Here is a 123038-nt window from a genome sequence, read left to right on the forward strand (position 1 = left end):
ACCATAGGCTTCAAGCCAGAAACCTTGGGCTTCAAGCCAGTGATCATGAGGTCATGTCTATGATTCCATGCTCAAGCCAGTGACCCTGTGCTCAAGCTGGTGAGCCTGTACTCAAGCCGGCGATCTTGGGCTTTCGAACCTGGTTCCTCAGCATCCCAGGTTGATGCTCTATCCACTGTGCTACTGCCTGCCCAGGCAAGTCAGATCTTGAACAGCTGTTAAGAATACAGCCTGTTAGGCCAATCTTGATTTCTTATCAGTTCAGTGAAAAGTAATTGTATTGTTTCTCAGAATTTATTTCAATGATAAAAATGCCAATATTAATTATGAGAGTAAGATGTGAGTATTATGAAGTCACCCCACAAGTATATTTAATTTATTTGATATATTTAATAAACTTATTAATCATGATCTTATTAATAGACTTAGTAATTATGATCTTTAGAAATTACTATCTGTATAAGTGTGTTCCATATCTTAACCTTTTACAATCATGTGTTTATTATGGACAATCAAGTACAGCGTCAAATTTACATCCTAAGTATGCCTTGTGGGAGATGTTCTTGCAGAGACTGGACTAACTGAAGCTTTGTTCCCTAAACTCAAGCAGTCACTTTAAATGTTGAAATGTGTCATTTTGATAATGATTTCTGTCAACACTCTTCCAGTTTTGGAAAGGAAGAGTTACAAATAACAAGGCATGAGATTCTCCTCAGAGGTATGTTTTCAGAAAAATGACACCTTGTAAATTTTCCTCTCCTTGTACTCAACAGCTAGTCAACAGCATAAGAGGTTGGTCTAAGCTGACACGTATTCATTGGACATCTGCCATGATCTGTGCTGAACCCTGGGCCCTGGGCAACCATAGATGATGTGCAGATAAAGAAGAGGGTCCCTTCCTCTAAGAAGCACGTAAGACCCTCAGCTGCAGAGGGGATGTAAATTTGTAGTTACTGAAAGAAACTAGCCAAGATCAAGTGTGCCTGACAAGTCTTACTTAGTGGCTACTCCACCCTGAGCACCATACTGTCAACAGAAAGCTACTTGGCCCAGGCTGGCTGTGGACAGGGCTCGATCTGTCCATTGGGAGTTGCTGTCTACAGCCTGACACACAGAATGCCTTGCTTCCTAGTCTCTACCATAGACATGGTTTTTGTAAAAGCACCATTTCTTGGGTCAACATGAAGACTACCCTGTGGAAGATCCTGGAAATATTAACTATTATTATTAACAAAAACTGTTGAGGGCTTGCTATATGTGTGGCACCCTGACAGATTCCAGGAACACTATTCCTGTTTTCAAGCTGTTGTAAATTGGAGATATAAGTGTAAGCAAATGACAATATATAGTGTGAATAGAAATCAGACATGGGAAATGATGATCAAAATATTTTAACCTTACTCTCAGCTGGGATGAGATGGCTTAGTGACTTCAGTTAAGCCCCATAACTTCTCTAAATTTTGGGTTATTTATTTATTGTATTTTTCTGAAGTGAGAAGTGGCGAGGCAGAGATAGACTCCCGCATGCACCCGACTGGGATCCACCCAGCATGCCCACTAGGGGGCGATGCTCTGCCCATCTGGGCCGTTGTTTTGTTGCAACCAGAACCATTCTAGCGCCTGAAGTGGAGGCCGTGGAGCCATACTCAGTACCTGGGCCAACTTTGCTCCAATGGAGCCTTAGCTGCAGGAGGGGAAGAGAGAGATAGAGAGAGGAGAGTGGGAAGGGTGGAGAAGCAGATGGGCACTTCTCCTGTGTGCTCTGACCGGTAATTGAACCTGGGACTTGAACACCTCGGGCCAATGCTCTACCACTGAGACAACTGGCCAGGGCCTGGTTTCTTTATTCTTAAAATGAGTTTGTGGCTGTGGGGAGAAAAATTGTCTGCCTTTCTTTTTTAAACAACCTGCTTCTCTGAACCTCCTAAAAATCATCTGTGCTCCATTGGCAAGATTCTCTTTGAGCCATGCATTAGTTATCTAAAACTGCTGTGACAAAGTACCACAAACGGAGTGACCTGAACAACAGAAATGTCCTGTCTCACAGTTCTGGAGGCTGGACGTCTGAAACCGAGGTGCTGTCAGGTTGCTTCCTCCTCTGGGCTGTGATAGTCCGCCTATCCCACGCCTGCTTCCTGGCTTCTGGTGGTTTTCTGCAGTCTCTGGCACTCTTTGGCTTATGTAGTGCTGGCTTTATCTTCATGTGGTGTTTTCCTGGGTGCATGGTTCACCACATTTCTCTTTTTTTCTTTTCTCAATAAGGACACTGGCTTTATAGGATTAGGTTGTATACTTTAGTATAACCTCATTTTAACTATATGATCTCATCTTAATTGATTGCATTTGTAATAACCCTATTTCCAAATAAAGCCACATTTGGAGGAGTAGGACTTCACTATGTGAATTGGGGGACACACACACCATTCAACCCATCTTAGTCATTTCTACTGTGGAATCCTTGGTCCATCCTTCTGGTATACCTTTTCATTTCCATTGCCAGCACCGATCAGTTGCAATGATTACCTGGAGTGTTGCATAGAGAAAGGTTGTAAATTGACCTCCGGGATCAATGGGAAAGGTTACTAGAAATGATTTGGGTTATTTTTCATGAGTACAGGATCTAAAAAGTAGGGGTTCATCATGTATCTTCTCAACCAAGGAACAGAGCTTAAAAACCCTGCTGTGCATCTCTAAGGCAGGGACCTCCCCCCAAAGTGGGGGGAAATGCAAAAGAACTAATTTTTTTTTCTAGATGTCTCCAACTGAGAAGATTCTGAAAGAATGACTGCCAACTTACAATCCTGCTACATTCAATAATCTTTGCAGGGCCTATTAGTACAACCCATGGGAATGATCAAATCTCTCACAGGACTCAGCTATTGCATGATGGGAGTGAAGAGAGTTAAACTTTACAGACATCATCAGTCTGAGCTGTCTGGACATTTTCCCTGTTGAGGTTGAGAACTTGCTTTGGCTGAAGAGGTGCAGCGGGAACCATATAGGAAGTGAGTTTTTCGAAGCACCAAAACTAAATCCGCACTCCCACTCTTGACACCTACAGCTTCAAAACCACCAGAAGATGACAGCTGCTGTGGAAGTCTAAGCACATGGAGGGGGGCCCAGTGGGCCCAGTCTGAGCTAGTTATGTTTGGTACAAGAGCCAGGAGGTGTCACATGACCAGGCAGTGGCACAGTAGATAAAGCATGAACCTGGGACGCAGAGGACCCAGGTTGGAAACCCCGAGGTCGCCAGCTTGAGTGTGGGCTCACCAGCTCAGGGTCGCTGGCTTGAGTGCGGTATCATAGACATGACCCCATGGTTGCTGGCTTGAGCGCAAGGTTGCTGGCTTGAGCAAGAAGCCACTGGCTCAGCCAGATACCACGCCCACCCCGGGTCAAGGCACATATGAGAAGCAATCAATGAACAACGAAGGTGCTGCAACAAAGAATTAATGCTTCTCATATATCTCCCTGTCTGTCTATCCCTTATTCCTCTCTCTCTAGCTGAAAAAAAAAAAAAGTGGAAATGGGATGGAGTGGGGTGTGGAGGAGAAACCCATGGACAGTGACAAAAGATACTCGACCTTCCTCCAGAAGAAAAATAAAAGGTTTGGAGGTGTGGGAGACTGCAACTCAGCCAGGAAAATGGGCACGGAAATGTTTCCAGCTCGTACCGACTTGGCATTGGATGGGCAGTGAAGTAAAGAAAATCCAACCTGTTGGGTTACTTGCATTTAGTAAGTACGAATGTGGTTAATCTGTTAACAGCCTTGGCAGGTTGGCGGGAACTGGAGAGAGCTAGGCAGAGCTCCCGGTGGGCATGTCACGAACCCTGTCTAGTAGCCCCGCTGTGGGGCTCAGCCTGGATTTAGATGCACAATAACTGTGGGCGACCGAAGATTTAAAACTCCTTGTAGTACCCTGTTCCTGAAAGTCTGCTGGTTATGTGAGCCATCTAGAACTCAAAGGCTGAGTTCGAAAGAAGTACTTCATCGGATTTGGGTTTGTGTCATCTGCAAGGTCTGTTCTGAAATCTCTGCCATTCTCTACTGCTGTAAATTTGGGTGAATGCCTTCACCCTCAGGGTCTTCATTTGAAAAATAGCAATAATAATAATAAGACCTACTTCTGAGGGTTTTTGTGAAAATAGAATGAGCGTGTAAAAGTGCTCAATGGGAAGTCTGGCACAGAGTAAGTACTCAATAAATGATAGCCATAATTATTAGCAATAAAGCTCTGGAGCCTTTCGGAGTACCCTCTCCCCTTCCTCCTCTTCTTTCCACTCAGAAGCAGAATCAGGCTCTAACTGCCGGTGGCTGGCTCTGGGCACCCCAATGGACCTCGGCCTCCCCTCTTTTCCCCAGCCCTGCCTCACTCTGCCCTTTGAACACACCATGTGGCAGTGCTCGGGTTTCCAAAATGATATACTCTTTTCTCAGCAGCTCAGCTCCCTTTTCCAAGCCCCATTTGGCAAGCGTCACTGCAGACAGAGCTCAGTGTATGTGAGGCCCAGGCCGTTGTGCCACGGCATAATGAGAGGGACAGGCAGGAGAGGAGGAACCAGAGCTGGTCGAGCCAAAGCCAACAGCATCCTAGAAGCCAAACTGCTCTAGCCAAGAGCTGTTTACACTTGGCCGTGACAATGCCTTCTCTGGGCGGGGGGGAAGACCTCAACCTTCAACACCCAAAGCCACATGGCCCAAGCAGAGCCACACCTGCCAGACTGTCCCACTGGGCTGCAATGGTCCGGCCACCTGGCCTGGACAGGGTGGTGGGGACAAGTTTTAGAGAGAAGGATCACTGGATAGGGAGGTAGGAAAGATGCCCTCTGGTTTGTTTTCTGGGTTTCAATTTCTTTTACTCTTCGAGAAAGCAAGACTAGAAACCAGAGCACCCGCCCCATGTGTGGGAGTGAGGAAAGCACAGAATGTGGTGGAATAGCTCAGCTTCAGCACTGGTCTTTGCTGCCGTCCACCTGCATATTCTTGGACAAGTCCCATAATCGCTCCTTGCATCTCCCGTTTCCATATCTGTAGAGAGGTGAGTCATCCCCAGAAAGAGCCCAGTTTCCATCCCTTGGAGTAAAACCATGATGCAGACAGTTTAAATAATGCCTGCTATGTAACTGCCTATTGGGCCAAGGGGTCTGACCCTGCCCTCCCTCAAGTGCATTAGAATCACCAGCCCCACGGTGAAGATGATCTCCCGGTTACTTCACTTGATGTTGGTTTCCATGGCTTCCTTCCATCCACCCTTTTTAATGCCAGCTGAGACCTTGTCTAATGAGGGTAACTCAGACCCACTCAGCCCATGCCCTGTGTAGTTTTGTGTACAGAAAAGCATTGGTCCCCTCTTCTCTCAAGGTCTATCTTTCCTGGTGGTAATGGAACACACCAGTTCCATAACAACCAGTTCTCTGCCCTAATGACCATTTTAAATATAAAAAAAAGATATACTGAAAGGTAGTTTATTATTTTATGCATTTAATACTTAAATAAGAACAATAAAAGAGGTATAGAAAACTAGATTATGTTATAAGAAAGTGTTAAAATGTTAATGAAAAAAAATTAAATAATAACCTGACAAAAAACAATAAAACTGTTATTTAAAATATTTCCATATTGCTTCTTGATTGGCATCCTCGCTTGCAATTTTTTTCACCTATGGGCAGAATGAACATCACTACGGGCGCTTAGAATATGTTTAAAAAAGGAAAGGAATGTAAATTTGTGATTTCCACATTGGGCGGCTGCCTTAGAGAGAACCCTGATTACAACCGGCTTGCTCAACTCACCCCAAAATTAGATATTGGTTCTGTCGAACTGGTGCAAACTGGTTGAATCCCACCACTGAATGGAACCCACTGGCAGAAAGTCATAGAAGGACCCGTGTTCTTCTCTTGGGACATTGACTTTTCTTGCTCACACAGCTTGAAGATTCATCTTCATTCATAGCAGATAGCCCTCAGTCTTTGAGAGAAATAAAATCCGATTCAAATGTTCCTGTGTCTAAAGGTAGTAGGGGGTGGCGCGGTGGAGGTTAATGTTTCTGCAAGATGCACGTTGACATTCTCCTAAAAGCATGGCGTTGTCATTGTCTGGGACCAGCTCTCTCTTCAAACCCTCTCCAGGGAGTGGAGTATGAAACCACTGGACTAGATTTCAAATATGTACACTCAGAAAGGGAGAGAATGTTTTTCCAGTCTGTCACTGGAAATAGAGCCCAGGAAAGAGCCTTAAAATTGGAAAGTATATTTTATCGCGGGGTTTTTTTCCCCCCTAAAAATAGAAAGGTAGCTTTGCTGTGCAAGAGACAGGACCAGGGGCCCTGGCCCGGGAAGGAGAGGCCGGCTGTCTGGCTGGCGGGCCAGCAGGCACTTAGCCTGTAAGAGCTCACTGCCCTGCTTTGGGAGGAGCTCCGTCTGCTGAGATCAGACTTCAAGACCCTGAGCATGACGGTCCTGCCTCCCAGCCTTGTTGTATTCCACATGAAAGGTGTGACCCTTCCACTTTCACTGTCCTGCCCAGACCAGCATGCTAAGTTGCCAGAGTTTGTTCAGTTGGCACAGGTCCAGGGTCATTAATACTATGTGCACTTGCTCCAAGAACAACCAGTGTTTGGGAAGAGCCTGTAGATATTGAAGGTGTCTGCGGTGTGTTTGCTGAATAAACAAAGATACGGATTTGTGTATTCCTATGTGCCTTTAAAGTGTGTTTCCTGAGAGTGTGCCAGGCAGGGTGGCAGAAGTGAGATGCGGTTGACAGTGATAAGTCGTGTTTCTCTGGTCTCACCTGTTATTACACACTTCAGCCCTTCTCAAAGTCTCACTCAAGTATTTGAGAGCTTTCTTGGGGGTATTTTGAATGCACGCAAAATCATTTCCCTTGTCATTTCCATTTGGTGCCTGCCATTGTCTGCTTGTCCACCTCTGGCCTCTCTTGGGGGAGTCCCATGTCTACGATTCTTTGGTCAACAGTCACGGGAGAACCCTCACGCCCATGACTTGGTCCCTGCATCCCAGGCCACCACTGGGCCCCATGGCACCTGCAAATCTTTGCTGCTCAGGTTTCTCTCCCCAGAACTCTGGCATTGAGCCCAAACAGGGCTGGGCTCCGTGAGATAGCCAGGTGACATCACCACACTGGAGCTGGAATCATCCTGCCCTTCCCACAGTAAAGGCTTTGTTACCAGGCCAAGCTTCTCGGCTGACTTTCTCTCTCTTCTTAAGGTCCCAGTCCCAGCTCTGCTGCTGACTTGCTGAGTGACCTTGGGCAAAGCCTGCAACCTCTCTGGGTTTCAATTTATGTGTTTTTAAAATATAGAGATGTGTGAGCTGATTTCTGTAGTCCCTTCTGTTCCTGGATCTGATGACCCTTGGGAGGCACAGTGCCTGGTCAATAACACACAAGAAATGATTAGTGACTTCCACACGCTAAGCACTGGCCAGGTGCTCTGTATATAAGGACACTGTGTTTTCTTTTCTCTCTCTGATAAGAAACAGGCCTCTCAGACCACCATTGTGCTTAAACGCTCCAGCGGCTTCCCTCTGTACTTACAAAAACTCCAGCCTCAGAGCCATCTGACTAAAAGGCATCCTGGCTCAGTGACATCACGTCATACTTCTTTCACTCTCCTTTAATACACTCCAGATGCGCCAGCCTCCGTTAGTCTCGGGAAGGTGCTGCAGCCCTCACTCCAGGGGCCTTTTCAAATGCAAACCGTCCCATCTGAGTCCCCCTCTCCCAGACCCAGCCTGGTCCTTGCTCATTGTTCAGGTCCTGGGGTGCTTTGTTGGACATCCCTCCCATCCCCGCACCCCACCCCAGCTTGTCCATCCCAGGGCCTGGCCAAGTATGCTCGGAGGAGGTCCGATCTGTCCGCATCCTTTTTGCATATTGCCTATGGCTGTCTTTGTGTTACAACGGCGGAGATGAGCACAGGCTACCCCTGCTCTCCAAAAGCAGTGTTCCTGTGAAACCTTTCGTAAGCTGAAACAATGTAAAAACGGGGAAGAAATGACCATTACTTTATATGGAAAAATTTCTTAGTGTTCCCAGGTCCCCAAAATAACCTACCAAATCATACCAAATATGCTTAATTCTGTCCAGTTTTAGGCTAAACACTAACACCTTTACGAGCTCTTTCAGGACACATCTTGCTAACAGATGCACAGCATAAGTGGAGCGAAAAGCCCAGAGGCTCAGACACAGGTTAGAGCTCTGGAAGCTGGATGTTGTGATGCTGAGTGTAGTTCCTGGGCTCAGAAACAGGTTAGAGCTCTGGAAGCTGGATGTTGTGATGCTGAGTGTAGTTCCTGGGCTCAGACACAGGTTAGAGCTTTGGAAGCTAGACGTTGTGATGCTGAGTGTAGTTCCTGGGCAGGAGCCTGGCGGGCTCGGGCGGCTTTGGGGGATCACGCTGCCTCTTGTAACAGCTCTCCGCAAAGCAGAGCCAGAACGTTTTTATGAAGTATTATGGTTACAGCCTGTGTGTCTTCATTTTCAATTCAATTACACACCCAATTAACGAGTGACTAGTGTTTTCTCAGTCTGACACCAGCAATCACTGTTGTTACGAAGGGGGCTTTAAAGTGATGGGCCAGAGGTTCTCTGGATATGGCCCCTGATTCATGATCATCAGCCTCATTTGGGAAACGATTAGAAATGGAAATTCTCAGGCTACACCGCAAACCTCCCGAATCAGAAACTCTGAGGGTGGGTCCCAGACGTTCATGATAGAACAAGTCTCCCAAGTGTTCTGATGCACACTCACGTTTGAGAACCCCTAGTCTATCTAGAGCAGTGGTTCCTAACTCCGGCTGCCCTGGAGAATTGCCCAAGATGCTCTTTCAAAGTAGCAGAGGTTGGGTCTCACCACCAACCAATTGAATCACAGTCTCCGGGGTGGAGACCCAAGCAGTGGGAGTTTTGAAAAGCTCCCCAATGACTTTCTATTAATCCGCCAAGGTTGAGAACCATTGATCTAAACAGTTGCATTCGTTATAATCGTAGCTTAGTCATGGATGTGAGTAGCTCTAGTGCAAAGCAAACTGTGACAGCATTTTGGCACTAAAAAAAAAAAGGTGGGGGTGCTATGGATAAGTAAAGAGGAATCTGCAAATAATGCCAGATGCTGTAACAGATAAATGTCCAAAGCACTGTTTGGAACCATAAAATGTTGTTCTTGCTCCTGTAATATAGCTCAGTGCAGGTCTGCAAGTAAGTCTCTGCTTCATCCGGCTGCTCTTCCCATCTGGTGGCTGCATGCTCCCCGGGTTCCTTGGAGTCTGGCCGTGTGGCCCCACCAGCCTTCAGCGGAAGGTGGGAACCCAGCAAGAAGCAACTGAGAGGGTGTTGCCCAGTAGCCCTAATACATTGTATGTGATTTTTCTCCAAGGGACTATCAACAAACATCTGGAACAAATGGACTTCAAGTCTGTTGAAAATACATGGACTTTGCATTCTCATTAATAATACGGTAGAATGTCCATCCCAGGGTCTGGCAAATTATGGTCTTACCATGCTTTTCAAAAGCAAAGCAAATGAAGTAGTTAGATGGTAGAACCTCTACTTTGGAGAACTTGGATACAGAAAAAGCATAAAGGTTTTTGGGACACAGGGAAAACAACAGGTTTTAAGGAGAGAGTTACAATAAAGGAAAGAGGAGGAGGAGGAAATTGTGAGAGCCTTCGGAAGTCATGGAGAAATGCAATTTTACAAGTCTAAATATAACCACTATGTTTAAGGTAGAAAAACAACCTGAAAATACGTCTGTGAGTGCTTCCGTAGACAGCACACGTTTGTGTCTTTCCACTGAAGCCCTCCATGAGTTGTGGGCTACACCGTTTCTCGCTAGATCATCACTTGGCACCAGAATCCGCCAGAGGGTTTGCGTGAGCTGCCTTCCGGGTCATGTAGTGGCAAGCACAGGGCAGTCAGACAGGCAGGCTGTGGGTGGTTTAGGAAGAGGCAGAGGTTCTATGGGAGGCCAGGAAAGTTATTCACAAAGCTCATGCACCGTGGCTTTGACTATTTTAGGCAAACCAATTTTAAAAGCTGACTATTTCAAAGAGGTGTCATTGGAGGTTACAGAATGGGCCAGAGATGACAGTTCCTGTAGCTAAGGTAGGTAAGCTACGTCTAGAATCAGAACTCCCAGAGTTCTTTTATCATTGATTCAAGACAAGCACATAGAGTATTGGTTTGCCAGAAATAGTCATGCTCCCAAGATGCACTCGTGAAAAGCACAGAAGGGCAGATCCCACCTTCCCTGAACTAGTAGTCTTGTAGGGACGGGGTACAGGTAACGGCTCTTACAATGCAGTGTGATAAGTTCTTTGTGGGATCTTAGAAGGCGTCCAAAGCGGCACTAGCCTTGTCTTTGCAGGAAAGGGTGTATTGGTTAGTGTTATGCTTGTCTACAAATGGCCCGTGTTGCCTCCACCTTAACCTCTCCCCAGGGGGGCAAAGACTATGCTTATTAGTTAATTAGGACACTTTGTGTTTCCAGAAGTAAGCAGTCCAGAATTATACAACAACTCAGAAGCCTTTTCTCAGTCATTCTTAACATGTGGATCTTGTCCTCATGGTTGCAAAATGGCTCCTAAGTCTCCAGACATCAATTCTATGTTCCAGGAAGTAAGAGCAGAAAAAGAAGATGGCAAAAAGCCAGATGAACCTATTGGAGGTTTTCCAGAATCTCACTTCAGTGCCACCTTATCTTATCGCCACAGCTGTGTCCCGTGGCTACTCTAGATGCCAGGATGATGAGAAATGTGGGTCTTGGCTCTAAACTTTGCCAGCTCAGGCTAGACTGGACTTCCGTTAATCAGAAAGAAGGCCAGTGGCTAGAGGGGAGGCGATGGCGGCCGCTGGCCCCAGGGCTCCGGCTGGATGAGGAAGTGAGAGCAGCACTCCTCCACACTGTGTTGTCGCCCCAGCGGTTCCTTCGGTAGCTTGTGACTGAGTCTCACTCTGGTCACAAGGCTGGAGCAGGTAAGAGGGACTCACTGAAGCCTGAAATCATTTCTCCCCAACCCCTGCCGTTTCGGATAGAACCACCTCCAAACGCGCCAGTGGGCTAAATGTTGGAAGACCACAGGGAACCCAACTACGTCCCTGTCCCTGACTTCACGCTGAGCGTAGAAATCGGGTAGCACCACCCTTCCCAGTTAAAGCCATTTAATGTGTATATTTTCCACATCATGTTAATCCCTCTGAGCAAACTGCAAGGGGAGCAAGCAGGTGGTCTCATTATGTGGGCAAGGACAGGGGACCTCAGGAAGGGTTGAAACTAGCCCAAGGCCACATTGCTGGTTAAGGACAAACACCAGACGAGGGTCAGGGCTTCTGCTTCTCAGACCAAGGCTCTTCCTTCTGCAGGGCAGCGCGCTGCTCCGCTGTGGATGCCGAGAGCTGTCTGTGATGAGCAGCGCAGAGCTGAACCCTCCCTCCGTGGAGGGAAGAATGAAGAGGGGGACCGTGTGCCGAGAGCTGTCTGTGATGAGCAGCGCAGAGCTGAACCCTCCCTCTGTGGAGGGAAGAATGAAGAGGGGGACCGTGCGGGGGTCACCGGCATCGGAGCAGCCACACCCACTCTCCCCAGGAGGTCTGACCAGTCTGCTTCTCTGCTCTCGCCCACTCTTGCAAAGGGGAAGAGTGGCGGTTTCCCATAATCAGAGGCTTCAGGAAGGAGGTCCCGTCTCAGCCTGCTGGGAGGCACCTCCCTGGACGGGTTCATGCTCTTCCCCAGGTCGGGCCCTGCTGGCTCCTTCCCCTCTGTGTGGGGCTTGGGAAGCCTGGCCCGGTTTCTGGTCCTTCTTGCTCTCCCTCCCGCTGGCCTCCTTGGCCATTAGCAGCACGTTCGCTCGGTTCAGGGTGGAGTAGATCCGAACCACCTCTGGGAGGGAGAGGCCCTGGGTGTGCCCTGGAACTCTCACTTCTTGTGCCCTCCCTCCCAGATGCAGCATTCACCGTTTCCCTCTCCCGCTCAGTCGGGCAGCCACGGGCTCAACACTAGATGCTACAAGGAGCGTGCGTGCCTCTGCACGGGCCAGCCCTGGGCACTGAGCTCGGGCGCCAGGCTGGGTCTTTTTTTTTCTTTTTTCTTTTTTGTTTTGTTTTGTTTTGTATTTTTCTGAAGCTGGAAACGGGGAGAGACAGTCAGACAGACTCCCGCATGCGCCCGACCGGGATCCACCCGGCACGCCCACCAGGGGCGATGCTCTGCCCACCAGGGGGCGATGCTCTGCCCACCAGGGGGCGATGCTCTGCCCCTCCGGGGCATCGTTCTGCCGTGACCAGAGCCACTCTAGCGCCTGGGGCAGAGGCCAAGGAGCCATCCCCAGCGCCCGGGCCATCTTTTGCTCCAATGGAGCCTTGGCTGCGGGAGGGGAAGAGAGAGACAGAGAGGAAGGAGGGGGGGTGGGTGGAGAAGCAAATGGGCGCTTCTCCTATGTGCTCTGGCTGGGAATCGAACCCGGGTCCCCCGCACGCCAGGCCGACGCTCTACCACTGAGCCAACCGGCCAGGGCCAAGGCTGGGTCTTCATGGACACTCACAGAGGGGTCTGTGTGGGCCAGGGATGCCAGGCTGTGCCTTTCCACCACTATCCCTGCGGCCTGCAATGCTCATCCTGCTCCTGCTACGGCCCGAGTACGATTCAGGATCCAGTTCAAGTTTCTCTCTCCTTGGGCAGGTCTTTCCTGGCCACCCCCACCCACTACCATGTGCTCACCCGCTGCCCTCAGGTCTCAAAGCACTTGACCCCTGGCTCCAGGGTATGTGTCCGTTTAGATGCGGCTCTCCTCCCTGCCCTGAACTGTGAGAACTTTGAGTTCTCCCGGTCTAAAACAGCGCACTTAGTAAGCCTTCAATGCAGATCGGGTGAATGGAGAATGCACTGCGGTGCAGAGCGTCACAGAAGCAGGTGGGGAAACCTTCTACCATACTCTTGAGGTGCCTGAAGCTGAAGCACTTGCTGAGAGGGAGAGAAATAACAATGGCCCATACGTGTGGAGCACTTAATACATGCCCGGCACTCGTAGAGGCTTCTTGCACGTGTTGTCTCACTGAATTCTCACAGTAACCCTAGACATCTGTGCTCTCTGCTTGTTGCTCACTGGAAAACAGAGGCCCGGCCAGGTTAAGTGACTTGCTCAAGGTCTCACAGCCAAGGAAGTGGCGGAGGAATTTCAACTGCAAGGCTCAAGCTATTAACCCTTTACTGTGCAGGCGGCCTCTTCGGGGCCAGCCTCCCACCCTCCCAGCCGCACAGGAGCTAGTCGGTAACAGGGGCAAGATGTCCTCATGGGGATCAAATAGAAAAAAAAGGCCAGGCACTGCCTGCCCCTTCCCTTCATTCAACTCCTGTCCATATGCTAATATGGGAGCCAGAGGCAGAGCAGTGCTGAGGACGGGAGGGGAGGGGTGGCAGCTGGGAGAGGTTTCCGTGGAAAAGGCGGGTCCTGTGAGCCCAGGAGGATGCAGAGGAGCAGGTGGTGCGCTCCTGGCTCGGTTAGCGGGAAGCCGGACTGTTCCCCAGCCATGCTGCCAAGACGGGCGAGGAGCAGCGGCTGGGCCAAGACGCCAGGCCCAGACGGAGAGCAGCCGCCAGCTTCCCCACCACCCTAGAAGAAAGGTGACTTCTCTTTGTCAATCAAGGGTGGACTGAGAATGAGTGTGAGTAAGACTCAGCTCTGGTGCTCGGGCCAGGGCAGGTTGGCCGGGAGAGAGACTCCATCCCAGGGAGGGCGGCTTGCTGCCTCCTGCCAACAGCTCCTCTCCTTCCAGAGGCCTCCACACCCTCTGAACTGCTGCCCTTGGTGAGAGGTTTGGAAACATTATCCTTTCCTCTTTGTTCAAGATAAAAAGAGTTGACATAGCCATAGAACTTGACAGCTTGCCAAAAGCATTCAAATTCCTTGTCTCAGCTGGATCTTCCAGTTCCCTTATGGAGCACACAGGGCCCTATAATGTAGTTGTCTAAGCACCCAGGTGATGAGGCTGTTTGGATACATTTCTGACCATCTGAGAAACCTGGGCGACTCATTTACCCTCCTGTTGCTTTCTTTGCCCATAAGTGGGATGGTGACAGTACCTGTCTCACAGAACCATTATGACTATATAAGCGACCCATATGATCGGGACAATGTCTGGCAAACAACGAGTGGTATGTAAGTAAACATTAGTATTTGCCATTCTACCATTTTACAGGGGAGGAAAGCTGAGGCCAAGAGAGGAGAAGCTACGTGACTTTCCTTCCCCAGGTCACAGAACCAGTTGGTGGCAGAAAAAAGATCCAACCTTGTAACTGGTCTTCCGACTTCAAGCCGGATAAGCCATAATGGGGAAGGACCCTCCTCACTCACTGTCCTCCCCAAACAGCACTGCTCCTTGTCTTCCCGACAGGACAAAGGTGCCTAGTGGTGGTGGTGGTGGGGGGGGGTTAGAGAAGAAAATGAGAAGGGAGAGCACTGCTTGTTCACCTTCTGTTCTGCCACGTTCCAGACAGCAGGGCGCAGCCGACTTCTCTCGGTGTGAGCCGGACAGGGAATACTTCAGCCTTTGCGGGCCGTCTGGGGTCTGTCAGGGCCACTCGCTCGCTGCTGTAGCGGCCGGCCGGCCGCGGGAACGCGTAAGTAATAGGGCCTGACTGCGCGCCAATAAAACTGTATTTGCGGACACTGAAATTTGCATTTCATATCATTTTCATGTTTTGTGAGATGTTACTCGTTCTTTTCCTTTTTGTAGCCGTTTCAAAATGTAAAAAGCCTTCTTGGCATGAGGGCTATGCAACACGGAACAACACGTCAGGTACCCTAGGGTGGTAGTTCGCCGACCCCGGATGGAGAGGGTCAGACTTGATGGATCCTGCCAGCACCCCTGACACTCATGAGGAAGGTGAAGTTCAGAGGGACCCGTCACCGGCCTAGGAGACAGGCTGGTGGAGAGCAGGGCTGGGCTTCCGTTCCTCAGCTCTGCCTGTCTGCTCACGACACCCTTCCACCTGGGTGCCCAGTTCCCTCCGCGTTGGTCCTCATGTGTGAAGATGTCAGACCCACCCCTATGGGACAAGAGAAACTGTCCTAATGGAGGTATCCCTTGGATTTGTGGTGGCATTTCTTGTCCCCAGACCCCCTGGGGATGCAGCAGCAATCAGCCAGTGTTTAGACAGGTTGCTCGCGGAAGCAGCAGGTCTCAGCCAGGGCCCTGGGCAGGTACCATAGTCCCACTTGGTATGTGGCATGGGGCAACGGTTCTGAGCTCCGTGGCAATGGTGACAAGACCCCCCCATTTCAGAGCTGGACTCGGCAAGAAGAATGTTGGGAGGCCCACACGGCAGGCAGCCCCCATGGGGTAACCCGGAAAGGTGGCTTGGTCTCGAGGACATTGGCATCAAAGTGGGCAAGCGGCAACACAAGGTGAGGGAGGTGTGCGTGTCTGAAAGATAAAACTGGGCCAGGCGGCTTCCTGGAAGGTGTGGTCTGGGGTTGGGACCGTTCCCAGAAGAGCCATCTGGCCTTTAAGTGGCTTCCCCCTCCCCACACCTCAGACCTCAGGCTGGCCTCTGCTTCCCACCTCCAGACACAGGCTCGGCTGAGCCAGCTGCAAGGCAGGGGTCTGGCCTCCGGCCATTCCTTCCTGGTTCACACTGGAGACGCAGGAGGGCCCTGAGCCCGAGCTGCTGTTGCCCGGACTGTAGCGAAACCACAGCTGGCGCTGCCCGTCCTCAGGTCTGGGCTTGTTTTGGCTTCACCGGAAAGGAAAACACGGCCCGCCTTGTGCAATGGGTGCAGTCTGTTCTGGGAGCTTTGGGAAGCCAAGCCAAGTCTGACTGAGGGTGACAGGGACCTGGGCACTTGTCTCTTTATGGTGTATCCTTTTAACATGGTTGTTACAAAAATAAACACTCTTGAAGAACATAATGGAGAAAATAGGGAATAAGAGAGAAAGAAACAAATCAAAACCTGTCTTCTGAAAGTAAGCTGTTTTGCTTTTCCTTCCAGATTTCTTCCACATGTGCATGTGGGTAGCAGGTCCCTTCTAGAACGAGGCCATAGGATCAACTCTGCTTGCAAATTCTCTTCGTTTCACACCGTAGGGTTAGCACGTTCCCTCATCCAAATACTGTTTTCTTTGCCATCATTTTTGCCCCTAATCTGTTTATGGTTAGTCCTCTGTGAAAGGTATGTGGTCCCTGGAGTGTGGTCACAGGTTCCACGTGGATCACAGGATCCAGCCCTTTTTAGATATTGCACGGGGGTGGGCTCTGTGACTCTGAGTCACGAGAAAGCCCCAGGTGCCCTGGGTGCAGCCAGGGCTCCTGCCCCAGTCATGCGATGATTCATGGGGCCATCTTAAATTAGTCATGTCACCCCTCTGGGCCTCAGTTTCTTCACCTATAAAACGGGACGGTTGGATTAAGGGCTTTGTCATCTCTAATGTTCCATGACTAAGCACTTGTAGACCCCTGGGATTCCAGAAGCCTCTGGGAAACATTTCCTGCTGAGCGGAAGCTGATTGTCCCTTGAATCTAGGCTAGCCGAGCCGGGGTCTCGGTCTGGCAGGCCTGCAAACCCCTCTGGGGCAGCCAGTACCCCACGCTGTGGTTCTCGGGGCTCCCCAGGGTGCTGGATTCTCTGAACCTTCCCGCTCCCCACCCGTACGGAGAGGGAAGCGGCTGCCCCGTTGCCAGCACTGACCTCACAGCTCCACCACTTCTCAGTCAGGGTATTAATAGCTGGAACCAGCTGCCAACAGCTGCCGGTTCCATTCTGAAATGCAAACCATGTGACTGGGCAGAAAGTGCAGGCTGGTTCAGTGCTGGGGCCACACTGCAGGATCTGGGAGGACCCAGGAGAAACCACTTTGGTGGGCAGCCCTTCTCCTCCCTTCTCCTATCACCTCCCCAAACCCCCTTCTCCTCTCTCTCCACTGCATGGAGCAGCGGCTGGCCTTAGTTGATTTGGTTTGAAGAGATCTGCTGTGAAACTTGGAGGCCAAAGCAGCTGCTGTTCAGAGGCTCCTAAGGGGCAGGAACATTATGAAATAAAAGTAGCAGAATCCCTCTCCTAGGGGCTTGGGCTGTTTGCCTTCCACATTCTCTTGTAGAAAAAAATAACAAGACTAGTAACATCGCTATTGTGTTTGTTATATATAAGTGTTTCCCTTGCTTCATTGTATTCAATGATAGTTAGAAAATTCTGCAGAGTGAAGTCCAGCTATTATTATCCCCATTTGACAGATGCGGACATTGAAGCTCAGAAGTAAAGCAGTTTGCCCAAGGCCCCCTGCTAATGAGCTGCAGGGCTGCTGTTGGACTCCGGACTGTCTGACCGGAGCTTGTTTCCTTAGACACCCCACCCCATCGAATTTCACGCCTTGCTTGGACAGGATCCTCGCACTGTAGTTTCAGCTTTTCCCTATATGCAAAGAGTCCCAGAAACTTCACAATTCTATTGGTTTCAGATGTCTACATGCCAGGTCCTGTCCTCACCAGGCGTGAACCTCAAAGGTGTAGTAAGTCTTGGTCTACTAGAAGTTTAAACTTGCATTGATGAGATGAGGGACCTAGATCTTTGTCTAGGATGCACTTATCTTCCTCACGGCGTCATGAAAAGAGGGCACATTTTTCAGCTGTGCCTCCAGCAATGTGAATCCCACCTCTGCCACTTTAAAGCGTGTGACTTTGGGCAAATCTCTTTCTTTTCTGTGCCCCAGGTTCCTCATCTATGAAACAAGGATAATACTATTCATTTTATAGGTTGACTCTCAAAGATTAAAGAGAATGTATACAAAGTACTGTAACATAGTAGATGCATAATAACTATTCGCTATTATTATAATGACTGAGAGAATAGGGTCTGAGTCAGACAGGCTAGTGGAGAACAGAGCTGGGATTTAGTTTCTCTGCTTCAGTTTCTTTCTCTGCAAAATAGGGATAATAAGATTGTTGTAAGGAGTAAATGAATGCATATATACATATCAGAGCAACAATAAGTATCTTAGTAAATATTGACACATATAAACTGCTTAATATATGCTAATTTTTATTACTACTTATTACTTCATTGTTAGTTTCATTTTAGAATTATTGTCATGGATCTGATTTATGGATTCAGAATCACCTCATTGGCTCTCCTAGATGACTGTATTTCTATTCATGGCACTGCATACATGCACAAATCATCTAATTTTAGAATCATTTTTTTCCCTTATCTCCAATCATCCTGTAAGTTTTGTCTGGAATACGTCTTTTATCAAAATTCCCCTTTCTACCCCCCCCCCCCCCGTGTTATATCTCATGTCATTCATACCCGATGTGAATGAGAGCAGCAGCTCCCTTCCTGGGAGCCATTTTTGATGTGGGAAGAAGAAGTCATGGTGACAGTGGGCACACTTCCCTCTGCTTGGTCATTCCTGATTGAAACATTCAAATAGCTATGCCTTTCACTCAGTTTTGTCTCTTCCCCTGCTGGAAAACAATCAATGGCTCCCTGTGCCTTTTATTTCACATACAGATTCTTGAGGCTGAGATGCAAGGCTTCCCACAGTCTGATGCAAGCCTACTGCAGGAATTACTGTGGTTGGCCTCCTACCTTGCATCTTGCTTAGGCAATTACATGGTACCATTCATGGTAGTTCCGCTGTCATTGAATGGTTCAGGATGGGCAGTCCTAAGCCATTTAGCTTCAGTGGGTTCTGAGTAGAGGTTTGCTCAGGGCTGCCATGAAAGCAAAGCTGTTTTCCTCTCTGCCCTGGGTGCAGCTGGCAGCCATTCTATAGCCATGTGGATGGGTACGGCGAGGCAGTGTGAACACAGAGCGGAGGGCAGCCAGGAGAGGAACAGAGAAACAGACAGGAGCCTTGATCAAACCGCTTCTGTGTTCCCCTGCCTCCGGCCCTCCAGTGCGTGATACACTTTTATTTTTGCCTAAGCCAGTTTGAAAATACTTTCCTTACTTGCAGCTCAAAGAATCCTCCTGATAAGATCACCTTTCCAGGTTTATCTCCAACCATATTCCCCACGGAGTCCTACCTCGGTGCTTTCGCTCATTCTTGTCTTCACCTGGAATGGTCTCCCTAGACCAGGGGTCCCCAAACTTTTTACACAGGGGGCCAGTTCACTGTCCCTCAGACTGTTGGAAGGTCAGACTATAAAAAAAACTATGAACAAATCCCTATGCACACTGCACATATCTTATTTTAAAGTAAAAAAACAAAACGGGAACAAATACAATATTTAAAATAAAGAACAAGTAAATTTAAATAAACAAACTGACCTGTATTTCAATGGGAACTATGGGCCTGCTTTTGGCTAATGAGATGTTCAATATACTCCTCTCACTGACCACTAATGAAAGAGGTGCCCCTTCCAGAAGTGTGGCGGGGGGCCGAATTAAATGGCCTCAGGGGCCGCATGCAGCCCGCGGGCCCTAGTTTGGGGACCCCTGCCCTAGACTCTACTTGTTTGAGTGCTTTGCACATTTCAAATCTCAGATTCAAAAGCACTAACACATCCTCTCATTAAGAAGGACTCTCTTCCTTCCTGAATCTTTAAGATGCACCGGAACACTCAGTTTCCATTCCGTGGAGGCTTTGTTTTTTTCTTTTAGAATCACCTTTGAATCCTTTAGTCTGGAACCGGGTAGTGTGGTAGATATTTGTTGCATTAAAATGTGAAATTCAATACAAATGATAACTAAATCTCAAATGATGGTAACAAAAATAATCATTGTTCTGTAAGAAAGGGATAAGGTCTCTGTAGGCTGAGAAGTGAGGAAAAGAGTGTCTCAGGTCTTGTGGCGTGCACCCAGTCGATGGGTGGAATTTGGATGGTAGAGTTGGGGGGAATTCCTCCATGAAGAGGTCCAAGCAGGTGCAAGGGGTCTCTTTATGGGATCCTCTAGCCACTGTAGTATGTTCGACAGGTTCTCTGTAACTGCTGGGAAACGTGGTCACAGTAATTAAATTCTGATAGGTGAAAAGAAGAGGAAAGCAAGTTTTGATGTCTTTCTTTATTGTATGATTATAAAATGATATAAAATAAAAAAAAGTGGGCCCTGGCAGGTAGCTAAATGGATAGAACATTGGCCTGGCATATGGACATCTTGGGTTTGATTCCTAGTCAGGACACACAGGAGAAGCAACCATTTGCTTCTCCCTACCTTCTCCCCCACCTTCTCTCCCTTTTCCCCTCCCACAGCCAGTGACTTGATTGGTTCAAGTGTGGCCCTGTGTACTGAGGATAGCCCAATTGGAGCGCATCAGCCTCATGTTAAAAATAGCTCAGTACTAGAGCATCAGCCCCAGATGGGTTTGCCAGGTGGATCCTGATAGGGCACATGCAGGAGCCTGTCTTTCTATTGATAGTTCCCCTCCTATCACCTAAAAAGAAGAAAAAAGAAAAAAGTGGCAGTCAGTGTTGGAATAGGAGTATCTTGAGACAGTACTCAAAAGCTCAACCAAGTCTGGGTTGTGAAGGCAGGGTGAAATGTACTTATCATTACTGGTCTTCTAGGTATTGAGACAATCCCTGTTCCGGTGGGTTTGAGGCCCTGGTTTTATATAGAGGGGGCTGTCCGTATAGATACCATCACAGACACATTAGTATGTATTCACCAGCTACCTCATTTTCTCCCTGCACACACAAGAAGACTACATTCTTTGGACCTCTTGCACCCAAGTGCTGCCACCTGACCAGCTTTTGTTTGTAGAATGTGAGTGGCAACGATGTGTAACACTTTCAAGCCTAGCCCTTGTGATGGCCCATGAGACTTTCTCTGATCTCTCTTTTTACTGGCTGTCTGTCTGAATGTAGAGGTACCGGGGAAGAATCTTGGGTGGAGGAGGCTTAGGACATGGAAGAGCTACTATATGGAAGAGACTGGGATCCTTGAGTCACGGTGTGGAGGAGGACTTCCCAAGGATGTTGCTTGACCAAGAACATCTGCACTGAAATATATAAAAAAGAAAGTTCTCCTGTGTTAAGCCACTAAAATGTTGAGGTCATTTTTTAGTTAGCCAGCCCTGCCTAATGTGGGTGGTAAGAAGAGAGCCTAGCAGAGTCTCTAGGCATCAGAGCACAGCAGTTCTACCAAGCAGATCAGCAAGGGACAGGTAAGAAGTCTTTACCGATGACCAGAAGAAGGACAGCTAACAGAGACCCTCAACACTGGAAAGGTTCAGTGTTCACTCAACTGCAAGAGATGCTCCGCTCACTCTCCCGGTGTTGACTGCAAATGGTACCTGCGGGGCAGAGACTGGGCAGTCTGCAGACACGGACTTGTCTCTGTTCTTGGGGCTCCATCTGGCCCTATCACATAATGGTTCTTTTTTAAAGGTCCAATAGCCCTTCTCCCTGATAATGCATGATTAAATCTCCTCCCTTCTCTGGCTTTACTTTAAATCGATATTATCAAACTACCAACCATAAAAACTAAGGTCTTTTAAAGTCCCACTAAATGTTCACGGGGTGGGGAAGAGTGTCGTTTTGACTCCACACTATCCAGCATTGCATATTATCAAACTTAAATTTTTAAAAAACTTTGTTATGGGTAAAGATGCCTAACAAAATTTTTACCATCTTAACCCTTTCTAGGTGTGCAGTCCAGTGGCACTAGCTGCATTCACATGGCTGCGTGCCCAATCTCTAGAACTTTTCTATCTTGTAAAACTTAGAACTCTTTACCCACTAAACACAACTCCCATTTCCCCCTGCCTCCAGCCTCCGGAAACCACCATTCTATTTCTTGTCTCTCTGAATTGGACTGTCCTAGACACCTGACATAAGTGGAATCATAACAGTATCTGTCATTTTGTGACTAGCTTCTGTCACTAAACATAATGCCCTCAAGGTTCATTCATTTGTCAGCTTTTCTTTCTTTTAAGGCTGAAGAATGTTCCCTTGTATGTGTTTGCCACATTTTCCTCATCCATTCACCAACCAGTAGTCATTGGGTTGCTTCCACCTTATAGCTATTGTGAGTAATTCTGCTATGGACACGGCTGTGCAAATATCTCTTCAAGATCCTGCTTTCAATTCTACTGCCTATAAACCCAGAAGTGGAATTAATAGATCATATGGCAATTCTATTCAGAATTTTTTTGAGGAACCACCATACTGCTTTCTATAATGACTGCATTGGTTTACTTCCTCACCAACAGTGTGCAAGGTTGCAAGATCTCTGCACCCTTGAGAACCCGTGTTCTAGCAGCCGTCCTAAAAATACTTCTCGCCTCTCTGATCATCCTTCACCCCGTTTTTGGACAGAGAGTTTGGAGAGAAACCGAACATTCTGCCCCTCGACTCTTCCCTCTGCTTCTGGTGTGCCCACCTGACATCTCACTGTGGTTTTGATTTGTATTTCCTTGATGACTAGTGACATTGAGCATCTTTTCATGTTTGTTGTTTTAATCTGCTTGAATTTTTCATTTACATATATTTCATTCTATTTGGAGGTCAAAGAGGAACTCTTACCCCAACAATGAGATGTTTCCAGGTTGCAGTCCCCCTCAACTTTGCAAACAACTGCTCAAGTCTGGAAGGAGTCACAGGTCGGCGGTGGTGGGGAGGCTCACGTTCTGATATCATGCTCATTAGCTGCCAGGTTTACCCAGCACTTCGTAGTTTCCGTGTTATCTCACTTGGTTACCATAGCAGCCTTGCAAGGTACAGAAGGCGGGTGAGGAAACTCAAGTTCAGAGAGGAAAACACAGAAGCGGAAGGAGAGGTTCTTTAAAATCTCGTAACCACCGAAAAAATGCCTCGTGTTGAGCAACAGACATGGCTAGGCTGCTTACCCAACATCCATTCTCTCTTGTTTCTCTTGTCTGAGCCCCGGTTTTGAGTTTCCACCCTACCTACTTATAACTGCATGAGTAGGTCTAAGACAATAATGATGATTATGTCCTCCTGCTTAGATATTAATATAGGTCAATACAGTGGGAGGGGAATTGCTAGGAAAGATTTTATTTAAAAAACCGGAGACATCATGGCCCCCTACTTTTCCTGAATGAAGTGGCTCCTTGGGCAGGGTGCCTGGAATGGCAACATCTGTTTTCAGACCACAAGTGGGACTGGTCTTAGGATGTAGCTCAGAGGCAGTTGACAGAGCAGAAAGACAAAACGTGGGTTCAATGTCACAGAGTCACTGAGAATACCGCAGTAGGGTTTTTCCTTCTTGTGATGTGAGATAATACATTCTCTTATTGTTTGGGCCGATTCAATTGGGATTTTTTTTTTGTTTGCTTGTTTGGTGGTTTTTTGGCTTTATTTTTGTTTTGCTACAGGCATAATTCTTCGACCTGATGGATGAGACGATAAATTGACAAGAAAGCAATGTGAAGACATGATTCAAGAGATGTTCGTGTCAGAGCCCGTTTTGGGGTGTCAGCTGTAGGCCAGCACTGTCCCAAGAAGAGGGGCTGGCTGGGGTTTATAGAGCAGGCCAGGAGAGAAGGTAGGAGAGAGTGGATCTCACCATGGCTGTGAGACAACACAACGTCCAAACAGTGAGACTGAACCTATTACCTTCACATCCCGCAGGTCAGTGTGGGGTCAAATACTGGGTCCAGAAAGAAACCTTGACCTAAAACTACTTTTTGCTTCTCTAATCATCCTTTACCCTCCTTTTTTGTGGGCAGTGAGTTTGGAACAAAAACTGAACAGTCTCCCACTTGACTCTTGACTCTTCCCTCTCCCTCTGTTTCAGAAATGCCCACTTGCAGCAAGAGTCCACTCTGGACCACCATGTTCTCTGTGCCAAGCGAGGGAGGCCTGAAGACTTTTTTTTTTTTTTTTTTTTGGTATTTTTCTGAAGCTGGAAACGAGGAGAGACAGTCAGACAGACTCCCGCATGTGCCCGATCGGGATCCACTCGGCACGCCCACCAGGGGCGATGCTCTGCCCACCAGGGGGCGATGCTCTGCCCCTCCGGGGCGTCGCTCTGCCGCGACCAGAGCCACTCCAGCACCTGGGGCAGAGGCCAAGGAGCCATCCCCCACACCAGGGCCATCTTTGCTCCAATGGAGCCTTGGCTGCGGGAGGGGAAGAGAGAGACAGAGAGGAAGGAGGGGGGGCGTGGCGAAGCAAATGGGCGCTTCTCCTATGTGCCCTGGCCGGGAATCGAACCCAGGTTCCCCGCACACCAGGCCGATGCTCTACCGCTGAGCCAACCGGCCAGGGCCCTGAAGGCTTTTTGAGGGGTGTAAACTTCAACTTCATTTCAGGGGGCAATATTAGAAAGTTCCCTGTGGCTACAAACTTAAGCCATATTCTCTTCAACCTTTGCTACTAAATGAAGCTGGTGTCTAAACCTCCATCTCTCTGATTTCTGAATATGTGTCTTCTTTGGTTTTGAACTCCGGAAGTAAGGTGAAAAGCATTACTCATTGGACCTCTAAACCTTAACCCAAACCACAGAAACAAAATCAGTAAGTATTTAATACAAAACAGCACGTAACATTTTCTGTTCTGCAGCTCCCGTAAGGCCCGCTACTCCTATGTAATTACATTTCCTGCAGGATGAGGGAAGAGGTGTTTTAAATATGCCTGATGTGATCTGGAGTGTGGTTTCCAAAGTTAAGAGGACGGGGTCCCACAAAGGCCTTTAAAGAACCTTAAATCAGATCAGGGAAGAAGTGAGATTTGACTGACATCAAGCTCAGGAAGAATGCTGGATGTGTGAAGGGAGCCAGTGACGCGGGTGAGAGTAATGAATAGAATGAGAAGTTCTAAACCAGCGGTTCTCAACCTGTGGGTCGCGACCCCGGCGGGGGGTCGAACGACCAAAACACAGGGGTCGCCTAAAGCCATTGAAAAATACATATTTATTATACAATACATTTTTAAATAAAATATGTATTTCCGATGGCTTTAGGCGACCCCTGTGTTTTGGTCGTTCGACCCCCCGCCGGGGTCGCGACCCACAGGTTGAGAACCGCTGTTCTAAACTAATGGGACATGTTGGCTGATTGTAAACCACCCTGTGTTTGCTTCTAGAAAATATCTGGATTTCAGCCACATAGGGTTGAGTTAGCTTAGTCTGAAGGAACAAGGAAAAATCGTGTTAGTGGTAGTCATAGCCATAGCAGCGATAGAGTTAGGACTAGTAATAGCTAAGATATATGGCATATCAATTATTTCATTTTATTCCATTATTTCATTCACTTCTCACTACAACATCCATGGATTGAATATTACATATTAACCTTGTTTTACATTTGAGAAAATTGAGTGGTAGAGAGATTAAGTAGTTTGTCCCTGTTCTCACAGCCAGCCAATGCCAAACCTGCGTTTTTAGCCTGGTCCCTGGGATTCCACTCAATATGGACTGCATAGTGCAATCAGACTGTTCGTAACCATTCCCATTCCTGATGAGTTGTCAGTGGAAATAATTCCATCCATGCAAAAAGTTACATTCATAAACTTCCCATTAGAGTGTTTTATATCATTGTGACCAGAGAAGGCAAGTTAAATGTATACAATCCGCTACATCCAATCAATGGACTACTAGACATAATTTAAAAATAGTAATATTTTTGGAGCTTCCATTGAAAAATGAGCACTATTGACTAAGGAAGCAAAGCAGAAGAGAGAATGGTGTGTACACCATAATAACAACTGTGTAAAAAGGAAAAGCATGCTCACGTGTGATAAAAAAAAACAAACTGAAAGCAAATACGCGAAAGCAAAAATAACTTTTAATAACAAGTGAGGTCCAGGCAATTTCTTTTAAAAGACAAGCGTGTTTTCAGCATTGTAGAGGCACTGCCTTGTCAATCAAAGCAGAGGAAGTCTGCATGGCTGTAGGCAAGACCATGTGTTCATGCACCAGCTAGTTCATTGGTGGGGAGAGAGATCTCAGGGCATAACCGGGGGAGCTGTTTGTAGCTGAGCCTGCATCTGGCCAGCACCTTCCTGCCTGACCTTGGAAAGGCTGCAGTCCTCCTTTCCTGATCCCAGGTCTCATGCAACCTGAGGCAGACATTGGAGTCCTGAGTGCAGGTTCAATAAGCATCCCACGGGGGAGGGAAACTTTGGCTCCTGACGGGGAAGTTTTTTCAAAACTCGCCCAAGGCTCTGGTGACCTCAGTGAGATGTGGGTGGAGAAGTGCATGGGGCAGGTGAAGATGTTTACACCATAAACTTTTCTAGAGGAAATGACATGCAAATGAGTAAAGGGAAGGCAAGAGAGAAACGGAGACTGAGATGTTGGTGGTAAGAGACGTTCTTGGATGGTTAAGACAGAAAAAAAAGCATCCTAATTAGCCAGTGTTCTCTGCCACAGAGGTCCCCATGGCAGTGCAATGAATAAGGGCTTCTGCATGAGACCAGCTTCCATCTCTGGCTCTCCTGGTTCCTGCCCGTGTGACTGTGGGTAAGCCACTTGCCCTCTTTGATCCTCAGATGCTTTATCTTAAAGTGGCCATATAACACAAAATTCAGTGGACGTCCCGAGGAAGCCTAGCTCCCAGTGCCTCCCGATGATGTAGGTGGTTCTTTTCTTGTCCTCCTTCTCTCTCTCCGTGGAGAGGGACTCTCTATAACCACTGAGACAGCAAAACATGTCCTGTCCCCTACACGCCCATCCCATGGGATAGCACTCTGTTAGTCTACCTTTCCCATAAAAGACCAGACAGGCTTGTCACTGCTTCCGGGGGAGAGAAAGGTGTGTCACAGAGCTGCCCTGAGGTCGCACCCCACAACCATCCTACTGCTCGAGGCGAGTTTCCAGATTGCGTGCAATGAGAGTGGAAATACATGAGACGCCTGAATCGGGCCCCCAGGGGCTGCTGACACTCCGTGGGTGGGGAACGAGAAAGGGACAAACCCAGGCTGAGGAGGTGGCAGAGAGCAGACCCAGGTGGAGAAAGAGCGAGTGAACTCTTAAAGAGGTCATACATGTGGCTGGTGGGAGTCAAGAGATGAGAAGGAAGGAAACGGGGAGAGGTGGAGCGGTGTGGAGGTGAGAGGGCCGGGAAGAGCGGGAAACAAGTCGGGAGAAAACAGATGTTAAGAGAACATAGAAAGGATGGGGAGTGGGAAAGATGAAAAGTACCTGAGAGATTGTTAGAATTCCCATTATCCTGCATCCTGCCGACCTCACCCACCCATGTCCATAAGATGAGGTGATGGAAATGTTATTGTTGGTTGTCCATGGAGACACAAGACCCACTGTCCCAGGAAGGGGCTCCCCTACCCCACACAGCTAGGTCAGAATAAAGGAAGTTTTCCATCCTTGAGCAAGGGCAAGCCATGACATCACCAGTGCCGATCACCAGAGGCAGAGCCCCATCTGGACTGGGGTGGGGGCGGGGCTTGCTCCCGACAAGGCCAGGTTAGGCGCAATTGGAACAAAAGCCAAATATGTCTTCAGTACGCCCTCGTTCTCTGGAGTTTCCCTCTGGTTTTTCCTGAGTATTCAGAGTTCTCATGCCTTGCCAAACTTGATGGTGAGAAATGCTCTCCTAAATTCACTGATTCAGAGGCTAAAGTGACCAATAAGGCTTTAAAAGTTCAGGTGGTAGTCATCGGGGCATCAGCTGGCTGGCAGAGGGGGCCGACAGGCCCTGCTCTGAAGGACGTTACATGGTGGCCCTGCCTCTTGCTCTGTAGGTTTGTCACCCTCCCTCATAGTATCACATCCCTTTTCAGAGGTCGCCTGACCGGGTCACTCACACACTTACAAGCCTGGGCCCGATCCCCGTGGTCCATGTCCCACAGAACTGGGAGGAGTTCCCGTCCACATCTGCTGCAGGGCCACCCAGCGTATGCTGGAGACTGCCCTCGGGACGGGCTGTTTCCCCAGCAAGAGTGCGTGTGTGCACACACCCGAACACACCAGTTATGCTTACTGTGTCTTGGTCAGCTTTGAAAACAAGATGGTTGTTTGACTCAAAAATAATATATATTTTTCTAATACATGTGCAAACCTCTTGTGGAGGAAACTTAAAGTCACCAATAATGTAATAAGACCATCGTGGTTATGTTATTTTTAGAGTACCCTTATATTTTAGAGGTAACATTGAAATATTTACAGATAAAAAAATGTATTACGTCTAGGATTTGTTTCAAAATAATCCAGTGGTGAGGAAGGAAGTGGGAGGGTCAGAGAGATAAAATGGTCACGAATTACTCATTGTTGAAGCTGAGTGATGGGTACATGAAAATTTATTATACCTTTTTCACTACCCTGTATGTCTATATTTATGATTAAAGTTTTTCATAATTAAAAACTTTTTTATTTTTATCTTCTTTTTGTGCCATGTATCTCCTTCCATTCACTTATTTGGGGGAAGAAAACCACCAGTGATCTTGCCTCATGCTCTGCTAGTACTTTTTGAAATTTTATTTTTCAGTTAGAGTTCACATTTAATATTTTGTTTTAGTTCAGGAGTAGAGAGCATAGTGGTTAGACAGTCAAATATTTATACTTTACAAAGTGTCCCCCCAAATATTTCCACTACCCTCCCATGCATAGTTATTATAGTATCACTGACTAGATCCCCTGTGCTGTGCGTTACATTCCTGTGACGATTTGTAACTACCGATTTGTGCTTCTCAATCCTGGCACCTTTTCAACTCAGTACCCGCAAACCCCCCTTCCCTCTGGCAACCATTTATCTTAAGAGACTCGTTCAGCTTTGTTTATTTTGTTCTTTAGATTCCATATATTAGTGAAATCATGTGGTAGTTGTCTTTATCTGACTTACTTCACTTAGCACAATACCTTCTAGGTCCATCCATACTGTCACAGATGGTAAAATTTCACTCTTTTCTATGGCTGAGTAATATTCCACTGTATATATGTACCACAGCTTTTTTTATTCACCTGTCTATTGATGGGCACTTGGGCAGCTTCCATATCTTGGCTGTAAATAACACTACAAGGAATATAGGGGTGCATATTTTCTTTCAAATTTTTGGTTTTCTTCAGATAGATACCCAGAAGTGGAATTGCTGAGTCATAAGGCAGTTCCTTTTTTAAAGTTTTGAGGAACCTCGGTACCATTTTCCACAGTGGCTGCACCAGTCTGCATTCCCACCAACAGTGCACAGGGGTTTCCATTTCTCCACATCCTCGCCAGCACTTGTTTATTGATTTATTAATGACAGCCCTTCTGACAAGTGTGCAGTGATATCTCATCAAGGTTTTAATTTGCATTTCTTTGTGTGATGCTTAGTATCTTCTCATATATCTATTGGACTTTGTATGTCCTCTTTCTTCCAGGACTTTATTTATTTATTTATTTATTTATTTATTTATTTACTGTATTTTTCTGAAGTTGGAAACAGGGAAGCAGTCAGACAGACTCCCGCATGTGCCCGACTGGGATCCACCTGGCACGCCCATCAGGGGCGATGCTCTGCCCATCTGGGACGTCCTCTGTTGCAACCAGAGCCTTTCTAGCGCCTGAAGCAGAGGCCATGGAGCCATCCTCAGCGCCTGGGCCAACCTTGCTCCAATGGAGCCTCAGCTGCGGGAGGGGAAGAGAGAGACAGAGAAGAAGGAGAGGGGGAGGGGTGAAGAAGCAGCTGGGTGCTTATTCTGTGTGCCCTGGCCTGGAATCGAACCCGGGACTCCTGCACGCCAGGCCGACGTTCTACCACTGAGCCAACTGGCCAGGGTCCCAGGACTTTTTTAAAAATGTAGATAAATATATATAGAGAAATTGTACTCTGTTGGGATTTGGGAAATATGTTGAAAATAAGATCTTACTTATTTAGTTAATATTAAAATTTTGTATAACCTATTTCAGAGATTTTGAAATTATTTTTTGCACTAATTTTTTGAGGAATTTCTAAAAGAAGAGAGAGGGTGGATGTCTGTAGTCAAATAATTTTGGGAAAAAGTACATATGATGGCCCCCTCTCTATAGTGATTGTTAGCATTGGATTATATACTGTTGGAGAGTAGGGACTACAGGGGCATTTTTCAACCTGGTCTTCAGTTCCTTGCACCATACTTGGCACTAGCAAATGCTAAACAAATGGTTGATGGGTAAAAAAATAAAGAAAGACTCTACAGTATATTTATTCCAATTTTTCCCAATTATGTTTCCCAAACATTTTGTCTAAGAAAACCTTTTATTGAGAAGCATCTTTATATTAACATCCCTTGAAATAAGCATTTTTGGGGAAATGGTCTCAAAGCATTTTATAAATAGTACTAAAACTAGTCTCATGAGGTCCCGGTGAGTTGGCAGAGAAAGGCACAGGTCTATAGTCTAGGACTACACGGCCATCTCCTTGCCTGTAACCTGTGCACATGGTCCCAGATGGCTGATCTTGGAATTGAACCCCTGCTGGCACTCCTTTCTCTCTCTCTCTCTTTTTTTTTTTTTTTTTTTTTTTGCCCCAACCTTCTGCAGTTGGATTTACCCAGAGTTCAGGTAAAGGATGAAGAAAGAAAGTGACCAGGAACTCTTGGAAGCTGTACGCATGCTTGAGGGTCAAGTTAGCATATGCTTTGGCATCATTGTGGCATTGTAGATGGCATAAGCCCAGGGGAAAAGTAACAAACTGACATGGACTGAGATATCTACTTGGAAAACTCTACATCAGGAGAAGGAACTGCGGAAAGGACTCACAGAAGAAGCTGGGGACACAGAGAGAAGTGTGGCAAAGACAACAGCTTAAAGTTAAGATTTTTTCTTTGTCCCTGAACTCCCAGCTTTACTCCATATCCCAACCTTCGTGTTGGTACATTGGGTTCTAGACTTGCTCTAAAATTGACTTACGTGCTACATTTTCATTGCTTACTCACATTAGGTTCTTCTCTACCTTTAGGCACATTTAGGTAATGGAGAATTACCCTTCCCCAGCTTTTCTTTACAATGAGATGGGGTCATAAGATTCATTTCTAGCCAATGGCTGTGAGCAGAAATGGCATATATTATTTCTGAGCCAAAGCATTTAATCCCTGATCCAAGGTCTTCTGTTGTTCTCTTCCCTTTATATCAGCAATTGTGTTAAAATGGAGGTTCCCTAAAGTCAAAACACCCCAAATCCCCAAGCTGTGGCATGGGAGACAGCTGCCTTGGAGAACTGTCTGCACTCAGTAGAATTAACCTGGCAGGCAGTCACCTGGGGGATTGTGTGAAGCCATTGAGATTTTTGGTGATGTTATTGCAGCATAACCTACACTATTCTGACTAACACAACTTAACATTGTGTCCTAATCAGAGATGGCTAATATTGATTATTCATGTTATCATTGCCCCACCCCACAGATGTGATACATACTGTTAACCCATCACTTTGCTCCTACCAATTGAACTGTAAGGACTCAGAACCTTTCGCATCACAGTGACCTAAGCAGCCACAACAAAATAATTGTAGTTGATGCCCTGACCGGTTGGCTCAGTGGTAGAGCATCGGCCTGGCGTGCGGAAGTCCCGGGTTCGATTCCCGGCCAGGGCACACAGGAGAAGCGCCCATCTGCTTCTCCACCCCTCCCCCTCTCCTTCCTCTCTGTCTCTCTCTTCCCCTCCCGCAGCCTAGGCTCCATTGGAGCAAAGATGGCCCGGGCGCTGGGGATGGCTCCTTGGCCTCTGCCCCAGGCGCTAGAGTGGCTCTGGTTGCGGCAGAGCAATGCCCCGGAGGGGCAGAGCATCGCCTCCTGGTGGGCAGAGCGTCGCCCCCTGGTGGGCGTGCCGGGTGGATCCCGGTCGGGCGCATGCGGGAGTCTGTCTGACTGTCTCTCCCCATTTCCAGCTTCAGAGAAATACCAAAAATAATAATAATAATAATAATAATAATAATAATTGTAGTTGAAAAATAAAGGGAAACCCGCCAAAATGAGTACAGTCCAGCAGCATAAAATCCAGACTTCTTACCACGGCCCGCCAGCCACACCAGAGCTGCACCATACCCTCCTCTACCATTTCATTTGCTCCACTGACTTTCTCTTTCACTCCACTCCAGCCACATGCCTTTTTCTGGACCTCAAACAAACCAGGAACATCCCCATCTCAAGCCTTTACATTTGCCAATTCCTCGTTTTGGCAGGCTTTTCTCTCATATTTTTGTGAGTGTGGCTCAAATGTCACTTTCCTGTCCATCCTATTAAAGCTGCCCTGCACCCTGCACTCACCTTCTCAATGACAATAAAAAGTATAACTCAGTTCTTTTTCTTCTTTTTTTCTGCTGTATTCCTAGTGCTTAGAGTAGTGCCTAGTGCAGAGAGGTGCTTACTAAATAAATGTTTCTAGAACTAAGGAAGGCAACTGATATGCCAACCCTGATGTGGACCATCATCTTTTGAAGAGAGAGAGCACGTCCAGCTCATCTACGGCTGTTCCGCTGTGCTTAGTTCATGTAGGGCAGAAAACAGGTGTCCATGACATTCTTGACAGATAGTTAGAAGACTTAATTCCCTTCACGTCACAGTGGATTCACGCCTATGCTTGTTATGCTTCTTCACCCTTCATACGCTCTCTCAAGATGTGTCTTCTCTTCCGTCCCTTTTCCTCCCCTCACCACATCCTCTCCTAATTACGTTCACTTCGAGTCTCTCTCTCACCCATGTGGCGCCTTCTAGAGTAGCAGTCTACTGTGTTTGAGGAACAGTGTGCAGCAATCAAATGGGTTCTGCCTAGCCTCACCTCCAAGTTCAACACCCATTCCCCTTTCTGCAGGAGTTGATGCTACACGCCGTCAAAACTTGGCTGGAGCTTCATGCTGTCCATTGGAGCATAGAAGTTTTACTCTTTGGGTGTCTGGAAGAGAAGTAGCTATTAGCATCTGCCAGTTGAAAGGTTTTGCCTTTGAAACAGACTGTAAGGCATGTTCAGACAGCAAGGGGCTTTCTGGAGAAGTCCTGGGAAGACAAGACTCAGAAGACCTGCCATTCATTTGGATTGCCATGCCACTGTGGGCAAATCACCAGAGATGTCTAGATTCTATAATATAACACGGAGGAGAAGTGATTGATGGCATTCTCTGTGTATAATTGGATGGTATGAGGGAGGGGTCTGGAGAGGTCAGATAATATTAAGATCATAGAACTTGAAATCAGAAGACCTGAGATTTAGAGTCAAAAGTCTGAATTCAAGATCCACATGTAGGCACATCCCCCATTCATTTGAGCCACTGTTTACTGTAAAACAAAGTGATGCTTTCCTATATTTATCAAGTCGTTTTGGTTGCAACAGAAACCAGTTTAAGCTACCACAAGGAGGATAAAAAGGGTTTATTGAAGGCCACCAAGGTGTATCACAGAAATCAAGGGCAAGAGTGGAGTCAGGTGTCAAGAATGGACTAGAACAAGGAACCTGAGAAGTGTCAAACTCAAGTCCTTCTGCTTTTCTCTGAGCTACTGCTTTATTCTTTTTTTTTTTTCATCTGTTTCTCCATTCACATGAAGGTATACGGCTACCCCCATGCCTTCCAAATTGTGTCTTACATGTTCAGCCACACTCGAATCCCAGATTTCTAGAGTAAAGACTCTGACTGGCCCAATTTGCATCAGCTGTCCAGTCCGTTGTGGGCATAGGAGGTAGAGGTCACATAGTAAACTTTATGGCTACCAGGGACTGCCTTTAAGCATCTGGATGCAATAGTCAGGGAAGGATGCACAATATGTCGGCTGGGTCAGCAATCCAAAAATTGTTGAGGAATGTAAACTATTCTCTGTTCATAGAACCTAAAAGTTTCTAGGCAGGACATACAGCTATCTCACCATGACACTATAAGGAATGATGGCATGGTTCCATGCAAACCTAAAGTATTCTAGTAAGTAATCAAGGTCTGAATCTATGCACTTATAGTTGCCTTATTTTAGAAGTCTAATTTTTCAGTGACAATAAACATTCTCTATCCTCTACCTTCTCTCCATCTCCTCAACTCTAACAAAAGCTTCCAAAAGGAGATCTTTCTTCTTAAAAGAAACTACTGGAATAAAATTCAGTTAAAACTAGGACTCCACTGAGTTAGCATTTGTGTTAGATTAAGAATCAGAAAGGACACAAAATTTTTTTATTTCTCAATAGTAAGAAAAATTGCTTAAGTAAAATGAAGATGTGATTGTGGATAAGTCACCTAACCTCCCTAAGCCTCAATTTCCTGATCTATAGGGTTGTTGTGACCATTAAATGTCATTAGGTTTGGCCTGTATTGAGCGCTGGTGGTTGGCTGCCGTGTTGACGACAGTGGTGGTTATGGTGGTGTTGGTGGTGGTGGTGATAACAGCAGTGGTATAGTGGTGATGATTAATTCTGAATCAAGAATGTTGAAAGTTTTCTCAACACATAATAATTACATAGCAAATGAATGAAGAGAAAAAGAAATTTTCAGACAACCTCAAGGATATTAGTCACTATATTGAGGGGGTAGACAAAAGTAGGTTTACAGTTGTGTATATACACAAAACACAGTTTATTCTTGTATTTTACTTATTATTTACCTGTAAACCTACTTTTGCCACCCCTACATATATTAACCATGGATGTGACCAATACAAATTATGCTTAAATAGTCATTAGTGCAGATACCTTCCAAAAGATGTCTAACTAACCATTTGTTTAGAGAGGAGAGAAGATGAATAAATAAGAATTTTAGTTACTGCAGGTTCTTAAAAGCAATGCAATCACATTACTTTTAAATAATAGTGCATACAATATATATATTCTTTCATTTGTCTTTCTCCCAATTAGCTTGCTAATAAAGTCACACATCATTAATTCAAATTTCATCTTGAAACATTCACATTTCTGAATTAGTTATCTAATTGTGGGGTTTGGTCTGACTGGCATACTATTTTAATATCCAAAAGTCTGTGTAAAGCCCATTTTGCAACTGACATGGACACACCGGAAATCTAGGGACACCTTGCCCCTTGGAGTCTCCAGGGTGCTGCAGTCACTGACTGCCTTGTTTGTCATTATTTGAAATCCTTAGTAATTCTAAGACTTCCAGCGCCATAATCACAGCTTGACAGTAATTAGTCATTCAACATCACTTATTTATCATAAAGATTGCGTCCCAAATTACCAGTTTATTTAGACTTTACTAATAATTATTTCATGAGAGCTTTTTCACCACTGCTTATTTGCAAGTGCAAAATTCACACTGTTGGATGAACTAAGAATGGATTTTTTTTTAAAGTTAAAGTTTAACTGGAATGGCACTTTCTCTTTATCTTGCCAGATTGCTCCTTCTCTGGGACACAGAATTGACTGCTGTCCCTTTAAAAGAGCCCGGGGGTCTGCTGTGTCTATAACCCTCAAATCCCACGGTTCAGACCCACATCTCCCCCTCTCACTCCACACACTCTTGCTCACATTTGGTTTATATTTCACTTTTCTTTGCTTAAGAAGAATGGGATTTATTACTAGTCAGAAGCCAGCAAGCCCCAGTATTTAGAAAAAGACAAAACACTAGTCTCCCAGAGTGACTCCGCTGGGTCTTCTAAAAGAGGTCACCCACATATGACGCTGCTGCTTGCATTTGTCTAGAAAGTGTCCAGATGTCAACATGCTTCTATCTATTGGCTCACGTGATTACTGAAGTCACCCTCTGAAGTGTGTTAGGAGGGAAAAGAACAAGAGTCACTTATGCATAATGCTACATGAGAATTGTCGGGCACTGAGAGCTGAGTATGTTCTAGTGCCCAAGACACACATACCCTGTCCTCAGGTAGGTGGGTGAGTCACTGAGTCCCACGATGCGGCAGGCGCCCCTATAAAGATCTTGATATCTTCTGCCACTCACTACTTGTAACAAACTGTGAGAAGGGTTTTCTTAATCTTGTTTCATGGATGGGGTAACTGAAACTCCCAGAGGTTAAGCGGCCTGAGTCAAGTCACTGGCTGATAACAGGGAAAGCTGGTGCTCAGATTCGGAGTTTCTCAGTCCAAGGCTGTTGAGTGAGTCCTGGATTCTTTCCCAATGTGTGATCTCCTGTCAACTCAGATCAATTCAAGCTCCTCTCCCCCACCCCCCACCACCCGTTTCTCACATCCCATGGTTTGGCTTAGAAAGGTATCTGGTACAACATGCAGCAGATATTGAACATCTAAAATTAGTGACTCTGAGGACTTAATCTTTATGGAGGCTCAGCAAAGAGCCTGGGAAAGTCTTTGTGAGAGCGGTGGGTGTGGGTGGGGTGTCTGGCTAGGCCGAAGATGAGAGAGGAGTGCAGAGAGGTGATCCAGGAATTCCCGGAGCCTGGGCCTGACTCAGAAAGTCACCAGGTCAGTTTGAAATGAGTCAGTGTGGCATGGGGGCAAACAACCTCAGTCCCTCACTGTACTATCAGGAAGCAGGCAGGCCGAGCCGTCCCCCTGGGAGAATAATCCTAATTACAATCCCTATCATTTGCATGTCCCTCTACAGTTTTCAATGCACGGTCACATCTGGTTCTGCACTGGCGGATTGTTTCTGCACAAATGCAGAAGGGACCAGGGTTTGAGATGACCTCGTGCAGCCATTTTTATTTAATTTTTTAAAGTAAAGTCTTTTGTCAAAATGAAATCTCACCCAGTGGTCTAGCGTCTGAGATTGATGTGAGTGTAACTTCTGTGGTTGGGATGGGGAGAAGGGTGAGGGAGACACAGCCCATGCTTAAACCTTTGCTTTGCTCTCTGTGTCTATTTCTGGGGGGTCTCTAAGGAGCCTCCAAGTTCCATGAAACACAGTAGGACATTGTTCATAGTGAATCCTCACCCCGCTTCACTCTTCTCCTCCAAGAAAAAGGAACACTGAATGCCCTGGAGGTAACATGTCCAAGGACACTCTTTGTGGTTCCTTCTGTGGAACTCACCAGGGCTGGTTTCTCAGGGGAGGCGAAGACTATTGGCAAACCAGCAAGAATGTTCTCACCAGAACCCAACCATGTAGGCACGGTGATCTCAAACCGCTCCACCTCCTGAACTGAGAGAAATCAATCTGTTGTTAAAGTCACCCAGTCTATGGTCTCCTGTTGTTTAATCAGAACTGACGAAGACAGCAGTGATGGCTACACAATTTTGTAGCAGTACTAAATGCTCTGAATGGTTAAAATGGTAACCATTTATGTCATTATGTATATTTCAGCACAAACCTAACAACAACAACAACATTATGATAATCAAATTTACATTGGCTCCGTATTTCCTAGGGATCAAGTTCAAACCTCCCGGTATAGTTTACAACCTGGTTTCTGCCTACATCTCTAGCTGCACATTTTGTTGTGTTTTTCACACTCTTCATCTGATCCAATGTTCAAGTCACTCCAAACTGCTCTCCATTACCTCAGTGAGCCATGAACTTTCACCTTTCCATGTTCAGTAACGATGTTGCTTTTAGCAATAATAGCAAACACTTAGACATAGTGCTTACGTTATGCATGTGTGTGTGTGTGTGTGTGTGTGTGTATATATATATATATATATATATATATGGCTTAATATTTCCAGAACATTTGATTTATTGAATCTTTACCAATTCTATGAGGTAGACACTGTCATTAACCCCATTTTAGACTTGAGGAAATCAAGGCACAGAAAGGTTAAGTGACTTGTTAAAGGTCACATAACTAGTAAGCAACCAAGGCAAGGGGTGAGCCCAGGCATCCTGCCTCCTGAGTCCTTGCTGTTGACCACTCCAGAGTCCTGCCTGTGGATGCTTTGTCCCTGAGCTTCTAAAGAATTCTGTCTCTTCCTTCAACTGCTGGTTTAAATATCACTTCCACAGTAAGGTCTCCCCTGGATGTGCCCAAGAAAAAAGGTACAACTCATTTTTTCTTGAATCGATAACACTCTACACACACACACACACACACACACACACACATACTGTGGTAAGAGCCTGCTCATGAGTATGATTCCCTGCTGAGGTGTGAAACCCCTGAAGACAGGGCAGGTCTTATTTCTCCTGGTACGTTTGAGTCCTCACTACATATTTGATGAATTAAAGATGACTGAGTGCATCCCCCCCCCATTTTTTTAATCTCTTTTAATAAATAACAAAATCACAAGGGAATTATGTTCCCCAAGAAATTCTGGCATGGCTCCTTCAGGGTCTGGCTGCAGTCACGGATAACCACTGTCATTTTTGTGCATCTCATTGGGCAGGAAGTCCAATGAGATTTACTCCCAGCAGTCCACCTTAGCAATATGCACTGCTTTTGATTTCCAAATAGCAAACCACAGTACAGTAGAGGTAGATATGAGATGATGATGCCAATATGATCTTTCAAATGCAAAATGCCTCCCTGAAGACTGACAATCTCCTTGCTTTTTGAGATTTCCTGGAAAAGATAGATGGGGGAGAGTGGATTAATGTTTGCACAGATAGGGATATATATGGGAGCAAGAAAGGATGGATGGCAGTGTGGGTGGATGAGCGGATGGATGGGTGGAACTGTGGATGACAGATGGACAATGGGTGGATACGGTGATGGACAGATATGTAAGTGGATGGATGGAGAAGGATAGATGGATGTGAGTTTATGAAGAAATGTGAAAAAATATATGGAAAGATGAAAGAAGTTGTATGGAAGGGCAGATGGCTAGATGAGAGACTGTGTGGTTTCATAGATAGATAGGGGGACAGACGGGTGGATAGGAGAACAGATAGATGTGTGGGCCCTGGAGGGATGTAGATAGAGGGATGTAGAAAGATGGGTAGATAGATGAGTGGGTGGATGGTAGAGTGTGTGTGGGGTTGGATAGAGTGTGGGCAAATGGATGGATGAATGAATGAATGAATCCTGGTGCCAGCCTGAACGTGGAGGACACACATAGGGTAGTGGACCCAGATGCCTCATAGCTGAGCATCATCTTTCTCTGACCAGTCTTGAGAAGAAGCAGAAATCCACCTGAGCCATGTGGACTTGGCTGCGCTTTCAAGGGAAGGAGAAAGAGCTCTTCCCCTCTCCCCTGGGAAGAATCACAAGCTCTCCACGCTGGTCGGGAAAGCGCCACGGTCCCAGCTCCTCTCCCAGAATATCCAGCTGCCTGTGAAATCCAGAGAGACTCATCCCCAGCCAGATTCAAAGAGAAATTTAGCGGAGAGGAGAGGCCAGAGGCTGAGGAACCCAGTGGGGTGAGACTTAAGGACTCGGTCCTCCTCTTTCCCGAGGCCGCCCTTCCAGCCGGCAGGGTAGCTGGTCCCAGACGAAGGCCGGTGCGTCCCGGGGCTCACACGCACCCGCAGCCCTCCAGCGCCCGCCCAGGAAACCCCAATTTACAATCTCTATCGAGAACGGGGCGGGGGCGCAGGGGCCCGCGCAGGGGAGGGCTGGTAACGTCTGTCTTTAAACTTCTTCCCGCTGCTTAGTCACAGCCCCTCGCTTGGGTGTGTCCTTCGCTCGTTCCCTCCCTCCCTCTTAGGTCACTCTTTTCAGCCCTCGAATAAAAACTGCCGTCAACTTCCGAGGCGCCCTCATTGCCCAGCCGGACCCCAGCCTCTGACAGCGGGGCCGCCCTCCTCTCCCCGTCCGCCACCGGCACCCGCCAGCTCCGCTCGCTTGCTCTCTCGGTCCGCTCCAACACCATGGACAAGTTTTGGTCGCGCGCAGTCTGGGGACTCTGCCTCGTGCAGCTGAGCCTGGCGCAGATCGGTGAGTGCCCTCCTGGGCAGCGGGAGGGAGTGGCAGGGGGGTCAGGGCAGACTCGGGAGCCGGGACCGCTGAGTTGGCCCTGGAGACCGGAACCAAGGGGGCGGCGTGCAACTTGGATTTGCTAAAGGAGGTCTAGGATTTGCGCTAAGCTGTCGGAGAGTTTGTCGGTGGAAGTACCGTTTTGTTGAAAGGAAAAGAGAAAGAAGAAAGTTTGCTGGGCAGGCTGCCGGCTCGCAGTTTTGGGCGAGGTCGCCAAAGCCGGAGCACAAGGCAGAAAGTAACTGTACTTGACGCGCGCAGCCGGCGTCTGAACCAACAGGCTCCTGTCTCCACGGGCGCTGGAAGCCTGTCTGGGCCGTGGAGGGGCAGGGCAGGACTAGACAGGGCAGGGGCGAGGCGGGAGCTGTTAGCGAGGTGAGCACAGCTGCACGGATGAGAGCTGGTGGCAGTGCGTTTTCTAAGAAGGGGTCCTGGTTTCCTGCTGCTGCCGGCTGCGCCTGGGATTCAAAGCCCTTACAGTTGGCTCCAGTCACTGATTCTCTTAGCGCTAGTGGAAACTTGAACCAGGTCTGTGGGGAGGTTCTGGGTCTCCACGAGGTGCCAGCCTGGGGCAGGGAGTGTAAGTCGGAAAGGCAATGACTGGGTCAGCTGCTCAGTCCTTGTAAACTCTTGTTTCTGCCAATCAGTTAGGGGAAATCCAGAGAGTAATGTGGCTAATGTTTCCTGCCTGGCAGACTTAGAGGAAGCCCGGGAGCTGGGCACCGAGGCTGCATCAGGGACCCTAGAGCCAGGGCTGCCAAAATTCCATCCAGACAGGGTCCTTGCCTGGCCCCGGCTGCGGAGGGGGTGGCTGCGTGTGAGGTATCCTGGCCAGGCTGAATTCCAACTGTTCCTTTTCTTTGTCTATATATGTACAGATAATTACATAGCTGATTTGCTTATCACCAGCAAAATTAATTTTTCTTTTAAGGAGTGCCAGCTGGGTCATTAAGACAGCTCAGCCTATGGTTAGTTCTACACAGCAAGTATTTATTAAACCTTGCTCTGTGGGTACCAAGAAAGTAAGAGATACAATTCTACTTGGGTACTTGAGACTGAGGATAAGTGGGGATCTCAGAGAATCCTTAAACAGAAATAATAACAGTAACAGGAATGGCAGCACTAGTAACCGTTTATTGAACCCTTTTGCTAGACCAGGCGCTGTGCTAAATTCTTTACATGTGTTTTGTCTTTTTACCTTCATGTTGGCCCAGTGAGAAGTGTCCTGTTATTAGCCTTGTTTTAAAGTCCTACAAGCTGAGGCTCAGAGAGGTTGAATGACTTGCGCATGGTCACACAGCCAGAGGATTGGTACACACGTGAATCCAGGCCCTTCAACCTGTGCTTTGTCAGAATACGTTAGACTGTAGGTATGGCGTGGACAGAATCGAAAAGGATTTTGGGGAAGGAGAGGTTGTGGTGGACTGAAGGCCTTGGCAGAGGCTGAGGCTGGGGGTCCGAAGAGTCCTTGAAAGGCGGAAATGCTTGGGATGGGAGAGAAGAGGGAAACCTGAATGCAGGGAGAGCCCCAGGCCTGGCCTCAGAGAAGAGGGGCCTCTGGGGACGCTTATTTGTAGGTTATGTTCCAGTAATGTCTTCCGCTTTGTTTCTGGGGATTCTGAGTCCCAACTCTTGCCAACCTGTCTGCCTGATTCTTTTAAAGGACCCTATCCCCAAATATTTGGGGCTGTCCTGACCCTTGAGGTTCTCCCAGGGGCCAGCAGGCTCACTCCCCCCCCCCCCCATTTCCGCAGTCCCTTTGGGCAACGTCATTTGGAAGAAGCACAAAAAAGTACCAGTGGCAGTAACTGCCTGTATCCTGGCTTTCATGTGCTTGGAAAGTTGTGTGGAAGGAACCTGGAAAGGAGAGAGACATGACTTGCCGTGGGCTCGGGCTGGGCAGGCAGAGAGCGGAAGGAGAAAGAGGAGGAGAAAGGAAGGGCACTGCTGTTGCCCCATTCCAGGGCGCGCGCGGAGTGGGGAGGAGCGGGGTGCTCAGAAGACAATGAGGGAACTTTGGAAAGGGGCAAGGCTTTGGGGTGGAAGGAAGGTCCAATCTCTGTACAGTAAAGCAAAAAGTAGAGAAATGGCCAAAGGTAGTTAAACAATATTGGAACCAGAAACCCTGAGCTGGAAAACAGATACCTGGAACTAGGGGCATCGTAGGTGAGAGAAAGAAAGTGACCCCGAGGGAAGGGCAGGTGGGATGCACCCTTCCATAGACATCTGTCTCCTCCTTCCCACCAAGAGCCAGAGGTCATGGCCGGGGAATCACGCCCCTGGTGCTGAGAGAGAGGAGTGCATCTGAGCGCTGTGCGGTTTGGGGCTGACAGGTGCCCTCTGCTCCCTCCGAGCATTGGAAACCCCTCCTGGGCATGGGAGTGTGGCTGTGTTTTCCCGGGCGAAGGAGCAAGGAAGCAAGGCTCCGTCACGGCTGAGGTTGGCATCAATTAGTGCAGCTATTTCCCAGATACACACTGGGCACCCACTTCCTGCAAAGGCAGGGTGCCAGGTAGGCGTGGCTGAGGTTGGCAGCCGGTTGAAAAAGGTTCCATTTTCTTCCAAATTACCCCACACAGGAGGGGATGCCGGGCAGCATGACATTCTTAGTTTATGACAGCTCCCTTCCATTCATTCGAGAAGTATTTCTTGACTCATTGCTGTAGACTCAGAGACGGAATTCCAAGGATCATTCAGAAAAAAAACCCTTTTTCCCCTAAAAAAAACCAGACCCTGAGAGAAAGAGAGGCATGACTTCCCCTCTCTCTGACAGTGTCAGGGAAAGACATTCCCATACTTGGGGTCTCTAAAATGCCACTATCATGAACGACTGTCATAAGCCCCACCTCTACTGGGGTTTCATGCCTTAAATACTATCTTAAACACTCATGTCAGTTTTTTTTTTAATTTTACTCCTCAATATACCAGTTTGAGTTTAATGTAAGAATCATGAATATATATGCCTTACTATACAGGAAAGTTTATGCTCAGTGAAGAATTTCTGTACCGTGCTGTCGCTTTCAGGACCGCCTGGACCATTGCTGGATCCTTTGGAGTTGGGAGCACCCCTGTTTTAAAAGTCTAACGCTCAGCTATTGCACCATATACTCCTGTGCAGAAGTAGGGTCCTAAATCCCAGGAAATACCATTTACTGAGCACCAACTCTATGCTAGGCATTCAGCGAAGGGGTTAGCATAGGCTATCGTATAGAATCCTCACAACAGCTTATATACATTTAGCACTCTCTTAACTCCATTTTCTAGATGAAGAAATTGAGGCTCAGGGAGATGGCATGACATTCCCAAGGACACACAGCTAGTAGGTGGTGGAGTTGGGGTCCCCATTGTCTATCCTCCCCCATGGTAGACTCCAGTGCCTGTGCCCCTTTGATTCATTGCTTTGCTTCTAGTGGATTTTGTAAATGGTGCGTGATTCTCCTACGTACCATCCCTTGGGCCAGCTAGCTGGAAGCCAGCACAGTGTCTTTTTTCTCTCCCCTAGCAGGCTGCGGACTCTTGACTGCCCTGCTCTGCTCTGCCCCGGCCTGTCTCCTCTCAGGTTTAGCCACAGCTGTCGAGATGCTAACCTAGTTATTTATTACTAAAATAAGTCAATAAGTCTATCAGAGTCCAGCAGCCCTTCTAGACCTGCTCTGATTGCAGGCTTGGAACAAAGGGAGAAAGTTGCTCCTGATCTCGGAGACAAGTTAGGGCAGTGCCCTCCGCCTGGAAATTAAGGAAGAGGCCCTGCAGGGGCTCCCACGTGGACCCTGCAAGCACTCAGATGCATTAACCAGAAAGCCCCTCATCGCGTGCTCATTGGAAAGCATCAGCATTTAGCAGGTTGTGTGAGCCTCAGGCAGGGACGGTCTTGAGGAGCCAGGATGACAGAGTTCTCTAAAAGCTGCCAGGATCTGGAACTGAAAGTCTGTGTGGAGCTCCAGGTGACACGTGGCCACTCTAGTGAGATTTCAGAGCAGCCTGTGAGGTCAGATGGTTCCAGGCTGGGGTCCCCTGATGGAGTGGAGATGGTGGGAGGTAAACTGGGCATCCACAGTGGTCTGTCCTGGCTGGGGCCGGGGGCTGGGCCGGGACTGGGCTGGGCTTGGGGCTGAAGTTGCGTTTCCCCAGCACCTCCGGTTTAGCTGATTCCACCCAGAGCCTAAAAGGGAAGTGGCTCTTGTAAAAGAATGAGTGAAGCAGGTAGCAGATGCTGCCAGATAAAGCACAGTCCTCAAAGGGGATCTTTTCTGCCTCTGAGAATTTCTGGGGGTTTGCACAGAAAGAAACTGATGACTCAATTTCCTTTGTGTCGCTGCTTGAATGGGAAGCACATGAATGTTCTTTAGAATTAACCAGGGTAGGCTAGTGCTTCCTACCTTCCATTTAAACCCTACTTTTCACTCACTTAGGAAGCTGACATTTTGCTTAAATGCGTTCTCCCTGTAAGCTGGCCAGCAAGGGTGTGGGAAGCCAGCCCAATTTTCCAGAGTAAAGAGGGGTACTTTCTAAAGTTTGTGGTTGTGGGTCTGACCTGACATGGACAAAGTGTGCATTGCAGACACCCCAGGGGAGTTAGGGTTTCAAATATGCAGATAGCTTACCAATTGATGCATATGATATACTTTAATTCAATGCATATGTATTTTTCTACAAGTAAATGAATGGCTTCGTGTGATTGGAAGTCAAAAACTTTGCAAGACTTTTTGCAGCAATAAATTCACATCTCTACAACTCTTTAATCAGTCTAGTAACTGGTTATGTTGATGTTTTGTCAAAGAATGTGTGCTTTGCAGAGAAATATTTAGTATTCTTCTTTTATTTGTTTCTTGATCATCCTAATATATGAAAAACCAGGAAATGCCACATATTTGATTCTTGCTTGCAAAAGGTGGACAGACATATGTCGTAGGTGCGCCTGTGAGTCTATGTGCATCCGAACGCATATGATGCGGGTATTGCTGGTCAACCGTTAAACATTTATAAGGTGTCTTCTGTGGGTTCCACACTGTGTGAACTACTTTGGCGTTTCAAAGGTATGGGCTGTGGCCTTGCATTCAAGGACTTTATGGTTGTACATGTATAATATAGAGCAGTTGAGTGACAGCCTGGCCAGTGTAGAGGGTAAGGAGAATAGCATTGCCAAGCGGAGGTGCAGCCGGAGGACTGGAGCAAGGAGGGAGCAGTGCAGACAAGGTAGGACTTGAATACACAAAGGAGAGGGGACGAGAAAGGGGCACGCATGTTCCTGTTACCCTGCTATTAATATACCCACTCTCAAATAAATTAATCGTTAACTAGACAGCGTATTCAACACACATTCACGCACTGCCTACTCAGTGCACCAGGTGGCTAGGACTGGAGAGGCCATTGTCAGGAGGAACAGACCTTGTCCCTATGTAGTCTAGTATAGGATTTCCCAGACGATCGCTGACTGTGCCTCTCTGGCTTCCACACACTAGATCTAGTTGTGTGCACCCCCCACCCCAAGTGTGATGCCGAATCGGGTGGGGTGTTAAAATTGGCCCCAGCTGAAGATTCCTGGTGTGACAGGATGGAAGCCGTCCCAGCAACCTCATCTTTGACATGTAGGGTCTGGTCCCCATAGGTGGCCAGTTAGCCAGACTTAAGTCTTCACAGTAAAATCATGCAGGAAGGCCTTTTGTATCTTTGGGGGCCCAGGGATGCTAATACTTTTGCACTCCCCAAAGGGGGACACCCCAAGTCTGATATACCTTACCTGATCTGTCTTCTGCAGTGTTGTGGGAGCCCTTGACGTTAGGGATCGTATCTCATTTATTTTTGTAGTTCTAGGTCTCAGTGCTGGCCCATAGTTGTTACCAGGAACTGTTGAATGAAATGAATGTCTAGACTATAGAAAATAACTCTCTCGGTATATATGGTTATGTACTTGGACAGTCAGCTAAGCTGCAAATACGTGTGTGCTATGTAACAGTAGTGATGGCTGTCTTGCTCAGGGCAGTCCCAAGGGGGGCGCTTGGCTGTCTGGCTGCCCAGCTGCCCAGCACAGGGCTCGTGTTTGGACTGCCCAAAGAGGGAGAGCTATCCGTGGCTTTGGTGGCTGCTTGTTATGGCTGGGATGCTGTCTAAGGACAGGATTACAAGGTTCCTGAGCCCAGAAGGGAGTGGGGGCCAGGCAGGGTGATGACATGATGACACCAACCCCAAAATTTAAGCCTCAAAATAAAACACTCCCCAACAGCCTCCCGGTTGGTTAGAGGTCTGGTTATGCTGGAGATGCTTACGTGAGACGCTTACTCCTCCTTGGAGGAGAGGCCCACAGCTGTCCAACCCCCGCACCTGCTTCTGGAAGCTGAAGGCAGCTGAGAGAGGAGCAGAAGAGTGTCACAGAGGAGTCCTGCTTTCTCTGTGGGTCTCCCGCAGCTACGAAAGGGGCGAGCCTCCAGGGGAGCGTGCCATCTGACGGGAAGCTACGTTGACAATGACAAACCGTGCTTCTTCTTCACAGAGTTTGCCAAATCTGAAGTTGCCCACCCTGGGGGCATGACCTGCCTACCCATGCGCCTCTGTCCATTGAGAGTTGGGCGACAGGGAGTCAAACCCCAGAACAGGAGTGGATGTTGTGGGGGAACAGAACCTCACGACACCATATCTCCTCAAGTTTGGGGTGCACTGCCTGCCTGGGTGTGTCCTCCTAAGGCAAGTGCCCCTCCTCAGTGCAAGTGTGGGCAGACTGGCCCAGGTGGGTGGAGAGGAGCTGAGTCATCAAGGAGGTGATTTGCAAAACTCAAGCCCCAAAAATCTTCCTTGAGTCTTCAGCTTTTGAGAGTAAAGGTTAATTGCAAAACTCCGGTGGGAAGAGAGAGATTATTCACACAGGTGGGTAATTTTGAGCATTTGTCTGGTGGTGCCCAAAGGTTCACCTTCCTTCCCCACACCCTTTCTTCAGAGTCAGCGCCCTTGGACCTTTCGCACTTGCTTCTTTGCAGCTAGTTATATGTTTTTGAGAACCCATCACCAGAATTAGTAATAATAGAAAACATTTAGAAAGTGCTAAGCATGTGCCAGCACTATTCTAATTGTGTCATCCATACACTGACCTTAGGAAGGAGTGCTATTATTATCTCTCCTTTACTTATGAGAAAGATGAGGCATAGAGGAATTACGTAACTTGCTAAGGCCACAGGTCTAGTAAGTAATAGAGCTGGGATTCAAACCCATAGACTCATGCTCTTTGTGACTACATTACTGTGCTTCTCGTAGTATCTCAAGGTGTCAGGCTGCCCCCAGAAACCTGAATGATGGTTCCGGGTAACACTCTGATTGTTTTCATAAACCCCACTTGGGAATCGGGTGTGGATGGTGTCCTAATGTCCAGGGAGCTGGTTTTGCCCTCCTTTTTACATACAACGTCAGGGGAAGGGCTTAGGATTTCAAAAATGGGAAAGAAGTTGTAACAGAAACTTTCCTCTATTCACGCTCTGAGCTGCTCATTCCCTCCATCCCCTGGATAGAGTTCTGTTCGCTTCCATGTGATGGGAAGATGGGGAGGATGTAGGATTGAAAGGGACAACAAGTTGAGTTGTTCACTCATTGTCATATCAGTACTTGTCACCTGGATGAAAGGACGAGGTTGCTGATTGATATTTCTTCATCATCTAAGACTTTGGCTTTTGATTGGACAGAGCTGGGAAATGAGCCAAGTAGCAGAAGAATATTTGCCTTTGGCGTAAGGGTCCTTGGTGGCAAGGCCTTGTTCCTACCAACGAGCATTGATGAGGGAGGGAGGGAAACATAGAGGGGCGACTGCCGGGAATCCGGCTACCCTCGCCTGAGCTGCAGCTGGAAGGGTACTGTAGCTCCATGTCCCGGCCCTAGCCCGCACCAGATATCCTGGCTTCTGTGTGGCCCAGCCTGTGACCATTGCACAGAGAGGTGCATTCAGACTGAATGCAGAGATTCATCATAGATGACCCATCTGTCTCAAGTTCAGTATATCCCTTTTGCGCATGAGCAGGTCTGCAGTGCCTCCCAGAAGAACCCACACATCAGTCCTGGATCTAAACAGCATCTTTTTCTATTTCCTCTCTCAAAGAGAACCCGGCAAGTGATCATTATAAAGCTTCTTCACACACATTCACCGTTGTACACATTGAGACAGCAAGGGAAAACTACAATTTCACGCAGTCAATGCCTCTGAGTCTAGAAGGTCATTCCTGCTCAGGCCCCTGGCTCTATTCTTCATACACGCCAAAAGTATTAAATGAGCATATACTATATGCTGGTCACAACTGTTGCTATTTCTCAATGTGTCCAGTCCAAGCAGCAGCATCCAGCAGAGCTGAGCATCTCTTTACAGCCTGCAGGAGACCAGCTGATGTGCCGGAGCGAGCGAGCCCCAGCCACCACTTCCCTGCCGGGCTGTGCGAGGGTGACCACACAGTGCTATCACGCAGATGCAGACAAAACTGTGGAGGGGGAAGTGATGCTGCTGCCGATGTCTCCGGCCAAGAAGTTTATCTTTGCAGAGGATCCTCATGGTGGGACTAGCAGTCCTCCTAATGTCAGCCTTAGCAGTCAGGCACATCCCTCTAGACTTCCTGGAGTGACTTGTATTTTCCCTGTTGTTTCTAAGTTGTCTCTCCCTGACATTTTAAAAAACCTTCAAAAGAAGTTCAAGGACTGCCTCCAAGCTGTGTTACGGCACTCCGTTCTCCTTCAGCCCTGAACACGTAAGCTCCTTGGGAAAAAGCCTGCGCTCTGTGTACCTTGCCTATCTCTCTAGCCTCCAGCTGCCAGCACAGTTCTCCACTATCCTAGTTACTCAGTAAATATTTGGCTGGCTGGCTGAATGAATGAAATTTCTAGATTTGGTTGGCAAACACATCTTTATCATTTACCTTTTGTGATTTAAAGGTTCTAATTCTTTTTCATCCTTGAAAGAAATGTTCTGATCTATAAAACCTTTTTATTTTAATTTTTCTAGTGCCTCTTATAGTGATCCTCAAACCTCCTTGAGATTGCCCTTCTCTGCGTACTTGCCAATTTGAGAGCATCTTTCTTGAGGTTTGACATGTCAGGCAAGGCAGGGGAAGTTTAGGGCTTATTGGATTTCGTCCAGTAAAAACACACATCTTTATTTCCTATCAGTCTGTCTGCCTCTAGGTCCCAGCACTTACTTCCAAATCTGGCCTCAGGTATAAAGAACCGCAAGTCTCACAATCATGTTCTCAGAGACACTCAGTGAGAAGACGCTGGCTTTTTGGTCACTATGTTAGGAAGAAAAAGAAATGGGAAGCCATTTGTTTCAATGGTTTAATAACTTTCCATACCAAAGACCACTACCAGATGTGGAGTGTGGTGAAATAGGAATGAGGAGGTTTGGCTTTGGAAGAGATTTGTATAGGAGGAAGGACAGTGAAACAAGACAGACATCAGGTGGAGTCCCCTCTCTGCCACTTAAGAGAAGCATGAGGTCAGGCAGCTGCACTGGTTAAGTTCTAGAACAATGTTTAGCACATAGAGATGAGAGTCTAGCACATTGAAGATATCTCAAGAAGAGAAGTGACTCTTATATTTCGATTCCTCTCTGTTACTGATTGACTGTGGGATGCTGAGCAAACCGTTTCAGCCCATTTGCTTCCAATTTTCCATGTGTAAAATGAGAGGGCTGGATTCTCGTCGATCTGTAAAGTCCTTGCCAGGCCTCGTGTGTTGTAAACCACCACTCGGTCGGCCCACGAACACCTAAGGCTCACAAAACTTAATGGAAAAAATAACATGACTATGATGCAGTGCCAAAAAAAAAAAAAAAAAAAAAAAAAAGGTGATGCCTGGTTTGTATTAAATGTCAGAGGTGAATTATTAATCTATGTCAGACACAAGCGGATGAACCCTAAACCCAGTTTCACCCTAAACTCCAATGGGCAAGAATGACAATTAGGGACGAGGTACTTTTTGCTCAAGGGACTGTCCCGGATCCTCTCACCCACTGGGCGTGGGCAGATGAAGAGGTTCAGGCCAGAGATGCTAGCAGCAGTGTCGGTCCCACGGCTAAACATGCAGGAAGCCAGCCCTGGGATGACCTGCGGGGTCGGAAGGGAATACTGTTACGTTACACTTTACTTTACACAACGTGGCTTCCAGTGGCCAGAAAAGCCAATCCCTGGAGAAGAGAAAAGGCTGTAACTTTCACTTCGAAAGCTCCATGAGCATCTTGGATTTCTCAGCTTCCCTCAAGGGACACAAACACTGCAATGTGCTGGTGCAAAATGAACTACCACATTCAGCCCAGATACTACTTAGAAGTGAACACTGGAGTTCTATGGGCGGCCATGAGAATCTAAAAATACACCAACAAAGCAAAAGAACAGACACACACACACACACACACACACACACACACACACAGGGCAATGAGCAAGGCAGGACTTTGAGATGGTGTGTTGTTGCTTTGAGAACCTTCGAGACTCCCCCTAAGATAATTCTTTCTTTTCCTTAAAACCAGAGAATCTCTTGCTCAGGAAAAAATAAATAAAAAGGAACTCACAAAGCCTGCATTACTTAGGAGTTGGCCAAAATGGATCAGAGACGAAATCCTATGTTGGGGTTCTGATCATCCATCGTCACTCAAGGCCTTAGTCAGATTGCAGTCCATCCTGGGTGTACCCATCTCATATCCATCAGAAAGCCCCCGACCGGAAGCTGAAGTAAAACAGCAGATGGGTTCAGTTCTCATGCCATGCTCCACGCTCTCAGTGGTTCCCGGGCATGGTTCAGTTGACTGTATCTCCCGCCAGCCCCATAGACACGGACTTTGAGGAGAAGTGAGAACCCACATGTCGCCAGCAGAGGTTTAACATTTCCCTGTTTCAGTCACAGGATGACTGCGGGCAAGATTCTTCCCTTCCTGATTGCCTCTGTTCCCCCAGTTGTAAGATGATAGTGATAAATTCACAAATTCAATTTATTAAAAAGTACTCTGTGATTAGTGTATGGGAAAAAATGAGGGAAGCAGAGTTTTTAGTTTCAGAGAGGTTACAGTTTGGAGGGAGAAAAATTAAAGATGAAATAACTATACAAGGTTACATATCATTGAGCACTAGAGGATGAGGAGAAGCAGATATCTCTGTAAACAGCAAGTGTTACAAGACAGCTTCGTGGAAGGAGTGGAAGATGAGAATGAGGAAGGCGTGGAAGATGAGGGTGAGGATGAGTTGAGGTGAGAAGGTGGGCAGAGAGAGGAGAAGAGGGAGCAGCCCGTGGATGTGCAAAGCACGCACTGAGAAGCTGAAAGTGAAGGAAATCAGTGTGGCTTGCTTGGGGTCAGGAGAGGGCTCAGCCTGTCTGAATAAGAGTCTGTGTTGAAGAACAGTGAAGGATGAGGTTGGCCAGATTCCAGGTGATCAAGTAACACTGGCTCCTTCTTACAAGATCCAATTCTTCTGTCCCAGAGAAGTTCTCATGACATCCTCTTCAGACAGCGCTAGACAGAGTACAGAAGCAGGCCAGCTCCAATGTTGGTTGAGACAGGACTTGGCCTGCATTGGAGAGTGGCAAGTTAAGAGAATCCCGACCAAACCTTACAGCAGCAATAGCAAAGAGATTTCAGCCCACATCACATTGCCCATTGATTACTAGAGGCTGCCTGGAGGGCTGTGGTAAGAAGCCAAAGTTTGGCTCAGCTACAGAGAGTTCTGTGATCCATTAGTGATGTCTGCCACAGGCACAATATAGAAGACTTGACCACTACAGAAGAGTAGCAAGCTTTTCTAATGTATGTTTCTGATAGCCGTGTATAACTCGGGAAGCTTAGCCACAGAAATCTAGTCAACTGGCCATATTGTAGATTCTGCCTCCTTCCAGAATAGTATAAATGCAGCCTCCTACCCAGAGGGGTGAAGTCGCTGGAGTGTCCTCTTATGATTCATTCCTACTGTGTTTTCCCATCACCCCAATTGAAGTTAGATGCTGGGAGCCAGGAATCTCCTCTGTGTGAACCAGGGCCAGACTTTCTGGCAAAGGGCCCTTTCTCCACATCAGCTTCTCCATCTCCAAACTGAGAAGGAAAAAAAAAAAAAAAAAAGATGCCTCACCCATAGGGGTGATAGGAGGAATTACAGCTAATGTGAGTGAAGCCTTTGAAGATGAAAGGGTTGTGTGTGCATGTTAATTACAACTTTTATCAGCCCTGGAGCCTCTGCATTCTCAGCTGCCACTTGGGGCTCTTCTGTGCCTCCCCAAAGCAGAAGGCAGCAGCATGCCACAGACTGGTCTCGTGGGTTCCCTGGTAGCATCCAAGTCAAGAAGGCTGGATTCTGAACTCAGACTGGCCAACCCCCTGTGGGCCGGTCAAGTTCCCCACTACTCATCCCCAAGGGAAGAAGCAAGCCCACTACCTGGGCAGGTAAGATAAGATAGAACCAAGGTATAAACAAAAGGCTCCATCAAGAGTTGACTAGAAATAGCCCCCGGGTGAGATTAGGACACTCTGCTCTAATTCCCACCCAGTCAAAGCCTAATTGTATGACCTTGGGCTACTGGCTTTATCTGTCTAATGCTTCAATACACTGTGAACCACCTGGGAAATAATCCCTCTGCCTCCCCTAGACCCCTCCACCTTTGCCTGCTGGTGTGAAAGTGTTTTGTGTTGGTCCGCAGAAGCACGTGATGTAGAACTACAAGGTCCTATTATTGCCTAAGGTAACTTTCTCCTTTATCTCTGTCTCCTGTTGCTGGTTGACCCCAATCCTTGAAATTGTATTCTTTGGAATGCTCATCAATCTCCTCCGAGCTGCTACCCCTCCTGGGCAGTGCTTATCTAAGAGGACCTGGTATGTGGTCAGGCTTCTTGGCTCTGCTGTTTCCTGAAGCATGTAGATGCTGTCAGGCAGGTAGGGGAGGGGACCAGGCTGCCCTGCCAAGTTGAGACTCAGTACCCTTGCTGGGATAACACAATAAAAGTGCTAGAGGCAAGGATGGGAGGGTTTCCAGTTGCTTTGCTAGGGCTTAGAAAGGTGCAGGCTGAGCTGGGCCCCCACAGCAGCACCAAAGTATAGATTCAAGGAGGCAGAAGAAGAGAAACAGGAAAGAAAGGGAATCTAAGTGAGAAGTTATCATGAGCTGGTGACCCAAAGCCAAAGATAGTGGCATGTTGGAATGGGAAAGGTGCTAGAAATTACAGAGCCTACTGGTTATATTGAACAGATAAGGGAAGGTCATCTCAAAGGCTTCAAGTGACTTGCCCAAGGTCACACAGCTAGAGTCAAAACCATGGTACTTTGATGCTCAGTTCAGTGGCCTTTTCATTTTACCCTTTGAGACGATAGAAGAAAAGGCACTGAACAAGACAATGGGCTGACCAGTAAAGGTGGAGCCTACATTGTATACATTCCCTGGAGCTTCCATTGTGCTTGGACCTGGTTTCCTATGCAGTATCTTGTACATCCATATTTGGTGTTCATAAGCATTTGGAAACCAGAAGGTTCAGCATAACCTGGCCTGGCTTTTTCTCAGCTTCTCCCAGACTCTCTGTGAGTCAAATCAACAATCGAGAATTTTCGAAGAATTCATTTGCTCACCCAACACGTACTTATTGAATAGTAAGATGTGCCCAGTGTCCTGGCAGGCATGAGGGATACACCTTTGAAACACAGGGAACTCAGTTTCTGCTGTCATGGCACTTACAGTCTGTCCGGGAAGATAGGCAATGAACAACTACTTAGGCTCTTATTTAATTACACTCGAGGTATGTGTAGGGAAGGAGGAGCACAGGGTCTTGTGAGAGCATCTTACAAGGTGACCTCACTCGATTGAGAGCAACAAGGAGGACTTCTTCAGACCTGTAAGATTAATGGCAATAATGATGTTTGTAGGATCCCTGCCATTCTTTGGGGGCCTGCTTGTTGGACCTCTCAACCTTACTAGCTCTCATGACCTGGGGACAGTCTGGTGGGTGGGGTCAAAGCTCCTCACAGCAAATCTAGCCAAGGCAGCCCCTCTTTTGGCTGCCCCACACTTGGTTCATCTTAATCAGAGAGCAAGAGAAGAAAGCTCTACTTCTCAAAATTCTGAAAGCAACTGGTTTATCGTGTCCATCCTGGAATAGACAGTGGTGGGAGGAGAACCCTGGGAACCTCCAGGCTGACTCGGACCTTTAGAAGCACATGTTGGGGTAGCAAAGGAACCTGAACTCTGGGAAACAATGTGTCCTGTGATGTCAGAGTTATTTTAAGACATGGGAGAGGATTCATAATTGACTTAGGTATCTTTAGTGTTAAATCTTGCTTTAAGGTCCTGTCTCTTCCATTTTATTGGAAATTTCTTGGTTTCGTTTTGAGCACTTGGGTGACCGTGTGTGTGTGTGTGTGTGTGTGTGTGTGTGTGTGTGTGTGTAGGGTGGTTTGCAGGATGACAGCACAGTCATACAGGTGTATCTGTTTGGTCCAAGCAGGAGGAATAGGCAAGGACGCTGGGATATGCACGTTCAACCACTTGGCCACAAGGGCCACTCCATTATCTCCTCTCTTTGGTTGGTGGTAATTACTTAGACATTACCAGGATAGACTTTGTCAGGAGAGTGGGACAGATGTGTTGAAAAATCAAAAACTATCACTTAAGATGCTTTCAGATGAAAACATAGGTAATGATAACAATATTTATCATTTGTTAGAGGCACAGCTAATTCAAATGGTCAGTTGTAAACAACTGTGTCTTAGAAATGAGAATAGATTCCAGGTTATTCCCCCAGTGGTGATATAATATTTATTCATTTTTACTCAAATGTGTGCTTTCTTGTGCTGGAGGAATAAGGATGGAGCTATAGCTATCATGATTGAACACAAGCTATAACCCATCTGCATCAAACCGTGATGTGTCCCCCGAGTAATTGTTATCTGCCTCCTGTTTCTTGGTGTATCCATATCAGTGCATGCCAGTTGACTATCTCTTTAAGTAAAAGAGCAATCAAGCCTCATACAATGACATGGTCCCACAACAAGAAGTTTGGAGGCAAGACAGTTCTAGAAGCTCAGTATTATCAGGGGCTCAGTTTTCTGACACTCCCAGTGTCATCCTACAGGTGAGCCCCCTTCATGGTTCCAAACTGACTCCCACAGTTCCAGGGATCCTATGAAAAAACAGTCAATATCCAGCACCAGAAGAAGAAAAACTTATTCACAAACGCCTCTTCTCAAAAAGGGAGGAATAGCTTTTCCAGAAGTCCTTTTCCAGAACTGACTTCCCCATTGTGTCTCATTGGAAGAAGGGAGTCACGTTCCATGGAATGCCCACACTGATCCGATCATTGGCAACGGGTACTCTGACGTGGACCAGTCACCATCCACCCACTGGAGCTGGGACTTGGGGCCTCGCCTCCCCTAAAGCACAAATTTGGGATTTTAAACAAAAGCGGGGTTCAATTAGGAGAACTTTGTTGCAATGGTAACAATGTCTGTTACAATGAGTAAGCTCCAAAGGGTGTCCACCCACAGGTGGAATTGTGGTTTGAGATGCTATACAAGCTTAAAAAAATAAAAAGGCAAAGCTAAGTTCCTGTGTTCCTAAGCCACACCCTCAACCTTCTGAGAAGACACACCTCATGGATAGAGTTCACTGGGGGGACACACTGCAGTTTGAGGCTTAGACGATCTGTGACTTATTCTCAATCATAATTGCTGTAACTTTATCTTTTCCTCCTCCCAACCAAAGCATACCAAGGAATGACTCTAAATTGGTTATAATTTACAAGAAATAGTCAATCTTTTGCACACTGGGGCATTTTATTATTAGAAACTCACTAATGCAACCCATCTCAGCATCGCTGGAGCCACACCATGCAAAAGGACCACTATCTGTAGTGACCTGTTTAAAAAGAATTGTTCTGACCTTGGACAAGCATCTCTTCCCGTAAACTATGCAATGATGACCCCACAGGCAGATAGCCAGTTTCTCTTTTCTATAACTACTCCGAGCATGTTTTAACATGTATGAAGTACTTTCAGCTCCATTATCTAATCCGGTCTTCACATTAACCTCATGGTTGGCATTATTATCCTCCTGTACAGAAGAGAAACTGAATGACTTTCCCAAGGTCATGTAGTTAATTAGTGCAGATTCAGGATTTGAACCTTAGCTTTCCACCCCCAGAGCTGAAGTCTATGTCTCCATACGACGTTGGCTGTCAATGAACCTCACTTGCTTTCAAGGAGTCTAGAATGGAGTATTGGCTTTTATATTAATAACTAGTCTTTATTGAAACTCCTTCCTAATAGTTTCTTTGAGTCTAAAGCCCAAGTGTTCAACAGCCTAATGTCTTAATAAACCCAAAGATGACTAGGAAAGTTTTGGGGGCCAGTCCCCTGCCTCTATGTAGTTAGATAAGGAACCGAACAGCATGGAGGGAAACATCAGTTTTAAATTTGTTTTCTTTTTTTTTTCTCTTTCACTAAAGACCATTAAAAGATTTATGATGACTGCAGGCAGGGAAGAGAAGCCCAGGGGATGTTTAATGTGGACCTCTAGGATGTGATTGTTTCTTACACAGGAAGGGGGCTGCTTCTTTTCAGAATGTAATGATGGAAGAGCTGGAGGAAATGGATTCTATTAAACCAACATGATTTATGCTTTATTTTGAAGGTGCATTTCCTGACCACGAGGCTTGCTGATTATTAGACTGACCTGCTAGTTCCCAAACCATCCCTTTAGTTCTTAGCTGAAATGACATTGCATTAGGGATGCATGTCTTGGGACAGCAAAAGCCTTGGGGAGAAAAGGATTCTCTTTAAACTAAGTGCTCAGCACCTTGTACTTTGTTAAGCATTCATCTGTAGTGTTGTTGACTTGTTGAATGTCCTATTCTCTGGGCTATAATCTCCATTGGTACAGTGATCTCGCCTGCCTTGTTCAATGCCTTGACCTGGGTGCCTAGAGGAGTACTTCACAATGGGTGGGGGAGCCCTGAATGAAATCTTGTTGAAATAGTGAAGTTGGGACTGCTATTATCTTTCTTGAAGGTGTGTGTTCATTTCTATGTTGGGTTGGTTTTGTTAGATTGTGACTTACTATGGTGGATTCAGGCTGTGATCTCCAAATTCTATTCTGTTCTATTCCTATCCTATCCTATCCTATCCTATCCTATCTTATCCTATTCTATTCTATCATATCCTATCTTAGCCTACCCTACCCTACCCTACCCTATCCCACCCCACCCCACCCCACCCCACCCCACTTCATTCCATTCCATTTAGAATAAGAGATAAGTGCTTAAAAAACAAATGAAGGTCAGTAAGCAGGCAGCATCTTTTCTCTCGTCTCCTTGTTCTTTGGGGCTGTGCTCTACCCAACTTCCATTCCTTTTCCTTGGCTGGCATCACCTAGGAAACAGCCTTGTGGTGTCTTGCAAAGGCATCGAGGGAAGCTGAAGATGTGAGATGTCTGACCACTGAGGACGGATGTGAAAGAGGAGGGGACTGTCTGTTAAGGGAGAAGAAAGATTGGACAAGGAGGGGATGCAAGCCTTGGATGCTTGAGAGTCTTCTTGCTGGGAGCAGAGGGAGGGGCTCCCTGTGGCTCACTTCTGGGACATGTTTGGGGTAACTTCTCTTTCAAACTAACATCATCAGATAATCCCCAACCTTCCCTAAGGACTGTTTCTCAGGGTCCAGGAAAAGCACCCTGTTATCTGTGTGAGCATCCTGTTCTTTATATTGTTTGGAGGCTAAAGTCAACAGTCACTTGTATTCTGCATTGTTCGCATTGTTGAAACCTTTGGAAAACTCATTCGGTTTCTTCTCCCGATGAGCTTTCCACACCCCCGGAACACATTCGGAAGCAGGCCTCACTTCACGAGGGCCAGCAGAGAGCATTGCCTCTCAAAGTCAGGTTTCTTACCTTCTGCTAAAGGCTAGATTCGAGAATGTTTTGTCAAGCCCACATAGTTCAGTCTCTGGGCCAAGTGCAGGCTGTCAGAGATGCACAAAAGGGGTTGAGTCCAGTGCCTCTGGTGCTCAGAAGGTAGCGTGTGTCCTGGAGTGAGACCTGGGTTTGAGTCCCGCCACTCACCAATTACTTGGTTTAATCCATTCACATCTCTGAAATCGAGTAACAATGCCTACCCGTAGGGTTGTGTGAAGGCTACTAATATGATCACGTGCATGAAACTCTACACAGAGGAAGTGACATGGAGTAAGCTAAGCATACATCAGCAGTCATCGTGATCACTGTCACCATTAGCCCTGGGACCTCTCCCCTCACCAGTCAGCTCCAACTTCGTCATCATTGCACTCCAGAAATGCTTCCAGCTGCCTTCGGGAGGCTTTTGTTCCATTTCTGGGCAAAACGTTAGCCAATAAAATCTCATGTAATTTGGCAGGGAGGGCACACCGGAGTGCCGACGCTCACGTGTGCTTACTAGAACAACTGTTGCTGAGCAGATAAAGCAGCATGGGTTGTTCCGGAAACCTGGGCTCTTGCAGTCGCTCATGAAAGTGGCTGGGGAAACGAGCCCTGGGTCCTGCCTTTACTTGCCGCAATGTCAGTCAATCTCCTAGGCTGCTTGTATCAACAGGACCAGCCTCTTCCTGCCTTTGGTCCTGGCAGTTGGTGGTGGGGCCAGAGGAGGAGACTGTATTTTCCTCTCTCTTGGGTGAAGTGTTTGTTTACAGTGCTGTTCCCTGGTTTAGAGTATAGAAGGGCCCTTAGGGGCAGATGAATGCAGTAGCTTCCTTCTCATTCTGGAAATTTTGGAGTTTCCCAGACCCCACTTCCTCCCTGGAAGCCCAAGCTTGGAGTTTCCAGCTTGCAGATGGGGGAATCCGCTCCAAGGGCATAAAATGTCCGTCCAGCCATTGGGGTGGTCAGTGCTCTCCTTTCCAAAAATACCTTTAATTGCCTTAAAATGCTTAGTTCTGCTCTCCTCTCAAGAAAGGACGATGTGGGTCACGCCCAGCTACACCTCCGATGTGACTAAGACTTTTACACCTTTGAACAGAAGTGTTTGACTTTGTGTCAGGTTCTCATCTTTTAATTTCATCAGTATGTGGCTGCAGACTGTTCAGGCTAAAACGGAAGATTATCAATGTGCAAAGGATTCTTCACGGTATAAATACCTCGTGAATTAGAACCTAAGGGTCCTCTTGGGAGAGCTGTGGGCAGTCGTCAAGGCTTCATCTTTCCGAGGGAGAAGAGGAAAGATGGACATTTTGAAGCACCTGTTCTGAACCCCCTCAATGCTGGTGCTTTACGCATATTTATTATCCGCCTCTCATAAACTTCTCTGTGAGGTATGCAACCAGTATCCACTGACTAAATGAATGACTGAATTTCCTCGGAGCCATTTTAAAGGCTGGGAAACTAAGGTTCATAAAAGTGGAGTAACTTACCTAAGAAAGGTTCAGCTCTTAGGTGGCGGGGCTGTGATTCAATTCTGAGCTCCCCTTTTCCTGGTAACATTACACCACGAGTTCCCTTTCAGCTGAGTGGGGTTTAGCCTGTTTTTCCATCCCCAGAACTGGAGGCCTCAAAAATCAAGGTATCTTCTTTTCCTAAGAATTTGGATTTTTTTTTCTTTCACTTTGAAAGTGATGATCCTTGAAAAAAAATTGAAATACTGGGAGTTATCTGCAGGAAAGGAAGAGTGGGGACTTCCTTCTATCCTCTGTTTAGGGCCAGGGAGCCCCCAAGGCCGCCAATGATCAGGGAGTTAGCCGGGGGTGGGCCCCGGACTCCCTATTGTGTAGGTGAAGGCTGCTTAGCAACACCTCGCATGAGAATTGTCTCACGACTGAAGAATGGTTTGCGTTGGCCCAGGATGCCAAAATCCTCTGCAGGGAGCGCCGGGGCTGCTTGTAGTAATTTAAGGGAAGCCTCTAAGGAAATCAGCAATTCTGCCGGTTTCCTCTTAATTGAAACCATTCTTTCCCTCCAGCTTCAGCCGGGCAGGTTCCAGTGTCTGCACGCTGGAGGCGTTTATTTGGTGTAATCTGAGAACAGGATGCTGGTTACACACTCTTGTTTTGTCTATTGTTTCTTTCTGCTGGCCAGTGCACCGGGCTTGATACATTCAACACAACACCCCTGCTTGGATTCCTGAGTGAAATGCCACAGCCCTGCAGGCAAGAGGGAGCCACTCCGTTTTCTGGAGTGTTGAGGGCACAAATCAGAGAAATGTAGATTTTCCCTTACTGAGGCTGAGGGCTGGATTGGCTGGGGACCTAGAGACCATCAAATTTAACTTCTTCTTGGTACTGAAGCTCTAAGTACTGACAGTCTATTAATAAAAAGTCCAGAACTAGACCCCAGGTCACTGGACTGAGCCTAGTGCTTTTCCCACTAAACCAAAGAAACATCTGTATCTATATCAGACACTGGGGATATAAAGATGAATAAAGCATGGCCCCAAGGAACCTACTTTGGTTATATGGGTTCATATTACTTTAGACAGGCTTTTCCCTAGAATGATGTTTTCTCGATAGATTAACTATCATCCATCCATCCACCATCCATCTATCACCCATCCATCCACCAATCTCCCATCCATCCATCACCCATCATCCATCCATCCATCCATCCCTCATCCATCAATCTAATAAGAATACATTATGTAGAGTAAGAGCTCATGTATCTGGACAGTTAGGTTCCTGGCTCCTAATTGGAGGTCTTGAGTGGTTGTTACCAATGAGACAACAAGTAGCTGACTAGTCAATAAAAAATTAAGTCAGATTATGAGACACTTCATATTTAAGCTGCCTGAAATGTACTTTAATCTTTGCGGTGATGGCTGATATCTATCAATACCAGGCATTTTTCTAAGTGTCAGGGGCTTTGCTAAGTGTTTCAGGGGAACTTCCTTATTCAATCTCCGAAAGCATATCATGAGATAAGCATTACCTTCACTTTACAAATGAAAAACTTGAAGCTTAAAGGTTAAGAAAACGTGGCATGCTTAACATCCCACAAGCTGGGACTTGGACCCAAGTCTCTCTGATATGAAAGACTACGAGCATGGCCACTCAGCCATGCTACAGCACCATAGGAGTAATGTGCTGTAGTCACCCGTTACTAGTAACTGAAGAATAAAGGATGCCGAAGAGGCCGGGTGGCCAGGAGACCCAGAGGGCTTGTGTGTGGGCACATCAGTAGCACTCTGAGGGCCAGCTCTGCCAGCCTGATGCACCCCACTTCCACTGACTCTGTATCAGGCTTATGACTCAAATGGAACTCTTGTCCTAGAAACCAGATCATTCAGTTGCCATACGCTCTGACTTCCAGGTCTCCCGGTTTACCCTACTAAGTCCAAATTCTGGAGATCTCTCTTTATGGACTCTGGAAAGCAAAAATGAATTCCAAATCTAATTTAATTTGTATATGTGGATATGTATGAGGTGAAGTATTTCCTGTTACCATATATCTAAGCTGATCTGACCGAAAGCCCCATAATGAAAAAGTTCTTGGAAGAGTGAGTGTCAGAGCACACAGACTGCCTGACAAGGCAGCCCCCTGTCATTCTTTACTATAGCATCACCTTTTATCTCCCATGTGGCATTATCACTACTTGAAACTACCTTATTTCTATATTGATCATTTTCCTGTATACTGTCTGTCTCCCCAACTAGAGTGTAAACTCTTTAAGAGCAGGGACCTTGTATGTCTCTTCAGCACCCAGGACCGTGTCTGACAGACAACATCTGTACCTTCTGGGTTGAGTTATGTCTGCGCCATACCTCAGGGGGACAAGGAGCAATTTGGGGGGCACAGATATCACAGAAGAGACTCTGTTGTCCTCATCCTGATGTCTCCACAGTACCTAGAGCTTAGGCCTTCCCCAAGTGTGGTCTCTTGCCATGTCTGATGACCACTTATTTGAAGGAAACTCAAGACCTTATTTTCTTTTAACACCTTCACAGAGGGGCCATTTGTAACTTCCTCCATTTTTAAAAAATACCTTGGATCCTCACGTGGGCCATGCTCCTTACAAGCAGGAAGTGATGTTTGGCCCACTCCAGAAGAACAGTAAATGGTAAAGATATTGGTCCAAATCCTGTGGCTTGAGTAGGATTTAAAAGCTTGTCAGCAGTGAGTTTTCTGGAGCCTGGCATTTGAGGCTGGTATCTGTGGTTGCAGGTGAGATTTCACAAATTGGAAGCTCAGGAAGAGGTGTGAATTACAAGCTATTAGTTCACAGGGCAGTTGGAACTGGAGTGATCCCGGGCAGTTGGAACTGTGGGGATCCCGGGCAGTTGGAACTGGAGTGATCCCGGGCAGTTGGGATTGGAGTGATCCCGGGCAGTGGGAACTGGAGTGACCCCGGGCAGTTGGGACTGGAGTGATCCCGGGCAGTTGGAACTGGAGTGATCCCGGGCAGTGGGAACTGGAGTGACCCCGGGCAGTGGGAACTGGAGTGATCCCAGGCAGTTGGAACTGGAGTGATCCCAGGGAATTGGAACTGGAGTGACCCTGGGCAGTTGGAACTGGAGTGATCCCGGGCAGTTGGAACTGGAGGGATCCTGGGCAGTTGGAACTGGAGTGATCCCGGGGAATTGGAACTGGAGTGACCCCGGGCAGTTGGGACTGGAGTGATCCCGGGCAGTGGGAACTGGAGTGACCCCGGGCAGTGGTAACTGTGGGGATCCCGGGCAGTGGGAACTGGAGTGATCCCGGGCAGTTGGAACTGGAGTGATCCCGGGCAGTTGGGACTGGAGTGATCCCGGGGAATTGGAACTGGAGTGATCCCGGGCAGTTGGAACTGGAGTGATCCCGGGCAGTTGGAACTGGAGTGATCCCGGGCAGTTGGGACTGGAGTGATCCCGGGGAATTGGAACTGGAGTGACCCCGGGCAGTTGGAACTGTGGGGATCCCGGGCAGTTGGAACTGGAGTGATCCCGGGCAGTTGGGACTGGAGTGATCCCGGGCAGTGGGAACTGGAGTGATCCCGGGCAGTGGGGACTGTGGGGATCCCGGGCAGTTGGAACTGGAGTGATCCCGAGCAGTTGGAACTGGAGTGATCCCGGGCAGTTGGGACTGGAGTGATCCCGGGCAGTGGGAACTGGAGTGATCCCGGGCAGTGGGAACTGGAGTGATCCCGGGGAATTGGAACTGGAGTGATCCTGGGCAGTTGGGACTGGAGTGATCCCGGGGAATTGGAACTGGAGTGATCCCGGGCAGTTGGGACTGGAGTGATCCCAGGCAGTGGGAACTGGAGTGATCCCGGGCAGTTGGGACTGGAGTGATCCCGGGGAATTGGAACTGAAGTGATCCCGGGCAGTTGGGACTGGAGTGATCCCGGGGAATTGGAACTGGAGTGATCCCAGGCAGTTGGGACTGGAGTGATCCCGGGCAGTGGGAACTGGAGTGACCCCGGGCAGTGGGAACTGGAGTGATCCCAGACAGTTGGAACTGGAGTGATCCCGGGCAGTTGGAACTGTAGTTATCCTGGAAACATTTTGGCCCAGATTCTTTGAAATGTCTCCATAATCCAGCCTCTCCCTGTGTGGGGTTCCTGCTTTGAGATCTTAGTGGGGCGTGGTTGGACTGGGAAAGAGAGCCTGCCGTTTGCACACACACACAAACACACACGCACACGCATCCCTCTTCACTTTAGCACCTGATAGAGAGAGGGAGGGGGAATGAGAAAAGAGAGCTTGAGTTATTAAAATGTGACACTGATTTTTGAACCCAGTGAATTCCAAATCAGTGGAAATCTAGAAGAACTTCCCCTAGTCATTTGTAATACTTGTTGCCAATAAACACTTTGTAGCTACATCATTTCACTCTATTTGAAGAGGAAAGGGGGAACCGGAAAGCAGGTTTCCTGTTCTGTCTCAATTCACCTGTAGGTCAGGATTGGTTGTAGGTGAATTGTAAGGTACATGGCTCCTGGCAACCAAGTAGCAAGGCTTATAAGTGACTTTGTTTTCTTGTAAACTGCATCAAACTCATGGCAATTCCTAGAAAAACTTGCATGCTCACTCACTTGCATTCACATAAGATTTTTTCTCTAAATGACAGAGAGAGAGGCCACTGGGGATTGCAGAGCACCTGGTGCCTACCAGAGTGTGACTGGCATTGTCCCGCCTCTGAGGTTGAGTGATGCTATGGCAGGAAGAGTTTAAAACTATCAATCTAAGGGGTGTCTGACCTAATACCATCTGTCATGGGAAGACCAGAGTGCCCTGTCTACTGTTGCAACCAGGCAGAAATCTAGCTTTTCCTTCAAGTGTGGTTTGGAGATGGTCAGCCCTGTCTAGGGCACAGGCTTCTTAAGTCCCAGTGCAGAATTTTCTGTAAAATTCTCCCCATCCCATTTGGTCTGTTAGTTGCTGGGTTGGAGGAGAGAGTAGTAAGCAGCTCCCATCCACCGGCTCTGTTTACATGGCACTAGCAAATATTAACTCAGGGGTGCTGACACTACCTGGCAGGAAACCTTACTCTGCGACTCACCTGGAATCTCCCGAAGTGAGGCCATGAGAGAGGCATTCGTGTGTGGAAGCTAAGAGAGAAGTGCTCGGGTTGCCTGACCCACAAATGCTCTGGAGCCCCTGGGACCTCACAAGCCTTGCTAAGTGGTGATTATCATTGTTATGATTGGCTCCTATTGTGGTGGTTTCCAGAATGTTCTACTGAATCTCCTAGACCAGTGTTTTTCAACCAATGGTCCGGTCTGCCAGAAATTTCATGCCGGTCCATGAAAGAGTTAACCACCCTGATGTTGTAGAAGATTATAGACCCAAAGATCTTAGTCGAATTCACTTACACTCAAGGTGATTTCTGCTGTAGCAGTCCCCAAAATAATTTTCCTATTTTTACCAGTCCCCAAGTGTGACAAGGTTGAAGAACACTGTCCTGGACCACTGTGGAGAGTGTCGGGGGCATCGGTGGGGTGGGGTGGGCTAAAATGAGCAGTGGGTGGTTGGAGGGGCTGGGGTCTGTCTCTCCACCCTCACTCTAGCTCCCACCAGGGGAGCTCTGCTTTTACTTCTAAATATTGTGGTTCTGCCTCAGAGATCAGGGCGGGGGAAGAGGAAGAAAAAGTCTGAGAACCTTGACGCTTCTCTTGAGAGTGGCCACTCCCCCTTTCCCTGGCGGCAGCGCAGGGTGGAAAGGGCACCTCCCCAGGTAATGGAGAAAATTCTACCTCGAAAGTCTGAGTGGAGGTCTGGATTTTACTCCAAGTCTGTAAGACTTTGAGTCTCTGATCTTTTGTTCTTTGGTTTCATCTGTAAAAGTTAACCAGTTCTGCCCTGACTGGGTGGTGAAGTGGTTAGAGATTGTCCCGGTGCACTGAGTGTGTGGGTTCGATCCCCGGTCAGGGCACACACGAGAAGCAATCAACGAGTGCACAACTAAGTGGAACAAAGAGTTGATGCTTCTCTCTCTGTCTCTCACTCTCTCTCCCTCCTGCTTCTCCCTCTCTCCCTCAAATCAATGGAAAAAACTTTTTTAATTGAAAAAAATAGGTTAACCAATTCTTCAGAATGCTGGTTACAGACCCGAGACCTGAGTGAAAGCTGTACATGAATTAGGTGATGTAACCATAATTGTAACTATCTCTGGAAAAACAACAACAACAATCTAGTTGTGCAATAAAGTGGAACCCCCTTTTTTTTCCTACTTGCAGCAGGAAAAACAACAACCATGTGGGCCCCTGAGATGCTTCTTAATTTCATTGACCACATCCTGGGTTTGTGCTAGTCAATCTGCTAAACCGATCATATCCAAAAAAGAAGAAAGCAAAGTTTGCAAGGCCACAGCGAACATTTCCTGATTGCCATGGCAACAGGCAAGGGTAAATATACCCTGAGGTTCCTCTCCCTCAGCCATCTTCCTGGAGACTCGTTCACCAGAGACCACTCGGCCTTTCAGAATCGTGCACTGGGTGACAGTTCTGGGACACACACTTTCCTTTGTCAGGAAGATTGTTGGACCCTGGGTGGGGAGTGGGAGCCTCAACAGGTCCCATCATCCCACTAGGAGGTGAGCGGGGTGCTCTTCAGACTATAGGCCCCACTGTTGATTCAGTGTTGGCTGAGAGGTCAGAGTGTAGAGCCAGGCACCAAAAAGTTAGGGTGCATTTCTCTTCTAAGTGCCAAGAGATGAATAGCTCAGTTGAAAGCCACCCAGGACATGTCCTGGAGGAAATTCTCTGGGTATGATGGTGTCTGACTACTTCCTCTGCTCAGTACACCGTCACCCGCCTCCAGGGCAGCTTGGGAGAGACTGAGTCACTCCAGACTCATGGTCTGCACTGGGCAGCCAGAGGCGATGCAGCCACCAACTATGATTTTGGCCTCATTCGGAAGTGGATGCTGAACAATAGAGCCTTTCACCAGGCACCCATCACATGGGCATCAGGGGATGGAGGCGAGCAATGTGGGGGCCGAGGAAGGCCTGCCAGCCTTGTGGAAGGGCAGGCCCGGGTGCCAGCAGGGCCTCAAGTAGCTAGGAAGACTCCCAGATGGAAACTTCTAGGCTTAAAAGACATCAAATAATCAAAGAAATGAAGGACAGAATGTCTTCTTTATGTCTCCTTACAACAGTGGATTATGCCTTTGTTGGGAGTGACTGGCTCAGACCTCTTATAGAAGCAGTTCAGTAGGAGGAGCACTAGTCTAGGAGTCAGAAATCTAGCTGTTAGGGACCCCTAAGGTCTTGCTTTCCTTCTAACTGGCTGAGGGACCATGCTCAGTCATTTTGGATTTTGTTTTCTATTGTATTTCAAGAGAATTGGGTTAGAAGCTGTCTGTTGTCCTTCCTGGTTTTAAACATAGATGATCCAATTAGTAATGATGCTATATATATATATATATTTTTTTTTTTTTTAATTGACCTTTTCATTTTCTACTTCTGATGGGAATCAGTTTGTTTAGGTTTGTAAGTTGCATAATCGTTTTCAGACATGAGCTCAGCATATCAGAAGGCAGAAACAAAATCCTGGCTATTTCATAACGAACATTATACAATTTTTTTTAAAAGTAGAGAATTCACCCATGTTTTTGGCTGCCACTGCCCAAGATGCTTGCATGTGACAGACTCCTAGGAGCTCCATGGAGTCAGATGCAGTCAAACCAAAGGGCTGTGCTCCAGCGAGATTGGCTTGGCATCTTAGCTTGATCTGTTGAGACTTCAGATTGGGCAGCAGACGTCTCATAATGTCACAAGGATAGCCTGTGGTCTGGCATCCCAGACCTGGACCAACACTGAGTTGTGGGGTCTTCTATTCACCCTGCCTGACCTTGACCAGAGCCCTCAGGCTGTAAAGGACAAAGGAGGCCTAAACTGTAGCTTGGGCTGGATTCTCAGTTCCCAAGGGGATCAGGGGAAGAGCACAAGTGGAATCAGAGAGAGGTAGCCAGTTCACGGTTGGGGGAAAACCAGTGAACATGGAAAACTTGCAGTCTTCTCCTCACGAAAAGAGTGGAAGTTTAGTCAGTGAGGGTCTCCCCACTGAAGCCTCACCAAACTCTTGGGCAAAGCGTCGTGACATTTTAAGCCTTATGGTCTGAAATCAAGAGAACTCTGATCTTAAAACAATATTCAGTAAATTCAAGTTCTTCTCTCCAGAGCTCTTTTTTAATACTCACCTCTCCACACTTCAAAAGGCACATGGAAAGTAGGTGGGTTTCCAGGAGTTGTAGCTTCTGTCCCATACCCAGTTGAACAGCGCAAGGTGCTCGCCGGACTGGCCACTCTGAAACCCAGGTCCACAGCTTACCAGCTCGGGTTACTCATGTCTTCTCAAGAATCAGTTTCCCCTTGCATAAAATGGGGATAATAAAAGTGCTTACTACATAGAGTTGTTGTGAGAATGAAATGAATTCTGCCTTGCACTTGAAAGTCTCAAATGGCCCAGAATAGGTGTTGGGTGAGTGCTGGCCGTTATCGTGGCTGTGGGAATTGCACATGTCATTGAGTCACAGGAACTGGTTCTATTCCCATCTTCACGAAAAGCCAACTTCCTTAGACACATAGCCTACTCTGGGACCAAATCAGGGAAAAAAAAATCTGATTCTGCCACAGCCTTCTTGAGGAGATGACAAAGACCAGGCACATTTGGGTGGCTCATGTTGGAAAATATATTAATTCATCGTGGACCATGTGGAGAAGTCTGGTATGGAGAACTGAGGGTCTCTGGGCACAGTATGATGGTAGAGATTGTCTTCTGTGGTCCTCATATAAGATGCACTATTTCTGGGGACCTCTCTGAGGGGATCTGGCCTCAGAAATGGCCCCATAACAGGAGGCAAAAAGGCCTTGCCCATCGCTGAGATGATATTTTAAAAATCTGGACAGGAAAAGCCAATTACAAAACTGAAAGTTAGTCTCTGAAACATTTGTTCTTAGGGAAAACAGCAAAATTTCTCAGAAGCAAATGCTTCCAGTTAAAGACATGTCAAGTGTCCAGTGGGAATTCTCAACAAGGCCCAGCTGGCGAGTCCTCAGACGCGATGTGGGGAGTGGACTCGAGAGGGGCTCTCCCCCCATGTCTGCTTGTCCTGTCAGAGCAGGGGGAGAAGGAGACATTCATTCATTCATTCATGCATTCATCCATCCATTCATCCATTCATTCATTCATTCATGCATTCATTCAGCACGTGCCTACTTTGTGTAGTACTGTCCTGGGTGCTGGGGACACAATGATGAAGAAGAGACACAGTGTCTGCTGTCATGAAGCCCACAGGGAAGCTCCAGAATTCCAGAATCTGGGAATTTGCTTAACGAAGAGACCTTGGGAATAATAATCCTTGACTGTGTCAGAGACTTCATTGAGGAACCAATGAAGCCCAGGAATGCTGTTCCTACCGAAACACCTCGACACACACACACACACACACACACACACACACACACACACACAAGCTCATGCATACACTGTATACATACACACAAAATCTTGCATACAATTTCACAAGTTGATAGATCACCCTGAGATCAAATCTGTAGATTCCAGGTGGAAACCCTCCGTTACTAGCCAGCTGTGGACAGCCTACCCCCACCCCACTCACCTCTCGGGAAGGTTTGGGGAGATGTAGAGGCTGGCAGGCCGGGCGGACACTGCACAGTGCTTGCTCCCCGCTGTCCTCGGGATTTCTTGCTTCTCAGGAAATGACTGGGCACACCATGAAGCTGCTAGTCTTGGGCCCTGCAATCCCGGCAAAGTTTCAAAACATGCTGGGTGGTTTTACTAGAGAGATCTCTTTTCCTTGATCTGAGCCTTAGTGGGAAATAAATTTAAGATTAATGCATGGGGGTCAGCTGTGGTTTATCCAGGTAAGAATGAATTTACCCAGAACCCGCCAGGATTGGCGGTGTAGCACAGAGGTTAGAACCTTGAACTACCAGCCTTTGTGTGAGTTTGTTGCCAGAATAGGTTAAACAGTGGGACACTCACTTGGAAGAGCTTCTTTTTAAGACATCTTCCTGTCAGGTCACCCTGACAGACCTCTCCCCATGTGGGTGAAGAGACCCCCCGGATGCCGGCCCTGTGACCTCTCTGACTTCCTGGCAAACCTAATGGCCCGGGTGGCATGTCTCCCTCTGGAGAAGCTCCACCCTGAATCTAAAAGTGGCCTCAAACAGTTGGTGTTGCCCTTTGGGTCTCTCAGAGGGAAGAACTTGGGACAGTTCCTTTATTACGTGAGACAGGAGATTTATTGGAGACCAGAGGGCTCAATGGAAAGCGTTCTTGATTTATTTCCAGTAGGAAAGGCTTGTTTGAAAGATGCATCAGCCACACTGATGTGCGCCTCCTGAGTCACAGCAGAGCCCTAACGACAGGGGCGTCTGTTTCTCTGGAGACGCGTGCAGACGTCTCGGGCACCCTCCGTGTCAGCGGGGTTGGCAGCGTGGCAGGCCCCATCGCTGCACACACCAGTGCCCTCCAGTGACCTGGAGTCCGTGGCTACTCACGCCTCAGCCTTACTCTGACGTTACTTCAACCCTGGGAACATTAGCAGCTATTCCCTGGGGACGTTGCGAGGTCATAAAAAGTTACTTGCATCAGGGTTAGGAGTGGCACCTAGTGGATAGGTGTGTGGACTCTCGGCACCAGAATGGCTGGATTGGAATCCTGACTCCATCATTACGCACTCAGGGAACCTGGGCATGTTTCTTCCCCTCTCTGTGCCTCAGTGTCTGTATCTGGACAGTGGGGATGATAATACTACCCATTTCCTAGGGTAGTTTTAAGGGTAAAATGAGTTAGTACTTATAAAGTGCTTAGGATAGTGCCCGGCATATGTAATAAGTTCACAATCTGTATTAGTTACTATTATTGCCATTGGCATTATGTCTTAATGCCCTTCGGGGTAATAGTTTCAGTTTGTGTAAATGTCAAGGAAGTCCATTGGAAAGTCACCGTGAATTACTAGGACTTGAAGGAGACACAGCCCTGAAGGCTTGGTCCCTTTTAAGGTACAAGGGACCCAGAGAGAAGGAACTGTGAGCACTTAAGGGGTGGCTGACCTGAAATGAAGGTTTGTCACCATCTTTGCAATTCCAGATGGTTGAATGCCACCAGGAATAGGAGTTGGACCTTTTTAATGAGCCACAAGTAAGTGAATGCTGTGGCATTTTCACACTGCACAGAATTTCTTTATTCACTTGGCTGCCCTGGGCTGGTACCTCCTATATGCCAGGCCCTGTGTAAGCCTCGAAGTCTAGGAAGGCTGAAGGTTGAGTGTACCTGTTTCTTCCTGTCTCAGCTAAGCAGAGCACACATATCGACACACTACGACTCGCATACACACATACAGACTCACTTACACAAGGCATACATGTGTTTTCTATAAAGTCACATTGGTTGTGGCACAAAGGATTTTATTTGAAAATCTTAGCCTGGGTTGGTTCCTATTGCATTTGCATATCTGTGTGACAGGTAGCCAACTAGAATTAATTTCAATAAGACAGGCACTGCCACTGTCTATGCCTCAGACTTTATTTTCCACCTGGGAGTGACAGCAGCCACCTGCTGAGCACTGACGGCAGCCGGCCTCTCCTGCCATCTGCTGCAGTCTCCCTTATCAGCCTTGCCTCCAACAAGCTGATTGGGAGGCTTTGTTTTTCTTTTGTAGGCTAGACAAGAAGGGCCCCCGGAAGAGCTGCCACCCAGCATTCGTTTCTCTTTGCTAAGATTGGCCGCGGAGGCCAAAGCTGAAAATGTCAGTAAAAACAAACAGTGTTTCAAAGGGGCCTTGTGCACATCCCTCCTCTGCCCTCCTCGTGCTTCCTCAGCCCCACGCCGTGTGACTGGCTGACGAAGGACACCGTTGCCCCCAGAGAGGAGTTAATCTCACAAAAGACTCGCTTTCTCCATTGCACCTACTTCTGATGCTTTCTTAAAGCACCTCCATGCGAATGATGGAAACAAAAGAGAAGCAAACCAGTGGACATTGGCTCGTGCCTTTTCGCAGCTCTGTTTCTTGTTTCTTCTTTCACGATTTTCAGAGGCAAGAAGGAGCACACAGAAGTTGAACAGTTCTCTCATCATCTCATTTTGCATTTGTCTGACACTGTGTTCGAGTGGTTGGAGCCTGCTTCCTGCTCAGAAAAGAAAGCAGGTGTTGCCCGCACATCTCAATAACACTGGCCCTCTCTTTGTTCTTATGTTACAATAGTTTAGGTGTGCCTCTCCTTTTAGAGCAAAATCTTGCTCTAATAATACCAAAGGACCCTCAGGCAAATAGCGAAGTGGTTTGGAACATGGGTTTGGCATTAAACCTAAGATAAATTCCAGCTCTGCCACTTAATAGCTGGGCAACCTTGGGCAGTTGTTTAATTTTTCTGAGCTTTAGTTGCTTCACCCATAAATAATATGTACCTACATTAATTAAACTCACCTCTTAGGCTTCTCAGAAGCTGATGCAACACAGAACCCCAATGCTCCCAGGTACCCAGGGATAATGCAGTAACAGGCTTCCCTTACCCGGGATATTATTGGCTCAGAATTGTAAAAAAGTAACTGAGATTCTGGAGGGTGACTACAGGTTTTGGATAGAAACCTTCACTTCCTCATTCTCTGAGTCTCAATTTTCTTGTTGATAAATAAGCAGAATCTTCCTCACTACCTTTGTACCCGCTCACCTGAGAAAGGAAGAATTTGAGTTAAAGTCGGTTCTGTCTGAATCCAGACCTGGCTCACTACTAACGAAGTGATACCCGGCCTGGCACATGGTCCCCTGTGTGGGAGGCCCCGAGGGACTGTCAGTAAGCATCTGTAGGAAAGGACTGTCTTTGAGGCTCAAGGAGATGCTCAAGAGAAATTAGGGTTCACCGGGACAGTTTCAATAACTTATATATATTTTCTGTGTTGGAGATTACTCTAGTACAAACCAGGTTAATAGAGTTCCAGAACAATAATGAGTTTTCAAGTAAGGCCTTTTAAGTCACTTGGGATTGTTACAGAGGACCCTGTAGAAATAGAAGATTTTTCAGCTCAATGAAAAATTGAGATTTCAGATCAATGTCTGTAATACTCACAGAAGTCCTTAGATTAAATCACTCCTTTGCCAGTGGCTAGCAGGTAGGCTTGATATTAAATGCCATTAACTCTTGGGAGCAAACTGCAGGCCCTGGAGCTATCTGTCAAGATGTTAAAAGTGTGTTTTTAAAGAAATCTCAATAAGCCATTCATTTATCCGCAATATTTGTTGAGCATCTCTGCTCTGTTGGGTACCGTTATGAATATTAGGAAACACCTGTAAACCAGTAAACTGTTTTTGCTTTTTCTATTTTTGGAGTTTCCATTTCAGAAAGGGCAGATGGATAAGACCTAAATGCACAAATAAATAAACAAGTTGCTGTGACGACACAAACACAGGGAGAGGGGGACACTGTGAGTTGGACAGGAGTGTTCAGGGAAGGGCTCTAAGAGGAGGGGATGTGGAGTTGGCAAACAAGAACGTGACCATCTGAGGACAGAACATTTCAGACAGAGGGAGAGGCAGACAGAAGTGTTCTAAGCTGGGAAAGATCTCAGAATGCCCAAAGAAACTGAAGGGAAGCTCGATACCTGGAGCAGAGTGTGAGCTAGTTAGAGTTTAGAGAGGGAGATAGGAGCCAGAGCATGTAAATCTTATCAGCCGGGATAAGGAAATGTATTCTAGCTGCAACCAGAAGCCCTCTGAGGTTATAAACAAGAGAGCGACACCACATGATTGTGGGGAGAATGCTCATAAGATTAAGTGGGAAAACTGATTCCCAAATCTAAAACTGTATTTTCAGCATCATTTTAACATAGAAACACACATCCAGGAAACAGACTGAAAGAAGATACAGCAAAATATTCCATGTTAGCTGTAGTTTCTTAGTGCAGACTTACTTTTCTTTCATTTCTTGCCAGAATTTTTAAAGTTTTCTACAAGTTTGTGTTGTTTATTAATCAGAAATAAATCATGCTTTTCATTTATTTTTTTTTTCTTTTATCTATCCATTCACCTCCTGAGAGGTATCTTGGTTGCTTCCAAATTTTGGCAATTATGGATAAATCTACTGTAAACACCTGTGTGTAAGTTTTTGTGTAGATGTAAGTTCTCAATTCCTTTGGCAAATACCAAGGAACCTTATTGGTGAATCATATAGTAAGAGAACACTTAGTGTTGTAAGAAACCATCAAATGGCCTTCCAAAGCGGCTGTACCACTTTGCAATGCCACCAGTATAAAAAGATAAACAGGCTTATTAAACATTTTAAGAGTTTATTTGAGCAAAAACCTATTTCCATCAGGCAGTGCCAAACCCAAAGTGGTTAGGAACGCTCCCCGTCCTACGCTTTGGAAAAGCTTTGTTGTGCAGCAGTGGGTGGAGAGAAAGTGAGATGGATGGGGCTTCTCTGTATCTTAGCTCAGATTGGCGCGGAATGCAATGGTGCTTTGGAATTCTGGAGTAACTATTGAAGGCTCCGGCCAGTAGAAAAGTTTAGCTGGCTTTTTAGTGAGGCTGCTCAACACAAATTTCTCATCCCTTCCCAATTATTTATGCAAAAGAATCTTAACATTTCTATTTCATCCCTTAGATTTGAACATAACCTGCCGGTACGCAGGTGTATTCCACGTGGAGAAAAATGGTCGCTACAGCATCTCGCGGACGGAGGCTGCTGACCTCTGCAAGGCTTTCAATTGCACCCTGCCCACCATGGCCCAGATGGAGGAAGCCCTGAAAGTCGGCTTCGAGACCTGCAGGTGAGAGACTAGCCGCTGCCCGCTGCCTGGGCCTAGGGGCGGGGCTTAGAGCCAGGAAGGCTCCTCCCTGACAGATGATTGGTTGATTGTCTGTCGGCTCCACCTATTAATTTGACCAAGTCAGTCTGGAACCTGCAGGACAACTGAAATTTAAAGCCGGCTGAAGACACCTTTGTGAATCACAGCGGGGTTACCCAGAGGAGGTCATTAAGGGTCAGCTGAAGGAATCCTCTTGCCTGAAGTGCTTCCACAGAGCGCTCTACTGGCTTTGAAGAAACATGCAATATTATTGTCGGAACCACAAGAAAACATAAGCCAAATAACAGTGTTTAAAATAAATATGGGCCTGGTGGTGTCTTGGCCCTGCAGATTTGGCTTAGAGCAGATTTTTCAAACAACTCTCTCTCTCTGTTCTGTTTTTTGTTTGTTTGTTGACTCTCTTCTATGTTGCTCAGGTTTGAGAGGGTTAAAATAAAAGGGCATGAAAATTATTCAGATGAAATGGGGGGGGGGGCTCAAGAAAGGCCCCCTTAGAGGTTTCTGTGGACGTCATGTGCTCCGCGGAGCTCACCTCAAACACTTTGTGCTTGGAGGACAATCACAGCAGGCAATGGACTCTTTTTTTTTTTTTTTTTTTTTTGAGTTTCTGATTGCCCAGTGGTGAGTGGTGCACTTTAAGAGCAGGCAGTGGTGACAACCACAGAGAAGTGTCTGATTTGGTTTGTTTTCAAACTGGAAGGACTCTGGGTCATCTGAACCACTGCCAAGTTTCCATCCCAGCTTGTGGCTACCCCCTCCGCACTTTCACAATGTAATGCCATTAGGAATATTAACTGCATCCCCCTCTGCTCCCCCCCCCCCCCCACGTCCTTGGTTAGAGAGTAGAGCACCCATGTTATGAGAGATCGCTGAGGCTCTGGCTGAAAAGGAAAAGGAAAATCATTATGTTGAATACGGTAGCCACTAGCCACAGATGGCGATCTACACTTAATTAAAACTACATGAAATTCAAACCTTGATTCTCTAATGACACAGTAGCTACTTTTCAAGGACTCCACTAGCCACAGATGGCTTGTAACTACTCTATGGGACAACATCGCTTATAGACCGTGTCCATGATCACAGAAAGTTCTGTTGCAGAGCATAGCTTAGAACAAAGAGCAACTGTGTAAGACATCTGCATACGTCCCAGGCTGTGTCTGGGAGAACAGGAAAGGAGCGGAGAAAGAAAGATAGCTCTGGTAGCTGCTCACACTTAATGGGCAGTCTGCCCATTAACAGATCCATTGATTCTATTCCCAAGGCTCATTGTTTAAACAGCCCGGACTAGTTCAGCAAGAAATCCACTAAGAAAGTTGATTTAGTAAGCCGAATTTTTATGTGAAATGCAGACAAAGCATACTTACAGAATAAAGAAATGTTCTCATATGCCGAAAAAGAGGGAAGTTCTTACCATTTCCACTGTCTAATCAGCAAGTGTACTGATGCTAGGTATTTGCCCATAACCCCGCCCTTAATCCCCAAATGGCACCAAGGTTGATTATATTACCTCACTTATAGACAAAGTGACTAAAGCTTAGAGAAGTCCCCCAGCTCGCTCTGGACCACATCACTTGCACGGGAAGGAGTCTAGATTCAGGTCCTGCTTTATCTGAGCCCAGGGCAAGATTTTAATGACCAATCCTCCCACCCTCTGGAAGGACTGAGAGCAAAAAGGAGATGCAAGTATGACTCGTGGATTTGCTCAGTATTTCTTTTCTCCCTGTGAACAGCAACCTACTCATGCAATATATACACATGTAAATATTAATATCCCCAACTCATGTACAGTGCAACGTGCAAAACTGGCCGTTGACATGACATGGCAAAAACTCAGGAATAATTTACAAAGGGAATGTAGATTATAGATTGTCAGTGTTATATAGACTTGGTGCCTACCATAAGGTTGGGATGCGGGGTATGCTCAACAAGGAGTATTATCATATAAAAAAAAAAAAAAGAAAAGAAATTGTGCCAAAGAAATGTATTGCTCCACCCATAGCTGGCATTAAGTGTTGCAAAACCCATTTCCATAATTTCACTCAGGTAGCTATGAATCAGCTATCTGCCATAGGACAGATGGTGGAGTCTCGGGCTATGATAAAACCTTAGCAGCTACTTTCTTCTGTCTGCCCTGCCCTGATTAGTAACAATTCTCAGATATATATGGAAACTTACTAACTTTTCATTGCGACCCCTCCCCCCACCAAGCTCAGGAGTCTTATGAGAAACCAGTCTGTCTATTTAGATGAGGAATTAGTCATACAAGCTGCAGTTGCAAGGTTTAGATGAGGAATTAGTCATACAAGCTACAGTTGCAACATAAGACGTAATGACTTCTCTGTGCTTCAAAATTTCAAACTCATAGCCATTTCCACAGGTCTTACAGGGCTACTATTGCCTCTGGCAGGAGAGATGAAAAGGATCTAGGCTGGGCATTTCAGCCAGGTTTGCATTTTTCTAAACCTGCTGGATTTAGCTTCTTCTCCTGCCACCACCTCATCCCTTGCAAATGATATATTCTCAGCCTATCTCATTTTTTTGAGGCATTTATATTCTGGAGATACTGTGCAGTGAATATTTAGCCCCCATGATGCTGATAGAAGGGGCTGAGTGCTATATGTAGTATCTGAAAGAGCCTCCAGTCCCAATATGCCCCAGAAACAACTTGGTGGGGGCAGAGGGGCTTAAGTGCTTCTCTGGCTGTGCTGCTTCTGCGAAATCCCTGAGCTGAATGAAACATTCCTATCTACTTAGTTAATCTCTATTACGTCTTTTCCTTTTCCTTTCTTTTTTTTTTTTAAGTGTGAAAGAGAGAGGGACAGACAGAGATAGACAGGCAGGAAGGGAGAGAGATGAGAAGCATCAATTCTTTGTTGCAGCACCTCAGTTGTTCGTTGATTGCTTTCTCATATGTGCCTTGACTGGGGAGCTCCAGCCGAGCCAGTGACCTCTTGCTCAAGCCAACAACCTTGGGCTTTAAGCGAGCAACCATGGGGTCATGTCTCTGATTCCACACTCAAGCCGGTGACCCTGCACTCAAGCCAGTGAGCCCACTCTCAAGACGGCAACCTTGGGGTTTCGAACCTGAGTCCTCAGTATCCCAGGCCGATGCTCTGTCCACTCCACCACCTATTACTACTGTTTTAATGATAGTCAATATACTGCCAGTGGCAATGAAATTATGCCTGGGATGCTTATGAGGCAAAATGCTCTCATTATCTGGCGTATGAACAGAGCTTCATGTTTAGAATAATGGAGTCTGGAATGAAAGAATCACAGAAAAGGTCGGGGCAGGGTGGGTGGAGTGAAAGGATAGGAAAGAAGGCAAGCCTGACATTTCTGGACTGAAATGAGAAGTCACCTAGTTCTAGCTTATGGGAGCGGTCCGTTGGTATCTTTTCTGAAGAATGTGGAAGTAGAGGAGAGCCAGCGTGACATCTCACATCATGAAGCGATCGCTCTTTTCTCTTCTGTGACTCAGGCTTCCTTCTGCTTGCTCAAACGGACTTGACCACAACTTTTATTTGAAACTAACTGTATTTTTTCATGAATCTCTCTTTAAAAAGGAAGTAGGAGAGCTCGTATAGAACCCTAAGTGAAATCACTTTGTCTCAATCGGCTTTGTGGATCCCCCTCACTCCCCCTCCGCTGTTATTTTCGGGTTTCACATAACTCAGTGGTTGAAACCTCTCCTGTGCCCCTGGGTGAGTTGAGTGAAGCACTGCACTGTGTGACATGTCATTCGGTGGGACACGATGAAATACCTGTCACAGTCTGGCAGGTGGATAACCGCTGGTGTTTCTTCTGCAGATACGGATTCATAGAAGGGCACGTGGTGATCCCCCGGATCCGCCCCAATGCCATTTGTGCCGCCAACAACACGGGGGTGTACATCCTCACCTCCAACACCTCCCAGTATGACACCTACTGCTTCAACGCTTCAGGTTGGTTTCGAGCGGACGGTCGTTGTGTTCGGGGTTGCTTGTGCAGGCGGGTCAGAGGGAACGTGGCTGAGAGTGGTTCAGTCTCTGCCTAAGTGGGGATTCACACAGCTTCCAGATGCTCACCAAATGTGTCTACAGCAGAGACAAGACTCCTGTCTCCAGGGTGCTTCCCTGTTAGGTTGGGGAGGCCAACAGTAAACAAATAAATATTAAATGCCTTATCTGAGGTCAGAGAGTAAAAGGAGTCATAAAAAAGAAAGCAGAGCAAGAGGTTTCAGAGTGATCAGGATGCTTTTGTCTGAACAGGTGGTCAGGGAAAGAGCCTCTGAGAAGGCGCGATTAGGACAACCCTGCACAAAAGGTGGGGGAGAGCCGTAAGCAGAGGGGAGAGCCAGCGCAAAGTCAGGTGTGGGGGAGCATGGCGCCTGTTCCCGGGCACAGCGTGGAGGCCAGGGCGAGTAAAAACCAGTGGTCAGGGGAGAGAATGCCAAGGAATGACGTCAAAGAAGGGAGCAGGCGCCAGATCGCGCAAGGCACTGTAGCAGGCCTGGGTTTAGAGTCTGGATTTTGTTCTCAATGTGATGGGAATTCATTACAGCATTTTGGATAGGGGAGTGATATGAACCTAACGATGAGATTGGGGTACAAGCCAAACTGCTTAGCTTAGAAGTAGTTATTCTATGCTAGGACTGGAGAGAGAGAAGGTTGGGAAGATAAATGGTAAGGCTTTGACCTTGTTGAGTGTCCCTACTCAATAGTTGAAAGCCCAGCAGCTAGAGAATAAGGAAGCCAGGTTAAGACTGGCACACTGGGCTGCTGGCCGGGCCCCCTCCTTGTCTAAGGGACTTGCTTCCAACTACTAGCCTCGAGACACATGCCTACAAGTCTCATTAAGACCCCAGCAAAACTAAAGAATTCTGTGCATCCTGACTCTTCAGAGCCTTTTGAGAAAGGTCAGACCCATAAATGTTCATTTTTTTTGAATGCCAACCACCAAATATCTCACTTCTCACACTGAGCCTCTGTTGTCCCTAAAGCTTCAAGATTGTGTAAAGGGGGAAATAAAGCCGCAAGGTAAACTCGGCCTCCTCACCTGGCATGCCAGCTTCCCTTCCTGTCTTTAAATTAGCTGGAAAGTGACTTAAGACATTTCCCGTAAGAGACAAAAACAGATATTATACGATGACTTAATTAGTATATGATGACATTATTTTTATGAGACAGACACAGATATTATATATGGTAGTAGAATATAAAATCTGCATGGATTTTTAAACTAAAGTAGAGACATCAAAGAAATGGTGAGATCACATCAGCAGCTTTAGGCTCTGCCACCTACCTGTTGTTGCATGAGCAGTAGGAATCAGAGTGAGAACTCAGAGGGGAAGATGAGAGTTTAGGAGGAAGAGAAATGATCAGGGCTGGTTAGCTGAAATGGAATGACAAAATATATACAGGTCACTAAGCCTATGGCGGGACACTCAAAATAAGGAGAAAACTAGAGTATTTATTCCTCCCTGTCAGATGAAGAAAAAGCACAAATGGAGTTTGATTAAAAGGAGGAGAGGCCAGCTGAGGCTGCACAGGACATGGCCTGTACCCAGGTCCCCCACCCATACCCCGAATGTCTATTCTAATGGCTGATAACAAGAAAAAGCCATGCAAATAAACAGGAAATAGATGCAGAGCCGCATGTGGTCTAGCCAGCTGATCTTAGTGCCAGGGCTCCTGGAAGATTTGGGAAGACTGTGCTTTGGCTGAAAGGGTTGGTCACACGGAAAAGAGCTGGCAGCAGTCTGCATTCCCCTGAGTGTCTCTGGGTACCGCCTGCTGAGTCTCCCACTGAGTTGTGTTGGGTGAATCTATGCAATAAATTATGTTGTCACATACCCACACTGGTCTCACCTGGTTTACAAGGTGCTGTCACTTGCTGAAAATAACCATAACTCAAAAAGGTAGAAGCTTACACTCTTATTGCCTGGAAATGAAGCCATTTAGGCAACTTATTACTCAGACTTCTCCCTGTTCTTAATTTTGCCCCTAAGGTTGGGCCTGCCCTCAGAGAAGGGAGTGAACAGCCCTGATTCACTTTCCCCTTCTTTGGTAGGGGTGGGGGTGGGGTGGCTGGGCAGTTTCGTTGAAAAGTTTGAGAGGTCCTGGGAGTGTATTGCATATCAAAATGGTTGTATTAAAGTAGTGAAGTTCAAAGTGATATTTTTCTTTTTCTCTTTCCCAAATTTACTCAATAAGTGTTTCTTCAAGTTTTAAAGTTTGTTTATTGATCAGCTATATAGGGCTCAGGACTGGGCTGGGCACAGTTAGCTGAGAAAGAACCAGGGACCATAATTCTTTTCTGGGGAGTTAATCTTGTTGAAACAGCCAGACAAAAGGGAAAGGCACCCAAGAAGAATGTTTATTGAAGAATAAATACATTCTGACTGTCTTGGTTTAGAGTCCGATGACAAAGGTATTCAGTAAGCTGCAGATCTTGATAACTTTCTGCTCCGTGTGAAGGATCTCACTGGAAAGATCAATGAATCTAACTTAGCCTGAGAAAGACCAGCAGGACCGAGTGATGCAATTCCCCCTACAAACTGGTTACAGGGACCAAAGCCAGCTCTATCTAGCAAGATAGCTTCTGTATGCTGACAATTTCAGCGATGTTTTTATAAAACACAGCCTGTACTTTGCAAATGAAAGTAAAGCACACCCTGACAAAGCCTTGTGGGTTTTTGCCTCATCTGTCAGCGATAAGGCACAGCAGCAGCCTGGTGGCTTCTGTGTTAACACAGGAAACTGCCTTGAATTAATTCATTTTTTTTAAATTGGCGTTGAATAAAATGTCTCACTCTCTTTTGAAAGGGAAATTTGGGGGAAATTCTACATTTCTGTGTTTATTTATTCACTCATTTATTGAACAATATTCAATAAAGAATAATAAATAAATAATAACTGCAATAACAATGTTTATAAATACCTCAGGCATGGAGGAAGGTGTCTTTCTCTCTGGCCCCAGGTGATTGGCTAGGCTGAATTATCAAATTTCTCTTGGCTAGTTTTGGTGTGGTGGAAGCAAGTTTTGGAGGTGCAACCCACCGGGAAGGTCACCTCAGAGTCTTTCTAACAAATCTTTAGGTTCAGGAAATCACGCCAGGCTTTATTCTCCCAGCAACGCCATGCTCATTAAACAGAATGGAAGGCCGTCTAATGAGGTCTTGCAAACCAACATGGGAGCGTGAATGTGTTAATTGCACATTTGGGTCACCATCCATCTTCGTATGCTTGCCAGATTTGATGTTCTTTTTTTACAAGCTAAGGTGAATTGGAGCATGAAGTGGGTCCATTTGAACAAATGCTCTAATCATTTACAAAACGGTCTTAGTGTTTTTGACATTGTACCCATCCCCGTTACAACTTAACTCCTAGAAATTCCCAGTGCACTCTACAGTTACCTGCCGTTATGTTTGAGCTTGGGGGAGTTTCTTTCTTTCCTGCCGTTAAGAAGGCATAAACCAAGGTCTGTGTCAGGGTTCGTGCAGTGTAATAATATCGGAAGCATGTCACGTGTCCGGCCAGTTTCTGGTGGTGTTCCCAAAGCAGTCTGGTTAGATACTCTTCAAAATCCCCTGGGGTTGGCTCTTTGCCCTGATTTCCAATTGAAGGCTACATTGAGAAAATATTTTGAAAACTGTAAAAATCTAAAGAAATGTTCCTTGTGATTGTCTCCCATGACCTTGTGAATTCTTTAAAAGCACGAACAAGAACATTCCTATTTTTCTGTCTCTTTTTTATTATGTGATCTGTCATGTGTTGAGTACAAGCCTAAAATGAATAAATGAACAGATACATCTGGCACTTTCTTTAATTATTTCTTGTGACATTGCTGTTCAGGATTTATCTAAATGTTTTATGACCTGTTTATATTTGCAGACCATGCTTGCTCTTTGCCAACAAGCAACTCTGGGGGAAACCAACCTAAGAAATAAGTCGCCATTTTACATAGAAGCGTGCTCATGCTCATGCATTCACATATAAACACAGTGTATAAAAGCTGTAATACACAATGGGACCCAATCTTCCTATAACTGCAAAGCCGGTTTAAAGCTCTTTGAGTTTTTAGAACTCAACACAAGGTCTACTACTAAATAGAGCACTTGGACATGAGTGGAATAGTTGGTTAAGGCATTCTGCTGTCTTCTTTTAGGACTCAAGGGATGGCATGCTAGGTAGAGCTAAAAAGGAGCCAGAGATGCCCATAATGAGATATACCAAAGCAGTAGTCTCTGAAAATATTCTGGGCACTTAGACCAAAGGTAGACAACCTCAGAAATGACATGCTGAGAAGTCACATTAAAAAAAGTTAATACATTAACAAAAATACCAAAGGCCAGTTTGTCTTTAAATATTTCTATTGAGTAAAATTTTGTTGATTATTTTAATCTTCAAATTTTTATACTATTCATGTTAATGAACATTTGATTATATTTTTCTGCCATGTTTTTTTTATTGTTTTTATAGATTGTTGGGATAACACAAAATTCTCTTGTAGAGTTATACATGTCTTTAATTATTTTCTGAGTTCCCACGTTACTTTTATAATAACAAATTAAAAAATAAATTTCTAATGTATGCTTCATTAAACAAGTACCATGTCTACCTTATTCATCATGGTAGCCCCAGCCTTCCACTATCCCTGATATAGAATACAGATATTTATTAGTGAATGAATTTGTTGCTCATATTTTTTTAAGAGTTCTCACACCTTTTTTCTTTTCTTCTTCATAGCACCGACTGAAGAAGATTGTACGTCAGTCACAGACCTGCCCAATGCCTTTGATGGACCGATTACCATAAGTATGTATCTCTTCTAACCTGGATTGACTTTCCCTGTTTTTGAGAAAGGGATCAGGTGCATTTTCTATGTTTTGTATTTGAATAGAATAGCAGTCATTTCTCTAAGAGTTGGCCTACTGGCTATGATTCAATGTTTCTTCCTCTTTTCCTGCAATGGCTCAAAGCCTCTATCTGGTTTACCCCAATGTACTGTTCCTCACATGGCAGTCATTTGAAAACCACTCTCACGTTTTTTGATATTTCTGTGTACACAGCACTATTATTGATATTTTTCATTTAATTCACCCATTCTTTTCTACTTAAAATATATTTACTTTTTAAAAACTGCAAATGAAAAACCATTCATGGTCATAATTAGAAAGTAACCTTAAAAAATAAATTTGAATTTAGAATCAAATAACGTTTCTAAATTCTAACAGCCGAAGACTCTGAGTGTGTTATCTCTCATAAAGGGGGATTTATTGGGGTACACCTACGCTGAAAAATTTTGGTCTTTACAAAGAAAATCTAATTCTTTATTGGTTTGCCTATATGTATTCCCTGGTGATGCTGATAGCCCCTGTATCTCCTACTTCATTCATATTCTTTCTGGAAATAGGCGGAATTCATAGCAAAAAGTTTACATGTTCTTGAGAAGGGAAACTAGGGACCAGGTGGGAGATTTATTATTTATTAAGCATCAACTATACTTTGAATATTGTACAAAGCACTTTACATACAATATCTTATCATGTTCATAACAGAAGGTAGTATAATTCATATTTTACAAATGACAAAACTGAATCTCAGAGAGTTACCTACCTGTCTAGGGCCAGACAAAACTAGAATTTAAACATGGGGACTCCCAAACACACTGGCTTGTCCCCTCCCCATTTCCAAGGTGCGTGAGTGGGCAGGGGAGGGTATGCTTTTCTCAGTGCTTCAGCCACGTATCCAGGTAGTTAAGTTTTGCTTTTCCCAACCAAAAAGAAAAATATTACTGCTCACAAAAATTAGGGGATATTTCAAAATGAATATGAAGTGATAAAATATCCCCTGATTTTTGTGAGCATTATGTAGCCTTACAGCCATCATCTTAGATGATAATTCACAGTCTTTTCTATACTCAGAAAATGTCAGCTGTCCTGTTCTGAAAGTGCCTTCTCTCTTCCCCAGCGATTGTTAACCGTGATGGTACCCGCTACACAAAGAAAGGCGAATACAGAACTAACCCTGAAGACATCAACTCCACTCTCGCTACTGACGATGACGTCAGCAGCGGGTTCTCCAGTGAAAGAAGCACCTCGGGAGGCTACAACATCTTCCACACTCACCTTCCAACTGCACACCCAACCCAAGACCAAGACGGTGACGTGGTGTCCAACTACCCAGAGGATACCCCCGTTACCAGTAAGGAGAACGAGTCACTGTGCTTTCCAATAGTGACTCATTTACAAAAACATCTCTGTCCTTCTTGAGTGATGTGCACTGATTTGTAGCTTCCCTCCTGTCTCCAGAAGTCGGTGACGTCACTTGGGGAGGTAGACTGTGGTGATTGTCAGTGCCTTGTATGCATTGACTGCTACAATCAACATTTTTTGTCTTTAACCTACACTGATTTTCTTACCTTGGGATAAGAAGTGCCATATCAAAAGTTTTTTAGAATTCCCCTCATTCTCTTGTCCCAGGGAGATGGTGACAGTTGCAGCCCGATACGGAAGTTGTTTTCATTTTTGCATGTGTCCATCTAGTTCTTGTCTACCTCTGGATAAGACTGTTATCGTAAGTTGGGATCACACACTGCAGATGTATACCATTCCACTGGCTCCTTCATGTTTCACTTAACTTCATAGTTTTTTTTTTTAAATATTTTAACCTGATTTATACTCATGTTATTGATTGTATAATATTCAGTCATATTCATTACCCGTGATTTTACTGAAGAATTCCTTTGTTTTTGGACTAGGGAAACAGCTGAGGGAGTTATCCGATCAAATTAAATCTGCTTAAGAGTTTTATATTCGGCCTGCAGCGGACAGTGCTTAACACGTGCTCGGTTTGTGTGGGCCAGTCACTACCTTGGGACCGACTGCAAGAGTGGGAATACGTCAACAATGCCTTCAGCTTCTCTGGGATTGGGCCCCTTGTGCTTTGCCTGCCCTGGAACGTGTTTACATCTCCCTCTTGACTCCTTCCTCACTCCCTCCTTTGCTTTCCTCCCATGGCTGGTTGTAAAACACGTTTCCAGATTGGCTGCGTTCCTCTGCGAAGGATTATTCAATGCAAACAGGGCGTCTGTCTCTGGAGTACCTCCCTTGTGTGGTGCGCGCTTGCTCCTTTCCTGGCTGTGGCTCTCCGCAGGTGGGACTCTGGTCTCCAGAGAGTGTGGCAGAGATTTACCGGGTTGCGAAAGCTCAGGACAGGGACCATTTCTGTCCCTCGTCACCTAGAAACCAGGAAAACTTCCAGAGTATGATGATTTCATATAAAGTTACTCACTCAACCGTGGTTTAAATTTCTGTTAGCAGCTTGCTGAGTGAGTAAGTAATACAGAGGGATTTGGGTTCTGGTCACCCTCGGCAGATTCTTTGAAGCATTTCAGAAAAGCTGATGCTTTCAGATTATCCAAGCTTTCCCACGTTATTGGCTGTCTGGAACCCACTGTGCCTTCATTGTTTGTAATACCAGGACAGCCTCTCCTGAGAGAAGCTCTTACAAACCCAGCTGGCGGTGCTACCGGCTACTTGCTGCTCCTTGATGTCTCTGTCCTTTGAAAGTGGCCATGTTGAAGGTGTTTATCACCAGGGCATTCAATTTTGGCAGATGCTGGTAGGTGCCGATTATTGGTTTCAGCCGCATGCAGGTCAGGTCTACTCTGAAACACCATTTGCCACCAAAGAAGAAAATCATGCCAAATGTATCTTGTGGAAATTAGCTGTAGTTAACATTCTAGCTGCTAATAGCCTCTAGCATAGTGAGTATTTTCCATGTGCTTCAAGAAAGTGAATTAGCACATTTTATGAACATTCATAGCACACCTTTTTTTTTTTTTTCTGAAGCTAGAAACGGGGAGAGACAGTCAGACAGACTCCCGCATGCGCCCGTCAGGGATCCACCCGGCAAGCCCACCAGGGGGCGATGCTCTGCTCCTCCAGGGCGTCGCTCTGTTACGAACAGAGCCACTCTAGCGCCTGGGGCAGAGGCCAAGGAGCCATCCTCAGCGCCCAGGCCAACTTTGCTCCAATGGAGCCTCGGCTGCAGGAGGGGAAGAGAGAGACAGAGAGGAAGGAGACGGGGAGGGGTGGAGAAGCAGATGGGCGCTTCTCCTGTGTGCCCTGGCCGGGAATCGAACCCAGGACCTTCACACACCAGGCTGACGCTCTACCACTGAGCCAACCAGCCAGGGCCCATAGCACATCTTTTAAGGACTGGATTTTTTCTGCCTGTTAGTCAGTAATCAAATCTTGAAGACCTACTCTGTGCCAGGCTTACTCTAATGCTTAGGATCCCATCATCAATGCCATTAGAGTGTGATTAGAAGAGAAGTGAGGATTGGTAAACTAGTCATTCATTCAACCAATATTTGAGGTCTCCTCTAGGGCAGTCATTGCTCTAGTTATTGAGGACTTAGAGTTAGACCTACCTTCATAGAACATATTCACTAGTTCAAAAATCAAGGAAGAGTGTGCTATCAGATTTCACTGAAAAATAGTGCAAGATTTGGGTTGAGAAAAGAACTGTGCTTTCTTCTTCCCAGGGAGAGCACTTACCTAAGATTCTTTCATAGTGAAGGAAGAGAGAGACTCATTTGTCCATGAGAGTGAGTCCAGGGCTAACCCAAGAGTTACTGAAGGGCTATAGGATCCAATTAGGCCAACGGAAGCTCCAAAGAAATCTCTGCATGCAGAGCATCAAAGCAAACAAGCAGGTGGAAACTGGAACGTAGCATATGATGTAACTAGAAAAAGTTAGCACTGGTTAAGTTCCTGAATAGTCCATATCTTCTCAGCCCAGTGAGAAGAGTCTCCAAACCTCATGACTACTGAACTGAGAGCTGAGACTCAGTGAGAGGGAGGGATTGCAGTTCCTCCCTGATGCATGCAGGAGGGCAGGGGTCAAGAGGAGCGCTGGTTGAGGACCTAGAATCGCTCTTTGGCTTGGCTGGCTCATTCCTTCCTTAAAGGTCCTTAGTGGGTGGTAATGGGGAAAGCCAGTAAGAAAAGCCATCTGGTAGGTTTAGATTTCCAACAGATTTTTTGCTATGTGTTATTTTTGGAAGCGCCCTCCTGGAAGCATGTCATCGGTTTCTTTTCTATTGGTGATCTGGAATTCTTGGGAATCCAGAAACAAACTAATTTCAAGAAGCAGACTCCTACTGGGGAATACTCTATTTCCTCATCTTATGGTTGTCAAAGAAATATATATATAATCATTGTTATTATTATTATTTGGTCTGGCATGGCTTACTTGGGAGGGGAAAATTGGAAAGTCTTATGGCTAGGCAGTAAGTAGCTTTTTACTTTTTTCCCCCAACATCTCTTCTAACTCCTTTGGGAAGACAGAAGTAATGCCAATGTCTGTGTTGCTCTTCTATGTTTACTTCCTGTTGGTCTCTTCCTGGTGTACTGTAGGGTGAGGGTGGCACGAACTAAACATCTTTAGTAAGTTTCTGAGGTGATCATGGGATGTCTGGAAATCATCTAGGGAATGCTCCGGTTTATCTCGGGGCATCGTTGGTGAAACTGGCTTCTATCTCTCTACTCTTTATTCTGAGCAAATGTGTCCTTTGTAGCACAGACTATGTTGTGCAGGCGGTTGACACTTGGTGTGTATAGAATCAGTGGACTTTCAGCAGGTTCAATGAAGGGCCATAAGGTATACAAGACCATTTGAAATAATATGCAAAATTTTGAGACGGTGTACGTGTAGGATTACTTTACTGAGGAAAGAAGCCACAACTTATGTCGGATTTTCCAAAGGGCTGTGTGACTCAAAATGGTTTTTAAGAATCACAAGTGGTGTAGTGGTGTCTATGTTTATCCTAGTGATCTTTGCCATTCTTCTATAGGGAAATATTTTGGACTCAGTCCAACTTGAGAGTCAAATAAGAGATTTCAAATTGTAAAATATTACTAATTTATTCTTTCTCTAATTTGAGCAGAGTCCAGAATTTCTCTAACTTGAGCAGTTCTGTTTCTTTCCTGGAACCACACTCCTAATTAGAATTAAAAGTGACAGAAAGTGATGGATAGATGCTTGAGATCTGATTTCAACACGTTGAACACACACCCTTTACAGAGTTCCTGCTTGACTTACATCAAGTCTAAAGCCTGACTCGAGGTTAATGAGTATGAGTGGAGCTGTTGTCATGACAAGCTACTTGTCATGACAAAATGCTAGACCCAAAAGACACAGGCAAGCACCTCTCAAGTCACTCCAAAAATAGATGAATAAGAACAACTTTATGAAATTCTGTGATGAAAGCCTTCAGTTCATGGCTGAGTCACCCAGTCAAGTAAATATAAAATCTCTTTCCATCATTGGTTATTCAGTTGCTACCTGCTTTCTCTCTGAGCCTGTGTTCAGGGGATTCCATTTGGAGAATGAGTAGCGCTGAACTGACAGCCATATAGAATTTGCCTTGGTGATGTTACCCTGAGATTCCAGGAGACGTTAGGAGAGTGGAAAGATAAAGCCAGGTCTTGGTCCTCCTTTTTTAGTCATCATTCTGTAATAGATGCAGGCGTTGTATATAGACAGAACTGAGAGTAAAGGTTTTGTAAAAAAAAAAAGATCTCACTAAACGATATTGTCATAATTGACTCAGTTACTTCAACTGTGTACTTAAACAACCGTACAGCAACTTAGGAACAAATGAATTGGATATGGCCCTGGTTTGGTAACTCACAGCCTCAGACTCAGGATCACACAGCAGCAATGCCAGGTAAACTGTTATGTCTTCTGTGTATTTGTCGTCCTGAATGCCAAACCTTCCAGTGTTGAGGAAAAGGACATCCATTATCATTTTCTAGGGCTGCTCTGTCAGGATTGTTAGTGAGACCAGGGTCTGGTGCCATCTCCTGTATCAGACTAGCCTTGGCTCTGGGATACGACTGGCTACTCCTAAGTGTCCTACTTGGTTTCCCTTTGGCAACACATCAAATACTCAGAATGATTTTTCCTTTAAGGAGCTTCCTTTATGGGGAGGCTCCTTCCGAGCAGTACTTTAGAAAAAAGTCTATTAGAAAGTTCATATGCTTACTTTCTGCTAATTATCACAGCCAATAATAATAATAAAGGGAAATACTGATTTACAGATGGAAGCGTAGGACCTGGACTCTTGTTTGGACATCTAAAGCCTCAACTGCCACGTGTAGGAGGTGAGCTGTAGCTTTACATCAGAATCTAGGCCTCTAACAAGCCCCCTGGGTGTTTGACCGTCCACTCTAAGTTCCTGCAAAGTGTTCTGACCCGAGAGCTTTGGTGGGAAAGGATTCAAAGCCTGTCATAATAGATTACAAGCGTATCTTCATTTATTAACTTTTGTTGATGAAAGATAGGATCATATTTCAAAATAATTAGATATTATTTCTACAGAAGGAGAGTAATAAAAACAGTCCTTTACCTTTGCTTAACTTCTGAGACATCGAATAAACTATCCCTTATTTCAATAAGTCCTCAAATGAGGAAAATAGTGCCAATGTGATGATTGCATATCATAGAGATTCAGATCATGCTGGGGGGAGGAAAGGATGGAGGGAGGGACGTGGATATTGCAGAGTAAAGGATATGATGTTTTCAAATGTTTGAAATGTTTATCTTCATAGGACAAACCTTGTGAAGGAAACGGTCTTGTCAGTATCTCTCATTGTGGGTTTTTTCTGGGCTTTCTTGCTGGCTGAAAAAAGGGATCTATTTTACCTTACTTTTGTATTTAGGAATTTAATCATGGTTTTGGTCTCTCTTCTTGAACTTTATTCAGTTTTTCATCTACTATTGAACATTCTTCTGATACCCAGCGTGGTTACAGAAATGGAGGTCTTTAACAGTTTTCAAATCAAGACTCTTCCTTCTGGTCTATGAGTGAGATCATTGGGGCACCTCATCTCTCTCTCTTTCTTGATTGATTTTCTTCTTTTCAAAAGCGGGAACTCAGAATGCCCTGCTTTGTTTTGCAAAATATAGTGTCGATATAAAAAGTGACGATAGGTAAGGTTGCAAGAGGATTTGGACTCCAAATGGAGAAAAGCAGAAAAATATTTTTCACTGTGCGTGTCCATCCTTCTGTGTGTTTGGGATTGCTGGGATTCTGTGTCTGCGATTGCTTGCAGAAATATCATATCCTCATTTCTTGGAGAATGATATTGGTTGGCCAAGACTGAAATTGTAGAAGATGAAAGGCTAAGACTCTGAAGAGCTGGGTTTTAGAATCATAGACCCTCAGATTTGAAGATGATCTTAAATGATCTAGTTCAATCAGCACTCCTAATCATTTACTCTCTTATACCACTTTCCTCCTAAGTGATCTATCTGATGCTGGGGCATGTAATACTTTATGAAGAAGCTCATTATGGAAAAGTTCAAGTTATTAACCTTTTAAACTCAGCATGTGGAAGAAATTCTCATCACAGGTCCCAATTTAGCCATCTGAGAGCACAGACAAAAATGTGATTCCTCCTTTACATTATAGCCTTTCAGAATTCAAAGACAGCTTTCATGCTCCTCTTGGTTGTTTAGCTTTCTGACTTCAGACAGGTCAAGATCTGTTCAGCACAGTGTTCTGAGATGAGCAGCATGCATCAGATGACATTGAAGGTCCTTCCATCTCTGACACTCTATGAACTGCAGTTTGGGCCTCTGAAAGGAATGGAACTTCTGTGCCTTTTCCCTTTCTTTCTACCACTGATATCAAGTATGGATAGCTCTCTTTAGTAGAAAAAAAGAGTAAAGGCATATACAATGCTATTTCTTAGGAACTGATAATTAAACTTTCAACAATCAATTCAATTATGGTTACAACAGCTTTGATGAGCACTAGTGGTCAACTCCCAAAACAACAAGCAAGAGGCACAAAGCTCAGGATTGGTTTTCAGGGTTGTTTCAACCATCAGAGTACAAGAACCGTCTTCGCACAACAACAGTAATGGCTGGTAATGAGTTATCATTATCTTATTTCATATGTTTTCTTGACAATCTTCACTAATTCTCATTGACATTGGGGATACTGTCAAAGTCTGAAGTCCGTTCTGGTTTCACAAATGTTTTTGATGACTTTAGAAGGATCATGAGGTCTGAAAGATTTATGTTTGATTTTAGAGCAGTATTAAGCAGATTTTCTTCTTTCTACTCGATAGAACTAATATAGCCCAGGAGGAGGATAATAAGGGGACTATGAGAGGGGCAGGGTCTTTCTTAAAGACAGAACAGAATTTTGACTCTGAAAAGTAATCTAAAATGACTGAAGTTGTTTGAGATTTTTGTCTTTCCAGGAGAAAATACAATAGCATAGCTAGAGCTAACAAAATATAGAAAAATCTTGATCAGTGGAGACATTTGTAGGGTAGATGCTAACAGCATGAAAAGACAAATGGTTATTCCAAAAGATAACATAAATCTGATTCAAGATGTAGGAAACCCGTATGCAGTAAAGAGATGTCTTGTACAGCAACCATGGGGAAGAAGTGGAGGTTTTCTTTTTCTCCTTTAGATTGCTTCCAAAAGGAGCAAGAATTTCTCCAAATCTTGGCTACAGTCCACTTTAGTCAACCAAAAAGGCTGACTAATAAATGCTAGGAATGAATTTTCTTTTAATTGACTTTTTTTTTTTCTGTATGCTAAAGTCTTGTCGGGATCTGCAGTGAGCTTCCATTTGCATTTACAGTACAGTGATCTGATGCTAGAGAAGATATGAAATGAATTACCGAATTGTGATTACATCTATGGGATTTTTAGAAATGACTAATGTGTGTTTAGATTTGAAGGTGTTTTTAAAGGTAGCATGACAAAGCCAAGAAGGCACATTTGAAACCATCCCATTCTATTCTGGACATCCTAGCTTAACTGACATATGCTTGATAAGTTAATAAGTGTATCTAAATGAGAGAGTGTTCATTGTCTTTTTTTCCCCCCCTTACTTCTTTGGCTGGGTTGTGCCTGTATTTTTTCTTTAACTATCTTATAAAGAATGTTCAGTTGTATGAAGGTCATAGCCAATGGTTTTTAGATCTGTAGATCAGCTTCAGAGACCAGGATATAAGAATTTGGGAGTATACACGTCAAGAGTTTCACTTTCTTCCCCTAATCTTGGTAATTCCACCATACATTGTGTGCTGGATTTTCTTCCTTTGTCAAATGGGTTACTCGGGATCCAGCTCAGCTACTAATGCAAGTCACCGCAACAGGTACGGATTCAAATATCGTCTCAGCAGGCTGGGAGCCAACTGAAGAGAATGAAGATGAGAGAGACAAACGCCCCAATTATTCTGGATCAGGCGTTGATGATGATGAAGATTTTATCTCCAGCACCAGTAAGAATAATCAATTACAGTAGAACCATTTATTCAAGGCTTCCAATTAATCTGAGTGATGCCCAATAGTGTCTCTCTTGGGAAATAGTTAATATGAAAAATGAGTCTAAGTCTATGATCACACCTTAGTCATACCTTGATGGGATTTTAAAGGAAGAAATAGATTTCATAAGTGGAAGCCAAAATGTATTTGGAAGAAAAATGGGAAAAACATCTTTTATAAAATTTCTAATGCCTCATGTTCTTCCTACTTTATTTATGTGGTCTGCTGCTACAGATTCTCTTTGAACTATTGATCTTCTTTAGGAAATGGCATAGTAAAATATTATAACAATATTCATTGTGTAGTTACTGTGCTAGGTGCTGGGAACACAAAGATGAAAAAAGCCAGAGCTCTTGCCTTCAAGGGACTCATGGTCTATTGAAGCAATGGACTTGAGAATGTGATTGGGAGGATATTAATTAAAAGTTTTAGATGATCTTAAATTGAAGACTTAGAAGCCCTAGAAAGGCTTAAATGACGGGAACCGGAACTCAAGAATTGTCTTAGTTAATCAAAACCTGGTTGAGGTCAAGGGAACAAATCTAGATTTTTAATAAACAAATTGGGCACCAATATAACAGAAAGACATTGAGGCAAAGGACAAATGTCAGCCGAGCTTTAACAAAAACTGTGCCAATTATTAAAAACAAATAGTGAAACCACTCATAATAATATCCAAATTTGTGTCAATAGTATTTTTTTTTTGAGAACAGAGATGGATATTAAACTGAAAAATGTCCTTTAAAATAATGCAATGAAAAAAATGCAATATTGGTCTAATATTCTACCCAATGACTGAGTTTCCTATTCATACCTGTAATGACCTAAGATATTGCTGAACAGAGAGGAGAATCCTGAACCTGACTCCATAACAGCTCTGCTTTTCCAGAGAGAAGGTATCCCTTTGGGGTGTCACGTGAGCTCTCTTGGGTCACCACAGTTCTGTTTATCCTAATCTGAGAGTGTTATCTCCAAATGGATAGCACCCAGGGAAGGAGAGATCCAAGAACTAGCTTGGGCATTGAAGGCATCCAAGTATATGGCATTGATAGAACAAACACCTGATTTGAACTAGTTGCATTGTGTCTAAGCTATTAAATTGGCAGACTCCTAAGCCTTGGACACCTCTGCAGAGCTTAGTTTGAGGAACAAGGAAACTCTTTTAGTAACTTCAGAAAGAAAACCAAATAACCAAAAGCACTGGAGCTTTATCATTATACTATCTCCTGGGTTTAGGATGTGACCCCATCTTTTAGGTTGGGCTTCCAAATAATATATGGTCTTGACACTTGAGAAACTAAACTGAGTAGCAATCCATACAGATCATCCTGAAAATAAATTGTATGATCACACTCTAGAGGAAAACTTTCCTTGGTATTTTTCATCTCTGTGGCATATTTTTCAATTTCAGTTTACTTTTCTGTTGGGCACTTATGCACATAATTCAGCACGATGGCCTCTTTCTTCAGTAGGGGTATGAAAACTGCCAATTTTTTCACTTATTGTACTTATTCACTGCTTATTGTGGATGTGGTCAGTGATTTCAAACCTGACTTTTTTAACTTTGTGAAATAGAGATGATAGTAGTATATAGTTCTGAAAGGAGTTTTGTATTACTTGGGTATTAAAATAAAGTTTAAAAGAATAATGATGGGTTGCAAATAACCTTTTCAAAAAAGACATTGGTTCTGATTTTGTCATGATCCTTCTGTCGGGTGCATCTCCTATTTCAGCCCTATTATTTTGGGTGACAGCATCAGGGCACTGGTGGATGTATGCCTCTTTTCTTTTCAGGAAGCTTCTATGATGGTGGTTGGTTCCCTATGGTGTTTTTCTACTGAATATATCTGTCTTACTTTTCATTCACTGGCTATGAATGGCTTGCTTATGAAATGCTTTGTACTTGATGAGAATACCATAAGTGTTTGATAAATATTCAGAAATGTATAACTAAATCACGTGGCTGTTATAAGTAGATATTCTTTCTTAGAATCACCTATAAGAAAGCTCTGGATGTCCAGAGTATTTCTTTCCCCACCAAAACTCTTAATGAAATAAACAGATCATCATGGTATAATTTACAAGTACCTACCTCTTCATCCCAAGTATCTACATGTAGCGCACTTGCCAGGGATACAGATTCCTCAGGCTGTCAAGTACAAAAGGCTGTTACCGACTGCATGGATGTGCAAAGCTCTGACGTCTTTGGTTATCCTCGGTGGAGGGCTGGTGTTTCAAAGCTGTTCTTCCTCCTGCTGCAGCTTCTTTGGCCGCTTTCTCTGGAAGATCTCATGTTCTGACCCCAACGTATTCTATGACAGAATGCAAAGGACACTGAGATGCTTAACCATATGGCTGGATCAAGCTGAAGGCCCTCTCTGCTTTCCTTCCATTTCCACTCACTTATCTATACAACCTGGTATAGATGATTCACCTCATAAACCAAAGAAGGGGGAAAAGTGCAAAACAGGTGGTGAAGCCTCAAGAAATACCAATTTCCTAATAACTTCAATCATCATTATCACAGTTTCAACCACACCACAGGTTTTTGACAGCACAACACAGATCCAGGATTGGAACCAAAGGAACCCAGGCCTTTTAAATCCAGAAGAACCACTTCCGACAGCCACAAGGATGACTGGTAATGGAATATGCACTCTTAATTAAAGATTTTTTTTCCCCCTCAAAGTCTATGATGCTGCAAAGGTCAATTGTTAGGACATAGTGGAAAATGTAGTTAATATCTCATCACAAATTCTTAGAGAATTTTCATAATAGTACTCGGTTCAACTTAGGAGTCACTTATCAATCATACCATCTGGGAAGAAGATACTTGATGTAGCTCCATTATAGAAATGCATACGTTGATATGGTTTGTGGTGCTGCCCATAAGAAAGTGGTGATAGTAGAATAACAGGTCCATCATTAAGAAATTACATGCCCATTGTTTTTTATGTTCCCTTGGGAAAAATTAGTGAACTCACTCAAAAAGTATCGATAATAGATACTCAGACATTGAACTGTTAAATATCATGTACTTTAATGGAAGAGCAGAACCATCAAAAGTTGGTTCATAAAAAGTCCATCATCACGACAGATGTGAACAGAAGTGACACTAGTGGTTATGGAGAAACCTGGACCCAAGATCCACAGCCTCCTCTCGTTCACCATGAGCGTCACGACCAAGAGGAGACCCAGCAATCTACAAGCACAAGTAAGAAGGATGGCACTCAGCTGCTCTGGGTTAGATGAGCTAGTGAAGTCATTCCAAAGACTAGGAAAGACTATTTTTAGACATAGCCACTTTTCTGTTTCCACACAGTCATTTGTTTTTATCACCAGAGCATGAGAAGATACCAAGTCTACAAAAAGTTTTAGGAATTGGAAGAAAAATGCTAGGTTGTCAGGTTGCCCAGAAGGCCAAAATATTTAAAAAGTGAAACTTTAAAAAGATTTGAGATATGCTTTTTGTGTTAAAGATTCCTAGAGGTTCCAGTGGGGGTGATCTTTGTATGATTATTAAAATGTATAACGAAGAATTTGTTCTCTGGTGCTTAGTAGTGGCCCCTGGACAGAAAACCTGACTGGTTCCATAGTCTTTGGAATCCTTATTTTCTATGAAGATATTTAGTGACCCCAGTTTCTTCTTCACATTCTGTTCCTTACTGCATTGTAGAAAGGCATCTTTTGAACTCTTTGGAGGAAAGTCAATAGCTCAGATGGTCTATGTTTGAATTTTATGGCTTGTTTTATTTTTCCTGTTTTTAAGTCCACAGTAACTTAAGGAATGCTTTGCTGCTGTTATTCTATGTGTGTGCAAACATCTCAGGTTTTCTAAAGCACTCTCGGGTCTCACAACTAGCCTGAGGGGATAGGACAAAAAAAGTAGGAAGTGTATACTCTTCTTTCTTCTATTTCTTAGATGCCTATCGTGTTTGAAATAAAAGAAACTTTGTTTTTAGGATAACAGCCTGTAGCATTTTTAAAACTCTGGCCCAACCATCATCTTCATAGTCTTGGATATTTCTAAAGCAAATATGTAAGAAACATCCACTTAGAATCTAAAGGAAGAAGCCAGAGTGGTTTGGGAACCCATGGTTTGAGGGATGTCTTCAGATAACAAAAGAAACATTTCACACATCAGCTAAGACATAGGTTAAATAAGTCCTGGATATTGTATTGAATACATCCAACATGCTTGCATCTCACTAGTTACCCTGGTAGAATTGCTACATGCATGAGGATATTATGGGATGAGTTAAGAACAGAGGTTTCTGACAGAAGAGAGAAATAAGAAGCAGAAGACTCTTCAGAAAGTGATTCTGTACCAATCCTCCTTGGGACCCAGTACTATATTTGACGAATTTTACAAATTTTACTATATTTTACAAATGATTTAAGGCAGTTTGTACTTAAAAAAACAGAAAGCTACTTAAGAGCCTTGGAATTAATCAGCCTATTGTCAAAAGGTGGTGGGAGCTGGGCATCATTGCTGAAGGGTAGTTGAAAAACCAGACATAACAGACCCTCCCAGAGGGAAAGCAATACCAGTCCCAGCAATTTTTTTTTATCAACAGTTGCAGAACAGAAGGAGATTCTGGTTGCCGACCTCTGGGCTTTATCAGAGGAACATTACAACACAATAGACATGTCAAAGAGTTATGTGACTATCTCTCGGGACTCGAGAAAGGCCCTGGAGAATACTGATAAAGCCCTTAAATCATAGAAATGACCCTCTTTTTGATTATAGTTCAAAACATAAATACGAAATAAAGATGTCATAATTTTCCTGAGAAAAAAAGCAAAACATCCAAACTGTTAATTTATTTTTGTTCTAAGAATTTGCATATAATTAAATAAGTATAACAAGGCTTATTTAAAAAAACATAAAGAGAACATTACACCTTCTAGAAGAGAGTCAATCATCAATCACATTTTATAATGGAAATTTTACTCTGCTAACCCATATGTTGAAAACAACAGGACGGTTACTGGTATTTAAAGGATGTTATTGCACAGAGGTGTGTGTGTGTGTGCGTGTGTGTGTGTGTGTACACATGTATGCATGCATTTTTTTTCTTTTTCTTTTTTTCTTTTTAAAAAAGCTTTAAGTAGGCAGTTTATGTTTGGGTTAATTTTTCTTTTTTTGTATTTGCACTCAGTGGTTTTTCTAACTTTAGTGGTTTTTCAGGAGGCAGTGGCTTAGTCAGTGGGGTTGTTCCCTTCCATCTGATAACAAGTTAACCCCAGGAATGTTTTGGCCAATACTAGGGTAAAATGAGTAAAATAATTTTTATTTTTATAGTGTTTTTGCTATATAAAATCACATGTATTTTTTAAAATAATGAGATGCAACCATTTTTACAAGTTGTAAAGTATACTCACTTCCCATAAGTGCCTTGACCAGGCAAGCCCAGGGTTTTGAACCAGCGACCTCAATATTCCAGGTTGACATTTTATTCACTGCACCACCACAGGTCAGGCAGCTCTATTTTTCTTGAGAGCTAAAATCCTGCTATCAGTTGTCCTAGATGAAAATGTCAGTGGCTTTCTAATATTTCTCATTGGCACCTTGATACAATTTTATTCCATTCATTTTGTCCTTTAAAAACACACATACACACAAGAATGTACAATTACAGCACTAAGTAGTTGAAATTGTAAGCCAATCACACATTCCTATTGCTTATATAATGCCTAACACTGGTGAGAGTAGTTTCTTCCACTGAATTAATTTTGTTAAAAAGGAAATTTGGCAATTTTAGATGCCATATAGGCATAACCTCATACTGTACCAGTGGAGGAGCATCCCAGTCAGGGTTTGATGGATTCAGTGACTAGTTCCATCATAGACCCAAAGATATAACTTGTCTTTGGTAGAGAAATCTTAATAGGTGAGTGCTCACTCTGAACCACTAACTGAAAAGCTCAGAAAATGTTATTTACTCTTGGCACATTTAGAGACAGATGCAGTACTCAGCGACATTAGCTTTAGACCACTCTTGGCCCCTGATAACTGTTTGTAAATTTCATAAATGAACAACTTGTACACAGAATGAAATTTCTGTTTTCTTAAACATCATTCTTATTTACCTATAAGCAATTCGGAGGCAGAATTATGAGCGGCTAAACAGGATACTAAGTTATAGTTCTATCAAAATGGAAGACTATAATTTTATTTAACCATTTTTTTTTATATTTCAAAAGAAGTCTTCCTTTATCAGAACAGACAACAGCTTTTTTAGAGAATCTGCCAGAGTTGGTAGCAGGTGATGCCTCTTCTTACTGAGTCTTTATTAAGTTAAAGAATTCATGTTCCTTACTATACCCGTGAATAGTTACTCAAGTTTTGTTTTGTTATTTAACAAGATGCCTTGGTCACAGAAATGCAACATTCCAAAAAGGGAGATAAACCAAAGAACCAATATGGGGTTGGGAATTATTTATATGGCATTGAATAATCTGGATCCAAACTGCAAAAACGTATGCATAACACAAACCTTATTAAAATGAGCTCTAAGAGTACAGTGACCATGGCTCTTGATAGTGAGTTGAAAAGTTATTTTTAAAATGAATCCAACAGTTTTTAGGGTTTTATATCTTTGGGACTCCCTATGTCATTCCCAAATATTAATGATTAGATATCACCAGTGATTAGAGAGTCCATTGGTATTAAATATCTGCTAATGTGCAAGGCATTGTGGAAATACAACAATGTACAATTCATGGTCCATGCTCTAAAGGAACTTAAAATTTAACTTGGAGAAGGAAACATTTAGCATTAAAATATCTAACAATATGAAACAGCAAGTAATGGATATCAAATGAATGCTGCCAACAATAACACCAAAGAAATTCAGAAGAACCTCAAGAGAACATCAAAGAAAGGTAGATTAGATCTGGTTTTTGAAAAATGGGAAAAAAAAACCCAGATAGTCTGAGAATGGAAGTCAGGGAAAGTTTTTGTAAGAAGAGAGGCATAAAGGAAGGAAAGCTAACAGATGAATTAGATAGGGTGAACAGATCCATTTGCCATCAAGGAAGATGAGGTTGAATAGCTAGGTTGTGGCCATCGTGTTGAGTGGCTGACAGAACCTTCACACATGTTAATGCACGTGGTTGCTGGAGGCTCTGATGAGATGCCTGATAGAAAACCAAGCCAGTTAAAATAACTTCAGAATCAGTATGAAATCTTCAAACTGATGAACAGAAAGAAATTCCATGAAATTGATGAACATGTCAATGACAATCAAATTGGCTCAAACCACAGAGTGGTGTAATCCAGGGGTAGTCAACCTTTTTATACCTACCGCCCACTTTTGTATCTCTGTTAGTAGTAACATTTTCTAACTGCCCACAAGTTCCACAGTAATGGTGATTTATAAAGTAGGGAAGTAACTTTATTTTATAAAATTTATATATAGCAAGTTAAAGCATATAATAATAATTACTTACCAAGTACTTTATGTCAGATATTTGCTAAGTTTGGCAGAATAAATCTTTATAAAACAACTTACTATAGTTAAATCTATCTTTTTATTTATACTTTGGTTGCTTCGCTACTGCCCACCATGAAAGCCACTAGTGGGCGGTAGGGACCAGGTGACTACCACTGGTAATCCTTCCTGAAGGATTCTACTTATAAAAGGGAAAATAAACAAGAGTGTCTAGAGACCACCAACAGGCAAAGCTTTTCTAGAATACCCATCTGGGGTTTGATTTGGGTCTTTTGTAAAATCTGGGGTAATAAAGCCAGTCATGTTTTTTCCCTACAGATCTTTCTTTTCTTTTCTTTTTATGTGTAAAAAGTGCAGTGTAGAGGTGGGTGCCCAATATTCCAGTTTTACCCTCTGGAGTCATCTAGAACTGATTACATCTATCTAGAGGCAGCAGTGTGTGGATGGACTTTGAATCCAACAGCCAACAACAGTGATGGTGTTTATGGGTTATTTGACTTTCACTTCACTCAGGACTTGCTATTTCAGCAGAATTGATTGGTGATAATTATTTTAAAAACACCTGTACATATTTTAGTGAAATTTCTGTGCCACTCAACATTGTTTGTACTAATTTCCAGACACCCATATATGTGTTTACAAGGTGACTGATTCACTGACCCATTGTTTCTTATTTCTTGCCCCAGAATAGTTCCCGGGCTTCTACCTAGATAGTATTAGGTGATGAGTTCATGTTTTATTTGCACGTTCCCTTTGTGAGGTGGAAGAGGATCAAATGAGAGAAGAGGGCTGTAAAAAAACATATTTTTGTCAAGTAAAAGGGTTCTGACAAAATGGTGCCCAAAGCAGTGCATTTTGCTCTTCCTCCTTGTGTCTGTAAGGAAGGCGATGTGTATGAAATGGGACAGGTCACATACTGGCTTGTGTTTGTCTCTCGCAAAGTTCGTGAGGCTCATCATGCACCCGTTCAGAGTACTTCCAGACTCAACAAAAATAAACAAAAGTGATAGCTTTCATACAAGTCAACTCTTAAATGGAAACCAGTTACTTCCTGGATGTTCTTTTGAAGAAAGCATAATCTATTCCAATTCTGGAGACATGAATCAGTATGCACTTTTTTCCTTTTATCTAGGTTTGAATGTGAGAATAATTTGGATAGAGATCATAAACCATCCTCAGGTAGTGGTTTAGGAAATCAAACAATAACACTGATTTACTTCCTTCAGATATGGACTCCAGCCATAGCACCACATCTCAGCCTTCTGCAAATCCACACACAGGTTTGATGGAAGACTTGGACAGGACAGAACCTCTTTCAGTGACAACTCGTAAGGATAACGACACTCAGCCTTTTATTGACCTGTGCTCCTGCTTCAGTGCTTGCTCACACGTGCCCAGATGCAGAGCTTGGTGGCGGAGCGGTGCATTTAGTGCTTTGTGGCTCTGCTCAGCCCAGAGCACAAAAACTGTCTTCATTTCTATATTGTCTTGGTGAGGTTCTTTAAATGCAATTTTTCCTTCATTCTTGGTGCTTTCCAGATTTAATGACTTTATTTATTTATTTTTGCTTCTCTGTTTCTTAAAAGATGTGGGACTTCATTCAAGTCGATTTTCCTTCCATAAGTAGTTGTATGGCAGTGTCACACAAGGCCATGGCTAGGACAGTGATTTTTCTGTTTTAACTGACCCCTCCCTTTTGACTCCCATCTTTTCTTCAGTCAAGGGAGAAGAAGGGTAGGATTCTTTTAATGGTTGTGAAAAGATAATTTGGGGCCAGATAATCATTGGAAACAGGGAAATCCCATTAGCCCATAGAAGAGGGGCAAGACGAGTTGCTGATAACTGACAGAGGTAACAGGGCCCAGGTACAAAACGAGAACATTTGTGAATACCTCTTTATCGTGAAAGTCTGGTAGACACAAAGCTACAATTCTGGTAGCCCTAATTTCCATGACCCGTACAGGGGCTATCTTAGACATGAATCTAAAGCCATTCATAATTTCTTGACAGAATAAGGAGTACCTCATTTCATTGCTTGCTGCATGTAATGGAAAGAGTTCTTTATGTGAGCTTTTTTAGGCAAAGGAAAAAATCCCCTAGCACATGTTGATCAACAAGAACTTAAATAGCATAATGTTAAGCATTAAGGGAGATGCAGATAAGCCAAAGAATGATCTCTGCCAATGGACGGTCTTCTATTTCCACTTTCTGTTCCTGTTGACTTTTGTTTTGATGTTGGGTTTGGGATTTGGTGAATGTCTCTCTCCTGGTTGTAATGTTTACTTGGTGGTGAACATGGTTTATGGGTATGTGCTCTATGGAGTGCTTGCACCTGTAACTCAGAGGTCAGTACCTTCCTTTGAAGAAAATAAAAGAAATTAACTTAAAACTGTCAAAGTGACTTCAGATACGGGCAGTGGTTCAACCTCAAATTGCATATTCTACAGCGAGGGCCCTGTGTTTGCCCAGGCAAGCGTTTCCTGGTGTTTCAGTACAGCGATGAGAATCCCCATCCACAGATGAGATAAAAAAATACACCTAATAATAGAGTAAAATAGTAACTTTAACTTAATGCTCTTTAAGGGGGACTAAAATTATTTCTTTTTATAAATTTGATCTGAGTTACTTGAGCAAGTTATTCTAGATGTACTTCCTCTTCTGTGGTGACAGGTATGCTATGTGCTATCCTGGTGTGTTTATTTTCCCTGCAGTCCTGTTTCTTGACACACAGCTAGGCGCTCTTAATTGTTAATAGAAACTCTGGGATTCAAACCTGACTTGTTCTCTGTCTCTATGGTCTCTGGTTTTCTCAGTGACTGGAAGCATTGTGACCATTGGATCAGGATGATCCAGGACAAAGTTGTGTCTCGGGCTTCATGTTGGTACATCATCTCTGTTGATTACACTGGAAAAACAAAGGGTCTTAGGAGCCAACTAGGGACAGAACGGAATTCTGTCATTAATTTTTATCAATCAGAGGAGAATGGCTTACACAACCTTGGTATTCTTATGCTCCTACCTGTCTGACACTATATAACTACAACCTCCTTGTCAAAAAGATAGCAAGATTTGTTTCACAATTCCAAACTAATGCTGGCTTCATCCCTCATTGAAACAGAGCAGAGTCATACTCAGAGCTTCTCTACATCATATGGAGGCTTGGAAGAAGATAAAGACCAGCCAATGACTTCTGCTCCAGCATCTAGCAGTAAGGATTGTAAAGCCCAGGTGGCTTCAGCTCTGGGTGTCTTTGCACAGCATCTTTGGTGGAGGTGCATTCATTGACTGTTATGCTGATACTTCTGATCAGGAGGTGTGCTGGGGATGGTTCTCTAATTTTTCTGCTTTGTAGACATTTTAGAAGCCATTGTATTTTAAGTGCAACTATTGATATATCCTTAATCTTAAATGTCAGGTTTCTTAAATTCTAGATTTAGATTCTAAATTTCTTAAATTCTAGATTTAGATTGCTTATTTATGATATATAATTGGTGTAATGGTCTGAACTGTGTTACTCTCTATTTTCTGTGCATTAATAATATTATTTTGCCATTTATACTCTGGACCATGAATCCATGGCACTGGTGAGTAAGAAGCAGTGTCATTCTGGCAAAGGAAAAAAATAAACCCTCAGGTCTTTGAAACCTTTCATTGGCTATTTCAATCACAGACAACATCATTTTACTTTTTAATTCAACTATACATTTCCTCCAGTTCATCAAAGGTGGGTCCAACTGAGTAAGAGCTCAAGATTGTCTAGGACCTGAGGTGACTTCAAGGTCACAGTTGTAGTGGCATAAACCTCACCTTAATAACCCAGGAAATTGTTATAACAAATGTCTTCTCTGGGTATTAGGATCACCAAAATCTCTTCCACTGAGTGATGTCCAGTTGGTGTCAATTGCAAAATATAGATTCTGTGCACTAGAGTAACAAATAACACTATCTTTCACTCTTTGTTCAGAAATAGTAAGTGGAAAGCTTTTGCATTAGTTGCGTGTTCTAAAGACAAGCACACGGTGGGTGGTGGTCTTCCAAATGTGGGTTCACCATTGATTTCACCTCCACGCAGATAGGAATGATGTCAAAGATGGAAATATTTCTGAAGACTCAACCACTGCAGTGGAAGGTAATACTCCTCATACCTCAGACACAAAGGCACACACAACCCTCATCCCGGTGACCCCTGCTAACACCGACTCCCCAGGAGTTTCTGAAGTGACTGTTGTTGGAGATTCCAAAGTCAATGTTGATCGTCCCTCGCCAGGTAACTTGACCATTTGCTCTCTGGTTTGCTTTCTTTATGTAGAAAAACAACACATACATTCATGTTACAGGGAATATTTTCTGTGTAAGGCTGTGATCAGACTGATTGTGGTGTGGGAACGGCTTTTATCATGTCATCATTCCAGTGCCAATAAATTTAGTTCAGATAAAGAATGTTTCATATGCTGGTATAATTTCTATTTATTTTTGTGACTTGGTTGTTATGATAGAATTTCTTTCTTTGCCTTGGTTCTGATCTTGTGAAATACGAAGTTGATCCAAATGAAATGGATGTTTGTGTAGGTAAAAGAAGTTAAATATTAGCTATTTTATTTGATTCAACTAATAACACACTGCCTATTTAATGAGGGTTTACTTAACATATAAATAATTTCCATATACTAATACTTCTGTTCTGAAATTCTTGTCCCATATTGGTGATGGATTGGTGAATTTTACTTCTGGTGAAGAGCTTGCAGATAAATGTCTTCTAGTCATGATATATACTTAAAACTTTAGGATATAACCTACTATTAATGAGCAGGACTTTGTCTCTTGTTGCAATGGCAAAGAGGTGGCTGAAGATGACTTATTCAATTAAGTTGGACATGAACCTAGAATAAGACTTATTTTCCTCAAATAAACAGCCTTCCCTACTTCTGCTTTTCTTTGTTTCTCCATTTGCGTTAAGAAACTAACATTGCAGAAACAGGAACTGGAAAACACGTACTCTGCCTGAGAAACTAAAATCCGATTTGCTCCTCCTGCTGCCGGTTCTTGAAGTACTTCTTACCACTCAGCCACAAGGGCTGGTTAAAGATTAGTGATTTTAAATATACACTAGTTCCCCTTTTATCTGCAGTTTTTCCCTCCACAGTTTCAGTGCTCAACGGTGGTCTGAAAATATTAAATGGGCAATTCCAGAAATAAACAATTTATAAGTTTTAAATTGTACTGTATTCATATTAGCTTGATGAAATCTCATGCTGTTCTGCTCCGTTCCTGCCTGGGATGTGAATCACCCCTTGTCCAATGTATCCGCACTCTGTGCGCTACCCCTGCCTTGCTCACTCATTATCCGCCTCAGTAATCAGGTCACCTGCCATGGTATTGCAGTGCTTGTGTTCAAATGACCCTTATTTTACTCACTAGGGCCGCATTTACATACCTCTTATCATTATATACCTTTTATTATAGTGTATTGTTGTAATGGTTCTATTTTATTTTTGCTTATTATTATTGATTTCTTTTTTTCTTTCTTTCTTTATTTGGTATTTTTCTGAAGTTGGAAACGGGGAGGCAGTCAGACAGACTCCTGCATGCACCCGACCGGGATCCACCCAGCATGCCCAGCAAGGGGTGATGCTCCGCCCATCTGGGGTGTTGCTCTGTTGCAACCAGAGCCATTCTAGCACCTGAGGCAGAGGCCACAGAGCCATCCTCAGCACCCGAGCCAACTTTGCTACAATGGAGCTTTGGCTGCGGGAGGAGAAGAGAGAGACAGAGAGGAAGGAGAGCGGGAGGGGTGGAGAAGCAGATGGGCGCTTCTCCTGTGTGCCCTGGCCGGGAATATTGTTGATTTCTTACTGTGCCTAATTTATAAATTAAACTTTAGCATAGCTTTGTATGTATAGGGAAAAAATGGCACATACAGGGTTCAGTATGATCTGCAGTTTTCAGGCGTCCACTGAGAGTCTTGGAATATATCCCATTGGATAAGAAGGGACTACTGTATTATTATTATTGTTATTATTATTATTATTTTGTAGCATAAGTTCTTACGCTCCCCTCCCCAAAGAAGAATAAATCTTATGAGAGCTCAATATATAAAGCAGACGACAGCTGCGACTCTCTGATGATGTGGTGACAGAAAACCCAGATTGCTGCGTGCATGGCCTCTTTCCTCCGGGCTGCCCATTCCAGGGAGAACAGGTTTAGAAAATACTAACCCTGGCAATACTGGCAAGATTGAGGCCCTCCCACCCTTTGGTTCTTCATTCAGCATGCTTCTGCCCTCAGTTGTTAGAAAGTCTAAGTATCATTGTCAGTATTCTTCTGTAGAAATGAATCTTAGAGCACCACTTAATTTCTCTTGGCAAAATCAGGCCTGTTGTGCAACCTAACAACTTTACATTTTTAATGGCAATTGTAACAGTTACAGTAGCCTGGAACGGTTACATAGGCTATTGTTAGTAAATAACCTGCCTTCTACAAAACTGACACCAGCATACTCTGATTTCTTCTACATTCGTGATGGTCCCAACCAATTTTCCATGGTTCTCCATGGAGTAAATGATTAGTAAGTGATTCAACTCTCATTTTTGGTTTTCTTCTAAAACATGCAGATAAGTGCTCATTTCTTCCCAAACATTCTTCTCAGTCTTTATGATTAAGAATGAAAATATTTGGAATTGTGGTGGTGGTAACAATGGTGGTGGTAACAGTGGTGGTGGCGGTGATGGTGGTGGTGGTAATGGTGGCGACAGAGGTGATAATGGTGGACATGCTGATGGTGATACTGGGCATATTGGTGCTGGCATTTCAGCAAATGCTGTGTTTTGTTAGTCTAGCCATCAGCCAAGGAACAAAGCAATCTGTCTCTTCTATACAATTACGTGAGAGATTACAACTCACCTTCCTTCACCGTATGGGAAATGGTAGTGATCAGATGACAGTATCTTCCTTATAGGAACCTTCATAAGAGTGACTATAGCCATTTTATGAAACAATTGTCCTTTTCTGTTTTGTTTTAAGATTCCAAAGTAGTTTGGGAAAGCATGTGGGGAGGAGGGAGAAGAGATAGGCTTTCATGTGCTAAACTCAGTGTCTGACATGTAGATCCAGAGCTTAGCAATTATGAGCTTGTCTCCGTCTAAAGCCTCTGGTGATGGCTGTTTGAGAAAATGGATTATATTAACTCTTGGTGTTGAAAATAACAATTTCACTTTTGAAAAATATTACTACTTGAAACATATTCTAATAACCAGGTATGCCTTAGTCACGTGTTAGCTTTCATCTTCCCATTTCTTTTTCACTTATTTTCAAACTTTTTCTTTAAATAAGTAGTTGACTCTTTACGTAATTCAACCCCTAAATCCTTTATTGTATGCCAAAACCTTTCTCTGTTTCCTGCCTCAGAGAACTCCCTTTAAATATCTCGTGCTTTAAGTCACAGAGTACACCCATTCCCAGTGACTACGTCTGTCAGAATTCAAAGGATATAGTCCCGATTTCAAAGACACAGTATCAGTTCCCAACCTCAAACCTGTGAAGACTTCATAATACTTTTTTTGTTTGTGTGTTATAGTTATTAGGTTTCTACCTAAGCCTCACTTCCTGTCATCATCCTTGATGATGAACTAGTCTTCTTAATTTCTGATGAAAGCTCTAGCCCTCTCATCAGTGGATTAAGAAATGAATAGTAATTAATATTGTGGATCCATTCAAGGCTCCTTTGCCGTTATTTTTCTTACCTTTAAAAGACTACTCTTTATGTTGAAAGCAAGGTGCCTGGAAATGCAAAAGTGAGAAGATGTAGCTGACAGTGTGACTGGAATACACAGTACTGAGCCTTCTCTGATTGTTCCTTACAGAAGACCGAGACTCACCCTCTGACCCCCACGGGAGGGACCACACCACTCACGGATCTGAATCAGCTGGTAAGTGGGAGCTGCTTTAGTCATCGACTGTCATCACCACTGAACCTCCTGATTATTAATGAAGTATGAGGCCGTGTCTCTTGAAATGCAGTTCTCAAACTTTCTTAGCATGCATCTCAATCATGGGGAAGGCTTATTAAATCACATTGCTGGACCCCATCCTTAAGGTTTCTGGTCTGTATGTCTGGGGTGGAGCCTAAACATTTACCCTTTTAATAAGTTTTTTGGTGATGCTGACAATGCTGGAACAGGGACTGTGCCTCAAGAACTATGGCTTTGGAGAAAATTCTTCCATCTGAAAGGATTAGGAAGAATCAAAGCAGGGTCTCATTTTAACATTGTTTATACCAGAGTGATTAAAAATATAGGTTTTAGAATAAGAATGGCTTGGGTTTCATCTCAGCTCCTCCATATACAAACTGGGGACGTTGCTTCAAGGACCTGAGGCTCAGTTTCCTAACCCATAAAATTGGGATAATGATAATTGTTGCAGGATCTTGTTGAAAAGAGTGAATGATAGTATATCCTAAAGCAGTTATCAGAACTCCCAGATCATGGCATAATATGTAGTAATTTAATCAGAATTTAGTGTGTGCCAATGACATTGCTCTAAGCACTTTACATGCATTAAGTTCAACTCTATCCAACTGCCATTTCTGTACATCAGTAGTCAAATATGAAATTAAACATATTTCATCTGTTTCATCTATTAGCTCATTTAATTATCCTACATACCCTGAGAGCTACATAAGTATTATTATTAGCTCAATCTTACAGAGGGCACTAAGATACAGGAATTTGAAAACTAAAGTAACTTAGCTGAGTTGACGTGACTGGTGAGTTGAGTGGTAGAGCCACGTTTCAAACCCAGGGGTCTCCTACAGCCTCTCCCAAGCAGTCCTGATAAAGCACTCAGTAATGACCATAATTACCACTGGGTATGCATTGTTAAGTGGATTCCTATTTGCTGTGACTCGGATCACAATCCTGGAGATTTGACACCAGGCAGCAAAAGTCTGACATGAAGCAGGTTTACTTTGACCAGTAGTGCTGGGGCTCCTGGAAGGCTGTACAAGTGCTGACTTACCTGGTGTCCCTGAGCATCATGGGTCCAGGTGGCCCCACGCAAGCCAGGTCATCCTGTTGTCCTCCCTTCATGCTTACGTTAGAAGTAGGGTCGCGTCCAGGCTTAAAGGTTCACACACTTACAGCAAAATGAAAATGGATATTTACGTGGTGGTGTTAGTAGTAGCCTTTTACATAAGAGGACAGGAATGTGGGGTTCATTCGAGATGCTTCTAAAACAAGAACAGAAGTCCCAGGCTCTCTGGGAATCTGGAGTTGGACATTTAGCCTTTCCCAACTTCAATTTCCTTATTAGAATAAAGGGATCAGAACACTGCCCTCTGTTACCTCGTAGAGTTCTTGTGAAGAACATAAGCCATCAGAAATTTGAAAATATTTTGGAAATGTTAGGGCGTTGTTATTAAAAGACGATGCTCTCTGAAATCAAGAGACCCTAGTTACTCCAAGTGTGGTCCTTGGACCAGCAGCAGAGACATGCAGAATCTCCAGCCATCCTAGAGCTACAGGATCAAGATCCTCCCTACTGCCCTAGCTTGTATATATATTATGCCTCGAGAAGAACTATCCTAGACTGTTTTTTCCCAAGGTTAAAGCCAGTCGAATCATCTCTGTGAACAGGACTCGGATTGGATCTCATCTCCCACTGCAGGATCAGCGTCCCTCTCTGTGGACCTTGCTTTCCCCAGCGCCCCACCCTAGCTGCATTTGTAGACCTCTGGGGTGCAAGGCGAGACCTGCTCTATCTAGTCCATCTTCTTGGCTTGTGCTTGAAGTGAGAACCAAGGGGGTGGGCGTGGTCTCTTTTGTTTGATTCCTGTGCAGGAGTCTATTGTTCAAACAGGAAGTTTCATCTGGCTGTACACACACTCACATCTTTCCTTGCTGGGAGCATTTTTGTTTTGTTTTGGAAATTAAAATAAAGAGATTAGGATCCATGAATGGCCATGAGAGGCGGTTCGGAGTCAGGGAGAGACCAGTGAGAGTGACTGTACCTCTGAGGTGGTTTTCAAGGCCAAAGCTCTCCAGCTGAGATGGCCTGTATCCCATGACCTGTGCAAGTGAGCACCTGCCAATGACCACGGACTCTGGTACGCAGCTGGAGGAGGTGTCTTGGACTCCTCCTGAGATCTGTTGAGTGAGAGGCCATGGGGTAGGTTGAAACGGCCAGACATATGACAAGACTTGAGTTAAACAAAAATGCCAACTTAAATAAACAAGAGTCACCCTACCCAAAATAACCACCGTAATCAAGACTTACTTCAGTGTGTGTGGTGCGCAGTCTGGCGTCTGATTCTTAGAGGAGCTTTTCATTCAAGGCCAGCCATCTTCATTCCCTGGTGACCCAAACAGACTTCCTTGTTTGGTTTTTCTTTTTTTTCTTCCCTTCGAGGTCTTCAGGATTCTGCAGTGTAGGGAAAAAAAAAGAGTTCATTTTAGTAGGATACTTTCAAATTTTCTTTTGAAGCACTAAAAAAAGCATGAAAAGACACAAAGGAGAAAACAGAGCTTTCATCTGGGTGAATCTCTTCACAAAGCGTCTTAGACGTTTCTCCTGAGACGGAAAGCCCCCCTCGTTTTGATAAAGCCTCCTGTTCGGACTTGTGCACTCTCTTGTCTTCCTTTCAGTCTGAGGCTTTTTTTGTTTGTTTGTTTTTTTTATTTTGTTTTGTAGCAGAAGAAAATGTTCATTCTTCAAAAACAAAGCGTGCTTCAATAATATATTAGCCTGTTTCAATAATATATTAGCCTGAATGAAACAACTTTTCCGGGGAGCTTTCTTGTAGCACTTTATAAACGCCTGTGGCTTACGTGTATAAACAGTTCCACAGGATACAGAGGCTGGCCCCACGCGCTGCTCTGAACGCCTGGACGTGCGTTACAAAACTTTGATTGAGAGATGTTGTTTTTCCCTATAGGACGCTCAAGTGGAAGTCAAGAAGGTGGGGCCAACACGACCTCTGGTCCCACAAAAAGGAGACCTCAAATTCCTGGTGAGTTTTGAGGTGTGGGGAGAAAAATGGTGCCAAAAGCAGGTCTCTCTGAGTGTCCCAGACAGGAAGTGGCAACCAGTTTGAAAGTACATTCTTCTAAATGTCTAGCCCTTGAGACCGATTGTTCCCTTGTGCAAGCTAAAGATGAATGAGAGAAAAGACAGGAAAAGATGGAGCATCCTTTCTTTCCCACGTGCCATAGATTGGTTGAGCTCAGCTTTGTCCCTGGTCTGTCCCAAAGCAGTGCCATGTAAGTTCCTAAAGCTTCCTTCTCAAATGAGTGGTCCCCCAGGGGCCTCCGTGTCATACCCAGGTCCCACCTACCCCAGGTCAACTTCTCCTTTATTTCTGAGGTTGGGGATGACACATTCCTCTTGCACTGCGGAGACTGTAGTGAGCAGAGTGAAAGCATTCTTTTGGTCCCCAAACTACTTCTTTTCAAGAGACAGTCTTCATTGATCCAGACAGAAAAAAGTTTCAGAATGTGTCACATGCACAGTGAGGGCACAGAGAGAGCTGGCTCTCCTGAGTGTCAAGACTTAAGGCATTTGAAGCAAATTCTTTGCTTTATTTGGACTCACAGTTGAGCATCATCTGTAAAGGGGGATTACAAAAAAGGAAAGGTTTTTCTAAGGTTGTAAATTATCCTTTGAATTCCCCCCTCTTCAGAGGTCTCCGAGCTGAGCTTCCCATGTGGGAAGGAAGAATGCAGTGTGCGCCCGGCTCCCTGCCTCAGCTTGCCCGGGCACAGCTGGGGGCAGAGCCTGTCGGAGGGAGAGGGGGCTGTCAGGGAGGGTGGGGGAGATGCGATGTGGATCCTTCCCAGCCCCGGTGAGAGGGAACGTGGGGTGTCTCAGAGCTGGAAACCTGGACAAAAACAGAAACGGTTCTCTCCTGTCAGCCTCCCCACCTCCTGATTCGACCTGGCTTCCCAAACTCACCTAACCAGGTAGAGGTGAGGCAGACACACACTGAACAGGAAATCAGAGGAGAACCCCCAGAAACAAATGGACAGTGAAGGACTGTCCATCCTTCTTGTTTCCCAAGCCCTAGCTCATGGCGCAGATACACAGCTCACATGGCAACTGAAGTTATTCAAGTGGCCAAGTTATATTTAAAGCTTGATTTAAAAAACGTGTATAACATTATTAGTCCATTAATGATGCATTAATTATTGCAGACATTTTAGAAAATGCAACTAAGCAAAAGGACAAAAATATGTCACTTAGTGTCTATCTCACCATCCAGATACATCATGGTTACCATGTTCATATATGCACTTCCTATCATTTTTCAATGTAATTTATATACAAAAGTGTAAGTATACCATGCATTCTGTTTAGTAAACTACCATTCTCATCTGGTGGCCACAGCTTTCCAATGTCATTAAATAATCTTCCCCCATATTGTAGTACATAATACAATGAGTATACCTTAGTCAACCAATTTCTTATTGTTGGTTAGTAGGTTGTTTTCAACTTTTGCTATTATAAATAGCACAGTAGTGAACATCTTCGTAACTAATTTTAAGGTCTTAAAAATTCCTCAAAGCATAACATTTAGATCAAAAGCATGTGCATTTTGAGGGCTTTTGAAATATTTTGCCAAATGACTTCCCGGTGAACATACACAAATTCAGCCACCCACAGAAGTGTCCTTTTTCCCACCAGCTAGATTGTGGCCTCCATATTTGTTTCTCAATAAACAATAAAGTGGATGCTCTTATTTAGAAAAGGAATGTATCTTTCAAGGAAATAACTTTCCTTCAGTCCACTTAGTGATTGCACGAAGAGCATCTACAAGTTCAACAGGTCATTCTACATTTTCTTTTGGAAACATGTTTCTCCTGGAGGGACTTGGAAATCCTGACTGATGGTGAGAGATTAAAAGAAAAGGCTTGTTGGACAAACACCTATAACAAAATTGCTCTTTCGGTATTATCTGCCTATTTGGGTGGGCCGTTGGTTGGACTCATTCATAGGGCTGACTGTGGTTCTTGTTTGGACCAGGTCAGTTTTTACAAAGTGCATGTTTGTTTTTACAAAATGTATTTCCCAAGTTCATGGGTGTTTTTGCTTTGCTTGCCCCAGAATGGCTGATCATCTTGGCGTCCCTCCTGGCCCTGGCGTTGATTCTCGCAGTTTGCATCGCGGTCAACAGTCGAAGAAGGTGAGCAGGTGCTCCTCGGAGCCTCTGGCTTTGGAAGGGCATCATTTGAACTTGGGCTCAATGTCCTTGCTGCTCAGAGCGTAGCCCTTGGAGCAGCAGCCTGAGCACCCTGGGGGCTTTATTAGAGTCCCCACCAGACTTCCTGTATCAGAGTCTGTTTGACAAGGTCTCAGAGTTCCAGGTACAGTTTCAGAACCCTACCCTGACAACGTTCTTTAGAAGGAGACACTGTAATTATCTGGACCACTGCTTTTCAATAGTGGTTTACTCTCAAGGCTCTCAATTATTTTGGGGTTAAACCATGGACACTATCTCTGATAAAAGGTATGAAATATCTCACCAGAAAGGCATAGAACTATATACTCATTCATTGATGTAGTAAACAAATATTTGTTAAGTGCATTTATAATGCACTAAAACACTGTATAAAGGTTCAGGGATTGGTCATTGCCTGTCTGAGGCTCCTGGAACTTTCTAGAATCTTTACCTAAGACAATCATCGAGTTTGTGTGTTTGTTTGTTTATAAGAATCCTATTTTCTCTTTTCTGGGAGTGGCAGTTGAGGATTCAGATCATGGCCTCGGGAAAGCTCCCTGACCGCAAGGTCTAGGAAACAATGAAGAACTTTCCTCAGGAGCTGACATGAGGGCTACTTTCATACCCTCAAAGGGACGTCCCTCCCTCTCTACCTCAGCCAAGGCTGTTGTCTCAGAACTTATTCAAACAAAGCATATGCCTGGCTGAGCTGTGACCAGGCTGCAGAAATAAGGCCACTTAAAGTCAAGTGAAGGAAAGTAGTAATTCTAGCAACAGAGGAAATGAACTTTGACAGGGGTCCTCCACTGATGTAAGTTGGATTTCTTGTTTGAGATGCTTTCAAGACGTGTTATTTTTCTCCGAGCATATGCATAGGGACATTAAACCTTTTGTAAGTGTCTTTTGAGATTCCTCCTTATCAGGTAAGAGATTCTTATTTCCAAGTGGGGCCACCTTTACTATATCACTAGATCCTCTAATGGGTCAGAAAATGTCCCTTGGTTTGGGAGAAGACCTGGAGAAAAAGACCTTTTTCTTTGGCTTTTGGAGAACAATGAATACCTAATTCCATTGTTCTGGGCAGCCGATGCAGAACGTCTAATTATTGGAGGAAATTAAGTAATGCTGTCATGCACAGGTACAGGTTAATAAAAGTGCTATAATAGAGTCAAATAGCTGTGTTGTTATCTGTACCTGTGAGGGCATAATAAAAACAATCAGTCATGGTAGCTGATTGTGTAACAAACAAAAACTAGGGAAGAGAATCTGAAAGCCCTCCTACAATTCTTCTATGACTAAATGGGAAGAGGTTTTATTTCTTTTAGTTGAATTTAAATAATGTCACCTGAGGGACCCCTGACAAAGAGTCTTTACACTCTCCCTCGGCCCCCTTGTTTTCTCTTAGGTTACTGTCGCTCAGTTAATTATGAATTTGCTATGGATGGGAAGCAGTCCATTTGTCCCAGCTCCTAGAATGCCCTGCCTCTGCTCACATGCGCAGCCCATGAGCCCTGCCCACGTCCCCATAGAAACGTTATCCCCGATGCTGTCGACATGGGAGACACCCCAGAGAAGCATCTCAGCTGTCCCCGAGAGCAGCTGGAGGCTGTGCGGTGTGTCTGGCTAGCTCACACGTTGCTCCCAATCATGTCGGTAGCAAAAAGGGGCCCCCGTGCTGCCCTCCCCTTCTTTTCGAGGCCAGCAGTCACCCTGGCAACAGGCAAACAGGGACATGCGGGTTCAGGCACGGCTTGTATCCCACAGAGACGGTAGCTGCTTGGACTCCGTGAATTACCGTGTCCCGATCTGATCGTCAAAAGCAGATTCGCCGAGCAGCTGAAGGGTGGCTGCGGCTTCACAGGTCCTCAACGTGCCTGCGTTTCCCAGGTGGCTAGCCTCTGTCTAGTCTTCTCAAAGGCCGGCCTCTCTGCTTTGAGCATGACAGCTTAGAGAGGTATAGAATCCTATTTTTATCAAAGGAAGTTTGGTTGAAAATAGGGACCTACAACAGGCCTTCATTTATTCCGCAGACCGTCCTTTGAGGGACAGCTAAGACTGTCAGCACTGGAGGGGGGAAAGAGATGATTAACAGAAAAAAGAATACCATCCTTCCCCTAAAAGAACCTTGAGGCTTAGTGGCAACACTGGGCAGCTGGATTTGAGTCAGCTAATGTTCACAGAGCACATACTCTGCGCCAGGTACTGTGATAGGAATTACAGTTAGAAGGTAAATGCAGAAAAGCATTCGTTGCTGAAGCTGACGTTCAAGGGTTCAAGGGTTGATCACAGGTTTCCATGACAATGTCATCTGTGAGTCGCATCATCTTAAAGATGCTGATTTAGGGGTCCTGCTACTTTCCCATCCCTGTCATAACCCACGTCACCTTTTGTTGCTGATCTTCATGTAACCAGAGTCCTTGAATTGCAACTTTCCAATGAAAATTGTACTTTATTCTCTGTCCTTTAAAAAAAATTTTAATGCAATTTAATGGGGGTGACATTGATCAATAAGAGTAAACAGGTTTCAGGTAAACATCTCTATAGCATTTGAACTGATGGTTGTGTTGTGTGCCCACCACCTAAAGTCAGCTCATTTCCTCTCACTGTATATTTATTTGTCCCCCTTTACTCCCCTTGCCCCACCCGCCTCCCCCTGGTAACCACTTTACTTTTCTCTATGTCCATGAGTCTCAAAAAAAATTTTAATGTATTGATTTTAGAGAGAGAAAGGGAGAGAGAGAAAAATAACATTGATTTGCTATTCCACTCATTGATGCATTCACTGGTTGATTCTTATATGTACCCTGACCAGGGATCATACCTGTAATCTTGGCCTGTGGGAATAATGGTAGTTCAGTTATTCCAGGCCAGGAAATAACTACTGGCCAGGGTCACTGTCCTTCAGAGCAAACAATGGTTTTCAGAGTCAGTTGGGTTGAGAAATATTCTTGGGACCCAAGAGGTTAGGTGCCTTCCCTGAAAGAATGGATCTGATGTGTATGCAGAAGAGAAAAAAATGTGAGGGCCTGACCAGAAAAAGCTTCCCACAAACAGGAGTGATTAAAGAATGTCTTTATATTGATTGTACAGAAAAGGCCTTCCCCAGAGCTCACCCTCATGGAAAGAATTGTCTTTTCTGTCGACCCCCATGAGTGGGCATCCTCCTTCTGCTTGGCAGGTCCCCTCTAAGCTCCATAGTTTAGAAACGCCCGCTTTCTCGCACGCTGCGGTCTAGCGCGCACAGCCTGTGCTCAGCCCCGCTGCTCTGCCTCTAGCCCAGAGCTGTTCCACAGAGCTTCCTGCGGTGATGGAAGGCTCCTCCTCTGTCCTGTCCCATCGCAGCCTGGGTCACTGCTGCCTACCAGGCACTCAACATGTGCCCAGCTTGACTTGAGTGAATTTTAACTTTTATTTCATTTTAAGGAGTTTAAATGTAAATAACTATACATGGCCAGTGCCGACCGCATTGAATGACCCAGCTCCAACACAAAGCAAAATAAGTCTCTAAATATCTTGAAGGATCGTCCAGCAGGAGAGACATGATCGGTTGTTAGATCAACCGCCCTAACTCTCTTTCAAAAGAAATTCCTCCGTGCCCTAAGTGCATGTTATTTGGCTTCTAAACCCTGCTGAGCCTACCCACCCTCTGCTGGCAAGGCTCCAGCCTGGGTCCTTCCATGTCGTGTGGTCACTGAGTGGTCAGCTGATGCCTGAGATTGAAGGGGGAAGTATGTAGAGGCAAAACGTCATTCGGCGGAGATCTCTGACCTTTGACTCAGAAGATCCAAGTCGTGGACACGATGTCTGTCCCCCCATAGCTGGCAATGGTAGCCGGCTTCTCGGACTCAGTGTCCCGTTTACACGTAGGAAGGTTAGGCTGGATGACCTCTGAAGCCCCCTCAGTGCTTATGTTCCTTTTAAAATTTCTCTAACTGAGAAGAATGAAAAAAATTAGGACTTGTCTTTTAAAAGTACTAATTTAAATGGCTGGAGCACTACAGATTGAACCGGGTTGTTTATGAGAACCATCCTGCCCTCCTGAAAGAACTCAGGCAGGTGACAGGACACACAGATGTGGAGGGACATGTGGGCAGGACAAAGCCCTAACACCATATTCCTGAGCCCTTCAGGTCAAGTGTTGTCCGCTTTCAAAATCAGCTCTGTTTACGTTAGTAACGTCAATCCTCACTTCACCCCATGCGCAAACGTTTTTATGCTTATAAATCACTTTCCTGCAACATTTCATTCCATTTCTCCAGCACCTGTTACGTGGGCAAATGGGAATGACTTTAATAAGACACCTTTATTTCAAAGAACACCTGACATGCCTCCTGAGAATCTAAAATAACATGAGCTTCATTCTACCTTCGACTTTTTAAGTCATCTTCACGGTAAATGTCACAAGGTGGTGGAGGCGGCCAGAAGAAACAAGCAGAACCTATCTTATATGGTGCTCGTTCGGTTAGCGATCCCAGTCAGTGATCCCTGAACATTTACTGTGTTCCAGGTACTGTTCTAAGTGCTTATCCAAGTCTCTGGTTCCCTCACCCCACAATGTTCATAAAAGCCACAAGTGAAACAATATTAGACTTGAGGGTGCAACACCAGGCTCTTTTTTGAGGGCTTCCCACAACCTTGGGAAAGTGCTACTCTTCATAGTCTGATATTACAGATAAGCAAGCTGAGGCTCGGAGAGGTTAAGTGAGTTGCCTCAGGTCACACAGCAAGAAGGTCTCAAAACCAGACCTCCCAAGCCCCTGTTCTTGATCATGTGGACCGCATCCAGACTCCCAGTCCCAGGGTCTACCACACAGGTCAGGCATCCTTTCCTCTGCCCTCATCAAGTATTCTGCCAGAGGAGACGCAATCCAGCTCTTGTTGAGGAGGTATAATTTCTATTTCCCCAAACAAGAGATTAAAGTTTATGGTCTTGGCAATCCTGGCAGGAATAGTCCACGATCATGAATAATAGAGGCTTTGTTTTACAGCTCCCAATATCCAGCGGCAAAGTGAACAATTCCGACTTCATACTGTTTCCAAATCTCCAGATGGCCGGCTACGTGAATAGAGCTGGGTGGAATCCAGGCTTTGGGGCATAAGAGGCCTGGAGTTGAATATTGACTCTCTGTCTAGCTAGCTGTGTGGCCTCGAGCTAGTTATGAAACCTCCCTCGGCCTCAGTTTCCACTGTCGTGTCATGGGACTAACAGCTGCTGGGGGAGGGGGGGGGCGGGGACTATAGTGAGGATTGCATGAAATTACATGTAAAGCGCTTGGCGTTCAGGAGTTGTCCGATAAATGCGAGCCCGTTTCCCCTCGCCCCCACCCCGTTTGTCATTGGGAGGCTCTGCAATTTTGCTTCCATGAAGCACAATTTGACTTCTAGATAATGTTGCAGGAAAGAGGAAGCTTTGCACCAGGCTGCCTGGAGTGAAGCAATGATGTGACAATGCTGTGACTCAGGGACAAGATCAAGGGCATGTTCTCCCAAAGCAGACCTTCTGCATTTGAATCTTAAATGCTACTGAGAAACCTTGAAGTAACGTAATGTTACTAAAAAAAAACTTAATGTAGCACTAATGTTACTAAGAAACCTTAAAGTAACTGAACTATTTGCCTTGTGTAGTTCAACCAGGGTTCTAGGAAAGGGTAACAACAGATGATAGTGAAAAATCAAGACGGCCTTTTGTCTCCCGAAAAAGTGTTTCATTCTTCTCAGCCCGTGCACTAATAACCTTGACAAGGCCAACAAAGTGTTGACTGCAAGAGGAAGTACTGGGATGTTCCTGAATACACAAATCAGAATGATTTACAGTCATCGTGTTGGTGGTTTATGAGTCTGCAGAAATTGCTAAGGCCCTAAGAAGTGGCTAACATTTCCATCACGTAGGATGGCGAAAGGAGAATTAGAACTTGGGAGTCAGACACCCCGGGGGTTTGATTCTGATTCTTTTATTACTTGCTGAGTAACCTGGGGCAAGTTACTGAATTTTTTGAGCCCCTAAATTTCTTCACCCGTACTAGGGGATAATAATAGCCTTTGCTTCCTGGGCTGTGACCGTTGGTTCTCTAATTCGAGTGTGAATCAGAAACCCCTTGGAGGCTCCTTGAACCACAGATCCTGGGCCCCACTCCTACTTTTCTGACTCAATCCGCCTGGGGTGGGGCCGAGAATTTGTATTTGTAACAAGTTCACAGCTGATTCTGTTACTGCTGGTTCAGGAGACCTCACTTTAAGATGTGCTGATTGTTAAAAGTCGGTAAGATGGGCCCTGGCCGGTTGGCTCAGTGGTAGAGTGTCGGCTTGGCGTGCAGGAGTCTCGGGTTCGATTCCCTGCCAGGGCACACAGGAGAGGCGCCCATCTGCTTCTCCACCCCTCCCACTCTCCTTCCTCTCTGTCTCTCTCTTCCCCTTCCGCAGCCAAGGCTCCACTGGAACAAGGTTTGCCTGGGCGCTGAGGATGGCTCTGTGACCCCTGCCTCAGGCGCTAGAATGGCTCTGATTGCGGCAGAGCGACACCCCCAGATGGGCAGAGCGTCGCCCCTGGTGGGCATGCCGGGTGGATCCCGGTCGGGCACATGCGGGAATCTGTCTGACTGCCTCCCCGTTTCTAGCTTCCGGGGGGAAAAAAAGTCGATAAGATGAAACATACCAAGACTCTGATAAACCGTTGTGAAAATGTTGGTGGTGGCAGCCCTGATGATGATGATTGGGTCATTGTACCTTTTCTCATATGACCTTTGCATTATTAGGTGTGGGCAGAAGAAAAAGCTGGTGATCAACAATGGAAATGGAGCTGTGGAGGATAGAAAACCAAGTGGACTCAACGGGGAAGCCAGCAAGTCTCAGGAGATGGTGCATTTGGTGAACAAGGAGCCGTCAGAGACCCCAGACCAGTTCATGACAGCCGATGAGACACGGAACCTGCAGAATGTGGACATGAAGATCGGGGTGTAACGCTGACATCGTGACCTTGCATAGAAAACACACATGACCATTACAAGGATCTGGGACACTCACAGATGCAATGTGCTACTGATTACTTCATTTGAGTTCTTTTTTTTTTTTTTTTTTAGCATAAAATTTTCTACTCCTTTTGTTTATTGTGCTTTGTTTTTGTTTTTTTTTTTTTAAGTCAGTCCAATCGATAAAATCAGCATTGCTTTCTGAAGTGAGGGCCCAAGTAACCATCAGCAAGAAGTTGACCATTCTGGTTCCCACCTCGAAGCCTCTCACTCGCTGGGGTGTGCTATAGATGGCTTCTAACAAAAGCCATAGGTACATCTTTCTGATCCTCAATCTTCCCTCTGCCTCACCTCCCAGACGATAACCACATGCTAAAGACATCCACAGAGCTAAGAGGGGTTGGCTCCTGGAAGGAAATCTGAGTGAGTCCGTATGCCCCTCCAAGGGTCCAAGCCCCGGGCACTGCTTTCCAGGGGGGTAACGGATAGGGGTGTACAGGTTACACACCCCCCTCTACCGGCCCCCAGGACATTTTTCAGATGCTTCTGAGAATGCCCAAAGGGCGAAGCTATTTAACTGTAGTAAGCTATTTATCTATGTTTTTGAAAGATTAAACCCTGGAGGTCCTTTGATTACTATGATTTTTTTGTTGTTGTTGTGACTTTGTCAGAGGCATAAAGGGGTTTAAGTTGATTTGTAATAAACATCTGTAGTTATTTTACTTTTACTCTTTGTGCTGTGATCCTTCAGTTTCTGAACCAACAAGGTCTGGAGCCTGACAGCTCATGAGGAAGAGGTGAGGAGGTGTCCCTGAAAAACTCCATCTCAGAACTGGTTCCCTACGCAGGCTCCCTCAGTCCAATGTCACAGAAGATCAGGGAGGCAGCACTATTTTATGTCTGAGGCTCCAGAGGCTTTCTGTCTTGTCCCAGAACCAGACTTGGGAGAGGTTGAGCTTCAGCGGCTCTTGTGTCTTAATGGCCACCTATTCTCTCCCCTGAAAGGCTATGAAAAGTCACATTACATTTGCGTGACTTACCATTGTGGTGTCCCATTTCATGGACGCTGACCCCATTAATGATGTCTGAAAACAATATGAAAGTGCCTACTGACCTCTTATAATCAAAGGAGAAGCGGTGGACATAAAAAGAGCACAGACAGTAGCCAACGGATTGGCACAGGTAGAGAAGTGGTAGAGAAGGCAGTGTGGGTCCTGTTTGAGTAATTTTTATAGCTGTATTTGTTTATACTTTAACATTTCAGCTGTCTGTCCCTCGTGAAGTTGCTACTCAGAAAGTTCAGTGCCTGGGGAATCTCTGAAAAGTTTACAGGGTTTCCCACCGCTGGAGTCTTCTTACCAGCCACCAAGTGTATGGCCAAGTAAGAGGTTAATGGCTTTATCCTTCACTTAGCAAGTCCTGTATGGTGTTTATTCATAGGTTCAGAAGGCCTAATTCATCCTGGAACTTCCAAAGACTACTTGTAATAGAAGAGATTGGACCTATAAAGTGAGAGTGACTAGAAAATGGGACCTCCTTCCTTAGGCCTCTATAAAAAGTTATCTGTTGCCTAAACTAGTATGCTTAGCTGGCAATGTTTCTCAGACAAAAAGGAAAAGAACCAGAAGGAGGAGAAGGAGAAGAAGGAAAACAAGGAAAACGAGAAAGAAGAGGAGGAGGAAGAAGAGGAGGAAGAGAAAGGAGAAGGGGAGTGGGAGAAGAGAGGAGAGAAGAGGAGAGGGGAGGAGAGGAGAGGGGAGGGGGAGGGGAAGGGAGGGGAGGGGAGGGCAGAGGAGGGGAGGGGAGGAAAGGGGGAGAGGAGAGGAGAGGAGAGGAGAGGAGAGGAGAGGAGAGGAGAAAAGGGAAAAGGCTGCCACGTAAGTCAGGCCTGGGCTCACACAAAGAGTTGATTCTGAACAGTTGGTTTAAAGCTGCTTTCTGCACTCATTTCCAACTGCTGCTCTCCCCTGCCTCCCCTCCCTCTTCCTCCCTGCCATAGTCTTTGAAAACCCCTTTCTCTTCTTCTATAAACGTTATCGTCCATTTTCATAGTCAGATGTCTGGTTTTCTTTTTATTTTCAAGGTGAAAGAAAAGAAAACGGGCTTCTGGTCACTCTGTTGTTACTGTCATGAGTGTCTAAGTGTTTTCTTCTTTCCAAGCTCTTTCCTGGCTCTTTAGCCTAAATGCAACAAGCCACCCTGGAGCCAGGTTCAGGAGGGCTGTGCCATGGCCCCTGCCATGGAGAGTCAGATAAGTCTCATAGCCAGGGATGGTTTTGCACCCTTTGTAGACATTCTCAACAAATAGGCAGAGAGAAGAGATTTTTTTTCAACTTTATTTTGGAATTAAATATGGTCTTTCTTTTTATTATTGTTGTAGTCCCCCACTTGGATATACCTTGATGTTCTTGAGATAGAGCTTCCATCCCTTAGATGCACCATACCTGCAAAATTGCCCCAAGTTCACAGGATAGATAGGTTCTCTCCCACTTGACATAATGGCGTGCCTCCGGAAGCACAACTCGACTGTCCATCGTTCCTACCAGTGACTTGCCGGGTGACCTGCAGCGAGTCCTTAAACGGGGCCTCGATCGTGTTAGTAAGGGGCCAGCATTTCATTGTTTCGCAGAGTTTACGAGAGCAAAGATGTGAGCTCTCCAAAGGTGAGAACTTACGATGCAATTTTCCTGCAACCATTAATCCTTTGTGGCTCCTGAGGGGCTTCCTCAAAATTAACACTGGGTGAAAAATAATAATAATAAAATGAATGGGACAAAAGACAACTTTGATCTCTATTTTGCAGATTTTAACCTGCAGAATGGTTTTCTCCAGCAAAACTTCTCAAAAAGTTTTACGTTGAGGACGTGATGCCAAGGATCAATTTAGTAGCCCGTGTTCATTCCATTCTGGTGCAGTGGGCATGAGAGAGAGAAACTTCCCAGTTCTCTAGAAAAGTAAAGTGTACTTGAGAACAAAAATAGCCTGGCCATTTGCTTTTATGTCATAATTATGTTTTGTAAATCACTTTGAGTGTTTGAAGAATAGTGCATTGTTCGCACGTGTACGAGGACCATTGTTCTTTGGTTTGTCATTACACACTCTTCCTCTGAGTTTTGTATATTTATTGATGGGCCAGTAATAATGAGGGAAGAATGATATGTATATTGCCCAGTTGAAAGCAATTATTGAAAATTATTAAAAGGCTACCATTGAAAAGTTTTAACAAATGGACTCAGGAGTCTTTGATTTAAGGGGTGAGCTGGGAGGAGGAGAACTGGGATTTT

The 123038-nt window shown here is 45.0% G+C and overlaps 1 protein-coding gene across 5 annotated transcripts; it reads left to right on the forward strand.

The window, feature by feature from the left end:
• The first annotated feature begins 39283 nt into the window (after nucleotides 1-39283).
• On the forward strand, nucleotides 39284-120482 carry CD44 (CD44 molecule (IN blood group)). 5 transcript variants are annotated; one of them, XM_066251265.1, is made up of 15 exons: nucleotides 39284-39547; nucleotides 73571-73736; nucleotides 77589-77722; nucleotides 82508-82576; nucleotides 83732-83965; nucleotides 91957-92082; nucleotides 94653-94766; nucleotides 95223-95339; nucleotides 100809-100910; nucleotides 102701-102790; nucleotides 103655-103849; nucleotides 107442-107507; nucleotides 110510-110584; nucleotides 112675-112753; nucleotides 119542-120482. In XM_066251265.1, exons 1-15 carry the CDS (start codon nucleotides 39481-39483, stop codon nucleotides 119744-119746), a joined length of 1839 nt encoding a protein of 612 aa, XP_066107362.1. In that variant the 5' UTR covers nucleotides 39284-39480; the 3' UTR covers nucleotides 119747-120482. The 5 variants fall into 5 exon arrangements, with proteins under 5 accessions (XP_066107362.1, XP_066107363.1, XP_066107365.1 ...); XM_066251266.1 differs by lacking the exon at nucleotides 95223-95339 and having other exon boundaries at nucleotides 39287-39547; XM_066251268.1 differs by lacking the exons at nucleotides 91957-92082; nucleotides 94653-94766; nucleotides 95223-95339 and having other exon boundaries at nucleotides 39295-39547.
• Nucleotides 120483-123038: the final 2556 nt, after the last annotated feature.

This window comes from Saccopteryx bilineata, chromosome 1 (genome assembly GCF_036850765.1).
Source record: "Saccopteryx bilineata isolate mSacBil1 chromosome 1, mSacBil1_pri_phased_curated, whole genome shotgun sequence".
NCBI lineage: Eukaryota > Metazoa > Chordata > Mammalia > Chiroptera > Emballonuridae > Saccopteryx > Saccopteryx bilineata.

What these genes read in the sequence shown, in the direction of transcription:
- CD44 (XM_066251265.1), top strand. Translation starts at nt 39,481, where the DNA reads ATGGACAAGTTTTGGTCGCGCGCAGTCTGGGGACTCTGCCTCGTGCAG. An exon ending in AGAGGATACCCCCGTTACCA is followed by an intron (nt 83,966 to 91,956) that starts GTAAGGAGAACG and finishes TCACCGCAACAG; the next exon opens with GTACGGATTCAAATATCGTC. An exon ending in ACCTCTTTCAGTGACAACTC is followed by an intron (nt 100,911 to 102,700) that starts GTAAGGATAACG and finishes TCATTGAAACAG; the next exon opens with AGCAGAGTCATACTCAGAGC.